At 43.1% G+C, this 143,550-nt stretch overlaps 8 protein-coding genes and 1 long non-coding RNA gene across 17 annotated transcripts in view; all 9 read left to right on the top strand.

Annotated features, from left to right (window-relative positions):
- Positions 1-19,128: 19,128 nt before the first annotated feature.
- On the top strand, positions 19,129-23,424 carry LOC124009174 (zinc finger protein 544-like). 2 transcript variants are annotated; one of them, XM_046320731.1, is made up of 4 exons: positions 19,150-19,593; positions 19,688-19,806; positions 20,918-21,032; positions 21,251-23,424. In XM_046320731.1, the coding sequence occupies exons 1-4, from the start codon at positions 19,380-19,382 to the stop codon at positions 22,372-22,374; spliced, it is 1,572 nt and encodes a 523-aa protein (XP_046176687.1). In that variant the 5' UTR covers positions 19,150-19,379; the 3' UTR covers positions 22,375-23,424. The 2 variants fall into 2 exon arrangements, with proteins under 2 accessions (XP_046176688.1, XP_046176687.1); XM_046320732.1 differs by lacking the exon at positions 19,688-19,806 and having other exon boundaries at positions 19,129-19,277.
- Positions 23,425-44,184: 20,760 nt separating this feature from the next.
- LOC124009181 (zinc finger protein 333-like) lies at positions 44,185-62,801 on the top strand. Of its 2 annotated transcripts, XM_046320743.1 has the most exons (4): positions 44,185-44,539; positions 60,642-60,742; positions 60,884-60,998; positions 61,205-62,801. In XM_046320743.1, the coding sequence occupies exons 1-4, from the start codon at positions 44,335-44,337 to the stop codon at positions 62,305-62,307; spliced, it is 1,524 nt and encodes a 507-aa protein (XP_046176699.1). In that variant the 5' UTR covers positions 44,185-44,334; the 3' UTR covers positions 62,308-62,801. The 2 variants fall into 2 exon arrangements, with proteins under 2 accessions (XP_046176699.1, XP_046176700.1); XM_046320744.1 differs by lacking the exons at positions 60,642-60,742; positions 60,884-60,998.
- A 3,978-nt stretch (positions 62,802-66,779) lies between these two features.
- Positions 66,780-69,958, top strand: LOC124009176 (zinc finger protein 263-like). Of its 2 annotated transcripts, none has more exons than XM_046320736.1 (4): positions 66,780-67,321; positions 67,421-67,542; positions 67,702-67,816; positions 68,034-69,958. In XM_046320736.1, exons 1-4 carry the CDS (start codon positions 67,108-67,110, stop codon positions 69,143-69,145), a joined length of 1,563 nt encoding a protein of 520 aa, XP_046176692.1. In that variant the 5' UTR covers positions 66,780-67,107; the 3' UTR covers positions 69,146-69,958. The 2 variants fall into 2 exon arrangements, with proteins under 2 accessions (XP_046176692.1, XP_046176693.1); XM_046320737.1 differs by having other exon boundaries at positions 66,780-67,334.
- Positions 69,959-75,662: 5,704 nt separating this feature from the next.
- Positions 75,663-82,257, top strand: LOC124009177 (zinc finger protein 263-like). Its single transcript, XM_046320738.1, has 4 exons — positions 75,663-76,243; positions 79,189-79,310; positions 79,467-79,581; positions 79,798-82,257. Exons 1-4 carry the CDS (start codon positions 76,039-76,041, stop codon positions 80,898-80,900), a joined length of 1,545 nt encoding a protein of 514 aa, XP_046176694.1. The 5' UTR covers positions 75,663-76,038; the 3' UTR covers positions 80,901-82,257.
- A 5,855-nt stretch (positions 82,258-88,112) lies between these two features.
- Positions 88,113-93,629, top strand: LOC124009178 (zinc finger protein 768-like). Of its 3 annotated transcripts, XM_046320740.1 has the most exons (5): positions 88,113-88,228; positions 88,525-88,770; positions 88,888-88,988; positions 90,433-90,547; positions 90,765-93,629. In XM_046320740.1, the coding sequence occupies exons 2-5, from the start codon at positions 88,557-88,559 to the stop codon at positions 91,865-91,867; spliced, it is 1,533 nt and encodes a 510-aa protein (XP_046176696.1). In that variant the 5' UTR covers positions 88,113-88,228; positions 88,525-88,556; the 3' UTR covers positions 91,868-93,629. The 3 variants fall into 3 exon arrangements, with proteins under 3 accessions (XP_046176696.1, XP_046176695.1, XP_046176697.1); XM_046320739.1 differs by lacking the exon at positions 88,113-88,228 and having other exon boundaries at positions 88,243-88,770; XM_046320741.1 differs by lacking the exon at positions 88,113-88,228 and having other exon boundaries at positions 88,243-88,770; positions 88,888-89,090.
- A 365-nt stretch (positions 93,630-93,994) lies between these two features.
- LOC124009172 (zinc finger protein 263-like) lies at positions 93,995-99,712 on the top strand. Of its 3 annotated transcripts, XM_046320730.1 has the most exons (7): positions 93,995-94,355; positions 94,455-94,576; positions 94,732-94,846; positions 95,470-97,645; positions 97,741-97,862; positions 98,022-98,136; positions 98,351-99,712. In XM_046320730.1, exons 4-7 carry the CDS (start codon positions 97,441-97,443, stop codon positions 99,484-99,486), a joined length of 1,578 nt encoding a protein of 525 aa, XP_046176686.1. In that variant the 5' UTR covers positions 93,995-94,355; positions 94,455-94,576; positions 94,732-94,846; positions 95,470-97,440; the 3' UTR covers positions 99,487-99,712. The 3 variants fall into 3 exon arrangements, with proteins under 3 accessions (XP_046176686.1, XP_046176684.1, XP_046176685.1); XM_046320728.1 differs by lacking the exons at positions 94,455-94,576; positions 94,732-94,846; positions 95,470-97,645; XM_046320729.1 differs by lacking the exons at positions 95,470-97,645; positions 97,741-97,862; positions 98,022-98,136.
- Positions 99,713-103,652: 3,940 nt separating this feature from the next.
- LOC124009182 lies at positions 103,653-105,271 on the top strand. The gene is made up of 3 exons (XR_006834234.1): positions 103,653-103,867; positions 104,290-104,370; positions 104,647-105,271. It is a non-coding gene; the product is annotated as an uncharacterized LOC124009182 (long non-coding RNA).
- A 238-nt stretch (positions 105,272-105,509) lies between these two features.
- On the top strand, positions 105,510-118,451 carry LOC124009171 (zinc finger protein 263-like). Its single transcript, XM_046320727.1, has 4 exons — positions 105,510-105,922; positions 116,493-116,614; positions 116,757-116,871; positions 117,088-118,451. Exons 1-4 carry the CDS (start codon positions 105,712-105,714, stop codon positions 118,227-118,229), a joined length of 1,590 nt encoding a protein of 529 aa, XP_046176683.1. The 5' UTR covers positions 105,510-105,711; the 3' UTR covers positions 118,230-118,451.
- Positions 118,452-142,767: 24,316 nt separating this feature from the next.
- Positions 142,768-143,550, top strand: part of LOC124009170 (zinc finger protein 544-like) — a 3,146-nt gene continuing 2,363 nt past the window's right edge. The window contains exons 1-2 of one of the 2 annotated variants that reach the window (XM_046320726.1): positions 142,768-143,193; positions 143,289-143,410. In XM_046320726.1, the coding sequence (XP_046176682.1) occupies positions 142,989-143,193; positions 143,289-143,410 (327 nt within the window). In that variant the 5' untranslated portion in view covers positions 142,768-142,988. Of the gene's footprint in view, positions 143,215-143,288; positions 143,411-143,550 lie in introns of both variants that reach the window. The other variant, XM_046320725.1, reaches the window with a different exon arrangement.

Below are 143,550 nucleotides of genomic sequence, written 5' to 3'. Positions count from 1 at the left end.
TATATAGGACTGGAGACTCCTTAGCACTGCCCATGAATCAGAGCAATTAACTACTCTTTCTGGCTTAACTTCCTCCACCCACTGCAAGGCTAACAGTATGGCCATCATCTACACCATATAGACAGCCAGATGATCTGTAATATGTTTCCTGACTCTCACACCACGTTTCTGTACTACAAATGCTGACCCAGTACGTCCTGTCCTCGGATCTTTTGAACCATCTGTGTATATGGCCACACAATTCTGATACAGTATCCAGACATCTCTTAAACAAATCAGATGGATCAACACCATCCCTATCTTTCCCTAGTCTCTCCAATACGTCCAGATCTACTACTGGAGGTGGGAGTAGCCATGGTGGATTCACAGGGATAGCTACCATTGGACTAAACAATCATATACCGTCATTTCCGGTCACAACTTGCAGACTTGTTTACGTGTTGCTGTGCTTTTTGTTGCCAACCTTACTTTGCTACCTGACAACTTTACGGTTTTTACTTTTTAATTACTGTTTATATTTGTAGTTTTTCCCTCACTCAAAAGAAATGTAATTCAACTTTTTCACTCCGGATGCTTTATCTGGACATGGTTCATCAGGACTTCCAACAGCCGAAGCTAAGATTAACATGATGCCTTCTAATTGCAGTCGCTGTACTCATAATATACAGGAGAGCGATCGCCTTGTGGCGAGGATAGCTGTGCTGCAAGCCCAGCTTCAGACGCAAGGGTTAGGCAAGGGTAATTTCAGTGTAGGAAAGGATGAAACAGCATCTGTGCCACCAGTAAGTACAGATAGTAACGTTAGTATAAATCCCCTCGCACGGTCCCCGCAGCCGAACAACTTTCTCATGGCTTCTGGAGGGAAATGCTGTAGGAATGCTCAACCAGTGTTGCTCATTCAGCTGACTGAAACTTTAAACCGGTTTTCCCCATTAAGCAGCGAGTCGGAGTCTGAGGCTGAGCCGTCTCTGGTCTCTACTCCTCCCGTTACGGGGTCTAAGACTCCGAAGCTTCCCACCGTTAGCTCTGACAAATTGAAAACCCTAGTCATTGGCGACTCCATTACCCGCAGTATTAGACTTAAAACGAATCATCCAGCGATCATACACTGTTTACCAGGGGGCAGGGCTACCGACGTTAAGGCTAATCTGAAGATGGTGCTGGCTAAAGCTAAAACTGGCGAGTGTAGAGAGTATAGAGATATTGTTATCCACTTCAGCACCAACGATGTTAGGATGAAACAGAGGTCAGAGGTCACCAAGCTTCAGTGTGTAAATCAGCTAGAAAGATGTTGTTGCCCCCCTCCCAGTTAGGGGGAGTGATGAGCTGTACAGCAGAGTCTCACAACTCAATCGCTGGTTGAAAACTGTTTTCTGCCCCTCCCAAAAGATAGAATTTGTAGATAATTGCCCCTCTTTCTGGGACTCACCCACAAACAGGACCAAGCCTGGTCTGCTGAGGAGTGACGGACCCCATCCTAGGTGGAGGGGTGCTCTCATCTTATCTACCAACATAGACAGGGCTCTAACTCCTCTAGCTCCACAATGAAATAGGGTGCAGGCCAGGCAGCAGGCTGTTAGCCAGCCTGCCATCTTAGTGAAGTCTGCCACTAGCACAGTCAGTGTAGTTAGCTCAGCTATCCCCATTGAGACCGTGTCTGTGCCTCGACCTAGGTTGGGCAAAACTAAACATGGCGTTGTTCGCCTTAGCAATCTCACTAGGATAAAGACATCCTCCATTCCTGCCATTATTGAAAGAGATTGTGATACCTCACATCTCAAAATAGGGCTACTTAATGTTAGATCCCTCACTTCAAAGGCAGTTATAGTCAATGAACTAATCACTGATCATAATCTTGATGTGATTGGCCTGACCGAAACATGGCTTAAGCCTGATGAATTTACTGTGTTAAATGAGGCCTCACCTCCTGGTTACACTAGTGACCATATCCCCCGTGCATCCCGCCAACAAGGAGGTGTTGCTAACATTTACGATAGCAAATGTCAATTTACAAAAAACAAAAGACGTTTTTGTCTTTTGAACTTCTAGTCATGAAATCTATGCAGCCTACTCAATCACTTTTTATAGCTACTGTTGACAGGCCTCCTGGGCCATATACAGCATTCCTCACTAAGTTCCCTGAATTCCATTCGGACCTTGTAGTCATAGCAGATAATATTCTAATTTTTGGTGATTTTAATATTCACATGGAAAAGTCCACAGACCCACTCCAAAAGGCTTTTTCGGAGCCATCATCGACTCAGTGGGTTTTGTCCAACATGTCTCTGGACCTACTCACGGTCACAGTCATACTCTGGACCTAGTTTTGTCCCATGGAATAAATGTTGTGGATCTTAATGTTATTCTTCATAATCCTGGACTATCAGACCACCATTTTATTATGTTTGCAAACGCAACAAATAATCTGCTCAGAATCCAACCAAGGAGCATCAGAAGTCATGCTATAAATTCTCAGACAACCCAAAGATTCCTTGATGCCCTTCCAGATTCCCTCTGCCTACCCAAGGATGTCAGAGGCAAAAATCAGTTAACCACCTAACTGGGGGACTCAATTTAACCTTGTGCAATACCCTAGATGCAGTTGCACCCCTAAAAACTAAAAACATTTGTCAAAAGAAACTAGCTCCCTGGTATACAGAAAATACCCGAGCTCTGAAGCAAGCTTCCAGAAAATTGGAACGGAAATGGCGCCACACTAAACTGGAATTCTTCAGACTAGCTTGGAAAGACAGTACCGTGCAATATCCTATTTTTCCAACTTAATTGAGGAAAATTAATTTTGATACTGTTGCAGAGCTAACTAAAAAGCAATATTCCCCAAGAGAGGATGGCTTTGAGGAAAAGATCATGATCATTAGAAAGCAAATTACGGACTCTCTTTAAATTTGCGTATTCCTCCAAAGCTCTGTCATGAGTCTGCACAACTCTGCCAGGACCTAGGATCAAGAGAAACATTCAATAGTTTTATTACTATATCTCTTGACACAATGATGAAAATAATCATGGCCCATTAACCTTCAAGCTGCATACCGGACCCTATTCCAACTAAACTATTGAAAGAGTTGCTTCCTGTACTTGGCCCTCCTACAGTGGGGCAAAAAAGTGTTTAGTCATCCACCAATTGTGCAAGTTCTCCCACTTAAAAAGATGAGAGCGGCTTGTAATTTTCATCATAGGTACACTTCAACTATGACAGACAAAATTAGGAAAATATATTTTTTAAATCACATTGTAGGATTTTAAATGAATTTATTTGCAAATTATGGTGGAAAATAAGTATTTGGTCACCTACAAACAAGCAAGATTTCTGGCTGTCACAGACCTTTAAGAGGCTCCTCTGTCCTCCACTCGTTACCTGTATTAATGGCTCCTGTTTGAACTTGTTATCAGTATAAAAGACACCTGTCCACAACCTCAAACACTCCAAACTCCACTATGGCCAAGACCAAAGAGCTGTCAAGGGACACCAGAAACAAAATTGTAGACCTGCACCAGGCTGGGAAGACTGAATCTGCAATAGGTAAGCAGCTTGGTTTGAAGAAATCAACTGTGGGAGCAATTATTAGGAAATGGAAGACATAAAAGACCACTGATAATCTCCCTCGATCTGGGGCTCCACGCAAGATCTCACCCCGTGGGGTCAAAATGATCCACACGGGGGGACTTAGTGAATGACCCGCAGAGAGCTGGGACCAAAGTAACAAAGCCTACCATCAGTAACACACTACGCCGCCAGGTACTCAAATCCTGCAGTGCCAGATGTGTCCCCCTGCTTAAGCCAGTACATGTCCAGGCCCATCTGAAGGTTGCTAGAGAGCATTTTGATGATCCAGAAGAAGATTGGGAGAATGTCATATGGTCAGATGAAACCAAAATATAACTTTTTGGTAAAAACTCAACTCGTCGTGTTTGCTGAGTTGCATCCAAAAAAAGACTTGTGAAAACATTTGACCTCTGTCATTGCCAACAAAGGGTATATAACAAAGTATTGAGATAAACCTTTTATTGACCAAATACTTATTTTCCACCATAAAAACTATCGGCCTATATCGAATCTTCCATTCCTCTCAAAACTTTTAGAAAAAGCTGTTGCGCAGCAACTCACTGGCTTCCTGAAGACAAACAATGTATACGAAATGCTTCAGTCTGGTTTTAGACCCTATCATAGCACTGAGACTGCACTTGTGAAGGTGGTAAATTACCTTTTAATGGTGTCAGACCAAGGCTCTGCATCTGTCCTCGTGCTCCTAGACCTTAGTGCTGCTTTTGATACCATCAATCACCACATTCTTTTGGAGAGATTGGAAACCCAAATTGGTCTACACGGACAAGTTCTGGCCTGTTTTAGATCTTATCTATCGGAAAGATATCAGTTTGTCTCTGTGAATGGTTTGTCCTCTGACAAATCAACTGTAAATGTTGGTGTTCCTCAAGGTTCTGTTTTAGGACCACTATTGTTTTCACTATATATTTTACCTCTTGGGGATGTCATTCGAAAACATAATGTTAACTTTCACTGCTATGCGGATGACACACAGCTGTACATTTCAATGAAACATGGTGAAGCCCCAAAATTGCCCTCGCTAGAAGCCTGTGTTTCAGACATGAGGAAGTGAATTGCTGCAAACGTTCTACTTTTAAACTCGGACAGAACATAGATGCTAGTTCTAGGTCCAAAGAAACAAAGATATCTTCTGTTGAATCTGACAATTAGTCTTGATGGTTGTACAGTCGTCTCAAATAAAACTGTGAAGGACCTCGGCGTTACTCTGGACCCTGATCTCTCTTTTGACGAACATATCAAGACTGTTTCAAGGACAGCTTTTTTCCATCTACGTAACATTGCAAAAATCAGAAAATTTCCATCCAAAAATGATGCAGAAAAATTGTTTTGTTACTTCAAAGCATTACATGGGCTTGCTCCTACCTATCTTTCTGATTTGGTCCTGCCGTACATACCTACACATACGCTACGGTCACAAGAAGCAGGCCTCCTAATTGTCCCTAGAATTTCTAAACAAACAGCTGGAGGCAGGGCTTTCTCCTATAGAGCTCAATTTTTAAGGAATGGTCTGCCTACCCATATGAGAGACACAGACTCGGTCTCAACCTTTAAGTCTTTACTGAAGACTCATCTCTTCAGTGGGTCATATGATTGAGTGTAGTCTGGCCCAGGAGTGTGAAGGTGAACGGAAAGGCTCGGGAGCAACAAGCCGCCCTTGCTGTCTCTGCCTGGCCGGTTCCCCTCTAACCTGCCTCTCTGCCTCTAACCCTATTACAGAGGCTGAGTCACTGGCTTACTGGTGCTCTTCCATGCCGTCCCTGGGAGGGGTGCGTCACTTGAGTGGGATCACTGACGTGATCTTCCTGTCTGGGTTGGCGCCCCCCCCCCCGGGATGTGCCGTGTGGAGATCTTTGTGTGCTATACTCAGCCTTGTCTCAGGATGGTAAGTTGGTGGTTTAAGATATCACTCTAGTGGTGTGGGGGCTGTGCTTTGGCAAAGTGGGTGGGGTTATATCCTGCCTGTTTGGCACTGTCCGGGGGTATCATCGGATGGGGCCACAGTGTCTCCTGACGCCTCCTGTCTCAGCCTCCGGTATTTATGCTGCAGTGGTTTATGTGTAAGGGGGCTAGGGTCAGTCTGTTATATCTGGAGTACTTCTTCTGTCTTATCTAGTGTCCTGTGTGAATTTAAGTATGCTCTCTCTATTTCTCTCTTTCTCTCCTCCTTTCTCATTCTCGGAGGACCTGAGCCCTAGGACCATGCCTCACCGTGCTGCTGCTCCGGGTTCAACTGTTCTGCCTGTGGCTATGGAACCCTGACCTTTTCACTGGACGTGCTATCTGTTCAAGACATTCTGTTTTCAACTCTCTAGAGACAGCAGGAGCGGTAGAGATACTCTTAATAATCTGCTATGAAAAGCCAACTGACATTTACTCCTGAGGTGCTGACTTGTTGCACCCTCGACAACTACCGTGATTATTATTATTTGACTATGCTGGTCATTTTTGAACATTTGAACATCTTGGCCATGTTCTGTTATAATCTCCACCCGGCACAGCCAGAAGAGGACTGGCCACCCCTCATATATAAATACATTTGATTTGATATACTGTACTCTGTACCAACTTCTGCCTACAATTGTATTACTAAAGGAGCATTTTAATACTTTAACAAAGAGTATGTGTGACGTGCAGCGTGGTACGTGTTCATGTTTATTCATTGAACTGAACACTAAATACAAAAATAACAAGATAATAAATTAAACCAAAACAGTCCCGTAAGGTGCAAACACTGATACGGAAAACAACTACCCACAAGACACAGGTGAGAAAAGGCTACCTAAGTATGGTTCTCAATCAGAGACAACAATCGACAGCTGTCCCTGATTGAGAACCACACCCGGCCAAAACAAAGAAATACAAACACATAGAAAAATAACATAGAATGCCCACCCAAATCATACCCTGACCAACCCAAAAATAGAGACATAAAAAGCTCAGTGTGTGTTTCCATTACTAATATATGTTTGATACTGATCATCTGTTGAAGAAATTGACCAACACTTTGGCGAGCTTGCCAGGAGCGAGTGACCACTTCGCTGGACTGACCATTGATCCACGTGCAAACGCTACAAAATTATAAGGTAAGCAGATGCCTGTTATAGCTAAAGTTTGTAATTTACTCTAGCACATGGTGGTTAATGAGTCATTCTGGCAAGTAAGTGGCGCCTCGCTGTTAAATTTATAAGAACCTACATTTCTTTGTAATAGTGGAATAATAGACAGTGTGAAATTATTGTTACACAACCCGTGGGAGGAAGCACAGACCACCTAGGTGGAAATAGGATATAAATTCTTGGGTTAAATGTTTATGATTATGAGACTTGGTGATAGGGCACAAATTCTAAGTATGAAATGCCGATTGTTGATAGAATTGAGAGTGAAATATATTTTCTGTATGATATGACTGTATGGTGGGACACTAAATCAGGAGTTAGTTATAAACAATATAATACCCATGTATTTGACTTAACTGAGTAGACATTCAAATCAGATGCTCAAAGAGGGCATAAACCCTTAAGCATACATCATTGCTCTATTAGGAAATACACCTGCCTGTGTGTTACTGACCCACGCTATTTTTATTTAAAAATAAATAGTTTTGAAATAATAGTTTCTCCCTTGGAAGGAGACGATTATCACAGAGATACCAGGATTGTTGTGGTTGTTACACCAAAGTTTGTACCAGTTATAAATCATCTTGAACCCTTTACAATTTCATGGTTGCTCCATAGAGGACGTTTATTTTACACCATCCATACATTACATGGTATTCAGTTATCATTTACTTATCACCCTGCTTTAAATAAACTTATGCAAGTTAAGGGATAGACTATGCAAGTATAGGGTTATTTTGCATTAATGTATCTGTATTCAAATTACATGTAGAGCTTAATAACATTATTATTATTTTTTAAACATTTTGGGGATATGGCAGACGGGAGCTCGGAGTTGCCTGGGGGACCAGTCGCTATGAAATCCGCCACCGCTCTACAGTTTTTAGAAGGAAAATACCCCACTATGGGAAAGACTTAACCTGGGTTTTCAAGAAATTCCATGATTGGACCAAAGAAGCCTCTGAATATAGATGGCCTACAGATCGGTCATTTAATAAAACCAAGTATCAACATGTGCAGAATATCGTGAAGAGAAGACAGGAAAATAAGACCAAGGGGTAAAAATAAAATCCACCCTGTTTTCTGTGACTGCTGTAGCCATGTTGAAAACTGAAAGTAACCTATTCTGGACTCAGCAGAAGGCTACCTGCTTAAAGAAACAGGTAACACATATCAAAGACCCTGCCTCCGTCAAGACAGAGAAGTTTCCTCTAGAATGCAGCGCCCCACCATATGCTCCACACCCACCCCCTCCCCACTGTGGAGATACATTTGAAGGAATCTATCCATTACTCCCGAACGAACTACTGGATCCAGGTGTTTGTTCTCCAGGGTCTGAAAGAGACAATGTCCCGAGCCAAGGAGGGGAGTCGGAAGTTACCAGGAAGGTTGTCTTCAGGAGAGACTTTTCTTCTGAGTACGAAGACGCAGGGACCTGTTTCCATGTCAGACCAAGGCGATGACTCTTCTCCACCACCAGGTAGAATGTATCAAGAACTTGATGCCAAGATACAATCAACACCTCTCTACCCTGGAGTTACTGTGGCAAAGGCCCTCATGGCAACTCAAGAAAAGGTGCACAGAGAAATGGATAACGCTGTTGAGGTTATCAGATGAGGTCATAATGATAAAGAGCAAAGTCTAAGTGGTAATCACACAGTAAAGGAAGAGAAGATAAGACGAGAGAGAGCGGAAAGTGAAGCAAGAGCGAGAAGTGAACAATACATAAGGCAGTGGGAAGAAAAGAAGAGAGAGGACAGAGAACGTGAACAATTGAAAGAACACGAAAGTGGAGCTGAAGATGAAGAAGATGTAACTCTCGCGAGACCTAAGGACTCCCGAGCGCGTGCCAGCGGGAAACAGAACATAAAACAACAACTTGATCAATCGAGGGAGACATTGAGGCGCCTATTAACCATGTTTGAAGATGAGGTGACAACATTACAGGGTCGATTTAAAAACGAACAGCCCCGAACACCAGAGAGACTGGAGATGAAACGGACTGAATGGATGAAGACGCAGCCAGGTGAAGATTACCGTCCCATGGGAACGTATCCCCTGGTCATAAAGACCTCTGGTACAGGACAATTGTGCATGTTTACAAACCATGGAGTTTTGGGGACTTGGACACAGCAGCGAAACAATTGCCCTGCATCACTGCAGAGCCTGGAAAAAGATGAAGACTGAAGAAAAAGTAAGGAAGATTGGACTTGACACACAGCTTAATTTGGCAGTACCTGGTCCTTGAAGTGTAACAGAATAGACAGGCTTTCTGCCCTAACTCCACCCCTCGTTGCTTGCAATCTATGAACATTAACTAGAACGCCTCCTCTCAAATTGTCCCTTACCTCCTGAATGCTAATACTCACAGGTACTCCTGTTATCACCCCTTTAATCCACTGCTTCCCTGCTTGATCATTCCATCTGCACGACACCACCTAACAGGCTGACCACACCGCTAGCGTCGCCTGCGCTTCAAAATAAATGTTGAAATATATGTTATTCAATTATTGCACCCACACTTCTCGCACGCGCCAACGAGCATCTGCGTTGCCAAGGGCTAAAATAGAAATCAGTTATATTTCTAACGCAGATCGCGCTACAAGTCCTGCCTCTCCCCTCTCCACATTGGTTTATAGAAGCAGGTACCCACGTGCCATCTCCTCATTGGTTATACCCACGTGGGTGACTGAAAGATGATCGTGGTCAGTGGCGGTAATGCACCTAATTTATGAAAGTTGCCAAACGCAATATAAAGTCAAGAGAAGAAAAAGCCTGAAAGGAAGAGAGAGGACTAGGAACGATTCGGTTGACCGTTTTATGTGTGGATTAATTGGCGGAGTAGAGGACCTTGTACATTTCAGGTAAAATAACAACTTAATGTTTATATCCCAGGACAAATTAGCTAGCAACAACAAGCTAGCTAAATAGGACAAATTAGCTAGCAAGTGCAAGGTAACTAGCTAAAGTGCCATAAATGTTTAATGCTTTTCGACCTGTCCCCAAATGAATATAATTGGTTCAGAGTTTGTTTTGATATTTTAATCTGCGTGTTGTGATCGCGTTTGGTGTGGGGGGACAAAATAAATTAATGCACGATGGCGCACGTGGGCAGCCAGTTTGGGTTTCGTGTTCACTTCCCTATTTGCTTTTTAAATATTTTATTTATTTACAACAAATCAATACAGGAAGTACATGTGGGAACACAAGTATATACAAATTATATACAAAAGACAATTGGGCTAGGGGGTACAATATCACATTACACAAGGACCTTAAGGTACAAACCTACACATTATTCTAACAGCTTTTTTATTAGTAGAGTATTTAAATGTCTTAAAATACAGTTCAATTTCTTTTTGTATGGTAAGAAAATTTGTTTTTTTGTTTATAAATGTACATTTGTGAATATGAAATTAAATTAATTACATAAAAATGTTTCAGCTTACTTCTATCGTAGGTAAGGAATCCAAGCAGTACATCTCTCCACAATAGTGTAAGATCTTCATAAATGTGTTAAATGATAAATCTACTAATGTCTTGCCACAGTTTTATTACATGAATACAATGCCAAAAAAGATGCAACACTGTTTCTGGGTGGTCATTACAAAAGGAGCAATTTGAGTTGACGTTTGCCTTAAACTTCTTCATATAGTGGTTGGCAGGTTAATATTCATGAATAATTTAAAAGGAAATTTCCTTAATTTTGTTAACAAGTAGGTATGTGTGTGGCAACATCCAAACTTTTTTCCAACAGATATTATCAATAAATCCATTCCAATAAGGCATGACATAAGGTATAGATAGATACAACATCCTGCTGAAACAAGGTTCGTATCGCTCTGTTGAATGGACCAAACGAGAAACAATTTTTTCCTACTGATGAGTGAACAGGTTCAACGGAAGGGAGGCACTGAGGGTCAGGTCTTGACACGTTCCTGAACACTAGAGCAACACCTGAGGGAATGGCATCTAAAACAATTGCAAAATCTTTAGGTGTTACAGGGACCTTGTAAAGTGATAAGAATTCCTTATAACTGAGTAAAAGACCCTCTGCATTTACCAGTTGGCTCACCAATAGGATATGATTTCAGAACCAATATTCTAAAAACAAAGAAGTATTTTTATACAATATATCCCAATTATTCCATATATAATATCTGTGTGGAGAGAAATTATGCTTATAAATTAAGGACCATGACAAGAAAACCTGCTGAAGAAAAGCAGAAAGTTTCACTTGAACTTTGTCAATATTATAATTGCAAACCAACATGAAGTTAAGGCCACCAAAAGTAGAGAAGACATGATGAGGAATAAAATTCCACATAGAAGTGGCTCTTCTTAGGAATTGTTTAATCCAATTGATCTTAAAAGGTATTATTTAAGGTAGTAAAGTCCAGAAAATTCAGCCCACCATTCTCATAAGTGTTCATTAGAACAGTTTTCCTAATGTAATAGGTACGGTTTCTCCACAGAAAGTTGAAAAGCATCTGGTCTATCTCCTTGCTTATTTTACTGTCAAGATATAAAGATAGAGCGCCATATGTTAGTCTAGAAATACCTTCAGCCTTAGTTATTAGGACTCTTCCTTTTAAAGATAAGTCCCTCTGTAGCCATTGCTTTAGCTTCGTCTGGGGTTTTTTAATAAGAGGGTTAAAATTGAGTAAGCCTCTAGACTTCTGATCCTTTGTAATGGTTATGCCTAAATATGTAAGTTCTTTTTTTACTGGAATACCATAATATGAAGGTATCACACAAGTTTTGACAGCCATGAGTTCACATGTATTAATGTTAAGATATAGACCACACGCTTTGGAAAAGGTTTGTATTACATTGATCGATATGGGAATTTGGTTAGCATCTTTCAGATAAAGTGTAGTATCGTCAGCCAGCTGGCTTATAATAATTTCTTTACCAGCTATGGAAATACCTTGTACAGGACTATTATTTAAAGAATTTAAAATAAGTTGGGTTATTAATAAAAACATGTACGGAGAGATAGGACAACCTTGCATAATTCCTCTTTTTAACTCAAATCTAGGTGAGGTGCCATATTTCAATTTGATAGAGATGTTACCATTTGTATAGAGAGTCTTAATAGCCTTACAGAAAAAATCTCCAAAGTCAAGTCTCTCAAGTGAGTGGAAGAGGAACTGATGCTCTACTGTATCAAATGCTTTATAAAAATCTAAAAATAATATTAAGCTATCCTCGGTTATTAGGTCTGAGAAGTCAAGCATGTCTGATACTAGTCTGATATTGTTAGAAATATGTCTGTTCCTCATGAAGCCAGACTGTGTTTCATCAATGATTGCATCCAGGACTTCTTTAATTATTTTTGCAAGTAGTAAGGCTAATATCTTCTAGCCATTATTAAGAAGACAAATTGGACGCCAGTTATCGATGAGCAGCACTTCTTTTTTAAGCTTAGGTATCAGTGTAATTAACACCTGACTCATTGTAGAAGGGAGAACATTGTTTTTAATACTCTCTGTTCTTTATATGTTTGATAGACTATAATCTCTTCAACTTTGATGGGTTCATCACACTGTTTAGATTTTATATCACTGATAGAGTGAACATTATTCAGTGAGTCAAAAAACATGTGGATTCCTGACAGTACGTACAGCTATACAATTATCTGTAAAAATTGCTACAGTATTTCACAATTAATTTTGGTAATCTGTAATTACACCATCAATGTTTAACTTATGCATAGTGTTATTTTTAAGAGTGAAATTTCTCAAGTCTAAATAAATAGGATGATTTCTGTTCTCCCTCCTCAATCCATTTTTCCCCAGATCTAATAAAGGCTCCTTCTGCTTTTAATCTATATATATTATCCAGTTTATTTTGTAATTCAATTAGTTCCATCTTCTCCTCCCCGAAAGGCCGGCTGGGGACCTCTGAGAAAGGGAAGTTATCTTAATGATCACCTTTTCCTCCTCAGCTCTTCTGGTCTTAGCAAGATTACTACCATATTTTCTAAGGTATTTGGACACCTCAAATTTAAAGAGCTCCCAGTTCTTGCAGTAAGAATTTTCTTCACAAGCCCTTTCCCAAAGGTATGAAAAGCAGATCTTTAACCTCAAACTTAACTATATCATTATTTAATAATGAGCTATTTAGCTTCCAGTAGGATGTTCTACCACGGTTAGTATCAGGGGTAAATATTTTGATATCAATGTAAATGGCCTTATGGTCTGTGAGGGGAGTAGTACAAATATTTGTAGTAACACACTCACTATCAATACATTTGGATATATTTGCCAAGAATCTATTCTAGATTGTCTGAAACCTCTCTCTCCATATATCAGTAAGATCAAACGTTTTCATAAAAAGTATTCAAATCAAATGTATTTATATAGCCCTTCGTACATCAGCTGATATCTCAAAGTGCTGTACCCCAAACAGCAAGCAATGCAGGTGTAGAAGCACGGTGGCTAGGAAAAATTCCCTAGAAAGGCCAAAACCTAGGAAGAAACCTAGAGAGGAACCAGGCTATGTGGGGTGGCCAGTCCTCTTCTGGCTGTGCCGGGTGGAGATTATAACAGAACATGGCCAAGATGTTCAAATGTTCATAAATGACCAGCATGGTCCAATAATAATAATAAGGCAGAACAGTTGAAACTGGAGCAGTAGCACGGCCAGGTGGACTGGGGACAGCAAGGAGTCATCATGTCAGGTAGTGCTGAGGCATTGTCCTAGGGCTCAGGTCCCCCAAGAGAGAGAAAGAAAGAGAGAAAGAGAGAATTAGAGAGAGCACACTTAAATTCACACAGGACACCGAATAGGACAGGAGAAGTACTCCAGATATAACAAACTGACCCTAGCCCCCCGACACAAACTACTGCAGCATAAATACTGGAGGCTGAGACAGGAGGGGTCAGGAGATACTGTGGCCCCATCCGAGGACACCCCCGGACAGGGCAAAACAGGAAGGATATAACCCCACCCACTTTGCCAAAGAACAGCCCCCACACCACTAGAGGGATATCTTCAACCACCAACTTACCGTATTAAACCCACATTCTGATTGGTTGGCCTACCTGGGGGCCATCTGTCAGTTTAATTATCTATAGTAATGTTAAAGTCCCCCCCTTTCAAGAATAACAAAATCGGAAATTTAGATAACCAATGAAGTATGTTTCTCTATAGATTCAAGCAACTCATCATTCTCATGTTTGGTGTTGTGCCCGTAGAAGTTTACAGTAATGAGCGTAATGTCATTGTAACTGATCACAAGACAAATAAAGTGACCAAAGGGGTCACATTCCAAGTGTAGAATATTACCACCTGTAAGGGATTTCTTCCATTGACGGAGAGGCGGACCAAAGCGCAGCGTGGTTATTTTGACTCATGTTTTAATAAATCACTTCACATGAACAAACTAACAAAAACAAGAATCGTGCAAACCCAAAACAGCCCAATCTGGTGCAAAACACAGAGACAGGAACAATCACCCACAAACACACAGTGAAACCCAGGCTACCTAAGTATGATTCTCAATCAGAGACAACTAATGACACCTGCCTCTGATTGAGAACCATACTAGGCCGAAACATAGAAATACCCCAAAACATAGAAAAACAAACATAGACTGCCCACCCAACTCACGGCCTGACCATACTAAATAATGACAAAACAAAGGAAATAAAGGTCAGAACATTGACACCACCAAAGGTATTTTTCATTGTAGTGACACCAGCGGCGTGTTCAGATACATGGGAAAGCCAAATATCGTTGCCCCACTGTGACCTCCAGAAGTTGGCATCAGCCTAAAATGAGTGAGACTCTTGAAAAAAGCAAAAATCTGTTTGAAATTGTTTAGCAAATAAAAATAAGGCCTTGCGCTTCACATTGTTTCGTAACCTTCCTTATTTGCTTCACATTGTTTCGTAACCTTCCTTATTTGCTTCACTCCGAGAGCTTTCTCCCTCTGTGTCATGTCCTTACTGAACACCAACAAACTCACATCTCTTAACACTTTAGCATTGACAACTTCCCAATCAAATCTTTTATCACAGCCGTCAACCTTATCGGACTCATCGCCCCTACTCCCCCTTCCTCCCTAAATGTCTTAATCACTTTATGCTCCTCCTCACCTCCATGCTCCCCTCGCACCTTATCTTGCCCTTCCTCATCATATTCTACCTCTGAACTGCCGCTAGCGTTAGAAATGATGTTGCTCTCCTCAAACTTCCTTTTCTGCCTCTCTACCTCCAAAGACCTCTCGATCCCCTACAAACCCCAACTCCCTTTCTCTCCCGCTTTATTTCTGAAGGCACACCCATTTCCTGAAGAATTGTATTATGGGCCCCAGAGTACAGAAATGGCGTCCTCTGCATGTATACTTCATATTTTGGCGAATTTAGTATGACATCCGGGAACTTTTGGCATACTAACTATTTCATACTATGACAAATAAGCATACTACAGTATATACTCAATTCACGTTACAAATAGTGTGGTTAGTATAGGTATTCAAACACAGCTTTGCTATACAGTCGTGGCCAAAAGTTTTGAGAATGACACAAATATTAATTTTCACGAAATTTGCTGCTTCAGTGTCTAGATATTTTTGTCAGATGTTACTATGGAATACTGAAGTATAATTACACGCATTTCATAAGTGCCAAAGGCTTTTATTGACAATTACATGAAGTTGATGCAAAGAGTCAATATTTGTAGTGTTAACCCTTCTTTTTCAAGACCTCTGCAATCCGCCCTGGCATGCTGTCAATGAACTTCTGGGCCACATCCTGACTGATGGCAGCCCATTCTTGCATAATCAATGCTTGGAGTTTGTCAGAATTTGTGGGGTTTTGTTTGTCCACCCGCCTCTTGAGGATTGACCACAAGTTCTCAATGGGATTAAGGTCTGGGGAGTTTCCTGGGCATGGACCCAAAATATTGATGTTTTGTTCCCCGAGCCACTTAGTTATCACTTCTGCCTTATGGCAAGGTGCTCCATCATGCTGGAAAAGGCATTGTTCGTCACCAAACTGTTACTGGATGGTGGGGAGAAGTTGCTCTCAGAGAATGTGTTGGTACCATTCTTTATCCATGGCTGTGTTCTTAGGCAAAATTGTGAGTGAGCCCACTCCCTTGGCTGAGAGGCAACCCCACACATGAATGGTCTCAGGATGCTTTACTGTCGGCATGTGCGTCCCAACCTTCGCTCTCTCTCCCCCGCTACTCTCTCCTCTTCCATCCTATCATCTCTTCCCTCTGCTCAAACCTTCTCCAACCTTTCTCCTGACTCTGCCTCCTCAACCCTCCTCTCCTCCCTCTCTGCATCCTTTGACTCTCTATGTCCCCTATCCTCCAGGCCGGCTCGGTCCTCCCCTCCCGCTCCGTGGCTCGATGACTCATTGCGAGCTCACAGAACAGGGCTCCGGGCAGCCGAGCGGAGATGGAGGAAAACTCGCCTCCCTGCGGACCTGGCATCCTTTCACTCCCTCCTCTCTACATTTTCCTCCTCTGTCTCTGCTGCTAAAGCCACTTTCTACCACTCTAAATTCCAAGCATCTGCCTCTAACCCTAGGAAGCTCTTTGCCACCTTCTCCTCCCTCCTGAATCCTCCTCCCCCTCCTCCCTCTCTGCAGATGACTTCGTCAACCATTTTGAAAAGAAGGTCGACGACATCCGATCCTCGTTTGCTAAGTCAAACGACACCGCTGGTTCTGCTCACACTGCCCTACCCTGTGCTCTGACCTCTTTCTCCCTCTCTCTCCAGATGAAATCTCGCGTCTTGTGACGGCCGGCCGCCCAACAACCTGCCCGCTTGACCCTATCCCCTTCTCTCTTCTCCAGACCATTTCCGGAGACCTTCTCCCTTACCTCACCTCGCTCATCAACTCATCCCTGACCGCTGGCTACGTCCCTTCCGTCTTCAAGAGAGCGAGAGTTGCACCCCTTCTGAAAAAACCTACACTCGATCCCTCCGATGTCAACAATTACAGACCAGTATCCCTTCTTTATTTTCTCTCCAAAACTCTTGAACGTGCCGTCCTTGGCCAGCTCTCCCGCTATCTCTCTCTGAATGACCTTCTTGATCCAAATCAGTCAGGTTTCAAGACTAGTCATTCAACTGAGACTGCTCTCCTCTGTATCATGGAGCGCTCCGCACTGCTAAAGCTAACTCTCTCTCCTCTGCTCTCATCCTTCTAGATCTATCGGCTGCCTTCGATACTGTGAACCATCAGATCCTCCTCTCCACCCTCTCCGAGTTGGGCATCTCCGGCGCGGCCCACGCTTGGATTGCGTCCTACCTGACAGGTCGCTCCTACCAGGTGGCGTGGTGAGAATCTGTCTCCTCACCACGCGCTCTCACCACTGGTGTCCCCCAGGGCTCTGTTCTAGGCCCTCTCCTATTCTCGCTATACACCAAGTCACTTGGCTCTGTCATAACCTCACATGGTCTCTCCTATCATTGCTATGCAGACGACACACAATTAATCTTCTCCTTTCCCCCTTCTGATGACCAGGTGGCGAATCGCATCTCTGCATGTCTGGCAGACATATCAGTGTGGATGACGGATCACCACCTCAAGCTGAACCTCGGCAAGACGGAGCTGCTCTTCCTCCCGGGGAAGGACTGCCCGTTCCATGATCTCGCCATCACGGTTGACAACTCCATTGTGTCCTCCTCCCAGAGCGCTAAGAACCTTGGCGTGATCCTGGACAACACCCTGTCGTTCTCAACCAACATCAAGGCGGTGGCCCGTTCCTGTAGGTTCATGCTCTACAACATCAGCAGAGTACGATCCTGCCTCACACAGGAAGCGGCGCAGGTCCTAATCCAGGCACTTGTCATCTCCCGTCTGGATTACTGCAACTCGCTGTTGGCTGGGCTCCCTGCCTGTGCCATTAAACCCCTTCAACTCATCCAGAACGCCGCAGCCCGTCTGGTGTTCAACCTTCCCAAGTTCTCTCACGTCACCCCGCTCCTCCGTTCTCTCCACTGGCTTCCAGTTGAAGCTCGCATCCGCTACAAGACCATGGTGCTTGCCTACGGAGCTGTGAGGGGAACGGCACCTCAGTACCTCCAGGCTCTGATCAGGCCCTACACCCAAACAAGGGCACTGCGTTCATCCACCTCTGGCCTGCTCGCCTCCCTACCACTGAGGAAGTACAGCTCCCGCTCAGCCCAGTCAAAACTGTTCGCTGCTCTGGCCCCCCAATGGTGGAACAAACTCCCTCACGACGCCAGGACAGCGGAGTCAATCACCACCTTCCGGAGACACCTGAAACCCCACCTCTTTAAGGAATACCTAGGATAGGATAAGTAATCCCTCTCACCCCCCCACCCTTTAAGATTTAGATGCACTATTGTAAAGTGACTGTTCCACTGGATGTCATAAGGTGAATGCACCAATTTGTAAGTCGCTCTGGATAAGAGCGTCTGCTAAATGACTTAAATGTAAATGTAAATGGACAAGCTTTTTTCCGGATGCCCCAAACAATTCGGAAAGGGGATTCATAAGAGAAAATGACTTTACCCCAGTCCCCAGCAGTCCAATCCCTGTACCTTTTGCAGAATATCAGTCTGTCCCTGATGTTTTTCCTGAAGAGAAGTGGCTTCTTTGCTGCCCTTCTTGACACCAGGCCATCCTCCAAAAGTCTTCGCCTCATTGTGCATGCAGATGCACTCACACCTGCCTGCTGCCATTCCTGAGCAAGCTCTGTATTGGTGGTGCCCCGATTCTGCAGCTGAATCAACTTTAGAAGACGGTCCTGGCTCTTGCTTGACTTTCTTGGGCACCCTGAAGCCTTCTTCACAACAATTGAACCACTCTCCTTGAAGTTCTTGATGATCCGATAAATGGTTGATTTTGCTGCAATCTTACTGGCAGCAATATCCTTGCCCGTGAAGCCCTTTTTGTGGAAAGCAATGATGACGGCACGTGTTTCCTTGCAGGTAACCATGATTGACAGAGGAAGAACAATGATTCCAAGCACCACCCTCCTTTCGAAGCTTCCAGTCTGTTATTCAAACTCAATCAGCATGACAGAGTGATCTCCAGTCTTGTCCTCATCAACACTCACTGACATGATGTGAGAATGTCAGTGAGAATCACTGACATGATGTCAGCTGGTCCTTTTGTGGCAGGGCTGAAATGCAGTGGAAATGTTGTTTTGGGATTCAGTTCATTTGCATGGCGAAGAGGGACTTTGCAATTAATTGCATTTCATCTGATCACTCTTCATAACATTCTGGAGTATATGCTAATTGCCATCATACAAACTGAGGCAGCAGACTGTGAAAATTAATATTTGTGTCATTCTCAAAACTTTTGTCCACGACTGTAGTATTTCCCACCTCAGCCTCGTTTTCGTTTCAAAATGGCGCCTGTGCGACTAAAGCTTTAAAAAAAAAGAAATTGCCTTGCCAGCGCTGAACTCTACCAATTTTGAAGGGTTGTTGCAGTCTCATATTTACGGTAATGCATGTTCACGTCACGAGTTGAACGGAAGTGTGATTACGCACGCATCTCTTACTTGAAACATTGTTGGCCTTAATCGATCTTTTACATATGCCAAATTGGACCACTATCAACATTTGCCATAGTGTAAGATTTTTTATTAATTGATTATTTATTGCATATGGGCTAGCTACAAAATTGTAACATATTTACTTAACAGAGAATACTGGGCTGGCTAGCTGCTACAAGATGGCTAGCTGCAATTTTCAGGCACAGTTGGTATCCGTTATGGAGGTATTAGCTAAAGCAGCTGTAGCAGAAATAAACAAACGTGTAGATGATAGCTGTGCTGTTATACGTTTGGAAATGACCCAAAGCCAGCGAGATATTGATGTACTGAAAAGGAAGTGGCAAATGATGGAGAGCGAGTTGAAGAAGACGCGAGGACGAGTCAGAAGAAAAGGTATATAGATGTTATTCATGGTCATTTGATTGCATCATGGAGCAACTGAAGAAAAGCACGAGTGAATATTTGACTGCATACAATTGTTTTCCAGTTTTTTATCCCATGGCATCAGAGAGATCTTCATATCCAGTCAAGATTGTTTTGAACAAGCAGAGTAGCTCACAGTGGAGAGACGAAGAGCTGGCTGTTGAAGAAGACTCTCAGCCACAGGTGTGATACAACACCTTTACAATTACAGAAATCCAAGGGCCTCGTAACTGTTGCATTTATTCACACTACCTGCGTGTGCCATTACTGACAAGACTGCGCATATACAAACATATATACATTTATGAACTTGGCGCGCGCATATTTCCAGGTATACACCAGACCCGTCGTTAAACAGTGAGTGCGTGATTGAGCATTATAAACTGGGAGGTTTGAGCCCTGAATGCTGATTGTTTGAAAGCCGTGGTATATTTAATAGGCCCAATTAAATGAGAGATGACATGGTCATTTGTTTTAGGATACTTAATGAATATGAACCCATCATGGGCAGAAAAGGTGAGGGATTTATTCTTGTAAGGTTATTAAAATATCTATTATGTTACAAATTAAATATTGTCCACTGGAGAAATGTTGAATTACAGTTTTTCAGACCGTACAGAAGTAGCCTACAATCGTTTGTTCTATTGTTAAACTGCTCTGGATCAGATGGCATGGAGCAAAATACTTGAAATAGCTTATCTAATTACTACTGTGAAGTGGGCCAATTAAATGAGACAAGGAGAATGGAATCTAATTTGTTGTAGGCCTGTAGGCTACCTGATGAGTATGAAACCATCACAGAAGAGGTGATTAATTTAATCTGCAGTGATCATTGAAATTAAATACATAATAGCCTAGGCAATTGCCTATTTCTAATTATTTAAAAATACAAAGATAAACTAAATTGATGTTCTCTTCTAACTAACGGCAAACAATTGTATCTTGTTATTAACCTGTTATTTGTTATGAAAAAACATGGCCATCTTAACCCCCATTTGCAAGAAATACTAGGCTACTTGCGTGCTTGCAATGCAATGCTTCAACCACATAGAAACTGCATCTAAATTTTGCAGGAAGGTGAGCACATTCTCTGGCCAAGTTAAGTATTTATAAATGGCCACGCATGTTTTGGGGTATATTTTGTACGTACGCATGGTTTCAAATGATGCCCCTGACCTCTAGGATCAATTCTGCTATTGGAATATCAGGATAATTATTGCTTTTGTGTGATTCATGAGTATGAAAAGTGTTCGAAATGGTGTGTCCAGAGTAATAACCTCAGTCCCTGTTACAGCCTACAGATGTGGAGCAGAGAGTGGAGACTGAACCCATACTGATCAAAGATGAGGAGACAGCAGAGTACGTGTGGAAGGCTAACGCGCAGGAAGAGCTCAGGATCACTGGAGAGGGTGGGTGTGACCATAAGGGGTACTGCTCTGTCTGTCTATGGAAGACTGTGTTGATGTGGTGGTATGCACGTTCCAAATTGCTACATTGGTGTTGGGTGTTTTATGTTCTGGTATACGTAGAGCACGGACACACAGTCAGTTCTAAAGCAGTCATGTTTTGCAACAGTTAAGGGTCTGTTGTAAATGTTTATTTTTTATCTTTATCCCTAAATCTTTAGAGTCTGGTTCCAAGCCTGGGAAACCACCATCCTTTGAGCAACGGCACTGTGATGAGGACTTCATCACACAACCCAGCATGGCTCCTGAAGACTCAGTGGAACATTACCCCAATTCTGATCGTCCAGAGGAACCAGGCACACCCCGGCTCGCTTCTACAGAGGTATTCCGCACAGAACAGCACCGGCCAGCCAAGGACGAGGACTCACTAGAGCTTGTGATGGTGAAGAATGAGAAAGAGGAGGAGCTGGATCAGACCACGGGCCTGGCAGGACCTGACCAGTTTGTCATGGATGAGACTGATGGGCAGCTGTGGACCTCTGTGGATCCAGGTGGAGACACTGACCCTGTCTGCCACCCAGATTTCTCCTTTCATTCCACAGAAGAGTACTCTCAGAATATCTCAATTTACCCATCTCATAGTGGGCTGCCATCTGCTCCTACTATGACAGATGACGTAGGGCCATCGCTTCACTCTTCTATAGGAAAACCACATGCTAACATGTTCAGTGCAGCAGCACACAGGAAAAGACATGTCAGGACATTGGCTGATGAGACTAGACAACAGATGCCAGAGGGACAGAGCAGTGAAAGGCTGAACTCAAGTAATGAAGGAAATAGTTTAGCTCTACAGCCAAGGCAGCATCAGTACAGGGCTTCAGAAGCAACAGTGAGATTGAGTGAGTGCATGACAGGGTCAAACATGGCCACCACCTCCACCTTCTCTGGATACAGTCTGAGTCACAGTAGTTTTAACATGGTGAAGAGAATGAGGAGTCAGTGGAGGTCGGGCGGCACCACCGAGAGGCGTTTCAGCTGCACCTTCTGTGGGAAGAGCTTCCAGCGTTTCTGCCAGCTCAAAGTACACCTCCGGAGTCACACCGGAGAGAAACCGTATACCTGCGAACAGTGTGGCAGGAGTTTTACCCAGCAGTGCAACCTGATCAGACATGCTGTAGTCCACAGTGGGGAGAAGCCCTTCGAGTGCAAACAGTGTGGGAAATGCTTCACCCAGCGCTCTAGCATGAAGTCACATCAGAAAACTCACATAGGAGAGAGTCCAGTGTCTCAATACGTGGTACCCGCATACCCTGGGGATCCACACACAAGTTTAAAGCGCAACTGAAGGCAATAAACATCTTCTGATATAAAAAGGCTATGTATCACTGATGAGTCAGAAACATTTATTCTATTGTCAAATTGTAAATAGGATAATTGTGTTCATAAATTCAGTCTCATCCAAAACTGAGTTTTGTAAGTAGGTTCGACAGAACTTACTTTTGGGTTGGGTTTTGATTTTACCAATGCTCACTTGCCCACTAACACCGGATACACAGCTGTGGTGATTGCGCTCTATCCAATCCACCGTAGAACACACAGCTTTTCAGACACACCTGCCCATCTCACTTTGTTTAACTTGAGTAATACAGCACCAAACATCTTAACTATAAGTACAATTACTCAACTAAAACCTTGTCAAAAACGTCCAAGTTAACTCAAGAAGTCTATCTTAGATTCATAATGCTTGCATCGTTCCTATGGGGTTTCATGGGGGACAAACATTATTAACTGCCACATCGAACCTCACCCCCAAGTCTGAAATCTGTTTTTTCATAAAAGAGCAACAGAGAAATGTGGAATTAGTGCGCTCAGTCGCTCTTTAATGTTGTCTCAAACCAGATGAAACAAATAGATAATAATTGCATATTTTTCCTGTAACACTTTCTATGTACAAATGTGTTACAGAAGGTAATTTGAGACATTTTGACAAGCTTTTCCTCCAAATTGATTTGTAAAATGGTTTTCATGTTTGACTGTTGACGGCTCTTCACTTTAATTTCAACAACCTATTTTCAACTGGTAATGTGTGTTTGTACCACAAAATCATAAAAACCATGCTATATTCAATAACATATATTTAATGAAAGAGTCAATTTGCCAAAATAAAAAGTTTTAGCTTCATTGTCCGAATAAATAGTAGGGGAGTGTTTATGTATGTGCCTTAAAACCCCTAAGTAAAGAACCTCAATGTAAATCAGCTATAATGCATCAATAGTTACTTGAAATATATCATGAAATTAAGTTCACATGAAACTAGTTTATGGTCTTTGTTTGCCAGCTGTGTTTCAAACAAGTTATATACTTTTTTCTATCCTTTAATAAATACCATACCACATTTTCAGAATGGTTTCATTAGGTTGTGTCGATGAGAATGGAGATGACAATATCAAAGCTGCACACACGTACAGTTTTATCAATTGTGGCCACCTCCCTGTTTTCCATTTTGTCCCGCGGAGTCATCACAAACTGAAGAGGAAGTGGCCCATTAAGAATATGGAACCTTCCCTTCAAGACGCCGATCACCCACTTTATAACAAAATGCACATTCATATTTTCATAATATTATTTTGGTTCATGAAATATGTCATAGCCTTTCAACATAGTTTTGTCTTTCGGAACCACGACATCCAACGCTCCGTCCTTGTTCATCCTATAACATCCTGACTCTTCTCCACTCTGCTGTTCTCGGGTGCGTTCACCAGGATGCAAAGTTTTAAAACATTTGTACCTTTGGAACCAACCTGGTCTAAGAGCATTTCATATTATTCTGCAGGTAAATCTGAGACACTCCATTTGGTATGATATGTTACATTTTGTATGGTTTGTATTCATTTGTGGATGTCCATCACCCATTTCATATGATATGTTTCGAATTACAATTCAAATAATATCTTACAAATTTTCAAAATGTACAATATGTTATGAATTTCCAAAACAAATGATATGTTACGAATTCTAGCTAGGTGGCTAACGTTAGCTAGCTGGCCAACATTAGCTGGGCTAGGGGTTAGGGTTAAGTTAAAGGGTTAGGGGAAGGGTTAACTAACATGCTAAAAAGTAGTAAGTAGTTAAAACGTTGCTAAAATGCTAAACTTGTCCTTGATAAGATTCAAACTCGCCACCTTTAACGTTATGCATCCACCCCGACAAACCACCCTACTTTCATTTTTGCCCTAAGTAACCATCTGTCTTGTGTAATCAAATGTAACATATCATATCATACTAATTTGAGAGTCCGAGAGGTATATTTACTATGTTATGTCTAGTCTATGAGACCAGGCTGTTGGAACAGCCTGCTGGAGGATCTGACGGCCTCAGAGACAGTAGACATTTTTAAGAGAGAGCTCAAGACATACCTTTCTATCTGTGCTTTTATTTAGGGTAATTTTATTGTGCTATTTTATCTACCTGATATAATTTTATTTGCTTTATTCCATTTTATTTATCTTATTTTCCTTCCAACAGTCTCTGGTTTCAGTGATGTTTTATTACTCCTGTTATCTGTTTAATTTTAACATTTCCATTTGTCTAGATCATCTATTTTATCTTTGTAATTTTTATTTATTATTTTACTTTTTGTTTTAAGAACTTTGAAATGCATTCACTTGTAGAAATGTGCTCTATAAATAAAGTTTTAGTTAACATAGAATTACGCTGTACCGTAGAACAAACATGTCTTTCTAACATGGAAATAAGGAATCCTTGGAGTCCTTCCTCTTCCTAAAACACCAAGTACTTTAGAGGAAATAGGAAACCGTTTCAGAAAAGTGCAAGGGTGTCAATACATTTGTCTGGCACTGTATGTTCAGGATATCAGGATGGTCGGACTTGGCTAGTTTGTTGCAACATCAGGCAGACTCTAATCGTCACTTGTGGCAAGAAGGTTTGCTGTGTCTGTCAGCGTAGTGTCCAGAGCATGGAGGCGCTACTAGGAGACAGGCCAGTACATCAGGAGACGTGGAAGAGGCCGTAGGAGGGCAACAACCCAGCAGCAGGACCGCTACCTCCGCCTTTGTGCTAGGAGGAGCACTGCCAGAGCCCTGCAAAATGACCTCCAGCAGGCCACAAATGTGCATGTGTCTGCTCAAACGTGCATGTGCATGTGTCTGCTCAGAAACAGACTCCATGAGGGCCCGACGTCCACAGGTGGGGGTTGTGCTTACAGCCCAACACCGTGCAGGACGTTTGGCATTTGCCAGAGAACACCAAGATTGGCAAATTCGCCACTGGCGCCCTGTTCTCTTCACAAATGAAAGCAGGGTCACACTGAGCACATGTGACAAGAGTCTGGAGACGCCGTGGAGAACGTTCTGCTGCCTGCAACATCCTCCAGCATGACCGGTTTGGCGGTGGGTCAGTCATGGTGTGGGGTGGCATTTCTTTGGGGGGGCCGCACAGCCCTCCATGTGCTCGCCAGAGGTAGCCTGACTGCCATTACGTACCGAGATGAGATCCTCAGACCCCTTGTGAGACCATATGCTGGTGCGGTTGGCCCTGGGTTCCTCCTAATGCAAGACAATGCTAGACCTCATGTGGCTGGAGTGTGTCAGCAGTTCCTGCAAGAGGAGGGCATTGATGCTATGGACTGGCCCGCCCGTTCCCCAGACCTGAATCCAATTGAGCACATCATGTCTCGCTCCATCCACCAATGCCACAGACTGGCCAGGAGTTGGCAGATGCTTTAGTCCAGGTCTGGGAGTAGATCCCTCAGGAGACCATCACCCACCTCATCAGGAGCATGCCCAGGTGTTGTGTGGAGGTCATACAGGTACGTGGAGGCCACACACACTACTGAGCCTAATTTTTACTTGTTTTAAGGACATTACATCAAAGTTGGATCAGCCTGTAGTGTGGTTTTCCACTTTTTATTTTTTACATTTTACCTTTATTTAACCAGGCAAGTCAGTTAAGAACACATTCTTATTTTCAATGACAGCCTGGGAACAGTGGGTTAACTGCCTGTTCAGGGGCAGAATGACAGATTTGTACCTTGTCAGCTCGGGGGTTTGAACTCGCAACCTTCCGGTTACTAGTCCAACGCTCTAACCACTAGGCTACGCTGTGACTCCAAATCCAGACCTCCATGGGTTGATAAATTTGATTTCCATTTTTGTGTGATTTTGTTGTCAGCACATTCAACCATGTAATGAAAAAAGTATTTAATAAGAATATTTCATTCATTCAGATCTAGGATGTGTTATTTTAGTGTTCCCTTTATTTTTTTGAGCAGTGTATATTTAAACAAGGTAAATGATGACATATTGACTTTATTTTATCAAAGATCAAGAGTTGCTGTTTTGAATGACGGATATGAATTACAATTATGTAATCCTTATGTATCCAAATGATAAAATCATTTTTCTCAACATCCTGTCATTTTTCAGTTCTTGAGTCAGTGATGCTTTTTCAGATCAAATTGCTTAGAAGAAAAAGGCTGTCTTGTGATACCATGGTCAGCATAATGTTTATAACACATTTCTAATGTACACTATTTAGCCAAAAACCTGGTTACCTCTGCCAGTGTAGCGGACATAAGCTGAAGAATGGTTGCTCATGGTCACGTGAGGGTGAAGCCCCACCTGCATCTTCAAAATCAATGTCTGCCCTCGGCCCAAGAGGGAGTTGGTTTGGTTTAATGGTAAAAAGTTGGTTACTCCTGCAGTAGACTCAGGGTTTGTATCCACTCTGTCACACCAGGAAGTTGAATTTCCAGCAAGGCAATAACCCCAAGCACACATCAAAATCACAATTTGCAATTGCTGGTCAAAAGTAATGCACTCTTTGGGCTCCCGAGTGGCGGTCAAAGGTACTGCATCTCAGTGCTCGAGGCGTCACTACAGATACCCTGATTTTAACGGAGCTCCCGAGTGGCGGTCAAAGGTACTGCATCTCAGTGCTCGAGGTGTCACTACAGATACCCTGATTTTAACGGAGCGCCCGAGTGGCGGTCAAAGGTACTGCATCTCAGTGCTCGAGGGGTCACTACAGATACCCTGATTTTAATGGGGCTCCCGAGTGGCGCAGCAGTCTAAGGTACTGCATCTCAGTGCTGGAGGCGTCACTACAGATACCCTGATTTTAACGGGGCTCCCGAGTGGCGCAGCGGTCTAAGGTTCTGCATCTCAGTGCTGGAGGCGTCACTACAGATACCCTGATTTTAACGGGGCTCCCGAGTGGCGCAGCGGTCTAAAGTACTGCATCTCAGTGCTGGAGGCGTCACTACAGATACCCTGATTTTAACGGGGCTCCCGAGTGGCGCAGCGGTCTAAGGTACTGCATCTCAGTGCTGGAGGCGTCACTACAGACACCCGGGTTCTATTCCAGGATGTATCACAACCGGCCGTGATTGGGAGTCCCATAGGATGATGCACAATTGGCCCACCGTCGTCCGGGGTTGGCCGGTGTAGGCTGTCATTGTAAATAAGTATTTGTTCTTAACTGACTTGCCTAGTTAAAAAAAGGTTCAATTAAAAAAATATAAATAAATAAGGAATAGGATGCCATCTGGAACGCACACCTAGCCTGACATTTTTATTGAGAAATGTGATTAAAATTCAACCACTAAACACACGCAGGCTGTCAGAAAGAAATGTACTATTGCCATAGTCAAAGCAGGGGAAAATTATACATAGCTGCAGAACGGATGTGTGGAATATCACTGGGTGTGGAATAGATGAAAAGTGTTAATTCAAACAGAGAGGAATGTACACTGAACAAAAATATAAACACAACATGTAAAGTGTTGGTCCCATGTTTCATGAGCTGAAATAAAATATCCTAAAAATGTTCCCTAAACACAAAAAGTTTATTTCTCTCAAATTTTGAGCACAAATTTGTTTACATCCCTGTTAGTGACAATTTCTCCTTTGTCAAGATAATCCATCCACCTAACAGGTGTGGCATATCAAGAAGATGATTAAACAGCATGATCATTACACAGGTGCATCTTGTGCAGTTTTGTCACACAACACAATGCCACAGATGTCTCAAATTTGGAGGGAGCGTGCAATTGGCATGCTGACTGCAGGAATGTCCACCAGAGCTGTTGCCAGATAATATAATGTACATTTCTCTACCATAAACCGCCTTCAACGTTGTTTTAGAGAATTTGTCAGTACGTCCAACTGGCGTCACAATCACAGACCACATGTAAGGCGTGTGGCCAAGCGGTTTGCTAATGTCAACGTTGTGAACAGAGTGCCCCATGGTGGCGGTGGGTTTATGTTATGGGCAGGCATAAGCTACGGACAACGAACACAATTGCATTTTATTGATGTCAATTTGACTGGACAGAGATCCTGTGACGAGATCCGAGGCCCATTTTCGTGCCATCAACTCATGTTTCAGCATGATAATGCAAGGTCACATGTCGCAAGGACCTGCTGCAGTGTGCAAACCTGGTCAAGAACTACAGGAAACAAATGATCATTGTAATTCCAAACAAAGGTTTCTGTACCAAATGTTAAGTTCTGCTTTTCTGATGTATTAAATACTTATGTCATGCAATAAAATGCTAATTAATTACTTAAAAATCATACCATGTGATTTTCTGGATTTTTGTTTTAGATTCCGTCTCTCACAGTTGAAGTGTAACTATGATACAAATTACAGACCTCTACATGCTTTGTAAGTAAGGAAACATGCTAAATCGGCAGTGTATCAAATACTTGTTCTCCCCACTGTACATATATACTGAGTCTACACACACCCACTCACAAATAAGCTGCTGCTTCTCTGTTTATCTTATATTCTGATGCCTAGTCACCTTACCCCTATACATATCTACCTCCATCACTCCAGTATCCCTGCACATTGTAAATATGGTATTGGAACTGACCCTGTATATAGTATGCTTACTTACTTATTGTGTTTTTTTTCTTCTTCTAGTGTTACACTGTTATTGACTATTGCATTGTTGGGTTTTGAGTTTGTAAGAAAGGCATTTCACTGTACTTGTGCATGTGACATTAAAATTTGAAACTTGATCTGCACACAATTCCTGGAAGCTGAAAATGTCCTAGTTCTTCCATGGCCTGCATACTCACCAGACATGTCACTCATTGAGCAAGTTTGGGGTGCTCTGGATCGATGTGTACGACAGCTTGTTCCAGTTCCCAGCAATATCCAGCAGCTTTGAATAGCCATTGAAGAGGAGTGAAACATTCCACAGGCCACAAAAGCCTGATCAATTCAATGTGAAGGAGATCTGTCCCGCTACATAAGGCAAATGATGGTCACATCAGACACTGACAGTTTTTTCATCCACGCCCCAACCTTTTTTTTTAAGGCATCTGTGACCAACAGATTCATATCTGTATTCCCAGTCATGTGAAATCCATAGATTAGGGTTGGGTTGTACCGTGTCGGAGATCTTTGTGGGCTATACTCGGCCTTGTCTCAGGATGGTAAGTTGGTGGTTGAAGATTTCCCTCTAGTGGTGTGGGGGCTGTGCTTTGGCAAAGTGGGTGGGGTTATATCCTTCCTGTTTGGCCCTGTCCGGGGGTGTCCTCGGATGGGGCCACAGTGTCTCCTGACCCCTCCTGTCTCAGCCTCCAGTATTTATGCTGCAGTAGTTTATGTGTCGGGGGGGCTAGGGTCAGTTTGTTTATCTGGAGTACTTCTCCTGTCCTATTCGGTGTCCTGTGTAAATCTAAGTGTGCGTTCTCTAATTCTCTCCTTCTCTCTTTCTTTCTCTCTCTCGGAGGACCTGAGCCCTAGAACCATGCCCCAGGACTACCTGACATGATGACTCCTTGCTGTCCCCAGTCCACCTGGCCATGCTGCTGCTCCAGTTTCAACTGGCCTGGGCCCTAGGACCATGTCCCAGGACTACCTGACATGAGGACTCCTTGCTGTCCCCAGTCCACCTGGCCATGCTCCTGCTCCAGTTTCAACTGTTCTGCCTTACTATTATTCAACCATGCTGGTCATTTATGAACATTTGAACATCTTGGCCACGTTCTGTTATAATCTCCACCTGGCACAGCCAGAAGAGGACTGGCCACCCCACATATGCTCTCTCTAATTCTCTCTTTCTTTCTCTCTCTCGGAGGACCTGAGCCCTAGGACCGTGCCCCAGGACTACCTGACATGATGGCTCCTTGCTGTCCCCAGTCCATCTGACTGTGCTGCTGCTCCAGTTTCAACTGTTCTGCCTTATTATTATTTGACCATGCTGGTCATTTATGAACATTTGAACATCTTGGTCATGTTCTGTTATAATCTCTACCCGGCACAGCCAGAAGAGGACTGGCCACCCCACATAGCCCGGTTCCTCTCTAGGTTTCTTCCTAGGTTTTGGCCTTTCTAGGGAGTTTTTCCTAGCCACCGTGCTTTTACACCTGCATTGTTTGCTGTTTGGGGTTTTAGGCTGGGTTTCTGTACAGCACTTTGAGATATCAGCTGATGTACGAAGGGCTATATAAATAAATTTGATTTGATTTGATTTGATTAGGGCGTAATGAATTTATTTCAATTGACTGATTTCCTTATATGAACTGTAACTCAGTAAAGTCTTTAAAATTATTGCATGTTGTGTTTATATATTTGTTTATGTTGGTTTATATATTTTTTCATATTTCTGCATAATAATAACAAAGCCTTTTCTTTCTCATTTTAATTTGTTAGTATAGAGTATACTGTAGGCCTATCCTTCTCGTTCAGTCAATCAACCATTCACTGCTCCACCAGGTGTGTGGGAAACTTTGATCTTGTCCCTCCCTCCACTGATAAATAAGGACTGATGCTGAGAGTGGTGGTGGGGGTTCCCATGATGTATTGAGCATTTGGTTAAGAAAAAGTGAAGAAAAAGAGCAGAGAGTATTGATTGATTTTATTTTAGGTAAAACACATTGTACAGTAGAAATAACATAATTTAAGAACAAAAAAATCCAGACGTGTCACGTCCTGACCAAGAGAGACCTAATTTTCTATGGTGGAGTACATCAGGGCGTGACTGGGGGGTTAGTCTAGTTTATTATTTCTATGTGGGGTTCTAGTTTTGTTTTCTATGTTGGTGATTTTGTATGATTCCCAATTAGAGGCAGCTGGTAATCGTTGTCTCTAATTGGGGATCATATTTAGGTAGCTTTTTTCCACCTGTGTTTTGTGGGATATTGTTTATGTGTAGTTGCATGTTAGCACTCCATTGTTGTCACGTTTTGTTTATTCTTTATTGTTTTGTTGTGTGGTTCACTTACTTTAAATAAAAAAAGATGTTGAACCCAGATCACGCTGCACGTTGGTCTGAGTATGCTTCCAACGATCGTGACAAGAAGATGACACGTGAAAGTGTAAAAACACTTATTTCCGGTTAATGATATACTACTTTTCATTGAGCTATAAAGCATTTAGTGCTGCATCAGTGCAGCTTGTTATTATAGGTACAGTGTCAGTGATAATATTAGCATGTACAGTTGAAGTCAGAAGTTTACATACACTTATGTTGGAGTCATTAAAACCTGTTTTTCAACCACTCCACAAATGATACTTTTGGCAAGTCGGTTAGGACATCTACTTTGTGCATGATATACAAGTAATTTTTCTAACAAGTGTTTACAGACAGATTATTTCACTTATATTTGTATTTATATTTTCACTTATAATTCACTATATCACAATTCTAGTGGGTCAGAAGTTTACATACACTAAGTTGACTGTGCCTTTAAACAACTTGGAAAAGTCCAGAAAATTATGTCATGGCTTTAGAAGCTTCTGATAGGCTAATTGACATCATTTGAGTCAATTGGAGGTGTACCTGTGGATGTATTTCAAGGCCTACCTTCACACTCAGTGCCTCTTTGCTTGACATCATGGGAAAATCAAAATAAATCTGCCAAGACCTCAGAAAATAAATTGTAGACCTCCACAAGTCTAATTCATCCTTGGGAGCAATTTCCATACGCCTGAATGTACCATCTGTACAAACAATAGTATGCAAGTATAAACACCAATGGACCACGCAGCTGTCATACCGCTCAGGATGGAGACGCGTTCTGTCTCCTAGAATTGAACGTACTTTGGTGCGAAAAGTACAAATCAATCCCAGAACAACAGCAAAGGACCTTTTTATTAATTTATTTTACCTTTATTTAACCAGGAAGGGCTCATTGAGATTAAAAAACCTATATTGGCGCCCTGGCCAAGATAGGCACGCACCAAATCATTACAAAAAAAATTACAGACATACAACATGAAAAACTACAAGTAATCTAGTAAAAACCATTGAATTCACAAGAGTCTAAAACAGCAAATTAAAAACATTGACAGGTCAGGGAATCAGCCTCAAAATCCTTCATCGGTGATTTAAAAACACCAATCGGGACAAGTTCTTCCAGCTTAAAAGTATTTTGTAAGGTGTTCCAAGACGATGGCGCAGAGTACATAAAAGCCCTTTGACCAAATTCAGTTTAGAACAGTTAGCAGGATAAAGTCCAGCGAACGAAGAGAGTACTCACCACATTTCTGAACAATAAAAATGCACAAGTAAAAATGTAGTAAACCCAAAATGGCTTTGTAAATAAAAGTATACCAGTGACTGAGCCTACGAGTGACTAGAGTGCAGTGGTACGTAAGGGTTTTGCAGTTTAAAATAAATCTCAAAGTGCCATGGTAAAGAGTGTCAATTGATCTCAAACACTGAGCGGAGGCATTCATATATAAAATATCCCCATAGTCTAGTAAAGGCATAAATGTAGCTGATTACTAGCCTCCTTCTGGCTTCAAAAGAATAACAGGCCTTATTCCTAAAATAAAATCCCAATTTCAGCATCAATGTTTTTGTAAGTTGTTGAATATGCAATTCAAAAGAGAGGCCGTCATCAATTAAAATTCCAAGATATTTATATGAAGTTACAACCTCAATCTCCTTGCCCTGACAGGTAGTAATAGGTGAACGGTTCAGAGGTCTATTTCTTGCATTAGAAAACACCATTAGTTTAGTTTTCTCAGTATTGAGGATAAGCTTCAATTGACACAAGGTATGTTGAACAGTATAAAAAGCAGTTTGCATGTTCTGGAAAGCTTTTGTAAGAGACGAGGCACAACAGTAAATAACAGTATCATCAGCATAAAAATGAAGTTGTGCATTTCGGACATTTTTGTCTAAATCATTTATATAAATAGTGAATAAGAGAGGACCAAGTACAGATCCTTGGGGCACACCATTCAAGACAGACAATTTAACAGACATAAGCCCATCAAATTGAGTGCACTGAGTTCTATCAGACAGATAGTTAGCAAACCATGCAACTGCATACTCCGAAAGACCTACACTCGACAATCTCTGCCTTAGTATAGCATGATCAACTGTATCAAAAGCCTTAGAGAGATCTATCAAAAGCCTTAGAGATATCAATAAAATGTGAGACACAGTGCTGTTTTTTGTCAATGGCTTCAGTGATATCATTTAAAACCTTCATGGCTGCTGTAATTGTGCTATGCTTCTTCCTGAAGCCCGATTGGTACATTGATAAAATAGAGTTAGTAAATAAAAACTCTTTTAGCTGTTCACTTACAAGGGTTTCAAGTATTTTCACCAGGGGTGACAGCTTTGAAATTGGCCTATAATTATTTAAAAGAGTTGGATCTCCCCCTTTTAAAAGTGGTAGGACAAATGCTGATTTCCAGATCTTTGGAATTTCATTACATTCCAGGGTTAGATTGAACAGAGATGTAAGTGGTCCAGATATGAAATGAGCTGCCAGATTTAAAAAGCAGGGATCCAAAAGATCAGGACCTGCAGGCTTTCTCTGATCTAAGGAGTCCAGGGCTTTATGTACCACCTGCACTGAGAATGGCAAAAAGCTCAAAGTTTGACCAGCTCTCACTGGTTCATCCACACAGGGTTGTACAGAGACACTGAATCAAACAGCCTACCAGATGATACAAAGTGCTCATTGAAACAATTCAGCATTTCAGTTTTGTCATATATAGCAATAGAGTCCTTCAAAACACATGACGGTAATTCATTAACATTACTGTTACCAGACATATACTTATTGACCTTGGCAAGATGCTGGAGGAAACAGGTATACAAATATCTATGTCCACAGTAAAACGAGTCCTATATCAACATAAGTTGAAAGGCCACTCAGCAAGGAAGAAGCCACTGCTCCAAAACCGCCATAAAAAAAAGCCAGACTACGGTGTGCAACTGCACATGGGGACAGCGATCGTACTTTTTGGAGAAATGTCCTCTGTTCTGATGAAACAAAAATAGTACTGTTTGGCCATAATGACCATCGTTGTGTTCTTGGGGGGAGCGGGAGAAGAGGAGGATGTCATCAATGAAGATGAACTAGTTCAACATGTCATGGAGAACATAATTGACCAGAGTCTGGAACACAGCAGGGGCGTTGGTAAGGCCAAATTGCATTACCAAATACTCGTAGTGGCTGCTGGCCATGTGGAAAGCGGTTTTCCACTCACCCCCCCCCCCCCCCGTGTCTGCACCAGGTGGTGGGCGTTCCATAGATCCAGCTTGGAAACCATGGTGGCCCCCTGGAGTGGCTCGAAGGCCGAGGAGTGGTACCCGAGTGGTAGCGGGTAGCGGTTATTCACCATTATGTCATTGAGTCCCCAGTAGTTGATGCACGGGCTCAGGGTCTTGTCCACAAAGGAGAACCCTGCGCCAGCAAGAGAGGAAGAAGGACGGATAAATCCTCCAGCTAGGGAGTCCCCAATGTAGGTCTCCATAGCCTTGGTCTCCGGTACCAACAGCGAGTACAGTCGTCCCTGGAGCGGAGTGGTGCTAGGTAGAAGGTCAATCCCGCAGTCATATGGTTGGTGTAGCAGAAGCGAAGTGGCCCGGGCCTTGTTGAACAACCCCCGAAGGTCCTGGTACTCAGCGGGAATGGCGGAGAGGTCCGGGGCAACTTCTGAGCCACCAGGAAGACGTTACATAGTCTCGGGAAATGGTGACTCGGCCGTCTTCGGCGACTCTTGGGGAACCTCGGGTAGCCTCGGCTTCTCTCGGCAACGGGGCCATTGAGGACTTCCGGGATGCCTCGAAGGTGAGGTGGAATCCTTGGACGGGTGAGCAAATTCGAATCTCCTCTCCCTCTGTCGTTCCCGTAGTCGCCCAACGATCCTGATGGTCAAGGTGATGAGGGAATCGAAATATATCTGTAATTCTTTGGCTGCAAGCTCGTCCTTGAACTCCTCCGAGACTCCGTGTAGGAACATGTCGAAAAGCACTTCCTGGTTCCTGGCACTCTCAGCTGCCAACGTGCGGAAATCCTACCAAAGCTGGAGTAGCTTCTGGGTAGCCTCTCTTCCGGAGAATGGGGCATCAAACACCTTCTTTACTTCTCCCATGAACTCCTCCATACTGACGCATATGGACAGCTGTTGCTCCCATACAGTTGTAGCACAGGCGAGCGCCCTCCCGGACATCAGCGTGATTAGGTACGCTATCTTAGAGCGGTTCGAGGGAAAGGAGGAGTGCTGAAGCTCAAAGATGAAGGCACACTGAGCTAGAAACCCCCGACAGGCTCTCCATTGAAGCGTTCCCGGGGGAGGTAAGAGGGGCTCCCGGGAAGGCAGAGTGAACAATGAAGCTGCGCTGCTAACTGCTGAGTTACTGAGGGGCTGTGCGGTTACCGTCATGGTAGGCTGCCTCCCAACCAACCCACAGAGTTTCCCCAGCAAGATTTCCAACGCCTGGGCATGGCGTTCGGCCAAGATGTGGACTCCCTCCATAAGGCCACGAAGCAAATCCTTGTGCCTACCAATGGTGGCTCCTTGGGAGGAGATGGCTTTGCGCAGCTCGTCCGAGTCTGCTGGGTCAGTCATGGTCAGTTCGTACTATCACATTTCAGGTAAGACCCAGATGCAGACAACGTCGAAGTAACAACAGTTAATCGAACAGGTGCTGGCAAAAGACAGGTCAAGTACAGGCAGAGGTCAGTAATCCAGATAGGTGGGGCAAAGGTACAGGACGGCAGGGTCAGGGTCAGGGCAGGCAAATTGGTCAACACCGGGGAAACTACGAAACAGGAACAATCAAGAGACAGAAGCAGAGGGGAAAACGCTGGTAGGCTTGACGAAACAAAATGAACTGGCAACAGACAAACAGAGACAACGGGTATAAATATACAGGGGATAATGGGGAAGATGGGCGACACCTGGAGGGGAATGGAGGTGAAAAGAGAGGTGAAACAGATCAGGGTGTGACAGTTAGGGTCCAGATAAAGCTGTCCCAACAGCAGAGCTTTCTTTTCAGCACCATGGAGTGAATCATTACCACTGCTACACCTGGCTATCAGCGGAACATTATCTGGCAGCCAAACAGTTAATTCAGCCTCATTTACTGCATTTAAAAAAAACATAGCTGATATGGCAGACTTCCTTAAATAAATGTGGTTTCTACTGACAATTGAGATGTACAAACTATGGCATAACGGGAGGACAAGCAGATAAGAGGCCATCTGTCATTTTGATTATGACATAAATGAGCGAGCTAAGATGGACATAGTCTATATAAATATTTGTTCAACACTTTAAAAATGTACAGCAACAGAATTCAGAACATGGGCCGTTCTTACAGTATTCTCCCTGTACACTAAGTCAGAACCATAGAATAAATTAAGGGGGCATATAAGCAGACAATAAAAGCTCTTACAATAGTCAATGAATGCTATAGGCTACATGTGCACCACCAAGTCAGAACAGTAAGTTATGAGGAGGAAAGAGACCAAATTATTAGGGTGAGGCACATGGGCTACTAACAGCTTACTACAAACATACACTTAGTATTACTTTCTTAGCTACAGTATACATATCTCCATGGCACATTACATAAATAATGGAGCAGCAAACAATACATTTTTGGACTCACTTGAACAGGAAGGTGGCACGGCGATCCTTCTTGTGGGCAAATTTTGTCATCAAACTTTGTCATCAAAGTCTGGCATTCTTTGGATTTATGGTGCTTTCAAGACAACTGGGAACTCTGAAAAAAACAAGGTTGAACCATGACATCAGTGGTCTTAAGGTCGGAACTCTAGAAAGAGGCCCGTGCTCCCGACTTGGAATTCCGAGTTGGATGACCGTTCAAAACGTATTTTCCCAGTCGGAGCTCATTTTTCAGAGTTCCCAGTTGTCTTGAACTCACTGAAGTCTGAGATTTCCCAGTTCCAAGGTTCCAGTTGTTTTGAACGCGGCAGACGTCATGCTGGTTTGACAGCATGGCCAATATATTTAACCTTTTTTGGCCCATGGTGTTGAATGTTTATCCTTTTAAGCTCTGAAAAGAGACCCATAAAGTCAGACTTGGGTCACACATCCACTCCACTGAATAGCAGGCTATTGATTGCTTTGCAACGCTTGCAGTTAGCCACTGATTCCTTCCAAACCACTCATTGTTCAATTTGCAATTTCCAACTTGTTGTGTAATGTCCAATGGCCGATGAGCACCGATACGTTTTATCTATAACTATGTCTTTATATGAGAAGGATTGAGAAGGATTTGCCTGTAAATTGTTGACATGATTCATGATGATGACTGCTTGTCTAGCTTGCTAGCTAAGATTGTGAAAGTATGATGTTGACAGGATCAGTCCAATCAAAGCTACGGTAGATATAACATGATTTGACGTCATTTTATCTGTGGCCAATGACCTTGAATTTATGAGCTCTCCCTGTATATTTTGAGGTGACGTAGTGTCCCCATGAGTGACAGAACACTGAGCCAATCACGGCGCAACCAGAGAACATTACCAACCTATACATTACATTACAAACCAATCTGGCCCTCAAACCATCACGGTCACCTAATAATCCCCAGTTTACAATTGGCTCATTCATCCCCCTCCTCTCCCCTGTAACTATTCCCCAGGTCGTTGCTGCAAACGTGTTCTCAGTCAACTTACCTGGTAAAATAACGGATAAATAAAAATAAATAATACACTCCGTATTTTCCGCTGGCTGCCCTACCACCACAGAAAGCACTGAGCAAGGCTGAAACACCTGCATTTTGGACCTGCCTTACTCAAGAAAGCAAAAAAGAGACCATGTTTGTATGCGGCTTTATTAACAAAATTTTTGGGGGGTGAGATTGTTTTCATACTGGTATGTGACATGTATTAATGCCAAAATAACATGCAAAACAGGCAATACACCGGTGGGGCTCAAAACCTGTGGGGCTCTGCCCCACCTGCCCTGAATGACGGGTTGCCACTATACAGTATATATTGTAGGTCTATGGAGCAGACAGCTACACTGTAAAAATATAAAGTCTCAAAACACCATGATTGTGTAATGAAACCATGAAAATTAGTGCACCTAAGCTGAGATCTGGTGTTTGGAGGGTGTTTGAATGTAAACCCAATATAAATATTTTAATGCACAGAATGTGTTTTAAAATAGAAATTAAGAACTGTGAAACACCCAATGTGGTTCTTCAACCTTAATATTGGTGCTTTTAAGAGAGTGTTGTGAAAACAATTGGAGGGATTCAGTGCATGTAAAGGGCAGCATAAAAAAGAAGGTGTTTCTCATACAGTCAATGGTTTAGAATTTAAAATGGTTAACGTCCCAATATTCATTGATATAAGGGCCTATGGAGAAGTTTTTTTTGTGGAACTCCACCTTAATTTTTTCAATGCTTTATTTAGATGGACTAGAAATAGGAGGGGCAGTAAGATGGTACATTTCTCTGGAATTTTACCCACTCAACCACACTGTAAGAAATGATTCTCAGGTGATTTTTATTTTTTATCTTCAAACAACCAACATATACTTCATAAAAATGTATGCAAGTCAAACAGAGCTAGTGTTCTAGTGATAACACACCCGGCTTAGACACCGGGGTTAAATTCCCTGGCCCAAGCCTTCAGTCTGTTTCTCCCACCTATAGTCCTTTCAGAAAGTATTCATACCCCTTGACTTTTTCCACATTTTATTGTGTTACAGACAGAATTGAAATCGTTAAATCAATTAAATTGAGAGCTTTTGTCACTGGCAAACACACATTACCTCATATTGTCAAAAGAAAATACAAAAATAAAAACCTGAATGAATTAAAAGTGAAAAGCTGAAATAAGTATTCAACCCTTTTGTTCTGGAAAGCCTAAATAAGTTTAGGAGTAAAGATTAGCTTAATAAGTCACATAATAGAGCCCCGCAGTGGAGGTTTCATATTATCCATAAAACCTAGTGGTCAAACAGGGAAATGGTTCCAATCATTGTTCCACCATTCATTTTTCCCATAGTTGATTTTAGAAACACTTAAAATAAAGGCTGTGTTTCGTGTAGGCTTACTCTGACGTGGCGTTATGATAACCAAATCTCACTCTGACAAGATGACTTATCGGCCCTCAACCAATCATGCTATTTTGTTTGTTTTTTCGTGTTGTTCGTAACTTGTTTTGTACATAATGTTGCTGCTACTGTCTCCTATGACCGAAAGATCTTCTAAACAACAGAACTGGGATTGCTCACCTCGAAATGGACAAAGAAGTTTTTCAATGAGTCAGACGCGGGGGATATACTGTTGACACCTGACCAGGCCCCGATCTCCGTGATTCGCTGGAGAAGGAAACAGAGATTAATGAAGCAAAAGATCAGGGTTCCTTGTGAGGACCAGGCGACGAGTAGCTAATCTGCCCTTGACCCCATTCTGCTAGCTAACGTTCAATCGCTAGAAAATAAATGGGACGAACTGAAAGCACGAATATTGTCATGTTTTGTCATTAATTATCATGTCTCGTCCCTGTGCTTCCCCTTCTATTCGTTTCCCTCTGCTGGTCTTATTAGGTTCTTTCCCTCTTTCTATCCCTCTCTCTCCCCCTCCCTCTCTCACTCTCTCGCTCTCTCTTCTCTCTATCGTTCCGTTCCTGCTCCCAGCTGTTCCTATTCCCCTAATCAATCATTTAGTCTTCCCACACCTGTTCCCGATCCTTTTCCCTGATTAGAGTCCCTATTTCTCTCCTTGTTTTCCGTTCCTGCCCCGTCGGATCCTCATCTATATTTCACCGTGCTGTGTCTATGTTTTGCCCTGTCGTGTCGTGTTTCCCTCAGATGCTGCGTGGTGAGCAGGTGTCTGAGTCTGCTAGGTTCAAGTGCCTTCCCGAGGCAACCTGCAGTTCTCGATCAAGTCTCCAGTCTGTTCTTGTCTTTACGAGTAGTATTATGCTTTTTGTTTTGTAAAGTTTCTTACTGGATTAAAAACTCTGTTTTCGCCAAGTCGCTTTTGGGTCCTCATTCACCTGCATAACAAATATCCTATCAACGTAACATTAAAAACTGCTTCACCGAGTCGTGGATGAACGACGACATTAAGAACATAGAGCTGGCGGGTTATACACTCTATCGGCAAGACAGAACAGCACCCTCTGGTAAGACACGGAGTGGGGGCCTATGCATTTAGGTAAACAACAGCTGGTGCACAAAATTGTTGCTTGCCTGAGGTTGAGTACCTTATGTTAATGATAAGCTGTAGACCACACTATTTACCCAGAAAATTATCTGTATTTTTCGTAGCTGTCTACACCACAGAGCGATGTTGGAACTAAAACCGCAGTAAATGAGCTATATACTGCTATAAGCAAACAGGAAAACACTCATCCAGAGGCGACGTTCCTAGTGGCCGGGGACTTTAATGCAGGGAAACTTAAATCAGTTTTACCGAATTTCTATCAACACGTCCAAAGTGCAACCAGAGAAAAAACATTCTTGACCACCTCTACTCCATACAAAGCTCTCCCTCGCCCTCCATTTGGCAAATCTGACCATAACTCTATCCTCCTGATTCCTGCTTACAAGCAAAAATTAAAGCAGGAAGCACCAGTGACTCAATCTAGAAAAAAGTGGTCAGATGAAGCAGATGCTAAATTACAGGACTGTTTTGCTAGCACAGACTGGAATATGTTCCGGGATTCTTCCGATGGCGTTGAGGAGTACACCACATCAGTCACGGGCTTTATCAATAAGTGCATCGAGGATGTCATCCCCACAGTGACTGTACGTACATACCCCAACCAGAGGGTGGAAAAACTGATGGAGAAGCTGTCTTCATTAAAGTGTAGGGATTCTATTGGAGGATATAGGTAGCACACATAAGGACATTTTTCTCTGTTGAGATAATTTCCTTATTCATTTCTAGCCAGATGTCAAATGTTCCTGTTTTGACTAATTTAATAGTGAGTTATGTATGTTCTATATCAAATTAGCATACCCCCTGAGTCTCTTTCCTGTTTCACACCTGGTAGTTTGGTGCATGTGACTACCAGCTCTCTGTAACCTAGAGGGAAACGAGTGGGTCTGTCTCCTCTATGCCATGTTTCTTGTAGGATGACAATGTATGTATTTCCAATTCATTTGATGAAGTCTGGGGTCCTGCTCTTTGGGCCAAAGGCAGATGACCTCAGTCCTTGTATATTCCAGGATGAGATAGTAAAATCTTTGTGTTCCATAGTGTCTAGTGTTGTTTTAGTGTGTTAAGGCTCAACCATTACAGTAGGTGTGAGCAGAGAATGTTGAGCATCTGATACATACCTCTTAGATCACAGGAGGGAGCATTGGTAACCGATGTGAAATGGCTAGCTAGTTAGCGGGGTGCGCGCTAATAGCGTTTCAATCGGTGACGTCACTTGCTCTGAGACCTTGAAGTAGCTGCTCCCCTTGCTATGCAAGGGCTGTTGCTTTTGTGTGCGAACGGTAACAATGCTTCGTGGGTGTCAGTTGTTGATGTGTGCAGAGGGTCCATGGTTCGAGGCGAGGAGAGGGACGGAAGCTATACTGTTACACCTTGTCACCTAGACAATCTGGACCCTTTCTTTCTAAAATGATCTGCCGAAATTGTTGCCACCCCTGTTACTAGCCTATTCAACCTCTCTTTCGTGTTGTCTGAGATTCCCAAAGATTGGCAAGCAGCTGCGGTTATCCCCCTCTTCAAAGGGGGGGACACTCTTGACCCAAACTGCTACAGACCTATATCTATCCTACCCTGCCTTTCTAAGGTCTTTCGAAAGCCAAGTCAACAAACAGATTACCAACCATTTTGAATCTCACCATACCTTCTCTGCTATGCAATCTGGTTTCAGAGCTGGTCATGGGTGCACCTCAGCCACGCTCAAGGTCCTAAACGATATCTTAACCGCCATCGATAAGAAACATTACTGTGCAGCCGTATTCATTGATCTGGCCAAGGCTTTTGACTCAATTACCACATCCTCATCAGCAGACTCGACAGCCTTGGTTTCTCAAATGATTGCCTCGCCTGGTTCACCAACGACTTCTCTGATAGAGTTCAGTGTGTCAAATCGGAGGGTCTGCTGTCCAGACCTCTGGCAGTCTCTATGGGGGTGCCACAGGGTTCAATTCTTGGACTGACCAATCCTCGACTTTGGCGATGTCATTTACAAAATAGCCTCCAATACCCTACTCAACAAATTGGATGCAGTCTATCACAGTGCAATCCATTTTGTCACCAAAGCCCCATATACTACACACCATTGCGACCTGTACCCTCTCGTGGCTGGCCCTCGCTTCATACTCGTCGCCAAACCCACTGGCTCCATGTCATCTACAAGAGGTTAGGTAGGTAAAGTCCCCCCTTATCTCAGCTCGCTGGTCACCATTGCATCACCCACCTGTAGCACACGCTCCAGCAGGTATATCTCTCTGGTCACCCCCAAAACCAATTTTTTCTTTGGCCGCCTCTCCTTCCAGTTCTCTGCTGCCAATGACTGGAACGAACTACAAAAATCTCTGAAACTGGAAACACTTATCTCCCTCACTAGCTTTAAGCACCAACTGTCAGAGCAGCTCACAGATTACTGCACCTGTACATAACCCACCTATAATTTAGCCCAAACAACTACCTCTTTCCCTACTGTATTTATTTTATTTATTTTGCTCCTTTACACCCCATTATTTTTATTTCTACTTTGCACATTCTTCCACTGCAAATCTACCATTCCAGTGTTTTACTTGCTATATTGTATTTACTTTGCCACCATGGCCTTTTTTTGTTGCCTTTACCTCCCTTATCTCACCTCATTTGCTCACATCGTATATAGACTTGTTTCTACTGTATTATTTAATCATCAATCAAATTTATTTATATAGCCCTTCGTACATCAGCTGATATCTCAAAGTGCTGTACAGAAACCCAGCCTAAAACCCCAAACAGCAAACAATGCAGGTGTAAAAGCACGGTGGCTAGGAAAAACTCCCTAGAAAGGCCAAAACCTAGGAAGAAACCTAGAGAGGAACCGGGCTATGTGGGGTGGCCAGTCCTCTTCTGGCTGTGCCGGGTAGAGATTATAACAGAACATGACCAAGATGTTCAAATGTTCATAAATGACCAGCATGGTCAAATAATAATAAGGCAGAACAGTTGAAACTGGAGCAGCAGCACAGTCAGATGGACTGGGGACAGCAAGGAGCCATCATGTCATGACTGTATGTTTGTTTTACTCCATTTACTCTGTGTCGTTGTATGTGTCGAACTGCTTTGCTTTATCTTGGCCAGGTCGCAATTGTAAATGAGAACTTGTTCTCAACTTGCCGACCTGGTTAAATAAAGGTGAAAAAAATAATAATAATTGGCAACAAAGAAAAGCTATTGCTCCTCTGTGGCTAAATCATGGTGTAGTAGGCTATTCTGAATTATTTCATTTAGTTCTGAACAGACAGTAGTTATTCTATAACTTTGGCAAATTATTTTAAATTTAAGTTCAATGAACTTCGATCGCTTTTATTCGAATTTATACAACGGACAATTATTTTTCGTGCCACGAGAGGTACCGGATCTGGCCAAATAGGTTCTGGAACGAAACAGTCCAAAACATAGAGGTGCTGGACCCGGTTCAAATTAAGCACTGAATAGTATTTTATGCATTAATAACTATGTTTGTCACTGCATTGCACTGCACTCTCCCCTACATGTAGCCATATCTATTAACTTAAAAACAGATTACGTTTTTACGATCCGAATTTTTTCGAATTCGTATTTTTTGTAACTAGATATGTTTACCTTACTTGCAGTCTGGTATATACCTTGGTATTTACTGGTCAGTGCTAATGCCACCAATTTTCTAGGGCTGTTGTAGTCTTATATTTACGGTAATAAATACCTACGTCACGAATTGAACGGAAGGGCGATTGCTCACACGTTACCCACTCACTACATTGTTGCCATTTATCAACATCTTCGGATTGTTTTTTGCACATTATCTTAGACATTTTATATTATCTACTTCACATAGAGAATACACATCTGTAATTTGGGCAGGACAAGATGGCGAGCTGCAATTTTCAGGCGCAGTTGGTATCCATTATGGAGGTATTGGCTAAAGCAGCAGTAGCAGAAATAAACAGACGCGTAGATGATAGCTGTGCTGTTATACGTTTGGAAATGACCCAAAGCCAGCGAGATATTGATGTATTGAAAAGGAAGTGGCAAATGATGGAGAGCGAGCTGGAGAAGACGCGCAGACGAAAAGGTAGTTGTGTTATTATTCATGGTAAATTAATGTTGGAGAGTGGAGATCCCGACGTTGAATTTAATTGGATTCAACGTCGGGCATAAATGAGTGTTTGGATCAGGGAAGTTTCCTCTCACGATCTATAATGTTACCTTACAAGCTATAATTTTGAATAAAGTTATATTTGAACTTAATTTACCGGTTGCCCGTGCAGTTAGTCTATTTGCAGGTAGGAATGTGAGAAATATATCCACAGGAAAATATCATTAAATTAACATTTCATAGTGCTGGTTGTGTGTTCAGATTTATATCACCTGAAGTATGAGCTTAACGCCTCGATCACACTGATGAGCTTAACGCCTCGATCACACTGACAGGGGATGGCGTTTTGGTCCACCAGAAGTACATTCATTTCCAATAGAATGCTACGTTTTCCTTGCAGTATTGCATTGCATTGTGTTCTATGTGGCGCATACCGTGGATTTATCAAAAGTATACACCAAATTGTATGCGTAGAAGACTTGACATAAATGGTAGCATAAAGTGAATGTTGAACTTTTGTTGCACACATCCAGATGATGATGCGTACCCTTTTGCGCAATACTCTGTAGGTGTGATCAAGGTGTAATGGATGCTGAAATCCCTGAGAGGTTTCCTTCCTCTCATCAGCAACTGAGTTAGAAAGGACACCTACATCTTTGTAGTGACTGGGTGTATTGATACACCATCAAACGTGTAATTTAATAACTTCACCATGCTCAAATGGATATTCAATGTCAATTTTTTACCCATCTACCAATAGGTGCCATTCTTTGCTAGGCATTGGAAAACCTCCCTGTTTTTTGTGGTTCAATCTGTGTTTGAAATTTACTGCTCGACTGAGGGACCTTATAGATATTTGTATGTGTGGGGCACAGAGATCATGTAGTCATTCAAAAAAATAATGTTAAACACTATTATTGCACACAGAATGAGTCCATGTAACTTATTATGTGACTTGTTAAGCAAATGTCTACTCCTGACCTTATTTAGGCATGCCATAACACAGGTGTTGAATACTTATTGACTCAAGACAATTTTGTTAACATTTTGAAAAACATAATTCCACTTTGACATTATAGGGTGTTGTGTGTGTGCCAGTGACACAAATCTAGGCTACAGGATAGATGATAGACAGAGATGTAGCAGCAGCGTATGTGAAGCAGTAGCAGCATGGCAATTCAACTATAACAGAATGACACTTTGACTCATTTTACTATTTTACTTTGAAATGTATGCCAAACAAAAACCATTCGTTTCAAAGTTTAACAAACCATACAACTCTATGCACAAGGACTACTTTTAACAATTTCCACTGAAACATTTACAAAAACTAATTTAGTAGAAGAACTGATGCAATCTTGGTAATGGAATTACTGTAAAATCTCCCACATGTTTTTATGCGAACACATTTTCCCAAAACTCATTTTAATACCGTATCTGTTCTGAATTAAGATCAAAGGTGTCTGCAAAAGAATGGGGTGTCAGCTATGACATGTCACCTTGCGTTAGAAAAAAAACTATGATAACAGAATTACATCAAGGCTCCCTGATCTGTACCACACACAAATGCATCATTATGGATATGAATGTCATTCTCCTCGTGTTTCACAAGTTTGGACATCACAAAAAAGTAGTGTGCAGTGCAGTGCAGTGCAGTGCAGTGCAGTGCTGTAGAGTGCAGTGCTGTAGAGTGCAGTGCTATAGAGTGCAGTGCTATAGAGTGCAGTGCTGTAGAGTGCAGTGCAGTAGAGTGCAGTGCAGTAGAGTGCAGTGCAGTAGAGTGCAGTGCAGTAGAGTGCAGTGCAGTAGAGTGCAGTGCAGTAGAGTGCAGTGCAGTAGAGTGCAGTGCAGTAGAGTGCAGTGCAGTGCAGTGCAGTAACTACTTTTCCGGTGTCAGTTGGTTCTCAGTGGGTGAGGATGCTTGTTAAAGTAAATGGAAAGAGTGGGCTCATGGGTAGGTGTCAGTAAGAGCTAGGAGAGGTGACATTAACTGGAGCGTGAGAAAGTCAGAGAGAGAGATGGGTTGTCCAGACTCATACACTCTTGTTTTGACCAACAGACAACAGAAAGACAAAGAAAACAGTTATGAGCTGAAAGTAACAGTATGCCAGTGGAAGGGAGGACAGTAGCAGGTGACACAACTGGTTTGTGACTATTATGATTTCTCATTTTAGCCAATTCAGTTGCAGTTATACAGTTATTGCTGTATTTTTGGGGGGTGGGGGAATTAAGAGTATTAATCACTTAATTATTCTAAAACAAAATTGATATCAGTAAAATGTCAGGTCTACCATTACTTGTTACGTCTGTGAACGTTCATTATTCTCCCTCGTGAGGGAGAGAGATATTAGAACATGTCTTGAAGATGTATGGTTTCTTGGAAACGGAATTACAAATCACAAGGCAATATCTCTTAACTTACAGAAGGTAAACTATTTCTCAAACTAATTCTGTGTTGATATTGGTTGGCAGGGGTCTTTACATCAACATTGTGTTTTGATGTATTTCTAATACCTTATAAGACTTTCTGGTAGTTGTTTTCTAAGATGCCATTTTTTTTTTGTTATCCAGAAATCAAAGCCTTTACCTATGCCTAATTTTTAAGATGGAAAATGGTTGAAAATTGATATTTGCCTTCATTTCACAAAATATAGGCTAGTAGCTTTCATCTGACACCCAATTCGATATGCTCCTATGAACTTTACGTGTGTGTGTGTGTGCTAGAGGTCGACTGATTATGATTTTTCAACGCCGATACTGATTATTGGAGGACAAAAAAAGCCGATACCAATTAATCGGCCGATTTATTTAAAAAAAATTTTTTTTAAATGTATTTATGTATATATATACAGTGGGGCAAACATGTATTTAGTCAGCCACCAATTGTGTAAGTTCTCCCATTTAAAAAGATGAGGCCTGTCATTTTCATTATAGGTACACTTCAACTATGACAGACAAAATGAGAAAAAAAATCCAGAAAATCACATTGTAGGATTTTTTATGAATTTATTTGCAAATTATGATGGAAAATTATTATTTGGTCAATAACAAAAGTTTATCTCAATACTTTGTTATATACCCTTTGTTGGCAATGACGGAGGTCAAATGTTTTCTATAAGTCTTCACAAGGTTTTCACACACTGTTGCTGGTATATTGGCCCATTCCTCCATGCAGATTCCTCTAGAGCAGTGATGTTTTGGGGCTGTTGCTGGGCAACACGGACTTTCAACTCCCTCCAAAGATTTTCTATGGGGTTGAGATCTGGAGACTGGCTAGGCCACTCCAGGACCTTGAAATGCTTCTTACGAAGCCACTCCTTCGTTGCCCGGGCGGTGTGTTTGGGATCATTGTCATGCTGAAAGACCCAGCCACGTTTCATCTTCAATGCCCTTGCTGATGGAAGCAGACTTTTCAGAGCCCAGCACAAATCCAGGGGATTATTCTGCCCTGAAGATTGATTTATGTCCTAATAACTAACCCAGGTAATGTCCTTTTTTTCTTTCCTTTTATCTAGGACATATTAAAGTGTTTGTTTGTTTTACTGTCTGTTACCTCCTTAACCAGCTCAACTCACAGGTCAAGCTTTTGAGGTGCCCTTCGCTGTCGAATAGGATATCTCCGCTCCTCCTGGGCTTCCTGTCGTAGGTCAGGCTCTGTCTCTCCCGTACCTCCACAGTCAGGAGAATAGTCCTGGGGGTCGTTATTGTTCTTGTTCTCTCGGCATGTCTCTGCTGGTGCGTTGGACCGTAGCAGATGATCCACATGAACGTTGACCTGGCGATTACCAATTTGGACTTGGTAAGTCAAAGGTCCTCTGCGTTGCAAGATCACACCTGAGTTCCACAGGCGCTTGGGGTGTCTGAAATGATGTACCATCACTCTCTCTTCCTCTTTGAATTCTCTGACAGTCTTTGAGTGTCTGTCATGAGCTTTCTTCTGCTGTAGCTGGTGCTTTGCCACAGTGCTTGACAAGTCTGGTTTCAACAATGTCAGGCGGGTACGTGGTTGGCGTTTCAGAAACAGTTCAGCTGGTGTACATTCCGTTACTGTGTGTGGGGTGTTACGGTAAGTAAACAGGAACCGGGGAAGCCTTTGGTGGGTGGGAACAGACTGAACCTCTAGTCTAGTCCAGGCCTTCTTAAAGGTTTGCATGGCTCTCTCTGCTGCTCCATTTGATTGCGGATGGTAAGGTGGTGACAGGATGTGCATTACTCCGTTGTTCTTGAGAAACATTTCAAAATCGTTTGACGTGAGCGGAGGGCCATTGTCCGATACGAGCTCCTTGACTAGTCCAAAGGATGCAAACAGGTGTCTGAGAAGATTGATGGTCTTCTCAGCTGTGGGCAGTTGAGTAGGGAACACTTCCATCCACTTGGAATGGACATCGATGACAACAAGGAAATGTTGCTTGTCAATTTCGGCGTAATCCACATGGATGCATTCCCAAGGTGAGCAGCCCAGGACCATGGATGAAGAGGTGTAGCGGCCCAGGACCATGGATGAAGAGGTGCAGCGGCCCAGGACCATGGATGAAGAGGTGCAGCGGCCCAGGACCATGGATGAAGAGGTGCAGCGGCCCAGGACCATGGATGAAGAGGTGCAGCGGCCCAGGACCATGGATGAAGAGGTGCAGCGGCCCAGGACCATGGATGAAGAGGTGCAGCGGCCCAGGACCATGGATGAAGAGGTGCAGCGGCCCAGGACCATGGATGAAGAGGTGCAGCGGCCCAGGACCATGGATGAAGAGGTGCAGCGGCCCAGGACCATGGATGAAGAGGTGCAGCGGCCCAGGACCATGGATGAAGAGGTGCAGCGGCCCAGGACCATGGATGAAGAGGTGCAGCGGCCCAGGACCATGGATGAAGAGGTGCAGCGGCCCAGGACCATGGATGAAGAGGTGCAGCGGCCCAGGACCATGGATGAAGAGGTGCAGCGGCCCAGGACCATGGATGAAGAGGTGCAGCGGCCCAGGACCATGGATGAAGAGGTGCAGCGGCCCAGGACCATGGATGAAGAGGTGCAGCGGCCCAGGACCATGGATGAAGAGGTGCAGCGGCCCAGGACCATGGATGAAGAGGTGCAGCGGCCCAGGACCATGGATGAAGAGGTGCAGCGGCCCAGGACCATGGATGAAGAGGTGCAGCGGCCCAGGACCATGGATGAAGAGGTGCAGCGGCCCAGGACCATGGATGAAGAGGTGCAGCGGCCCAGGACCATGGATGAAGAGGTGCAGCGGCCCAGGACCATGGATGAAGAGGTGCAGCGGCCCAGGACCATGGATGAAGAGGTGCAGCGGCCCAGGACCATGGATGAAGAGGTGCAGCGGCCCAGGACCATGGATGAAGAGGTGCAGCGGCCCAGGACCATGGATGAAGAGGTGCAGCGGCCCAGGACCATGGATGAAGAGGTGCAGCGGCCCAGGACCATGGATGAAGAGGTGCAGCGGCCCAGGACCATGGATGAAGAGGTGCAGCGGCCCAGGACCATGGATGAAGAGGTGCAGCGGCCCAGGACCATGGATGAAGAGGTGCAGCGGCCCAGGACCATGGATGAAGAGGTGCAGCGGCCCAGGACCATGGATGAAGAGGTGCAGCGGCCCAGGACCATGGATGAAGAGGTGCAGCGGCCCAGGACCATGGATGAAGAGGTGCAGCGGCCCAGGACCATGGATGAAGAGGTGCAGCGCCCAGGACCATGGATGAAGAGGTGCAGCGGCCCAGGACCATGGATGAAGAGGTGCAGCGGCCCAGGACCATGGATGAAGAGGTGCAGCGGCCCAGGACCATGGATGAAGAGGTGCAGCGGCCCAGGACCATGGATGAAGAGGTGCAGCGGCCCAGGACCATGGATGAAGAGGTGCAGCGGCCCAGGACCATGGATGAAGAGGTGCAGCGGCCCAGGACCATGGATGAAGAGGTGCAGCGGCCCAGGACCATGGATGAAGAGGTGCAGCGGCCCAGGACCATGGATGAAGAGGTGCAGCGGCCCAGGACCATGGATGAAGAGGTGCAGCGGCCCAGGACCATGGATGAAGAGGTGCAGCGGCCCAGGACCATGGATGAAGAGGTGCAGCGGCCCAGGACCATGGATGAAGAGGTGCAGCGGCCCAGGACCATGGATGAAGAGGTGCAGCGGCCCAGGACCATGGATGAAGAGGTGCAGCGGCCCAGGACCATGGATGAAGAGGTGCAGCGGCCCAGGACCATGGATGAAGAGGTGCAGCGGCCCAGGACCATGGATGAAGAGGTGCAGCGGCCCAGGACCATGGATGAAGAGGTGCAGCGGCCCAGGACCATGGATGAAGAGGTGCAGCGGCCCAGGACCATGGATGATAAGAGGTGCAGCGGCCCAGGACCATGGATGAAGAGGTGCAGCGGCCCAGGACCATGGATGAAGAGGTGCAGCGGCCCAGGACCATGGATGAAGAGGTGCAGCGGCCCAGGACCATGGATGAAGAGGTGCAGCGGCCCAGGACCATGGATGAAGAGGTGCAGCGGCCCAGGACCATGGATGAAGAGGTGCAGCGGCCCAGGACCATGGATGAAGAGGTGCAGCGGCCCAGGACCATGGATGAAGAGGTGCAGCGGCCCAGGACCATGGATGAAGAGGTGCAGCGGCCCAGGACCATGGATGAAGAGGTGCAGCGGCCCAGGACCATGGATGAAGAGGTGCAGCGGCCCAGGACCATGGATGAAGAGGTGCAGCGGCCCAGGACCATGGATGAAGAGGTGCAGCGGCCCAGGACCATGGATGAAGAGGTGCAGCGGCCCAGGACCATGGATGAAGAGGTGCAGCGGCCCAGGACCATGGATGAAGAGGTGCAGCGGCCCAGGACCATGGATGAAGAGGTGCAGCGGCCCAGGACCATGGATGAAGAGGTGCAGCGGCCCAGGACCATGGATGAAGAGGTGCAGCGGCCCAGGACCATGGATGAAGAGGTGCAGCGGCCCAGGACCATGGATGAAGAGGTGCAGCGGCCCAGGACCATGGATGAAGAGGTGCAGCGGCCCAGGACCATGGATGAAGAGGTGCAGCGGCCCAGGACCATGGATGAAGAGGTGCAGCGGCCCAGGACCATGGATGAAGAGGTGCAGCGGCCCAGGACCATGGATGAAGAGGTGCAGCGGCCCAGGACCATGGATGAAGAGGTGCGGCAGCAGGCTTGTTGCGAACAGCTTCACAAGGTGAGCAGTGGCCTACATGCTGTTGAATGTCCTGATCCAGTCCAGGCCACCACAGATAACTGCGAGTGAGTGCTTTCATTCGAGTGATCCCTGGATGTCCCTCATGCAGGTCAGATAGCAGTCTCCTCTGGAATTTGTGAGGTACCACCACCCTTGATCCCCACAGAACACACCCTTGATCAGTGGACAACTGGTCTTTCTTGTCGATGAATGGACGAAGGTTATCGTCATTTACGAAGGTTGGCCAACCGCCTAATGTTAAGTCCAAGACTTTGGAAAGCACTGAGTCTTTCCTTGTTTCCTCTGCTATGTCAGAAGCAGATATGGGCAGTTCATCAATGAGAGAGCTCTGGAATACTGCTTTATCATCTTCACTGTCGGAGTCACTATTGCACGGTAGTCTCGATAGTGCATCGGCATTTGCGTGATCACTGGATTGTCTGTACTCAATCTCGTAGTCGTAGGCTAACAATATCAGAGCCCAACGTTTCATTCGAAGTGCAGGAAGGGTTGGTATAGCTGATTTTGGTCCAAGGATGGCCAACAGAGGCTTGTGATCTGTCAGCAGTTGGAACTTCCTTACGTAGAGGTATTTGTGAAACTTCTTCACTCCGAATATTATGCTCAGGGCTTCCTTCTCAATTTGAGCATAATTTTTCTCACTTGGTGACAGAGTCCGTGATGCAAATGCAATAGGGTGTTCTTCACCTGACGGTAGAACATGTGAGATGACGGCTCCTACTCCGTATGGAGATGCATCACACGCGAGTCACAACTTCATCTCTGTGTTGTAGTGGGCAAGCCACTTGCTCTTTAGCAGACGCTGTTTGCAAGTCTTGAATGCTTCTTCGCATTGTGGGGACCAATTCCACTTTGTATCGGCCTGCAGCAGTTGGTGAAGCGGATGCAACAATGTGGACAAGTTTGCCACAAACTTTCCGTAATAGTTCAGGAGCCCCAAAAATGACCTCAGCTCTGAGATATTTGTGGGTGCTGGTGCGTTTACGATTGCTTCCACCTTGCTGTTGGTTGGGTACAGGCCTTGAGCATCAATCTTGTATCCGAGATACTCCACTGAGTCCTGGAGGAACTCACATTTGCTGCGTTTCATTCTCACTCCATATTTCTCCAGTCTTGACATCACTTTGTCCAGCACTACAAGGTGCTCTCCAATGGTTGGTGCTGACACGAGGATGTTGTCCATGAAGTACACAACATGGTCTATACCGTCCAAGATCTGATCCATTGTGTGTTGGAATATCGCTGGAGCTGTCGAGATTCCATAGGCCAAGCGATTGAATCTGAATAGCCCCTTGTGTGTCTTGATGGTCAGATACTGTTCTGACTCCGGATCCAGCTTCAGTTGCTGATAAGCGAATGCCAGGTCCAGCTTACTGAAAACCTTCCCTCCAGCTAGAGTGGCAAACAGATTTTCAGCGTTTGGTAGTGGATATTCCTCTGGTAGTATGCAGCGATTTACTGTGACCTTGTAGTCACCGCACATTCTGACGCTCTTGTCTTCCTTTGGAACTACAACAATCGGAGCGGCCCAGTTGCTCCTCGCTACTTTCGTGATTATGTTGTTCTTCTGTAGGCGGTCCAGTTCCTTCTCCACTGCTTCCTTAAGAGCATAGGAAACCGGACGTGGTTTGTGAAAAAGAGGCTTGGTTCCTTCTTGCACTCTGACTTTTGCTGTGAAGTCGTGTATTTCACCGTAGCCATCTTTGAAAAGTTCTTTGTGCGTCTCCAGCAAGTTAGTGAGTGTAGCCTCACTGGTTTGTCATTCACTCACTGGTTTGTCATTTCTCAGACTGAAGATTTCTCCCCAGTTTAACTTGATGTGGCCAGTTTCTGCCTAGCAAGGCTGATTTTTTTTCTCCTTTAACAATGACAAGCGGTAGCGTCCACTCCTTCCCCTCATACCGGACTGGTACCTGGATCTGCCCTAACACAGGAATATTGTCACCAGTGTATGAAGAAAGGCGGATGGACGCGGGCTGAAGAGGACACTTTCAGTTTTTCTTTGTAGAGTCTCTCTGGAACCAGAGATACAGACGCTCCGGTGTCCAGCTGCATTTTTCTGGTTTTCCAGCTAACTCCATGTTGAGATAGATTCCATCTTTTAGTTGTTGAGCCGTGTACACTGTGAACAGTTCCACTACTGTTTCAGTTGTATCTTCCTCTTCTTGTGCTGCGTCTGACACTTTGTGCGCTCTTGCCGTGCGTTTTGAGGCCTTACACACTCTCTGTAAATGTCCAACCTTTCCACAATTGTGGCACTTTTCATTTTGGAATCGACATTCACTGTGCTGATGATTATCTCCCCCACATCTGTAGCAACTTGGCTTAGACCTTTGAGATGTGGGCTGCCTTGTTCTTGTGTAACCTTGAGGACGGGACTGAAAAAAGTGTGACATGTGAGCTTTTTTCACTTATTCCTTGTATTCCTTAGATAAATTATTTTCATCTAATTCTTCACTTCAGAAGTTTCTGCAATTACTTCATTCACTGCACTCATTTGTAATAATGTACACACCGTGTTACGTTCCTTCTTCCTTTTTTTTCTTGACAAAATTTCTCCACTGAGATCGCCTAATTGCAATGGGTTCAATTGCAGTTTTTTTTATTTAACCACCAGAGGGCAGTGTCGCTTTTCTGGACTCCACTAGTCTTGCTACTTGGCAGCTCCTGAATACTGTAATAGCAGTGCTAGCAGTGCTTAGCCTTCTCTACTGGTGAAAGAAAATAAAAATAACTGACGAATTACATAATTATTTTGAGTTTCATTACTCACGCAACATTCTTCCCTTCAAGCAATGTCCGTTTATGTAGTTTAATCACCTCATCGCCACTGTAATATTTGTGTTGTGGAGAAATGACCAGGCAGGAGACGGGAGTACAGTTTTCATTTAGTCAAAACCCCTCGTGCTCTACAGTTCCCGGCACCCCGTGCGCATGTGCATTTCGTATTAGGTGTAGTAACGGAACACTGCCGCAATGCATTACTGCTTAGTAACAGCACAGTAACTAATATAAACAGATGTAGATCCCAGCTACTACAATCCTAGTGAGATATCGGGTATCAAAACGCCGAGGCGCTTTAAGCCTGCACGAAACACAGACCTTATTTGAAGTAGATCAAGACATTCTCTATGGAAGACATGAACGGTAAAATAACGAAGGAACCCCTTTCAAGTTCAGCTGCAAGTTATTACAGGAATTATAACGTGTCGACTATTTCTCTCTAAACTATATACCTTTGACTATTACGAGCCTGCTGCTGCCTACCAACCCTCGGACTGCTCTATCAAATATCAAATCATAGACTGTACTATAATAAACAGACAAATGCGAGCCTTAGGTCAAATCCGGAAACTATCATCTCGAAAACAAAACGTTTATTCCGTTCCGTATTTTATCTAACGGGTGGCATCCATAAGTATAAATATTCCTGTTACATTGCACAATCTTCAATGTTATGCCATAATTACGTAAAATTCTGGCAAATTAGTTTGTAAAGAGCCAGGCAGCCCAAACTGTTGCAAATACCCTGACTCTGCGTGCAATGAACGCAAGAGGTGACACAATTTTACCTGGTTAATATTGCCTGATAACCTGGATTTCTTTTAGCTAAATATGCAGGTTTAAAAATCTATACTTGTGTATTGATTTTAAGAAAGGCATTGATGTTTATGGTTAAGTACACATTGGAGCAACGACAGTCGTTGATTGATTGTTTTTTATAAGATAAGTTTAATGCTTGCTAGCAACTTACCTTGGCTTACTGCATTCGCGTAACAGGCAGGCTCCTCGTGGAGTGCAATGTAATCAGGTGGTTAGAGCGTTGGACTAGTTAACTGTAAGGTTGCAAGATTGAATCCCCCGAGCTGACAGGGTAAAAATCTGTCGTTCTGCCTCCTAGACCGTCATTGAAAATAAGAAGGTGTTCTTAACTGACTTGCCTAGTTAAATAAAATTGGCAAAATCGGCGCCCAAAAATACCGATTTCCGATTGTTATGAAAATTGAAATCGTCCCTAATTCATCGGCCATTCCGATTAATCGGTCGACCTCAAGTGTGTGCGTGCATGCATTCGCGCGCATAGAGTCAATGCAAGATGGTTAGTTAAAGATTCAATGCAGGTAGTTTGGGTAGCCATTTTATTAGCTATTTAGCAGCCTTGTTTTGCAGTCTTATTGGTTCGTGGGAGAAGCTGTTCAGGGTCCTGTTGGTTCCAGACTTGGTGAACTGGTACCGTTTGCCTTGCGGTCTATGGCTATGGTGACTGGATTCTTCCTCTGACACCGCCTGGTATAAAGGTCCTGGATGGCAGGGAGCTCGACCCCAGTACTCACCACCCTCAATAGCGGCTTGTGGTCGGGCCCCTTGCAGTTGCCATACCAAGCAGTGATGGAGCCAGTCATGATGCTCTCAATGGTGCAGCTGTAGAATCTTTTGAGGATCTGAGGGCCCATCCTTCCTAAGGGGAAGAAGGCGCTGTCATGTCCTCTTCACAACTGTGTGTGTGTGTGTGTGTGTGTGTGTGTGTGTGTGTGTGTGTGTGTGTGTGTGTGTGTGTGTGTGTGTGTGTGTGTGTGTGTGTGTGTGTGTGTGTGTGTGTGTGTGTGTGTGTGTGTGGATCTAGTTAATTCCTAGTTGATGTGAACACTGAGGAACTTGAAGCGCTCACTCCTTCGTTTCTTGTAGTCAACAATAATTGCTGACGTTAAAGGAGAGGTTTCTGTCTTTGCACCACACTACCAGGTCTCGTCGTCGGTGATCAGTCCTACCACCGTTGTTTTCAGCAAATTGATGGTGTTGGAGTCGTGCACCGCCACGCAATGGTGAGTGAACAGGGAGTACAGGAGGGGAGCCATGACCAGCCTTTTAAACCATTTATTTGCTATAGATGTGAATGCTTCGAAGCGATAGTAATTTAGGCAGGTTACCTTGGCGTTCTTGGGAACGGGGACAGTGGTGGTCTGATTGAAACAGGTTGTTATTACAGACCGGCTGGTCAGCGCATGGTCTGAGTACTCGTCCTGCTATTCCATCTGGCCCCAGCCATGCGAATGTTAATCTGTTTTAAAGGTCTTACTCACATTGGCTACAGAGAGCAAGATCACTACTGTGATCCGGAACACCTGGTGCTCTCATGCATGGTTCAGTGTCAAGCAACACTGGGATTCGATCTTAGTCCTCTATGGAAGCTTTGCCTGTTTGATGGCTCGTCGGAGTTTATAGCAGGATTTCTTAAAAGCGTCTGGATTAGTGTCCCGTTCCTTGAAAGCGGCAGCTGTAGGCTTTAGCTCAGTGCGGATGTAATCCATGGCTTCTGGTTATGGTATGTATGTACAGTCACTGTGGGGACCACATCGTTGATGCACTTATTAATGAAGCCGATGATTCTTCAGCGTTACCAGATGAATCCCGGAACATTTCCCAATCTGTGCAGTCCTGTAGTTTAGCATCCGCTTCATCTGACCACTTCCGTATTGAGCTTGTCACTGGTACTTTCTGTTTTATTTTTTTGTAAGCAGGAAGATGGTTATTGTCTGATTTGCAAGAGGGAGGGCGATGGAGGGCCTTGTATGCATTTCTGTGTGTGGTGTAAAGGTGATCTCGAGTTCTGTCGCCTCTAGTTGTACAGATGATGACATACTGGTAAAAATGTGTTAAAACGGATTTCGGTTTCCCTGCATTAAAATCAGCGGCCACAAGACACGCCGCCTCTGAATGTGCATTTTCTTGTTTGCTTATGGCCATATACAGCTTGTTGCGTGTGGTCTTAGTGCCAGCATCTGTTTGGTGTTAAATGGCTACGAGAAATATAGTACATATTATGGTCTGCAGCTTATCAGGAGGTATTCTAAGTCATGCGAGCAACAACTCAATACTTCCTTAACATTAAAGGTCACTCACCAGCTGTTGTTAACAAAGAGACACCCACCTCCTCCCTTCGCCTTACCTGAATCTGCCATCTGGGCTTGATGATGCATGGAAAAACCAGCGAGATGTAAATTCGCCAAAAAAAGAAACGTCCCCTTTTCAGACCCTGTCTTTCAAAGATAATTTGTAAAAATCCAAATAACTTCACAGATCTTCATTGTAAATGGTTTAAACACTGTTTCCCATGCTTGTTCAATGAACCATAAATAATTAATGAACATGCACCTGTGGAATGGTCATTAAGACACTAACAGCTTACAGATGGTAGGCAATTAAGGTCACAGTTATGAAAACTTAGGACAGTAAAAGAGGCCTTTCTACTGACTCTGAAAAACACCAAAAGAAAGATGCCCAGGGTCCCTGCTAATCTGCGCGAACATGCCGAAGGCATGTTGCAAGGAGGCATGAGGACTGCAGATGTGGCCAGGGCAATGCATTGCAACCTCTGTACTGTGCGCCTAAGACGGCGCTTCAGGGAGACAAGACGGACAGCTGATTATCCTCGCAGTGGCAGACCATGTGTAACAACACCTGCATAGGATCGGTACATCCGAACCTCACACCTGCGGGACAGGTACAGGATGGCAACAACAACTGCCCGAGTTACACCAGGAACGCACAATCCCTCCACCAGTGCTCAGACTGTCCGCAATAGGCTGAGAGAGGCTGTACTGAGGGCTTGTAGGCCCGTTGTGTGATGTCACCAGACATCACAGACAACAGCGTCGCCTATGGGTACAAACCCACCGTCCCTGGACCAGACAGGACTGGCAAAAAAAGCTTTCACTGACAAGTTGCGGTTTTGTCTCACCGGGGGTGATGGTCGGATTTGCGTTTATGGTCGAAGGAATGAGCGTTTCACCGAGGCCTGTACTCGGGAGCGGGATCGATTGGGAGGTGGAGGGTCCGTCATGGTCTGGGGCGGTGTGTCACAGCATCATCGGACTGAGCTTGTTGTCATTGCAGGCAATCTCAATGCTGTGCGTTACAGGGAAGACATCCTCCTCCCTCATGTGGTACCCTTCCTGCAGGCTCATCCTGACATGACCCTCCAGCATGACAATGCCACGAGCCATACTGCTCGTTCTGTGCGTGATTTCCTGCAAGACAGGAATGTCGGTGTTCTGCCATGGCCAGTGAGGAGCCCGGATCTCAATCCCATTGAGCACGTCTGGGACCTGTTGGATCGGAGTGTGAGGGCTAGGGCCATTACCCCCAGAAATGTCCGGGAACTTGCAGGTGTCTTGGTGGAAGAGTGGGGAAACAACTCACAGCAAGAACTGGCAAATCTGGTGCAGTCTTTGAGGAGATGCACTGCAGTACTGGTGTCTGTATCTGGTGTGGACAACAGCTGCATTGACTGTCTCAGTTGTTGAATCTTGTTATGTTCATACAAATATTACACATGTTAAGTTTGCTGAAAATAAACGCAATTTTTCAGGTCCTGTTGATTGGATTTGAAAAGTGTAATTATACTTTCCTGTGGGTTATATTGTCTCACATTCCTATACTATAAATACAACAGTACGTGGACACCCCTTCAAATTAGTGTATTCGGCAATTTCAACCACACCTGTTGCTGACAGGTGTATAAAATCGAGCACATAGCCATGCAATTGCCATAGACAAACATTGGCAAGTAGAATGGCCTTAATGAACTGCTTGGTGACTTTCAACGTGGCACCCTCATAGGATGCCGCCTTTCCAACAAGTCAATTCGTCAAATTTCTGCCTTGCTATAGCTGTGCCGGTCAACTGTAAGTGCTGTTATTGTGAATTGGAAACGTCTAGGAGCAACAACGCCAAGCGGTAGACCACACAAGCTCACAGATCGGGAGTGCTGAAGCGAGCATCGCGTAAAAATAGTCTGTCCTCAGTTGCAACACTCACGACCGAGTTCGAAACTGCCTCTGGAAGCAACGTGAGCACAATAACTGTTTGTCGGGAGCTTCATGAAATTAGTTTCCATGGACGAGCAGACACACACAATCCTAAGATTACCATGCGCAATGCCAAGCGTCGGCTGGAGTGGCATGAAGCTCGCCACCGTTGGACTCTGGAGCAATGGAAACATGTTCTCTGGAGTGATAAATCACGCTTCACCATCTAGCAGTTCGATGGATGCCAGGAGAACGCTACCTGCCCAAATGCATAGTGCCAACTGTGAAGTTTGGTGAAGGAGGAATGGTCTGGGGCTGTTTTTCATGGTTCAGCTAGGCCCCTGAGTTCCAGTGAAGGGAAATATTAACGCTACAGCATACAATGACATTCTAGATGATTCTGTGTTTCCAACAGTTTGGGGAAGGACCTTTCCTGTTTCAGAATGACAATGCATCCGTGCTCAAAGGGAGGTCCATACAGAAATGGTATGAGATCGGTGTGGAATATCTTGTCTTGCCTGCACAGTGCCCTTGACCTCAACCCCATCGAACATCTTTGGGATGAATTAGAATGCTGTCTGCGAGCTAGGCCTTATTTCCCAACATCAGTGTCCAAATATCACAAATATTCTTGTGGCTGAATGGAAGCAAGTCCTTTCAGTAATGTTCCAACATCTGGTTGGAACATTGCTAAAAGCCTTCCCAGAAGAGTGGAGGCTGTTGTAGCAGCCAAGGGGGACCAATTCCATATTAATACCCATGATTTTGTAATGAGTTGTTCGACGAGCAGGTGTCCACATACTTTTGGTCATGTAATGTACCTGCAAAAGGAACAAATACACCGACAACCAGTAAAGTAAGTTAAACTATTGTTTTATTTGACATTCTGGCTTGTAGACGTCGTGAGAGAACTTTCCTCCTCTATTTCTATGACATTTCTATGAAATTCAACATCTGGTATCCAGGCTAGTAAATTGATTGGATATGGGAAACCCAAATGTGTGAATAGCTCTAATATTTGACTGAATACAATTATTTTCTCGCTTTTTACTCTATGGCATCAGAGAGATCTTCATATCCAGTCAAAATTGTTTTGAAAAAGCAGAGGAGTAGCTCACAGTGCAGAGACGAAGAGCTGGCTGTTGAAGAGGACTCTCAACCCCAGGTGTGATACATCACCTTTAACAACTAAGATAAATTCTGATATTGGCTTATCAGGAGATTTTATCGCTTTTGTGTGATTCATGAGTATGAGAAGGGTTAGATATGCTGTGTGTCCAGAGTATTAACCTCAGTCCCCTGTTAGTCTACCGATGTGGAGCAGGGAGTGAAGACTGAACTCATACTGATCAAAGATGAGGAGACAGCAGAGGACGTGTGGAAGACTGACCCTCAGGAAGAGCTCAGGATCACTGGAGAGGGTGGGTGTGACCATAAGGGGTACTGCTCTGTCTGTCTATGGAAGACTGTGTGGGTGTGGTGGTATACAAGTTCCAAATTGCTACATTGTTGTTTTATGTTCTGGCATATGTAGCGCACGTACACACAATCAGCTCTAAAGCAGTCATGTTTCGCTCTTAAGGGTCTTTTTGTAATGTTTATTTTATGTTTATCCCCATATCTTTAGAATCTGGTTCCAAGCCTGGGAAACCACCATCCTTTGAGCAACGGCACTGTGATGAGGACTTCATCACACAACCCAATATATCTCCCAGAGACTCAGTGGAACATTACCCCAATTCTGATCGTCCAGAGGAACCAGGAACACCCCAGCTCGCATCTACAGAGGTGTTCAGCACAGAGCAGCACCGGCTGGACGAGGACTCACTAGACCTAGTGATGGTGAAAGAGGAGGAGCTGGATCAGACCACGGGCCTGGCAGGACCTGACCAGTTTGTCATGGATGAGACTGATGGGCAGCTGTGGACCTCTGTGGATCCAGGCAGAGACACTGACCCTGTCTGCCACCCAGATTTCTCCTTTCATTCCACAGAAGAGTACTCTCAGAATATCTCAATTTACCCATCTCATAGTGGGCTGCCATCTGTTCCTACTATGACAGATGAAGTGGGGCCATCGCTTCACTCTTCTATATGGAAACCACATGCTAACATGTTCAGTGCAGCAAAACACATGACAAGACATGTCAGGACATTGGCTGATGAGACTAGACAACAGATGCCAGAGGGACAGAGCAGCGAGACGCTGAACTCAAATAATGATGGAAATAGTTTAGCTCTACAGCCAAGGAAGCATCAGTACAGGGCTTCAGAAGCAACAGTGAGATTGAGTGAGTGCATGACAGGGTCAAACATGGCCACCACCTCCACCTTCTCTGGATACAGCCTGAGTCACAGTAGTTTTAACATGGTGAAGAGAATGAGGACTCAGTGGAGGTCGGGCGGCACCACTGAGAGGCGTTTCAGCTGCACCTTCTGTGGGAAGAGTTTCCAGCGTCTCTGCCAGCTCAAAGTACACCTCCGGAGTCACACCGGAGAGAAACCGTACACCTGCGAACAGTGTGGCAGGAGTTTTACCAAGCAGTGCAACTTGATCAGACATGCTGTGGTCCACAGTGGGGAGAAGCCCTTCGAGTGCACACAGTGTGGGAAATGCTTCACCCAGCGTTCCAATATGACATCACATCAGAGAACTCACATAGGAGAGAGTGCAGTGTCTCCATACGTAGCACCTGCATACTCTGGGGATCCACACACAAGTTTAATGTAGTCTCAGAACAGATGGAACATAATTGCGTTATGCTTCAGAAACGCTTTCTATGTTAATTTTGGTTTAGAAGGTATTTTGAGAAATGTTGACAACCTTTTCCTCCTCATTGATTTGTGAAATGGTTTTCATGTTTCACTGTTCACGGATCCTCACTTTTTTAAATAACCTTTTTATTTACATCTACTAACATTTGATATTTCTACCACAAAATCATAAAACCATATTATATTCAAGCAAATGTATTTAATGAAAGAGTCAATCTGTGCTTTTAGATGAATAATATGTAGGAGCCATTTAGTCTGTATTGTCTAGGTAGTGTCTGACTATCTGGGATGTCATGTCTTGCCACAAGGGACAGTCTCATATCAGGTCAGGTTAATAACTAAATTCAACTTGATTTTCAGTTAAGGGTTGGAAATGACTCTGCTGCCCCAAAGTGTTAAGTTACTGTATGTCTTTTCAAAACGAGGCAATAAAATATCTGTTTGTGTTAATAGGCTATACATGTTTATACAACTTTATATTTTACATCTGGAAACTACACTTACTGTTTACATTGTCTAAACTGACACCACTGGGACTGTATGAAACTGGTCATCTGAATCAAGGTTCATTAGATGCTGTAGATGGCTAAATAGAGAAGAGAAAAATGTATATGATTAGTAGTTTAAAAGATTTACCTCTTCATTGATTTGCCTATCAACAGGGGCGGAGATAATGGAGTGAGCAGGAAGTCAACAATTTTAGTGATTTCGTACTTCATCGCTTGTGTTTACCTCTGTAGAGTCAAGGTAGGAACAGTCTTACATCTCCTTACTCTTTCTTATTTATTGTTCTTACATCAGTCATCCCGAAACTCGAAAGGTGCAACAGTGACCATGTGTTAAGGGTGGAATGGTAGGGGTCAGGGGTATGGAGAGGTGGGGTCAGGCTCAAAGGCTTCATGTTCTACGACAGGCCTGCAGGCACAACGATGTGCAATTCAATTGACTTCCACTGTAGTGAGATGGCTGCAAGAGGCAGGGAGAAGAGGGCCTCAGAACAGCCAGAGCTGTGGTTTGGGGTATCGGGTGTCCATCAGCATACTCATACACATTTTGATACATATTGTGTAAACAAATAATGTGTACACACATTGTTACATGAATAATTTATTAACTGCACTGTCATTTGTGTCCTGTCTCCAGAGTTGGTGGTGTGTGGAGATTCCAAGGGAATCGTGGTTCAAGCAGCCACCAAACATCAACTCCTGGAGCAGCAAGAAACCTGTAAGAGCTCTCCCTTTTCCTCTGATGAAACTGATGTCTTTTTTCGATGATGAATATTATTTTGGATGGATTTTTCCCTAGGCACAGGATCAGTGTACTGTGACTCGCCAACAGCAACGATGGTGATCTCCAAGTACCATGACAGAACTGTCAAAATGTGGGACAGAAACACCAAGAAACAGGTGGATGTTATTCTAACTCGTAAATGTTCACGCACTCAAATAATTTCTCAAAGAATGGATGAATAGTCACAGCAATATACTGTTTATGTTTGTATGCTGACACTATCTGCATCTCTGTACAGGCAGTGGTGGAAAAAGTACTCTATTGTCATACTTGAGTAAAAGTAAAGATACCTTTAATATAAAATGACTAGTCACGCAGTGAAATACGACTTGAGAAGTCTAAAAGTATTTGGTTTTAAATATACTTAAGTATCAAAAGTAAATGGAATTGCTCAAATGTACTTAAGGATCAAAAGTATAAACCATTTCAAATGTCTTATATTAAACAAGCCAGGTGGCAACATTCTATTTGATTTATTTATTGGCGGATAGCCAGGAGAACACTCCAAAAGTCAGACATAATTTACAAACAAAGCATTTGTTTTTAGTGAGTCCGACAGATCAGAGGCAGTAGGGATGACCAGGGATGATCGCTTGATAAGTTGTGAAATGGACCATTTTCCTGTCAAAATGTAACGAGTACTTTTGGGTGTCTGGGAAAATGTATTGAGTAAAAAGTACATTATTTTCTATAGGAATGTAGTGAAGTAATAGTTGGCAAAAAATATAAATAGTAAAGTACAGATACCCCAAAAACCTTAAGTAGTACTTTAAAGTATTTGTACATAAGTACTTTGTGTGTGTGTGCTTACACTATTTCTCTGCTACTGTATGGGTGGGTTGGTTTGTGTGTGAGGGTCCTGTTCTGGTCTTGGAGGTGAACCCACACTGCTCCGTTGAACTGGTGTGTGGCGATGCACTGGGCCAGCTCTACTTCCTCTCCTAGAGAGAATAACCACCCAGTGTACACACAGTCATTGTATACACACACTGCTGTTTACACGCACTGCTCCGTACACACACATAGCCCTAATTAACTTACTCTCTCACAGATATATCAGTACTGCTGTACTGTTATGCATATTCTCTCATGCAGCTCAATCAACACCACCTGTTATCTTCTACACATGATCTAATATGCATACTCTTTATCTAATACCTCTACTTACACTACCGTTCAAAAGTTTGGGGTCACTTAGAAATGTTCTTGCCTAGAAGGCCAGCATCCCGGAGTCGCCTCTTCACTGTTGACGTTGAGACTGGTGTTTTGCTGGTACTATTTAATGAAGCTGCCAGTTGAGGACTTGTGAGGCATCTGTTTCTCAAACTAGACACTCTAATGTGCTTGTCCTCTTGCTCAGTTGTGCACCGGGGCCTCCCACTCATCTTTCTATTCTGGTTAGGGCCAGTTTGCGCTGTTCTGTGAAGATAGTAGTACACAGCGTTGTACGAGATCTTCTAATTCTTGGCAAGTAATCACATGGAATAGCCTTCATTTCTCAGAAAAAGAATAGACTGATGAGTTTTAGAAAAAAGTTATTTGTTTCTGGACGTTTTGAGCCTGTAATCGAACCCACAAATGCTAATGCTCCAGATACTCAACTGGTCTAAAGAAGACTGTTTTTATTGCTTCTTTAATTAGCACAACAGTTTTCAGCTGTGCTAACATAATTGCTAAAGGGTTTTCTAAGAATCAGTTAGCCTTTTAAAGCTGCCACCCCCGTGCTTCACGGTTGGGATGGTGTTCTTCGGCTTGCAAGCTTCCCCCTTTTCCCGCCAAAGATAACGATGGTCATTATGGCCAAACAGTTACATTTTTGTTTCATCAGACCAGAGGACATTTCTCCAAAAAGTACAATCTTTGTACCCATGTTCTGTTGTAAACCGTAGTCTGGATTTTTTTATGGCGGCTTCTTCCTTGCTGAGCAGCCTTTCAGGTTATGTCGATATAGGACTTGTAGATACTTTTGTACCTGTTTCCTACAGCATCTTCACAAGGTCCTTTGCGGTTGTTCTGGGATTGATTTGCACTTTTCTCACCAAAGTACGTTCATCTCTAGGAGACAGAACGCGTCTCCTTCCTGAGCGGTATGATGGCTGCCTGGTCCCATGGTGTTTATACTTGCGTACTATTTTTTGTACAGATGAACGTGGTACCTTCAGGCGTTTGGAAATTGCTCCCAAGGATGAACCCGACTTGTGGAGGTTTACATTTTTTTCTGAGGTCTTGGCTGATTTCTTTTGATTTTCCCATGGTGTCAAGCAAAGAGGTGCTGAGTTTGAAGGTAGGCCTTGACTCAAATTATATCAATTAACCTATCAGAAGCTTAGAAAGCCATGACTTCATTTTCTGGAATTTTCCAAGCTGTTTAAAGGCATAGTCAACTTAGTGTATGTAAACTTCTGTTCCACTGGAATTGTGAAACAATTGTTTGCGTCATGCACTAAGTAGATGTCCTAACCGCCTTGCCAAAACTATAGTTTGTTAACAAGAAATTTGTGGAGTGGTTGAAAAATGAGTTTTAATGACTCCAACCTAAGTGTATGTAAACTTCCGACTTCAACTGTATGTACATGCCTTTAAAAACCTAAGAGAAGGACCTCAATGTAAATCAGCTATAATGCATGTAGTATGCAATGGTTACTTGAAATATATAAATGAAGTTTAATATTAAGTTCACGTTAAACTTGTTTTTTTCCTTTGTTCCCCAGCTGTGTCAAACATGTTATTTCTCTTTTCTCTCCTTCAATAAATACCATACCACATTTTCAGAGTGGTTTCATTAGGTTGTGTGGATGAGAATGGAGATGACCATATTTGATCAGATATAAATAATGAATTTGTATGAATGGTTGAAAAGTGTTTTTGTATTTTACCACAATGCGTTGTGCATTATAAATGCAAATAGCCTTGGCTGCATTTATAATAATGTCTGCCACTGCATTCTCCCCAACATGTAGCCATATGTATTTAACTAAAAAAATAAGTTTTACTATCTGAATTATTTGTCGTATTTTTTAGTAAATAGATATGGCTGCTCTACGTGCAGACACCTAGCCCAAAAAGCTGCATGATGGCGGTACTTTTCCCTTTACGTCGTTTGTAACATGACACACGACATAAAATAAATAATACCGCCATCCTGTGGCCGGTTGGGCCTGAATACACCCTGATACTTTGCCAGTGTCAAACTATACCACATTTGAAGGGCTGTTGCAGTCTCATATTTACGGTAATACCTTATGAGTTGAACGGAAGTGCGATTACATACGAATATCCCACTTCCAACATTGCTGCTGTTTGTCAACAACATTGTTTGCGCGACTCGTTCTCTTCTTACACATACCAAATTGGGCCATTTGCCATAGTGTTGGAACTATAAATAAACGGATTGTTTCTTACACATTGGCTAGTTAGAGAATTGTATTCTATTTACTTAATCACAGAGAATCCTGGGTTGGACAAGATGGCCAGCTGCAATTTTCAGGCACAGTTGGTATCCATTCTTGAGGTATTGGCTAAAGCAGCTGTAGCAGAAATAAGCAATCGTGTAGATGATAGCTGTGCTGTTATACGTTTGGAAATGACCCAAAGCCAGCGTGATATTGATGTACTGAAAAAGAAGTGTCAAATGATGGAGAGCGAGCTGAAGAAGACACGAGGACGAGTCAGGAGAAAAGGTAGTACTTCACGGTAATTTGATTGCATCTTGAACAAATTAATAAAAACACAAATGTGTGAATAATCCTAATAATTGACTGAATACAATTATTTTCCAGGTTTTTACCCCATGTTATCAGAGAGATCTTCATATCCAGTTAAGATTGTTTTGAACAAGCAGAGGAGTAACTCACAGTGGGGAGAAGACAATATGGCAGTTGAAGAGGACTCTCATCTCCATGTGTGATACATCACCTTTTAGAGTTATAGAGATCTGACCTTTTGGATCAATTCTGTTATTGGAATATCAGGAGAATTTACCGCTTTCGTGTGATTCATGAGTATGAAAAGGGTTAGATATGCTGTGTGTCCAGAGTAATAACCTCAGTCCCTGTTACAGCCTACAGATGTGGAGCAGAGAGTGGAGACTGAACCCATACTGATCAAAGATGAGGAGACAGCAGAGGACGTGTGGAAGACTGACCCTCAGGAAGAGCTCAGGATCACTGGAGAGGGTGGGTGTGACCATAAGGGGTACTGCTCTGTCTGTCTATGGAAGAATGTGTGAGGGTGGTCGTATGCACGTTCCAAATTGCTACATTGCTGTCGGGTGTTTTACGTTCTGGCATATGGCGTGCATGTATGCACACAGTCCGTTCAAAAGCAGTCGTATTTTGCAATTGTTAAGGGTCTTTTATAATGTTTAATTTATGTTGATCCCCAAATCTGTAGAGCCTGGTTCCAAGCCTGGGAAATCACCATCCTTTGAGCAACGGCACTGTGATGAGGACTTCATCACACAACCCAATATATCTCCCAGAGACTCCGTGGAACATTACCCCAATTCTGATCGTCCAGAGGAACCAGGAACACCCCGGCTCTCATCTACAAAGGTGTTCAGCACAGAGCAGCACCGGCCAGACGAGGACTCACTAAACCTAGTGATGGTGAAGGATGAGAAAGAGGAGGAGCTGAATCAGACCACAACCCTGGCAGGACCTGACCAGTTTGTCATGGATGACAATGATGGGCAGCTGTGGACCTCTGTGGGTCCAGGCAGAAACACTGACCCTGATGGCCACCCAGATTTCTCCTTTCATTCCACAGAAGAGTACTCTCAGAATATCTCAATTTTCCCATCTCATAGTGGGCTGCCATCCATTCCTACGATGACCAATGAAGTGGGGCCACCGCTTCACTCTTCTATATGGAAACCACATGCTAATATGTTCAGTGCAGGAAAACACATTAAAAGACATATCAGGACATCGGCTGATGAGAATAGACAACAGATGCCAGAGGGACAGAGCAGCGAGACGCTGAACTCAAATAATGTAGGTAATAGTTTAGCTCTACAGTCAAGGCAGCATCAATACAGGGCTTCAGAAGCAACAGTGAGATTGAGTGAGTGCATGACAGGGTCAAACATGGCCACCACCTCCACCTTCTCAGAATACAGCCTGAGTCGCAGTAGTTTTAACATGGTGAAGAGAATGAGGACTCAGTGGAGATCTGGCGGCACCACCGAGAGGCGTTTCAGCTGCACCTTCTGTGGGAAGAGCTTCCAGCGTCTCTGCCAGCTCAAAGTACACCTCCGAAGTCACACCGGAGAGAAACCGTACACCTGCGATCAGTGTGGCAGGAGTTTTACCCAACAGTGCAACCTGATCAGACATGCTATGGTCCACAGCGGGGAGAAGCCCTACGAGTGCACACAGTGTGGGAAGTGCTTCACCCGACGCTCCAAAATGACATCACATCAGAGAACTCACATAGGAGAGAGTCCAGTGTCTCAATACGTGATACCTGCATACCCTGGGGATCCACACACAAGTTTAATGTAGTCTCAGAACAAATAGGAACATAATTTCAGTTTTTCTGTAACTCTTTCTACATGGAAATGTGGTGCAGAAGGTATTTTGACAAGCTTTTCCTCCAAATTGATTTGTGCTTTTCTTGTTTGATTGTTGAAGGCTTGATTTTTAGAATGAATCCGTCTTTTAGATCAATAATACTAATACATGAGGCCTATATGTAGAGCTTTTCAATGACCCAAAATTGCTTTACAATTGTTGAAAAAAATGATCACAAGACTGCACCAGACTAACAGCAGGAGAAGCAAAGAGAATGGGGAGGGGCTTAAAGTAAGGACAAGAGTGTGTGTAGGTGCTTTTTTTTAAATTAGATTTTCTCAACTCCTGCGTCTTTTCATCCTAGTCCTCTCTCGCCTCCTTTGGAAAAAAGGTAAAAATAATGGAGGAGAGGGGGTGAGGAGAGCGATGTGGACGAAAATGTGCTTTTATGGAATGAGATGGGCCTTATCCATCAGGCAAAGGACGTTTACCGGGGTGGATCCCAAAATAAATGTGTAAATCGATGAAAAAAATGTAAATTAGTTTTGCAATACATTTTATACATAAAAGGTTAAGTAGCATATTGTTTTTAAATGTGTGCATGCTTTTCTCCGACGACAATTCAACAGCTGATTCAAAGGGTGTGTGGAAGAAATGTTAAAACTCTTCTGTGCTTGGATACAGTTGTGCTTCCTCGTCAAAAGGGGGGCTATCAAGAAGGGGGAGACGTCTTAGTTTGCCTAATAACGAATAGAGTACCACAGTATGAGTCATGATACCCATAAAACCTAGCGGTCAAACTAACATGGTTTCTATTGTTATTCCACCATAAATGGTTCCCATTTGGGGATTTTAGAAACCCTGATATGACATTTTGATAACCATGTAAATATCTCAATTAAGTATTTACCCCCCCCCCAAAAAAAATTTTTTAATGCTAATTAGCTGCTAATGTGGCTATCATAAGAACTACAAATGCCATGATGATCTAGACGAGACTGTCGAGGCAAAGGTAAGAATCTCTGGATTAACTATCTCTTAGCTAAATGTAGTAATGAATAAACTCGCAACATGTTTTTCAATTGACAGTTCTGTGAACTGTCTTGTGCAAGTTGTAAATTGACACAATACCTGTTAGCAAAGGCGTCAGTTAGAGATGACATGCAGGAGCTTGCAGGGATTTGTAGTTTTGCATAATGCCTACGTTGACGCTAATAAGCATTTTCGAATCTGAGTAAATAGAGTCGAATATATTGATTAAAGTTACCTTGTCCGAGAGATCTACATGGTTATCAAAACGTTAAGATAATCCATCCACCTGTTAGGGTTAGGTAGCATATCAAGAAGCTGATTAAACAGCATGATCATTACAGAGGTGCACTTTGTGCTGGGGACAAAAAAAGGCCACTCTGAAATATGCAGTTTTGTCATACAACACAATGCCACAAATTTTGAGGGAGCGTGCAATTGGCATGCTGACTGCAGAAATGTCTACCAGAGCTGTTTCCAGATAATTTAATATGAATTTGTCTACCATAAGCAGCCTCCAAAGTCTCAATACATGGTACCCGCATACCCTGGGGATCCACACACAAGTTTAATGTCGTCTCAGACCAGAAGGAACAAAGTTAATAATTTGATAATTTTTTGGGTAACATTTTCTATGGGAAAAGTTGGTACATAAGGTATTTTGAGACATTTTGACTAGATTTTCCTCCGAATTCATTGTGAAATGTTTTTCATGTTTGACTGTTAAGGGCTCCTCATTTTTTATTTATTTCAATAACCTATTTAAAATAAAAAAAACATTTCTCATTTACAATGTGACTCCAAAATGACACAATACATTATTTACTATGAATTTATATTGGGCACAACATAATCTGAAACACAACCAAAACAAACTGCAAATGCATCCAACAAGTTTGTAGAGTCACAAGCTTGATTTAGTCATTGCGTGCTAGGAATATGGGACCAAATACTAAACATTTGACTAAATGTAATACACTACAGTTGAAGTCAGAAGTTTACATACACCTTAGCCAAATACATTTAAACTCAGTTTTTCACAATTCCTGACATTTAATCCTAGTAAAAATTCCCTGTCTTAGGTCAGTTAGGATCACCACTTTATTTTAAGAATGTGAAATGTCAGAATAATAGTAGAGAAAATGATTTATTTCAGCTTTTATTTCTTTCATCACATTCCTAGTGGGTCAGAAGTTCACATACACTCAATTAGTATTTGGTAGCCTTGCCTTTAAACTGTTTAACTTGGGTCAAACATTTCAGGTAATCTTCCACAATAAGTTGGGTGAATTTTGGCCCATTCCTCCTGACAGAGCTGGTGTAACTGAGCCAGGTTTGTAGGCCTCCTTGCTCGCACACACTTTTTCAGTTCTGCCCACACATTTTCTATAGGATTGAGGTCAGGGCTTTGTGATGGCCAATCCAATACCTTGACTTTGTTGTCCTTAAGCCATTTTGCCACAACTTTGGAAGTATGATTGGTGTCATTGTCCATCCGGAAGACCAATTTGAGAACCAGCTTTAACTTCCTGACTGATGTCTTGAGATGTTGCTTCAATATATCCAGATAATTTCCCTCATGAAGCCATCTATTTTGTGAGGTGCACCAGTCCCTCCTGCAGCAAAGCACCCCAACAACATGATGCTGCACCCCCGTGCTTCAAAGTTGGGATGGTGTCTTTGGCTTGCAAGCCTCCCCCTTTTTCCTCCAAACATAATGGTCATTATGGCCAAACAGTTCTATTTTTGTTTCATCAGACCAGAGGACATTTCTCCAAAGCCTTTCAGGTTATGTCGATATAGGACTTGTTTTACTGTGGATATAGTAAATTATGACAAGCATACCCATAACATGATGCAGCCACCACCATGCTTGAAAATATGAAGAGTGGTACTCAGTGATGTGTTGTTGGATTTGCCCCAAACGCTTTGTATTCAGGACATAAAGTTAATTTATTTGCCACATTTTTTTGCAGTTTTACTATAGTGCCTTATTGCAAACAGGATGTGTGTTTTGGGATATTTTTATTCTGTACAAGCATCCTTCATTTCCAGCAGCAGCATACCACCCTGCATCAGACACTAGATGCTGCTGGAAGTGGTGTTGGAGGGCCAGTAGGAGGCACCCTTTCCTCTGGTCTGAAAAAAATATCCCAATGGATCAGGGCAGTGATTGGGGACATTGCCCTGTGTAGGGTGCCATCTTTCGGATGGGATGTTAAATGGGTGTCCTGACTCTGTGGTCACTAAAGAGCCCATGGCACTTATCGTAAGAATAGGATTGTTAACCCCGGTGTCCAGGCTAAAATCCCAATCTTGCCCTCATACGGTCACCTAATCAAACCGAGCTTACAATTTGACTCCTTCATCCGATCCCCTGTAACTATTCCCCAGGTTGAATGCTGTAAATGACAATGGGTTCTCAGTCCACCAAAAGAAGACCACCAAATACTCTTGAAATCTCCATCCCTAACTACAACATTTTCAGACAAGATAGAAAAGGCCAAAGGGGGTGGTGTTGCAATCTACTGCAGAGAGGCCTTTCTAATAGACCTGGCCTGGGTATCCTGGAAGGATATTGACCTCATCCTGTCAGTAGAAGATGCCTGTTTTTTTTTAAATGCCTTCCTCACCATCTTAAATAAGCACGCCCCATTCAAGACATTTAGAACCAGAAACAGATATAGCCATTGGTTCTCTCCAGACCTGACTGCCCTTAACCAACACAAAAACATCCTATGGCGTTCTGCATTAGCATTGAACAGCCCCCGTGATATGCAACTTTTCAGGGAAGTTAGAAATCAATATACACAGGCAGTTAGAAAAGCCATGGCTAGCTTTTTCAAGCCAAAATTTGCTTCCTGCAACACAAACTCAAAACTAAATGCATGCTCTTCAACCGATCGCTACCTGCCCGCCCGTCCAGCATCACTACTCTGGACAGTTCTGTCATTAAACTCTCCTTCCAGACTCACATCAAACATCTCCAATCCAAAGTTAAATCTAGAATTGGCTTCCTATTTCGCAACAAAGCATCCTTCACACATGCTGCCAAACATACCCTTGTAAAACTGACCATCCTACCGATCCTCGACTTCGGCAATGTCATTTACAAAATACCCTCCAATACCCTACTCAATAAATTGGATGCAGTCTATCACAGTTCCTCCGTTTTGTCACCAAAGCCCCATATACTACCCACCACTGCGACCTGTATGCTCTCGTTGGCTGGCCCTCGGTTCATACTCCTCGCCAAACCCACTGGCTCCATGTCATCTACAAGACCCTGCTAGGTAAAGTCCCCCTTTATCTCAGCTCGCTGGTCACCATAGCAGCACCCACCTGTAGCATGCGTTCCCGCAGGTACTGTATATCTCCCTGGTCACCCCCAAAACCAATTCTTCCTTTGGCCGCCCCTCCTTCCAGTTTTCTGCTGCCAATGACTGGAACGAACTACAAAAATCTCTGAAACTGGAAACACTTATCTCCCTCACTAGCTTTAAGCACCAACTGTCAGAGCAGCTCACAGATTACTGCACCTGTACATAGCCCACCTATAATTTAGCCCAAACAACTACCTCTTCCCCTACTGTATTTATTTTGCTCTTTTGCACCCCATTATTTATTTTTCTACTTTGCACATTCTTCCACTGCAAGTCTACCACTCCAGTGTTTTACTTGCTGTATTGTATTTACATCGCCACCATGGCCTTTTTTGCCTTTACCTCCCAAATCTCACCTCATTTGCTCACATTGTATGTAGACTTATTTTTCTACTGTATTATTGACTGTATGTTTGTTTTACACCATGTGTAACTGTGTTGTTGTTGTATGTGTCAAACTGCTTTGCTTTATCTTTGCCAGGTCGCAATTGTAAATGAGAACTTGTTCTCAACTTGCCTACCTGGTTAAGTAAAGGTGAAATAAAAAAATAGAAGTCAACTTACCTAGTAAAATAAAGGTTAAATAGAAAATGTACTCTGTCATTTAGGTTAGTATTGTGGAGTAACTACAATCAGTGGGGTAAAGTACTTATGCAAAAATACTTTAGAGTCCCACTTAAGTTGTTTTTTGGGGAATCATTACTATTTATATTTTTGACAACTTTTTACTTTTACTTCACTACATTCCTCAAGAAAATAATGTACTTTTTACTACATACATTTTCTCTGACACCCGAAAGTACTTGTTACATTTTGAATGCTTAGCAGGACAGGAAAATGGTCCAATTCACACACTTATCAAGAGATCATCCCTGGTTATCCCTATACTTTTTTGCCCCACTGTAACTGTTTTTAAGTCACCATTGGCCTCATGGTGAAATCCCTGTGCTGTTTCCTTCCTCTTGCAACTGAGTTAGGAAGGCCACCTGTGTCTTTGAAGTGACTGGGTGTATTGATACACCATCCAAAGTGTAAGTATTAACTTCACCATGCTCAAAGGGATATTCAATGTTTTTATTGATTTATTTCACCTTTATTTAACCAGGTAGGCTAGTTGAGAACAAGTTCTCATTTACAACTGCGACCTGGCCAGGATAAAGCAAAGCAGTTAGATGCATACAACAACACAGACTTACACATGGAATAAACAAACATAGTCAATAATACAATAGAAAAAGTATATATACAGTGTTAGCAGATGAGGGAGGTAAGACAATAAATAGGCCATAGTGGCAAAACAATTACAAAACAATTAAACACTGGAGTGATATATGTGCAGAAGATGAATATGCAAGTAGAGATACTGGGGTGCAAAGGAGCAAAATAAATAACAGTATGGGGATGAGGTAGTTGGATGGGCTATGTACAGGTGCAGTCTGCTTTTAGAATGATTTTATTTTACCCATCTACCAATAGGGGCCTTTCTTTGTGAGGCATTGGAAAACTTCCCTGGTCTTGTGATTGAATTTGTGTTTCAAAGTCACTGCTCGACTGAGGCACCTTACAGATAATTGTAAGTGTGGGGTACAGAGATGAGGTAGTCATTAAAAAATCATGTTAAAACACTATTATTGCACACAGAGTGAGTCCATGCAACTTATGTGACTCAAGCAAATGTTTACTTCTGAACTTATTTAGGCTTGCCATAAGAGAATTCAGCTTTTCATTTTGAATTAATTAGTAAAAATGTCTAAAAACATCATTCGACTTTGACAATATGGGCTATTGTGTGTATGCCAGTGATACAAAATCGATTTTAAATGCAGGCTGTCACATAGCATCATGTGGAAAATGTCAAGGGCTGTGAATACTTTCTGAAGGCCTATTATGCATTAATAACCAAGTGTGCCACCTGCATTTTTTTTGTCTTCTAGATATGGCTACCTTTCACTGTATATGCAAATTAGAATATACCCTGTTATTTGCTGGCCAGTGCTAATTCATAACATTTTTGAAAGGCTGTTGCACTCTGATATTTACGGTAATAAATAAACTGGGAGGGCCTTCAAGACTTCACAGCAGAAACACTACAAGGACTATTGTCGCTAGGAAATGTCCCGCCATAACAGGAGTCATTCGAGCCTGTGTAGGGACCTGATAAGAACTTTTTTTTCTTCTTTAAAAAAAAAACAGAAAAGCAGGTTGATGTTTTTTAAATTCATATTTTACTTTACATATTTCAATTTTGGGGATCTTTATTATTCACCCGCACAGTAGGTGGCGGAATGCACATCACATTGTTGCGAACGCCATTATACCACAGAAGAAGAAGAACAATTGCGCGTATCTCCCGCTTCACTACATTGTTGTCATTTATCAACATATACGGCTTGTTTTTTGCACGTTATCTTGGAAATTGAATAGTATTTACTTCACACAAGAAATACGCATCTGTAATTTGGGCAGGACAAGATGGCGAGCTGCAATTTTCAGGCGCAGTTGGTATCGGTTATGGAGGTATTAGCTAAAGCAGCAGTAGCAGAAATAAACAAACGTGTAGATGATAGCTGTGCTGTTATACGTTTGGAAATGACCCAAAGCCAGCGAGATATTGATGTACTGAAAAGGAAGTGGCAAATTATGGAGAGCGAGCTGGAGAAGACGCGCAGACGAAAAGGTACTGTTAGTTGATGTGTTACTTTTTATTGTAAATGTATAGCCTGGAACGTCTGAATTATACTCGATTCAGCGTCCGGCATAAATGAGCGTTTGGATCAGGAAAGTTGACTCACGATCTCTACCAATCAGAATGTAAAAATAGTTTAATTTACTTTACCGGTTGGGCCGTTGGCATGTAGGAGTATGTGTGAGCCACAGGAAAGTATAATAAAAGCAACTTTTCAAAGTGCTTGTAGTTTATTCATATTTCTATCACCTGAAGCATGCACACAATTTGAAAATACATGCACACCACCATGCATACTAGCTCCGTAATGGTTTTGTGCATGCTTCCGGTTATAGAAATCTGAATGCACTATTTATTTAATTAGGCAAGTCAGTTAATACTAAGAACAAATTCTTATTTTACAATGATGACCAAACCATCCCCTAAACCAGGATGATGCTGTGCCAATTGTGCTTTGCCCTATGTGACTCCCGATCACAACCATTTGTGATACAGCCCGGGATTGAACCAGGGTCTGTAGTGATGCTGCGCCACTCGAGAGCACTTTGAAAGGTTGATTTAATTATACTTTCCTGTGGATATTGTCTGACAATGAAATTGTATCTGTCACATGCGCCGAATACAAGAGGTGTAACGTAAACTCTTACATCGCCTTGGTCCGTAAAATTGCCCTTACTTTAGCGCCCCAAAAACGTAATACTTCCAGATCAACTGTAATGTCAATACCATTGTAAAGCACAATTTCTCCCCTTTCCAACAGAATCAATTACATGACCTAAACACTGCCCATTTCTGCATAATTCAAGCAGGCAATGAGCCCCGTCGGGTCTTTTTAAAAACGGCGGTCTTTTTAAAAACGGCGGATGGGGAAGCGAAACTAATGCGTGGTAGTGAGAAGGCGAGATGTTGTGTGGGAAAATAGCTTTTTTTTCACTTGATCTGTCAAACTTATCGCCTCTAAAATGTAAATAAAACACTATAAAGAGTTTTTATATAACGTGTCATTACATACCTATTTGAAGGTTTGTGTCAAATTTGAATCGGGTTTTTAGGGTGGTGCTAAAGTGATCTTAGACATGAACAATTGTACACCTCCACAAGTCTGGTTCATCCATGGGAGCAATTTCCAAACGCCTGAAGGTACCACGTTCATCTGTACAAACAATAGTATGCAAGTATAAACACCATGGGACCATGCAGTCGTCATACTTCTCAGGAAAGAGACTCATTGTGTCTCCTTGAGATGAACGTACTTTGGTGCGAAAAGTGCAATTCAATCCCAGAACAACAGCAAAGGACCTTGTGAAGATGCTGGAGGAAAAGGGTAGAAAAGTATCTATATCCACAGTGAAAACTAGTCCTATATCGACATAACCTGAAAGGCCGCTCAGCATGGAGAAGCCACTGCTCCATAACCGCCAATAAAAAAAAGCCAGACTATGGATTTGCAACCGCACATGGGGACAAAGTTCGTACTTTCTGGAGAAATGTCCTCTGGTCTGATGAAACAAAAATAGAACTGTTTGTCCATAATGACCATCGTTGTGTTTGGAGGGAAAAGGGGGAGGCTTGTGCGGGTGCTTTGCTGCAGGAGGGACTGGTGCACTTCACAAAATAGATGGCATCAATGAGGATGGAAAATTATGTGGATTTATTGAAGTAACATCTCAAGACATCAGTCAGGAAGTTAAAGCTTGGTCGCAAATGGGTCTTCCAAATGGACAATGACCCCAAGCATACTTCCAAAGTTGTGGCAAAATGGCTTAAGGACAACAAAGTCAAGGTATTGGAGTGGCCATCACAAATACCTGATCTCAATCCCATAGAAAATGTGTGGGTAGAACTGAAAAGGCGCGTGCGAGCAAGGAGGCCGACAAACCTGACTCAGTTACACCAGCTCTGTCAAGAGGAATAGGCCATAATTCACCCATCTTATTGTGGAAGGCTACCCGAAACATTTGACCCATGTTAAACAATTTAAAGGCAATGCTACCAAATACTAATTAAGTGTATGTTAACTTCTGACCCACTGACAATGTGATGAAATAAAAGCTGAAATTAATCATTCTCTCTACTATTATTCTGACATTTCACATTCTTAAAATAAAGTGGTGATCCTAACTGACCTAAGACAGGGACTTAATATGTGCCATTTAGCAGACGCTTTTATCCAAAGCAACTTACAGTCGTGTGCATACATTCTACGTATGGGTGGTCCCGGGAATCGAACCCACTACCCTGGCGTTACAAGCGCCATGCTCTACCAACTGAGATACAGAAGGACCATACGACTTTTTACTAGGATTAAATGTCAGGAATTGTGAAAAACTGAGTTTACATGTATTTGGCTAAGGTGTATGTAAACTTCTGACTTCAACTGTATGTACGTGCAGGTAGGGGGAAAAGTGACTTGGCAATCAGGATAAATAATACAGAGTAGTAGCGGCGTATGTGAAGTGTGTGTTTTGTGAGCTTATGTAGTGTGTGTTGGAGTGTGAGTGTGGATAGAGCTGGTGCAAGAGAGTCTACTTGCACTGACTCTCTTGCACCAGCTCTATCCACACTCACACTCCAACACACACACACTACATATGTGGAAGCCATTTGATGAACTATTCAGCAGTCTTATGGCTTGGTGGGTAGAAGCTGTTCAGGAGTCTTTTGTTCCCAGACTTGGCACTCCGGTACCGCTTGCTGTACCGCTTTTCCTACCAGCACAAGGATCAACGACAATTTTAAATATGATTTTATTCAACATTCTGGCTTGTGAGGTCGTGAGAGAACTTTCCTGATCCTGACGCTCATTTATGCCCGATATAGAATTCAAGGAAATTTTACGTCGCATCTCCAGACTAGTAAATTGATAGTACATGCAAAAACCCAAATGTGTGAATAGCCTAATATTTAATATTTGACTGAAAACAATTATTTTCCAGGTTTTTACCCCGTGGCTTCAGAGAGATCTTCATATCCAGTCAAGATTGTTTTGAAAAAACAGAGGAGTAACTCACAGTGCAGAGACGAAGAGCTGGCTGTTGAAGAGGACTCTCAACCCCAGGTATGATACAACACCTTTAACAATTACAGAGACCTGACATCTTGATCAATTCTGATATTGGATTATCAGGAGATTTTTGCGCTTTTGTGTGATTCATGAGTATGAAAAGCATTAGACATGGTGTTTCCAGAGTAATAACCTCAGTCCCTGTTACAGCCTACAAATGTGGAGCAGAGAGTGGAGACTGAACCCATACTGATCAAAGATGAGGAGACAGTAGAGGATGTGTGGAAGACTGACCCTCAGGAAGAGCTCAGGATCACTGGAGAGGGTGGGTGTGACCATAAGGGGTACTGCTCTGTCTGTCTATGGAATACTGTGGGTGTGGTGGTGTGCACATTTACAAATTGCTACATTGGTGTTGGGTGCTTCATGTTCTGGCATATGGAGTGCACATATGCACACAGTCAGTTCTAAAGCAGTCATGTTTTGCAACTGTTAAGGGCCTTTTGTAATGTTTATTTTATGTTGATCCCCAAATCTTTAGAGTCTGGTTCCAAGCCTGGGAAATCACCATCCTTTGAGCAACGGCACTGTGATGAGGACTTCATCACGCAACCCAATATATCTCCCAGAGACTCAGTGGAACATTACCCCAATTCTGATCGTCCAGAGAAACCAGGCACAACCCAGCTCGCATCTACAGAGGTGTTCAGTACAGAGCAGCACCGGCCAGACAAGGACTCACTAGACCTAGTGATGGTGAAAGAGGAGGAGCTGGATCAGACCACGGGCCTGGCAGGACCTGACCAGTTTGTCATGGATGAGACTGATGGGCAGCTGTGGACCTCTGTGGATCCAGGCAGAGACACTGACCCTGATGGTCACCCAGATTTCTCCTTTCATTCCACAGAAGAGTACTCTCAGAATATCTCAATGGTCCCATCTCATAGTGGGCTGCCATCTGTTCCTACTATGACAGATGATGTAGGGCCATCGCTTCACTCTTCTATATGGAAACCACATGCTAACATGTTCAGTGCAGCAGCACACATGAAAAGACATGTCAGGACATTGGCTGATGAGACTAGACAACAGATGCCAGAGGGACAGAGCAGTGAGATGCTGAACTCAAGTAATGAAGGAAATAGTTTAGCTCTACAGCCAAGACTGCATCAATACAGGGCTTCAGAAGCAACAGTGAGATTGAGTGAGTGCATGACAGGGTCAAACATGGCCACCACCTCCACCTTCTCTGGATACAGTCTGAGTCACAGTAGTTTTAACATGGTGAAGAGAATGAGGAGTCAGTGGAGATCTGGCGGCACCACCGAGAGGCGTTTCAGCTGCACCTTCTGTGGTAAGAGCTTCCAGCGTCTCTGCCAGCTCAAAGAACACCTCCGAAGTCACACCGGAGAGAAACCGTACACCTGTGAACAGTGTGGCAGGAGTTTTACCAAGCAGTGCAACCTGATCAGACATGCTATGGTCCACAGTGGGGAGAAACCGTATGAGTGCACACAGTGTGGGAAATGCTTCACCCGGCGCTCCAAAATGACGTCACATCAGAGAACTCACATAGCAGAGAATGCAGTGTCTCAATACGTGATACCTGCATACCCTGGGGATCCACACACAAGTTTAATGTAGTCTCAGAACAGATGGAACAAATAGAAACTTAATTGCATTGTTTTTCGCTAACACTTTCTTTGTGAAATTGTGGTACAGAAGCTATTTTGAAACGTTTTGACAAGTTTTTCCTACAAATTGATATGTGAATATGTTTGACTGATGGCTCATCACTTTCATTATAACAACTTATTTACAACTGGTAACAATGTGTGTTTGTACCACAAAATCATAAAAACAACGTTATATAATAAATAATCATATTGATTTCATGAGTCAATCTGCACTTTTAGATGAATGATAATACATGGGACAATTATATAGCGCTTCTCAATGACCCAAAGTCGATTTAGAATTGTAGAAACTTTTTAAAAACTGACCACTACAAGACAACACCAGCAGGGAGAAACTTTTAAAAATTTAAAAGAAGGGGGAGGGCCTTAAAGTAGGGAAAATAGTGTGATGTGTCCTCAGTCCTCATCTCTTTTTGAAAAAGGTCCAAGGTAATGGAGGAGTAGCGACGAGGAGAGTGATGGACATAAATGTGCTTGTATTTAATGAGACAGTCCTTGTCCACTTGAGCATCATCAGGGAAGGACGGTTACAGGGATGGATCCCAAAATAAATGAGTAAAGTGATAATTTGTTTAAGTTAGTTGTGCAAGACATTTTATAGATTAAAGCATAAATAGCATATCATTTTTAAAGGTGAACTGCGCTCACTGATTGCGCTTGTGATACTTCCGGTGCTCATTAAGAAATACAGCAGCCATTCCTGAAGGCCAAAATAGTTGTCTTTGTGGTTTAATGTGGATGTTTCTTTGCCCTTTCAATCACAACAAACAAACGGGGACAAGGCTGAGTAACAGTGAGTTAAGCTAGCTTTGATACAATTGAATGCATTCAACTGCAATGTGTATTTTTAGGGGTAATCAGAGAGGAGCGGGGGGCTGCCTTAATCTACATCCACGTCATCGGCACCTGTGGAACAGTCTTGCTCAGGGATAGGATGACAGATTTTTAACATGTCAGCCCAAGGATTCGGTCCAGCAACCTTTTGGTGACTGGCCAAACGCTCCTACCCACCAGGCTACCTGCCTGACTTAGAAGTTTTGAAGTTAACTTCTCTTGATCTCAAGATGATCTGCTAATTCAGTTCTATGTGTAGACAAAAGCCTTTGTTGATCTTGTGTTTAGCCAGCCTGACAGCAGCTAGCTAGCTAGCACAGTTTCGAGAGGCTAGCTGGGTGATATTTCTCTGTCAAATCAGTTACAGTGCATTCAGAAAGTATTCATATCCATTGACTTATTCCACACTTTGTGTTACAGCCTGAATTCAAAATGTATTATTTAAAAAAATTACACACTACCCCATAATGATAGTGATAACATATTTTTTTGCAAATGCATTGAAAGTTAAATACAGTATTCACATCCCTGAGTCAATACATGTTAGAATCACCTTTGGCAGCGATTATAGCTGTGAGTCTTTCTGGGTAAGTCTTTAAGAGCTTTGCACCTAGATTGTACAATATTTGCAAGTTGGTTGTTGAGCATTGCTAGACAGCAATTTTCAAGTCTTGCCATAGATTTTCAAGCAGATTGTAACCACCCATTAACATTTTAATGTTGTCTTGTAAGCAACTCCAGTGTATATTTGGCGTTGTGTTTTAGGTTATTGTTATTATATCCAGAACATAAAGTTTATTTCTTTGCCACATTTTTTTGCAGTTTTACTTTAGCTCCTTATTGCAAACAGGATGTATGATTTGGATTTTTAAAATTCTGTACAGGCTTCCTTCTTTTAGCTCTGTCATTTAGGTTAGTATTGTGGAGTAATTACAATGTTAAGCTGTCCTCCATTTGATCCTATCAGTCATTCAACTCTAACTGTTTTAAAGTCATCATTGGCCTTGCCATGAAATCCCTGAGCAGTTTTCTTCCTCTCTGGCAACTGAGTTAGGAAGTCTGGCTACTGAGGACGCCTTTATCTTTGTAGTGACTGGGTGTATTGATACACCATCCCAAAGTGTAATTAATGCTCAAAGGGATATTCAATGTCTGCTTTTTTTATCCATCTAAACTCAGCAAAAAAAGAAACGTCCCTTTTTCAGGACCCTGTCTTTCAAAGATAATTTGTCAAAAATCCAAATAACTTCACAGATCTTCATTGTAAAGGGTTTAAACACTGTTTCCCATGCTTGTTCAATGGACCATAAACGATTAATGAACATGCACCTGTGGAACAGTCATTAAGACACTAACAGCTTACAGACGGTAGGCAATTAAAGTAACAGTTATGAACACTTAGGACACTAAAGAGGCCTTTCTACTGCCTCTGAAAAACACCAAAAGAAAGATGCCCAGGGTCCCTGCTCATCTGCGTGAATATGCCTTAGGCATGCTGCAAGGAGACATGAGGACTACAGATTTGGCCAGGGCAATAAATTGCAATGGCTGTACTGTGAGACGCCTGAGACAGCGCTACAGGGAGATAGGACGGACAGTTGATCTTCCTCGCAGTGGCAGACCACGTGTGGCAACACCTACACAGGATTGGTACATCCGAACAGCACACCTGCGGGACAGGTACAGGATGGCAACAACATCTGCCCGAGTTACACCAGGAACACACAATCTCTCCATCAGTGCTCAGACTTTCCGCAATAGGCTGAGAGAGGTTGGACTGAGGACTTGTAGGCCTGTTGTAAGGCTGGTCCTCACCAGACATCACTGTGGCACAAACCCACCGTCCCTGGACCAGACAGGACTGGCAAAAAGTGCTCTTCACTGACGAGTCACGGTTTTGTCTCACCAGTGGTGATGGTCAGATTTGCATTTATGGTTGAAGGAATGAGCGTTACACCGAGGCCTGTACTCTGGAGCGGGATCGATTTTGAGGTGGAGGGTCCGTCATGGTTTGGGGCGGTGTGTCACAGCATCATCGGACTGAGCTTGTTGTCATTGCAGGCAATCTCAACGCTGTGCGTTACAGGGAAGACATCCTGCTCCCTCATGTGGTACCCTTCCTGCAGGCTCATCCTGACATGACCCTCCAGCATGACAATGCCACCAACCATACTGCTCGTTCTGTGTGTGATTTCCTGCAAGACAGGAATGTCAGTATTCTGTCAGTATTCTGCCATGGCCACACCAGATACTGACTGTTACTTTTGATTTTGACCCCTCCCCCCTTTGTTCAGGGACACATTATTCAATTTCTGTTTGTCACATGTCTGTGGAACTTGTTCAGTTTATGTCTCAGTTGTTGAATCTTATGTCCATACAAATATTTACCCATGTTAAGTTCGCTGAAAATAAAAGCAGTTGACAGTGAGAGGATTTTTCTTTTTTTGCGGAGTTTACTAATAGTTTCCTTTCTTTGAGGCATTAGAAAACCTCCCTGGTCTTTGGTTGAATCGGTTTGAAATGCAATGCGCGACTGAGGGACCTTACACTTATCTGTATGTGTGGGGTATAGAGATGAGGTAGTCATTCAAAAATCATGTTACACTTATTGCACACCGAATGAGTCCATGCAACCTATGTGATTTGTTAGGCACATTTTTACTCCTGAATTTATTTATGCTTGCCATAACATAAGGGTTGAATACTTATTGACTGAAGACATTTCAGATTTTCATTTGTAAAATGTCTAAAAACATAATTCCACTTTGACATTATGGGATATTGTGTGTAGGCCAGTCACACAATATCTATTTAATCCATTTTAAATTCAGGGAAAATGTGGGGGGAAAGTCAAGGGGTGGGAATTCTTTCTGCAGGCACTGTATGCCAAGATAGCAAGGAGTACCAGTGTCTGGAATGTGTAATGAGAAACTAGTTCTACACCTTGCTACACTGACTTGCCTCCTTAAATAAAATGAAAAAGTAGCTTGCTACTTGAAGTTTTATCATGTCATGTATCGGTTAGTAGCCTACAGAGTAATATGAGAAGAGTGCAATTGATGAACTTATGTAGATATCTGAAACAAAGTGTTTTGATAACTTGCAAGTGTAACAGTTCCATGTAGAATAAACCATCATTCACATAATACTGTAGAAGCAGTGAGTGTTCTTCGAATATAACAATGTTCAAATATTACACTGGTCTTTCATATTCTATTGTCATTCACAGCTGTTAAAAATACAGTATCAGCATTTTTTCTGGTGTAACAAAATTTTCTCATTTACACTTTGTAGAACATTTGGCACTAGAATTTATGTTTTTAACTCATCATGCCACATAAGCCGTTTATAACCAGAGAAGTTGGTTCTAGAATCTATCCTCTTTAAATGTGTTCATGCTTTTCTCCTCCGACAATACAACTGCTGATTCAAAGGGGGTGTGGCAGATATCAAAACTCTTGAGAAGGGCCCAATTGCGGCCTGAAATTTGTGGCATTCCTGCATCTGCAGGAATCTTTCTTTATACTGCAAGTTAGCTAGCACACTGTGTCCCAGCTAACTAGCAAGTTAGCTTGCACATGGTGCCCCCTCATCCGCCCACCTGCTGTGCTAGCGATAGGCGGGGGAGACACCAGTAGACAGTGTTCTTCGTCGGCGCCTCTCAGGCACAGTTTTCTCCGGCACGCGGGGGCAAGACACTGTTTAAGCTAACTGGCAGGCTAGCACATGGTGTCACTAACAAGCTAACTAGCACATAGTGTCGCCCCATCCTTACGCCTACTGGGCTAGCGGGAAGCGAGGTTAACCGGTAGACGGTGTCCTTCGACCCTTCCTGTCAGGCACTGTTTTCCCTCAGTTCTGTTAATGACGGTGAGAGCCGGTAGGGGCGAAACAACTCAGATAATACTTTTATTTCTCTTTTGACCCGCATTCAAATGTGTCACAAGGGGTAAGCTATGCTGAAAAGGTGAGACTTTAGGAGGGACTGAAAGATGTTGATGTACACATGCGCCGAATACAACAGGTTGACCTCACAGTAAAATTGCTTATTTACAAGCCCTGAGCAGCTAACCGATCACTGCAGCTGTACATAGTCCATCTGTAAATAGCCCACCCAATCTATCTACCTCATCCCCATACTGTTTTTATTTTATTAACTTTTCTGCTCTTTTGCACACCAGTATCTCTACTTGCACATCATCATCTGCTCATTTATCAATCCAGTGTTATTCTGCTAAATTGAAACTATTCGCTCCTATGGCCTATTTATTGCCTACCTCCTCGTGCCTTTTGCACACACTGTATATAGACTTTCTTTTTTCTACTGTGTCATTGATTTGTTTATTGTGTTATTGGCTTGTTTATTTTTTCTCCATGTGTAACTCTGTGTTGTTGTCTGTGTCACACTGCTTTGCTTTATCTTGGCCAGGTCGCAGTTGCAAATGAGAACTTGTTCTCAACTAGCCTACCTAAATAAAATAAAAATAAATAAAACACTAAAATAACAATAACGAGGCTATACACAGGGTGTGTGGCGTAAAGGTGGTCTAGAGTTTTTTTTTCCCTCTGGTTGCACATGTGACATGCTGGTAGAAATGAGGTAAAACTGATTTATGTTTGCATGCAATGATTGCACATGGCCAATAGAACGGATGGTAGTGGAGGTTTACTCACTCGCCTACGAGTTCTCAGAAGGCAGCCTGACCTCCTTTTTCTCCGTCTTCACTCAAATGAAAGGGATTTGGGCTTTTTCTTCGAGAAAGCAGTATATACTTCACATCGGACTCATTAAAGAAACATTCTTTGTCCAGTTCAAGGTGTTCTGATGTCCAGAATCTCTTTTTGGGCATAAGAGACGGTAGCAGCAACATTATGTACAAAACAGATTTAAAAAACAAGTTACAAAACGCAAAATAAATAACAAAACAGCACAGTTGGTTAGGAGCCCGTAAAACGGCAGCCATCCCCTCCGGCTCCGCCATTCTTGGTGGGAGAGAGTTCTAGAGCCTTGGTGCAAACCTGGAGAAGGCCCTGTCGCCGAAGATCTGGAGCTTGGGCTTAGGAACGGCAAGGAGGCCTGCTGTAGTGAAATGGAGTAGGCGTGTGGGTTGGTAGGGGAGAAGAAGGTTGTAGAGGTAAGGTGTTGAAGGGCTTTGTAGGTCAGAAGTAGGATCTTGTAGTTAACAAGTTGGGAGAAAGGGAGCCAGTGGCGTTCATGGAGGACAGGGGTGATGTGCTGCAAGGACTTAGTGTGGGTGAAGAGTCGGGCTGCAGTGTTCGGAACCATTTACAGCTTATAAAGGGAGCTTGCATTAATGCCAGAGAGTAGTAAAGTTGCAGTACTCCAGACGAGAGGTGATGAATGCGTAGATGAGGGTTTCAAAGGCAGGAAGGGAGGACCTGACTTTGGCAATATTGTGGAAGAAGGTGGAAGAATGAGGATTTGACAGTGTCGGATGTGGTGGTCGAAGGAATGTCACTTTTAATTTGAGGGTATTTTCATACATATCTGTTTTACCGTTTAGAAATTAATGCACTTTATGTATCTAGTCCCCCCATTTAAAAGTGTCATAAGTACTTATGGTGTGTTAATACATTATTTACCATAGATTTCTATTGGGTGCAACATAATCTCAAACACAACCAAAAAAACTGCAAATGCATCCAAGTTTGTAGTGTCACAAGCTTGGTGGCGGTGGGATTCTGGTATGTGCGGGTATAAGCTACGGATAATGAACACAGTTGCATTTTATCAATGGCAATTTTAATGAACAGAAATACCATGATGAGATCCTGAAGCCCATTGTTGTGCCATTCATCCGTCGCCATCCCCTCATGTTTCAGCACGGCCCCATGTTGGGACGGCCCCATGTTGCAAAGATCTGTACACAATTCCTGGAATCTAAAAATGTCCCAGTTCTTCCATGGCTTGCATACTCACCAGACATGTCATCCATTGAGCATGTTTGGGATGCTCTGTATCCACGTGTCGGAGAGCGTGTTCCACACTGGTTTTCTGATCCACGCCCCTACCTTTTTCTAACCAACAGATGCATATCTGTATTCCCAGTCATGTAAAATACATAGATTAGGGCCTAATTGATTTATTTCAATTGATTGATTTGTGATTTCCTTATATGAACTGTACCTCAGTAAAATATTTGAAATTTTGTGTGTTGCATTTATATTTTGTTCAGTGTGTTTTACTTTACCTTTTACTTTACCACATTTTCACAATAGTTTTATAAGGTTGTGTTGATGACAATATTTGATCATATATAAATATGTTGTGAAAGAGTAATTGGATGGAAACACCGTGCTGCATTTGTGGTTGGAACCACGTGCTCGAGTTTCAGGAGTGCCCTGTTAGGGTGAAGGAGGTTGAAGTAGCAGTTCCACAGTTTTCACCCCACACAGTTGGAGGCGGGATGCACTTCTAACGTATGTTTGCGGAAGAACAAGAAGCAGACCAAGAAATTCAATTGCGCACGCATTTCCCATATTGTTGCCAGTTAACAACATCTACGGATTGTTAATCGCACATTAGCTTGGAAATTGTTCACCCGCACAATAGGTGGCGAAATGCACATCAAGTTATTGCGAACGATATTATACCATAGAAGAAGAAGAAGGATTGCACGTATCTTCCGCTTCACTACATTGTTGTCATTTATGGACATATACGGATTGTTTATTGCACATAATCTTGGATATTGAATACTATTTACTTCACACAGGGAATACGCATCTGTAATTTGGATTGGACAAGATGGCAAGCTGCAATTTCCAGGCACAGTTGGTATCCATTCTGGAGGTATTGGCTAAAGCAGCTGTAGCAGAAATAAACAATCGTGTAGATGATAGCTGTGCTGTTATACGCATGGAAATTGTCCAAAGCCAGCGAGATATTGATGTACTGAAAAGGAAGTGTCAAATGATGGAGAGCGAGCTGAAGAAGACACGAGGACGAGTAAGGAGAAAAGGTAGTTGATTTATTCGTTATTCGTGGTAAATTGATTGTATATGCAAAAAACAAATGTGTGAATAGCCCTAATATTTGACTGAATAATTTTTTGATTTTTTTTATCCCATGGCATCAGAGAGATCTTCATATCCAGTCAATATCGTTTTGAATAAGCAGAGGAGTAACTCACAGTGGAGAGACGGAGAGAAGGCTGTTGAAGAGGACTCTCAACCCCAGGTGTAGCCCTTGATCATGACTCGCAATTCCATTACACATAAGAGTCATTGGATGAAGGTGTCTTCTGTACAGGGGAGCCTACATTACTATGCATCGCTTGAGGTACGGTTTTGGAAGCATAAGGAACTTAACTTTCATATAAGCGATAAATAATTTTTAAAACACCAAAAGGTTAAATTGATACACACCTTTTTATAGGTTTAGGGTTAGTGCTCCCATAAGGCCATATCCCCATGTTACAGTACGTGTTTACGGAAGACAGAGCTATTTAGCTAAGGTTACCAAGGCTGCTTCGAACACCTAGTGTATAATGGAAGAAGGCCGCCAGAAACGTGTTGTCACTGAAAAATATTGTCGGATACAACTGTGATAAAACCCGTTAAAACAGTGTACAGTAAGTGTATATTTTGCATTTATGGAATTATTTTGTTGTGACATCAAAGTAAAGGGCGTTATGTTTCTAGAACCGTATCGCAATTGAGAATCGATTTACGTTTAGTTTGGAGTATTTGGCTGTTTTGGCAGCCAGAGTCCGTCTACCTCTGAAAATAACATAAGATCCTTGGAACTTAAGGAGTGTAATACATGACCATTTACAGAGACCTGATCTCTTGGATCAATTCTGTTATCGGAATATCGGGAGAATTTACCGTTTTTGTGTGATTGAGTATGAAATACATTAGCTATGTGTTCATATACAAAGCCCTGGATAAACTCTCTCTGTAGCCTGCTCTCCCTCACCACTAGAAGCTTTCCATCTAAAAGGACCCACGAGCACCAATATGTGAAGTTCATAGAAGCAGGTAAAATTAAAGCTAAGATTCTATGTATATTTTTTTTTATAACTAAGGCATGTACAGTGGGGCAAAAAAGTATTTAGTCAGCCACCAATTGTGCAAGTTCTCCCACTTGAGAGACGCCTGTAATTTTTTATCATAGGTACACTTCAACTATGACAGACAAAATGAGAAGAAAAAAAATCCAGAAAATCACATTGTAGGATTTTTTATGCATTTATTTGCAAATTATGGTGGAAAATAAGTAGCAACCACGATCTACTAGGTGGTTGCTACTTAAAGTCCCCAGGGCCCTTACTGTGTTAGGCAAGACTGCTTCTCCTATTGTGCACGAGAGGCATGGAATGTTCTGGAAAGTATGCTTCAACTGGATGTAGTAGTCTAGTGGCCCTCGATGACTTTAAAACTCTGGTACAAAACTCTGTTCAGGAGGAGTGTAAATGTTTCGTGTAGGCTGGATTGTATTGCTGTGCTGATTTGATTGTATTGTATGTTTTAAGTGTTGTAATGTATTGATTGTTGCTGCCTTCTGGCCAGGTCTCCCTTGCAAAAGAGACTGTCTCAATGGGCTTTTCCTGGTTGAATAAAGATAATATAAATAAATATATGGCGTGTGTCCAGAGTAATAACCTCAGTCCCTGTTACAGCCTACAGATGTGGAGCAGAGAGTGGAGACTGAACTCATACTGATCAAAGATGAGGAACAAGCAGAGGATGTGTGGAAGACTGACCCTCAGGAAGAGCTCAGGATCACTGGAGAGGGTGGGTGTGACCATAAGGGGTACGGCTCAGTCTGTCTATGGAAGACTGTGAGGGTGTGGTGGTATGCACGTTGCAAATTGCTACATTGGTGTTAAGTGTTTTGTGTTCTGGCATATGGAGGGAATGTACGCACGCAGTCAGTTCTAAAGCAGTTGCATTTTGCAACTGTTAAGGGTATTTTATCATGTTTAATTTCTGTTCTTCCTCAAATCATTAGAGTCTGGTTCCAAGCCTGGGAAACCACCATCCTTTGAGCAACGGCACTGTGATGAGGACTTCATCACACAACCAAATACATCTCACGAAGACTCAGTGGAACATTACCCCAATTCTGATCGTCCAGAGGAACCAGGAACACCCCGGCTCGCATCTACAGAGGTGTTCAGCACAGAGCAGCACCGGCCGGACGAGGACTCACTAGACCTAGTGATGGTGAAAGAGGAGGAGCTGGATCAGACCATGACCCTGGCAGGACCTGACCAGTTTGTCGTGGATGAGACTGATGGGCAGCTGATGACCTCTGTGGGTCCAGGCAGAGACACTGACCCTGATGGCCACCCAGATTTCTCCTTTCATTCCACAGAAGAGTATTCTCAGAATATCTCAATGGTCCCATCTCATAGTGGGCTGCCATCTGTTCCTACTATGACAGATGAAGTGGGGCCATCGCTTCACTCTTCTATATGGAAACCACATGCTAACATGTTCAGTGCAGCAAAACACATGAAAATACATGTCAGGACATTGGCTGATGAGACTAGACAACAGATGCCAGAGGGACAGAGCAGTAAAAGGCTGAACTCCAATAATGAAGGAAATAGTTTAGCTCTACAGCCAAGACTGCATCAATACAGGGCTTCAGAAGCAACAGTGAGATTGAGTGAGTGCATGACAGGGTCAAACATGGCCACCACGTCCACCTTCTCTGGATACAGCCTGAGTCACAGTAGTTTTAACATGGTGAAGAGAATGAGGACTCAGTGGAGGTCGGGCGGCACCACCGAGAGGCGTTTCAGCTGCACCTTCTGTGGTAAGAGCTTCCCGCGTTTCTGGCAGCTAAAAGAACACCTCCGAAGTCACACTGGAGAGAAACCGTACACCTGCGAACAGTGTGGCAGGAGTTTTACCAAGCAGTGCAACTTGATCAGACATGCTGTGGTCCACAGCGGAGAGAAGCCCTACAAGTGCACACAGTGTGGGAAATGCTTCACTCAGCGCTCCAATATGACGTCACATCAAAGAACTCACATAGGAGAGAGTCCAGTGTCTCAATACGTGGCACCCGCATACCCTGGGGATCCACAAACAAGTTTAATGTAGTCTCAGAACAGATGGAACAAATAGGAACATAATTGCATTATGCTTCAGAAAACACTTTCAATGTGAAAATGTAGATCAATCAACACTTCTCGCTATCTTCTACACTATCTGATGTGCTTTGTTTTTGTATCTAATACCTCTACCGATACACTCCCCTATGTATTTATTTGGACAGTGAAGCTAAAACCTTTTATTTGGCTCTATACTCCAGGATTTTGGATTTGAGATCAAATGTTTTATATGAGCTGACAGTACAGAATGTCACCTTTTATTTTGAGGATATTTTCTGACATATTTTACTGTTTAGAAATGAAAGCACTGTATGTATGTACTCTCCCCCCATTTGAAGGAGGCATAAGTATTTTGACAAATTCACGTATGATGCATTACATATTCTCAAAAGTTTGATATTTGGTCCCATATTCTTAGCACACAATGACTACATCAATCTTGTGACTACAAACTTGTTGGATTCATTTGCAGTTTGTTTTGGATTATGTTGCGCCCTGTATAAATGAATGGTAAATAATTTATTGTGTCATTTTGGAGTCACTTTTATTGTAAATAAGAATAGAATATGTTTCTGAACCCTTTTACATTAATGTGAATGCTACCATGATTAAGGATAATCATGAATGAATCCTAGCAAATGATGAGTGAGAAAGTTAGAGGCATGAATATCATACCACACAAATAGACGCTTACCTCCCATATTATTGGTAATGGTGAGAGGTTAGCATGTTTTGGGGGCATGATCTATGTGCATCTGTAACTTTCTCACTCATTATCTACGATTCATTTAGGATTATTCATAATCATGGTAGCATCCCCATTCTTAATTTCTTATTTACAATAAAAGTGACTCTGACGCAATACATTATTTACCATTCATTTCTACATTTACATTTAAGTCATTTAGCAGACGCTCTTATCCAGAGCCACTACATCAACCGAAGCAGTCAAAACAAACTGCAAATGAAACCAACAACTTTGTATAGTCACAAGTTTGATGTAGTCATTGTGTGGTAGGAATGTGTGACCAAATACTTAACTTTTGACTAAATTAAATAAATTAAGTGAATTTGTCCAAAATACTTATGACACCTTCGAATGGGGTTGGCAAGCAGTCTCGAGGTTAGAGCATTGGGCCAATAACCCAAAGGTTGCTGGTTCAAATAAGGGAGCAGACAAGGAAATCTTTCACCCTTGTGCCTTTGAGCAAGGCACTTAATCCAAATTGCCCCAGGGGCACTAGACAATGGAGAGCCTGCCTGTGACTCCACTCCCTGCGGGTGTCTCGGGAGTTGGGATATGCAAGAAATACATTTTCATTACACACTTGTGTGACAAATATAATCACCCCCAAAATTATTATTCTAAATGTGGTGGTTAGATATATGACGTGCATAAACAGATATGCATTAAATATCCTCAAATAAAAGGTGACATTCCGTACTGTCCCCTGATATAAAACATTTTATCTCAAATCCAAAATACTGGAGTATAGAGCCAAATTAAAAGTTATAGCTTCATTGTCCAAAAGAATACATAGGGGAGTATATGCATGTGCCTTTAAAACCCTAAGAGAATAACCTCCTAATGTAACTCTGCTATAATGCATGTATAATGCGATAGTTACTTGAAATATACAGTATCATTGAAGGAAATGTACATGAAACTAGTTTAATATCTTTGTTCCCCAGCTGAGTTTCTAACAAGTTGCATACCTTTTTCAAACCTTTAATAAATACCATACCACATTTTCAGAATAGTTTCATTAGGTTGTGTCGATGTCAATATTTGATCATATATAAACCATGAGTTTTAATGAATGGTAGAAAGTGTTTTGGTATTTTACGTTTTACCAAAGTGCGTCATTCATTATGCATTAATAACCATGCATGTGGGTCACTGCACAATGCACTCTCCCCTACATGTAGCCATAACAATTGACTAAAACTGAAGACGTTTTTAATTTATTAGATATGGCAACCCTACATGCAGACCTGAATAAACCCTGGTGCAGTATTTGTCTTGCCTGTGCTAATTCTTACAGTTTGAAGGTTTGTTGCAGTCTCATATTTACGGTAATAAATACTTACGTCACGAGTTGAACGGAGGTCCGATTGCAATTGCGCACGCATCTCCACTTCAGACATTAGACATTGTTGCTATTTATCAACATCTACGGTTTGTTTATTGCACATTAGCTTGGACATTGTAGACCATTTACCTTACACAGAGAATACAAATCTGTAATTTGGGCTGGACAAGATGGCTAGCAGCAATTTTCAGGCGCAGTTATTATCCATTATGGAGGTATTAGCTAAAGCAGCTGTAGCAGAAATAAACCAACGTGTAGATGATAGCTGTGCAGTTATACGTTTGGAAATGACCCAAAGCCAGCGAGATATTGATGTACTGAAAAGGAAGTGTCAAATGATGGAGAGCGAGCTGAAGAAGACACATGGACGAGTCAGGAGAAAAGGTAGTTGATGTGTTATTCATAGTCATTTGAATACATTGCATATTTAAAACCGAATTGTGTGAAATGTAGCTCGAATATTTGAATACAATTATTTTCCAGGTTTTTACCCGATGGCATCAGAGAGATCTTCATATCCAGTCAAGATTGTTTTGAACAAGCAGAGAAGTAGCTCACAGCGGAGAGACCGAGAGAGTGCTGTTGAAGGGGACTCTCAACCGCAGGTGTGATCCATCACCTTTTACAATTACAGAGTACTGACCTATTGATTCATTTCTGTTATTGTAACGTCAGAAGAATGTACTTTTGTGTGATTTATGAGTATGAAAAGGGTTAGATATGGTGTGTCTCCAGATTAATAACCTCAGTCCCCTGTTAGTCTACCGATGTGGAGCAGGGAGTGAAGACTGAACTCATACTGATCAAAGATGAGGAGACAGCAGAGGACGTGTGGAAGACTGACCCTCAGGAAGAGATCAGGATCACTGGAGAGGGTGGGTGTGACCATAAGGGGCACTGCTCTGTCTGTCTATGGACGACTGTGTGGGTGTGGTGGTATGCACGTTCCAAATGGCTACATTGATGTTCTGTGTTTTATGTTAGCATATAAGGTGCCAACGTACAGACATAGTCAGTCCTAAAGCAGACATGGTATGCAACTGTTAAAGGAATACTTCAGAATTTTGCCTTTTCCTTACTTCCCCAGAGTCAGATGAATTCGTGGGTACCATTTTTTTTGTCTCTATCCAGTATGAATGAAGGTAAAGTAGATTTGCGAGCCAATGCTAACTAGCATTAGCGCAATGACTGGAAGTCCCTGGGTATCTTCTAGTATACTACAGTAGTAGATAATCATAGACTTTGTAAGTCGCTCTGGATAAGAGCGTCTGCTAAATGACTTAAATGTAAATGTAAATGACTTCCAGTCATTCATTGCGCTAACGCTAGTTAACATTGTCTCGCAAACTACCTCTAACTTCCTTCATACTGGACACAGATATATAAAAAATTGTATCCACAAGTTCATCTGACTGGGGAAGTAGATAAAGGGCCTCATTGACAAAATCATAAAGTGTCTTTTGTAATGTTCATTTTATTTTTATCCTAAAATCTTTAGAGTCTGGTTCCAAGCCTGGGAAACCACCATCCTTTGAGCAACAGCTCTGTGATGAGGACTTAATCACACAACCCAACATATCTTCCGAAAACTCAGTGGAACATTACCCCAATTCTGATCGTCCAGAGGAACCAGGAACACTCCGGCTCGCATCTACAGAGGTGTTCAGTACAGAGCAGCACCGGCCAGCCAAGAGCAAGGACTCACTAGACCTAGTGATGGTGAAGGATGAGAAAGAGGAGGAGCTGGATCAGACCACAGTCCCGGCAGGACCTGACCAATTTGTAATGGATGACACTGATGGGCATCTATGGACGTCTGTTGATCCAGGCAGAGATACTGACCCTGATGTCCACCCAGATTTCTCCTTTCATTCCACAGAAGAGTACTCTCAGAATATCTCAATTTTCCCATCTCATGATATCGGGCCATCACTTCACTATTCTATTGTGAAACCACATGCTAACATGTTCAGTGCAGCAGCACACATGAAAAGACATGTCAGAACATCGGCTGATGAGACTAGACAACAGATGTCAGAGGGACAGAGCAGTGAGATGCTGAACTCAAGTAATGAAGGAAATAGTTTAGCTCTACAGCCAAGGCAACATCAATACAGGGCTTCAGAAGCAACAGTGAGATTGAGTGAGTGCACGACAGGGTCAAACATGGCCACCACCTCCACCTTCTCAGGATACAGCCTGAGTCGCAGTAGTTTTAACATGGTGAAGAGAATGAGGACTCAGTGGAGTTCTGGCAGCACCACCGAGAGGCGTTTCAGCTGCACCTTCTGTGGGAAGCGCTTCCAACGTTTCTGGCAGCTCAAAGAACACCTCCGAAGTCACACCGGAGAGAAACCGTACACCTGTGAACAGTGTGGCAAGAGTTTCACCAAGCAGTGCAACCTGATCAGACATGCTCTGGTCCACAGTGGGGAGAAACCGTATGAGTGCACACAGTGTGGGAAATGCTTCACCCAGCGCTCCAAAATGACATCACATCAGAGAACTCACATAGGAGAGAGTGCAGTGTCTCAATATGTGGCACCCGCATACCCTGGGGATCCACGCAGAAGTTTAATGTAGTCTCAGAACAGATGGATCAAATAGGAACATAATTGCATTTTCTATGGGAAAATATAGGAAAGAAGATATTTTGGGACATTTTGACAAGATTTTTGTCCTAATTGATTTGTGAAATGGTTTTTCTATTTGACTGTTAATGGATCATCACTTTTATTTTATTAACCTGTTTATTTACACCTGGTAACATTGTGTATTGCTACCACAAAATCGTAAAAAACATGTTATATTCAATAACATTTATTTAATTAAAGAGTCCATCTGCGGTTTTAAAAAAAAGTGATATACCTTTTCTAACCTTTAATAAATACCATACCACATTTTCAGAATGATTTCATAAGGTTGTGTCGATGAGAGTGTAGATGACAACATTAATGACAATATTTGATCATTCATGAGTTTTTATGAATGGTTGAAGAACGGGTTTTTGTATTTTACGTTTTACCACAGTGAGGAATGCATTATGTATTGATAGCCTTTTTATGCATTAATAACCATGTGAGCCACTGCATTGCACTCTCTCCTACATGTAGCCATACCTATTGGCAACAAAACCACGGCGTTTTACAATCTGAATTCTTTATTCAGAAAGTTAAACGTGTTCTTTTTTTGTCAATAGAGATAGCTACCCAACACGGTATCTGCAGACTATAATCGACCCTTGTATTTGTCTTGCCAGTGCTAATTCTAACAATTTGAAGGGCTGTTGCAGTCGCATATTTACGGTAATAAATACTTACGTCAAGAGTTTAACGGAAGTGCTATTGAAATTGCGCACTCATCTCACACTTCACTACATTGTTATTTAGCAAGATCTACGGATTGTTTATTGCACATTAGCTATTTACTTCACACAGAGAATACACATCTGTAATTTGGGCTGGACAAGATGGCCAGCTGCAATTTTCAGGCTCAGTTTGTATCCATTATGGAGGTATTGGCTAAAGCAGCTGTAACAGAAATAAACAAACGTGTAGATGATAGCTGTGCTGTTATACGTTTGGAAATTACCCAAAGCCAGCGAGATATTGATGTACTGAAAAGGAAGTGTCACATGATGGAGAGCGAGCTGAAGAAAACGCGCAGACGAAAGGGTAGTTGTGTTATTATTCGTGGTAAATTGATTGAATATGCAAAACCCAAATGTGTGAATAGCCATAATATTTGACTGAATATAATGATTTTCCAGGTTTTTACCCCATGGCATCAGAGAGATCTCCATATCCAGTCAAGATTGTTTCGAACAAGCAGAATAGTAGCTCACAGTGGAGAGACTGCGATATGTCTGTTGAAGGGGACTCTCAACCCCAGGTGTGATACATCACCTTTTACAATTACAGAGACCTGACCTCTTGGATCAATTCTGATATTGGATTATCAAGAGAATTTACTGCTTTTGTGTGATTCATGAGTATGAAAAGGGTTAGATATGCTGTGTGTCCAGAGTAATAACCTCAGTCCCTGTTACAGCCTACAGATGTGGAGCAGAGAGTGGAGACTGAACCCATACTGATCAAAGATGAGGAGACAGCAGAGGACGTGTGGAAGACTGACCCTCAGGAAGAGCTCAGGATCACTGGAGAGGGTGGGTGTGACCATAAGGGGTACTGCTCTGTCTGTCTATGGAATACTGTGGGTGTGGTGGTGTGCACTTTTACAAATTGCTACATTGGTATTGGGTGTTTTATGTTCTGGCATATTTAGCGCACGGACACACAGTCAGTTCTAAAGCAGTCATGTTTTGCAACTGTTAAGGGTCTTTTGTAATGTTTATTTTATATTGATCCCCAAATCTTTAGAGTCTGGTTCCAAGCCTGGGAAACCACCATCCTTTGAGCAACAGCTCTGTGATGAGGACTTCATCACACAACCCAATATATCTCCCAGAGACTCAGTGGAACATTACCCCAATTCTGATCATCCAGAGGAACCAGGCACACCCTGGCTATCATCTACAGAGGTGTTCAACACAGAGCAGGACCGGCCAGACGAGGACTCACTAGACCTAGTGATGGTGAAGGATGAGAAAGAGGAGGAGTTAGATCCGACCACGGCCCTGGCAGGACCTGACCAGTTTGTTATGGATGAGACGGATGGGCAGCTGTGGACCTCTGTGGGTCCAGGCAGAGACACTGACCCTGATGGCCACCCAGATTTCTCCTTTCATTCCACAGAAGAGTACTCTCAGAATATCTCAATTTTCCCATCTCATAGTGGGCTGCCATCTGTTCCTACTATGACAGATGAAGTGGGGCCATCGCTTCACTCTTCTATATGGAAACCACATGCTAACATGTTCAGTGCAGCAGCACACATGAAAAGACATATCAGGACAATGGCTGATGAGACTAGACAACAGATGCCAGAGGGACAGAGCAGTGAGATGCTGAACTCAAGTAATGAAGGAAATAGTTTAGCTCTACAGCCAAGACTGCATCAATACAGGGCTTCAGAAGCAACAGTGAGATTGAGTGAGTGCATGACAGGGTCAAACATGGCCACCACCTCCACCTTCTCTGGATACAGCCTGAGTCACAGTAGTTTTAACATGGTGAAGAGAATGAGGACTCAGTGGAGATCAGGTGGAAACACAGAGAGGCGTTTCAGCTGCACCTTCTGTGGGAAGAGCTTCCAGCGTCTCTGCCAGCTCAAAGTACACCTCCGGAGTCACACCGGAGAGAAACCGTACACCTGTGAACAGTGTGGCAGGAGTTTTACTAAGCAGTGCAACCTGATCAGACATGCTCTGGTCCACACCGGGGAGAAACCGTATGAGTGCACACAGTGTGGGAAATGCTTCACCCAGCGCTCCAAAATGAAGTCACATCAAAGAACTCACGTAGGGGAGGGTCCAGTCTCTCAATACGTGGTACCCGCATTCCCTGGGGATCCACACACAAGTTTATTGTTGTCTCAGAACAGATGGAATAAATAGTTCATAATTGCATAGTTTTTCTGTAACAATTACGTAAACTACACACTGTGTACTAATCGTATTACATAGTATTTAGAACGTACTGTTTTGTTAATTGAATGCCGCAAGCAAGAAATACTAGGCTCCTCCTACTGAGAAGGCCTCATCTGATGTGTTATTTTGGTACAGCGTGTCTCATCAGTTCTACCTTTTTCTCTCCTTTAATAAATACCATACCACATTTTCAGACGGGTTTCTTTAGCTTGTGTTCATGAGAATGGAAATGACAATATTTGATCATATATAAAGCACTAGTTTTTATGAATGGCTGAAGTGTTTCTGTATTTTACGTTTCACCACAGTGTCGTGCATTATGCATCTATAGCCTTTTATAATTGATAACCATGTGAGCCATTGCCATGGGGTAAATTCTGGAGAACTTATTCAGATATTAAAGCGTCTTATTTTTAGTCAATAGAGATGGCTACCCTACACTGTAAATTCAGACTAGAATATAGTCTGGTACAGTATTTGCCTTTCCAGTGCTAGTTCTAAGAATTTTCAACGTCTGTTGTAGTCTCAAATTTATGGTAATAAATAGTTGCATCGTGAGTTGAACGGAAGTGTGATTGCAATTGCTCATGCATCTCCCACTTCACTACATTGTTGTCATTTAGCCACTTCTACGAACTGTTTATTGCTCATTAGCTTGGAAATTGTAGACTTTTTACTTCAAATAAAGAATCAAAATATATTTTAGGCTGGACAATATGGTGGGCTGCAATTTTCAGCTGCAGTTATTATCCATTATGGAGGTATTGGCTAAAGCAGCAGTAGCATAAATAAACTAACGTGTAGATGATAGCTGTGCTGTTATACGTTTGGAAATGACCCAAAGCCAGCGAGATATTGATGTATTGAAAAGGAAGTGTCAAATGATGGAGAGCGAGCTGAAAACACGCAGATGAAAAGGTAGTTGTGTTATTATTCATTATAATATTGATTGCATGTGCAAAACAAGAATGTGTGAATAGCCCTAATATTTCATTGAATACAGTTATTTTCCAGGGTTTTACCACGTGGCATCAAAGAGATCTTCATATCCAGTCGAGATTGTTTTGAACAAGCAAAGGAGTACATCACAGATATGTAGAGACAGTGTAGAGACAGCGAGATGTCTGTTGAAGAGGTCTCTCAACGCAATGTGTGGTACATCACCATTTACCATTTTTTTCACCTTTATTTAACCAGGTAGACTAGTTGAGAACAAGTTCTCATTTACAACTGCGACCTGGCCAGGATAAAGCAAAGCAGTTCGACACATACAACAACACAGAGTTGCACATGGAATAAACAAACATACTGTCAATAATGCAGTAGAAAAAGTCTATACAGTGTTAGCAGATGAGGTAGGATGAGGGAGGTAAAGCAATAAATAGGCCATGGTGGCAAAAGTAATTACAATATAGCATTTAAACACTGGAATGGTAAATGTGCAGAAGATGAATGTGCAAGTAGAGATACTGGGGTGCAAAGCAAAATATATAACAGTTTGGGGATGAGGTAGTTGGGCTATGTACAGTTGCAGTGATCTGTGAGCTGCTCTGACAGCTGGTGCTTGAAGGTAGTGAGGGAGATATGAGTCTCCAGCTTCAGTGATTTTTGCAGTTGTTCCAGTCATTGGCAGCAGAGAACGTGAAGGAAAGGCGGCCAAAGGAAGAATTGCCTTTGGGGGTGACCAGTGAGATATACCTGCTGGAGCGTGTGCTATGAGTGCTGCTACCAGTGAGCTGAGATAAGGCGGGGCTTTACCAAGCAGAGACTTGTAGATGTATGAAGCAAGGGCCAGCGAACGAGAGCGTACAGGTCACAGTGGTGGGTAATATATGGGGCTTTTATGGGGCTTTGGTGACAAAAAGGATGGCACTGTGATAGACTGCATCCAATTTGTTGAGTAGACTGTTGGAGGCTATTTTGTAAATGAAATCGCCGAAGTCGAGAATCGGTAGGATGGTCAGTTGAGAAGTCACTACAGAGTTGTTAATTATAACAATTGAAATGCTAATCCTTTACGCATGAACGCTCACTCATTCGGGAACAATTGCAATCAATATATATTTACGCCCAGTGTCTCGTCTTGATCGCTGTTGAAAAGTTTGTTTCTTTTGTAGAATTGTCCGTTTCTCTCTCTCTGTTGTGGTTATAATGGATCGTTCAGAGTGGCATTCATTCATGTTCGTAATAGAATGGATGTTTCGGCGGTTGTCCTTCGCGTTCAATGATATCAAATTCCTAGCTGCAGACTAGTAATTAATATCAAAGACTTGTTCGATCGTCTAAGAGTTTAACCACCTGGTATGGTTAAAAGATTCAGCAATGGTCTACAACCTTTGTACTCCCGTGATGGAGAGAAACATGGTCTGGTGATAATTTCTCAAAGTAGGGTTTTATTCGGAATTGCAGAAAAGGGCTGTCCCAGCATGCCTGACCCTAACTGGGCTCAGGGGCGTTCCTCTGATTAAATTAAACTCAAAAGGGAATTGGAGTTTCCTTCATTAAACAGTCCAAAATCACATCACACAATTTTACAAACAGTATCATTTTCACTCATTCATCTTATACAACAATTAGATGTAAATCTCATATCTGAGGCTATTATAGAAACAGCGTTATGGCAATGTGGCCACACTGTCTCCCATGAGCTTCCCCAAAATGTAACAAACGGACTAGTTCATAGCTGGATTCTTCACCGAACTTTTATACCTTGTCCGGGACATGAAATTTGTTCAGACCTCAAGTTCTGTGAGGTGGAAGAAATTCCTTTGTTCTCTATGAAAATTCACTCAGTCTCTTATACTGTGTGGCCATGAGGCAGGGTCTTCTCAGGAATTTACGACCTCTATCTGACCACAACAGCCTAGTTGAAGAAGGCAGGGAGAGGGGGATGGGCTTGCTGTACCCAAAGAGGGCAACGTCATGACACCACAATAAGTTGGGTGAATTTTGGCTTCCTCCTGACAGAGCTGGTGTAACTGAGCTAGGTTTGTAAGCCTCCTTGCTCGCACACACTTTTTCAGTTCTGCCCACAAATGTTCTATGGGATTGAGGTCAGGGCTTTGTGATGGTCACTCCAGTATCTTGACTTTGCTGTCCTTAAGCCATTTTGCCACAACTTTGGAAGTATGCTTGGGGTCATTGTCCATTTGGAAGACCCATTTGCAACCAAGCTTTAACTTCCTGACAGATGTCTTGAGATGTTGCTTCAATATATATTTCCTACCTCATGATGCCATCTATTTTGTGAAGTGCACCAGTCACTCTTTCAGCAAAGCACCCCCACAACATGATGCTGCCACCCCCTTGCTTCACAGTTGGGGTGGTGTTCTTCGGCTTGCAAGCCTCCCCCTTTTTCCTCCAAACATAACAATGGTCATTATGGCCAAACTGTTCTATTTTTGTTTCATCAGACCAGAGGACATTTCTCCAGAAAGTACAATCTGTGCTTTTAGATGAATAATATGTAGGGGTAATTTAGTCTGTATTGTCTAGGTAGTGTCTGACTATCTGGAATGTCACGTCTTGCCACAAGGGACAGTCTCATATCAGGTCAGGTTAATTAATAACTCAATTCAACTTGATTTTCGAGTTAGATTTTGAAGTTATTCTGCTGCCTTAAAATGTTAAGTATGTCTTCTCAAAACTAGACAACATTTTTTTTGTTTCAGTGTAATAGGCTATACATGTTCATACAAATTTAGATTTTAAATCTGGAAACGACACACTTATTTAAGCTGACACCACTGGTACTGTCACGTTTGTTGTAAGAATCATCGGACCAAGGTGCAGCGTGATATGGTTTCCACATATTTATCTAGTGAAACGCACAAAACAATAAAGAATGAACGAAGTCAATGAAGTGCTAACAGGCAACTAAACATAAACAAGATCCCACAAACACAGGTGGGAAAAATAACGACTTAAATATGATCCCCAATTAGAGACAAAGATTACCAGGTGCCTCTAATTGGGAATCATACAAAACACCAACATAGAAAATGAAACTAGAACACAACATAGACATAGAAATACTAGATCACCCCCTATTCACGCCCTGACCTACTATACCATAGAGAAACAATGGCTTTCTATGGTCAGGGCATGACAGGTACTGTATAAAACTGGTAATCTAAATCAAAGGTCATTAGATGCTGTATATTGCTAAATAGATGAGAGAAATTGATTGGTAGTTTGAAGGATTTACTGTTTCATTGATTTGCCAGAGGCAGAGATAATGGGGAAGAGAGAAAGAGAAAGAGAGAAACTCAGGAAGTCAACAGGGGAAGTTTAGTGGTTTCTTACGTCAATGCTTGCTGTTGCTTGGTTGTGCCGGTGCAGAGTGAAGGTAAGGAATAGTTTAACTCTTTTTCTTACTCTTTCTCATTCTTGTTTATACCTCAAACTCACTCTGAAATTTGAGAGGAGTAACAGTAACGGTGTGCTAGGGGTGGATTGGTAGAGGTCAGGGGTTTTTGGGGACGTGGTGGGGTCAGGCTCAGAAGGTTCATGATCTACGACAGGCCTGCAGTCAGAACGACGTACAGTTCAATTGACGTCCGCTTTCATGAGAAGGCAAAAATAGCCACGAGATGCAGGGAGGAGAGGTGCTCTTATCAGTCACAGATAACAGCCAGAGCCATGGTTTGGGGTGTCAGGGTGACCATCAGCATAATCATACACATTTTGATACATATTGTGAAGCATCTGTAAACAAATTCTTATATGAATAATTTATTAACTGTACTGTAATTTGTGTCCTGTCTCCAGAGTTGGTTGTGTGTGGAGATTCCAAGGGAATCGTGGTTCAAGCAGCCACCAAACATCAACTCTTGGAGCAGCAAGAAACCTGTAAGAGCTCTCCCTTTTCCTCTGATGAAACTGAAGATTGATTTTCCCTAGGCACACAGCGACAGGATCAGTGTACTGTGACTCAACAACAGCACGATGATCTCAGCATCCCATGACAAAACTGTGGGACAGAAACACCAAGAAACAGTTTCATGTCATTTTAACTCTTCAGTTTCCACACACTCAAATGAGTTCATCAAGAATGGATGAAAAATCAGACCAATGCACTTTTTGTTTATATATGCTTACACTCCCTCTCTCTCTAACTCTGTACAGGTGTGTGTGTGGGTCCTGTTATGGTCTTGGAGTTGAACCCACACTGCTCCAGTGAACTGGTGTGTGGCGATGCACTGGGCCAGCTCTACTTCCTCTCCTGGAGAGAATAACCACCCTGTGTACACACACAGTCCATTGTATACACACACTGCTCCATATACATCTAATCATAATTAACTAACTCTAACACGGATATGTCAGTACTACTGTAATCGAATGCATATTCTCTCAGGCAGCTCCATCAATGTTATCTTCTACACACTATCTAATATGCATACTCTTTATATCTAATACCTCTACTTATATATGTACGTGCCTTAAAAACACGTACAAGTGAAGAACCTCAATGTAAATCAGCTATAATGCATATTATTTTAAGTTTACATTAAACTAGATTATTGTCCTTGATCCCCAGCTGTGTCAAACAAGATATATCCCTTTAATAAATAATATACCACATTTTCAGAATGGTTTCATTAGGTTGTGTGGATGACAACAGAGATGGCAATATTTTAAATGTTTAACAATTTCCTGACACCTGTGTTCAATTCTTTATAAATGCATTATTAGACTCATAAGGAACCATAACTTTGAATAATGGTTGAATAAACTGTTTTTTATTTTATCACAGTGTGTTGTGCATTATACATTTAAATAGTGCATTATAAATGCATATAACCTTTTATGCAGTTCTAACCATGTGAGCCACTGGACTTTAACGTATCATTTTTTTTGTCGATAGATATGGCTGTCCTATACACTTTGGTATTTCACTTGCCAGTGCTAAACTCTGCCCATTTTGAAGGGCTTTTGCGGTCTCATATTTACGGTAATAAATACTTACGTCACAAGTTGAACGGAAGTGCGATTGCGCACGTATCTCCTTTTGAACATTGTTGGAATTGATCAACATCTATTGCTTCAATCGATCTCTTAACAAATGCCAAATTGGGCAAATAACATTTACCATAGTGTGATAAATTGATATTAACGGATTGTTTATTGCACATTGGCTCGAGATTTGTAGACTATTTACTTTATCACAGAGAATACTGGCTGAACAAGATGGCCAGCTGCAATTTTCAGGCGCAGTTGGTCTCCTTAATGGAGGTTTTAGCTAAAGCAGCTGTAGCAGAAATAAACCAACGTGTAGATGATAGCTGTGCTGTTATACGTTTGGAAATGACCCAAAGCCAGCGAGATATTGATTTACTGAAAAGGAAGTGTCAAGTGATGGAGAGCGAGCTGAAGAAAACACAACGAGTCAGGAGAAAAGGTAGTTGATGACGTCTTATTCATGGTAATTTGATTGCTAGCACATTCAATAGACCAGGGATGGGCAACTAGCGGGGTCTCAATTTACTGTTGAAGAGTTAGAATAGTAGAATACACAAGGTGAAATTGAGTTGTGCATCAGCAGTTATCTTATGTCAGTCTAACCCTTAGAAAAGAAGATTGCAGGTTTGAAACTGCAGTAAAAGTGCAGTAACTGCTGTCAACTGTCAATTTACTGTTGAAGAGTTAGAATAGTAGAATACACAAGGTGAAATTGAGTTGTGCATCAGCAGTTATCTTATGTCAGTCTAACCCTTAGAAAAGAAGATTGCAGTTTTGAAACTGCAGTAAAAGTGCAGTAACTGCTGTCATCTGTGGTATTTTGTGTGCAGTAATTGCAGAATAACTGCAGTTGAACTGCAAAATTACTGCAGTAAAAAAAAGTGCTATTTTGTTCACAGCATTTGCAGCATACTGCAGTTATACCGCATTCTAACTACAGTTATACTGCACTCTGACTGCAATCTTTTTCCATAAGAGCCTGTATAAACTTGTAGTAATCATGGTTGAATTGCCGATGGAATCTGCATTGATTTTGTTTGTCACTCTCGCTCATATATCATATTAAAAACGCCAAACATTTCTCTCCACCCTATGGCAAAAAAAATGCATTTTTTTAAATTTATTTAACCTTTATTTAACCAGGTAGGCTATTTACAAATGCGACCTGGCCAAGATAAAGCAAAGCAGTGCGACACAAACAACAACACAGAGTTAAACATGGAATAAACAAACATGCAGTCAATAATACAATAGAAAAATATATATATACAGTGTGTGCAAATGAGGTAGGATAAGGCAAGAAATAGGCCACGGTGGCAAAAATAATTACAATATAGCAATTAAACACCGGCGTGATAGATGTGCAGAAGATGAGTGTGCAAGTAGAGATACTGGGGGTGCAAAGGAGCAAAATAAATAACAGTTTGGGGATGAGGTAGTTGGATGGGCTATTTACAGATGGGCTATGTGCATGTGCAGTGATCTTTGAGCTGCTCTGACAGCTGGTGCTTAAAGTTATTGAGGGAGATATGAGTTTCCAGCTTCAGTGATTTTTGCAGTTCGTTCCAGTCATTGGCAGCAGAGAACTGAAAGGAAAGGCGGCTAAAGTAGGAATTGGCTTTGGGGGTGACCAGTGAAATATACCTGCTGGAGCGCATGCTACAAGTGGGTGCTGCTATGGTGACCAGTGAGCTGAGATAAGGTGGGGCTTTACCTAGCAAAGACTTATAGATGACCTGGAGCCAGTGGGTTTGGTGACGAGTATGAAGCGAGGGCCAGCCAACGAGAGCGTACAGGTCGCAGTAATGGGTAGTATATGGGCTTTGGTGACAAAACGATGCCACTGTGATAGACTGCATCCAATTTGCTGAGTAGAGTGTTGGAGGCTATTTTGTAAATGACATCGCCGAAGTCGAGGATAGGTAGGATGGTCAGTTTTACAAGGGTATGTTTGGCAGCATGAGTGAAGGATGCTTTGTTGCGAAATAGGAAGCAAATTCCAAATTTTATTTTGGATTGGAGATACTTAATGTGAGTCTGGAAGGAGAGTTTACAGTCTAACCAGCCACCTAGGTATTTGTAGTTGTCCACATATTCAGTCAGAACTGTCCGTCAGAACCGTCCAGAGCAGTGATACTGGACGGGCGGGCAGGTTTAGGCAGCGATCGGTTGAAGAGCATGGAGGCCACGGGAGGAGAGTTGTGTGGCATTGAAGCTCGTCTGGAGGTTAGTTAACACAGTGTCCAAAGAAGGGCCAGAGGTATACAGAATGGTGTCATCTGCGTAGAGGTGGATCAGGGAATCACCAGTAGCAAGAGTGACATCGTTGATTTGTACAGAGAAGAGACTTGGCCTGAGAATTGAACCCTGTGGCACTCCCATAGAGACTGCCAGAGGTCCGGACAACAGGCCCTCCGATTTGACACATTGAACTCTGTCTGAGAAGTAGTTGGTGAACTAGGCGAGGCAGTCATTTGAGAAACCAAGGCTGCTGAGTCTGCCGATAAGAATGTGGTGATTGACAGAGTCGAAAGCCTTGGCCAGGTTGATGAATACAGCTGCACAGTACTGTCTCTTATCGATGGCGGTTATGATGTAGTTTAGGACCTTGTGTGGCTGAGGTGCACCCATGACCAGCTCGGAAACCAGATTGCATAGCGGAGAAGTTACGGTGGGATTCGAAATGGTCGGTGATCTGTTTGTTAAATTTGGCTTTCGAAGACCTTAGAAAGGCATGGTAGGATAGATATAGGTCTGTAGCAGTTTGGTTCTAGAGTGTCACCCCCTTTGATGAGGGGGATGACCGCGGCAACTTTTCAATCTTTGGGGATCTCAGACAATACGAAAGAGAGGTTGAACAGGCTAGTAATAGGGGTTGCAGCAATGTCGGCAGATACTTTAAGAAAGAGAGGGTCCAGATTGTCTAGCCCGGCTGATTTGTAGGGGTCCAGATTTTGCAGCTCTCTCAGAACATCAGCTATCTGGATTTGGGTGAAGGAGAAATGGGGAGGCTTGGGCTGTTGACTGTAGCCGGGTGGAAAGCATGGCCAGCAGTAGAAAAATGCTTATTGAAATTCTCAATTATCGTGGATTTATCGGTGGTGACAGTGTTTCCTAGCCTCAGTGCAGTGGGCAGCTGGGAGGAGGTGCTCTTATTCTCAATGGACTTTACAGTGTCCCAGAACTTTTTGGAGTTTGTGCTACAGGATGCAAATTTCTGTTTGAAAAAGCTAGCCTTTGCTTTCCTAACTGCGTGTGTATATTGGTTCCTAACTTTCCTGAAAAGTTGCATATCACGGGGGCTATTCGATGCTAATGTAGTACGCCACAGGATGTTTTTGTGCTGGTCAAGGGCAGTCAGGTCTGGAGTGAACCAAGGGCTATATCTGTTCCTGGTTCTAAATTTTTTGAAAGTGGCATGCTTATTTAAGATGGTGAGGAAACCACTTTCAAAGAATAACCAGGCATCCTCTACTGACGGAATGAGGTAGAGGATGCTAACTGCATGTGTGGATGTGGATACGCAGACCCACCAGCCACTGCAGCACCTCATTATGAGTTCAGAGTTTTTGTATCCCCCACCACATCAAAGTTGCCCATCCCTGCAATAGATGGAAATGTTAAATATTGTGGTCTATTCACAAAGCTGGCTGCCACCTGAGGTGCATTTATGTAGCGAGATACCTGCCAAAAGGTTGAACGTATGTATCATTAAGATCATAATAAAATCAATATGAAAATTGTTAGTATCGTAAGAAGATTCATGCCTGAAACATAATGCATAGCACTAACATTTTAGGCTTGAACAAATGTTGTGATGCAAAAATACTAGCAAAATGCATAGCACTCAGAATTAAAAGGATTTGACCAGGTATTGTTCATCCTGATCAGACAGGTTTTTTACATGGACGATACATTGGAGATAATATACGACAACTACTAGAAATAATAGAACATCATGAAACATCTAAGAAGCCAGGAATGGTATTTATACCGGATTTTGAAAAGGCATTTGATAAAGTAAGACAGGATTTTATTTATAAATGCCTGAATTTTTTAAATTTCGGTAATTCTCTTATACACTGCTCAAAAAAAATAAAGGGAACACTAAAATAACACATCCTAGATCTGAATGAATGAAATATTCTTATTAAATCAATGGAAATCAAATTTATCAACCCATGGAGGTCTGGACTCAAAATTAAAGTGGAAAACCAGACTACAGGCTGATCCACCTTTCATGCAATGTTCTTAAAATAAGTCAAAATGAGGCTCCGTAGTGTGTGTGGCCTCCACGTGCCTGTATGACCTCCCTACAACGCCTGGGCATGCTCCTGATGAGTTGGCGGATGGTCTCCTGAGGGATCTCCTCCCAGACCTGGACTAAAGCATCCGCCAACTCCTGGACAGCCTGTGGTGCAACGTGGCGTTGGTGGATGGAGTGAGACATGATGTCCCAGATGTGCTCAATTGGATTCAGGTCTGGGGAACGGGCGGGGAAGTCCATAGCATCAATGCCTTCCTCTTGCAGGAACTGCTGACACACTCCAGCCACATGAGGTCTAGGATTGTCTTGCATTAGGAGGAACCCAGGGCCAACCGCACCAGCATATGGTCTCACAATGGGTCTGAGGATCTCATCTCGGTACCTAATGGCAGTCAGGCTACCTCTGGCGAGCACATGGAGGGCTGTGCGGCCCCCCAAAGAAATGCCACCCCACACCATGACTGACCCACCGCCAAACCAGTCATGCTGGAGGATGTTGCAGGCAGCAGAACGTTCTCCACGGCGTCTCCAGACTCTGTCACGTCTGTCACATGTGCTCAGTGTGAACCTGCTTTCATCTGTGAAGAGCACAGGGCGCCAGTGGCTAATTTGCCAATCTTGGTGTTCACTGGCAAATGCAAACGTCCTGCACAGTGTTGGGCTGTAAGCACAACCCCCACCTCTGGACGTTGGGCCCTCCTCGTGGAGTCTGTTTCTGACCGTTTGAGCAGACACATGCACATTTGTGGCCTGCTGGAGGTCATTTTTCAGGGCTCTTGCAGTGCTCCTCCTTGCACAAATGTGGAGGTAGCAGTACTGCTGCTGGGTTGTTGCCCTCCTACGGCCTCCTCCACGTCTCCGGATGTACTGGCCTGTCTCCTGGTAGCGCCTCCATGCTCTGGACACTACGCTGACAGACACCGCAAACCTTCTTGCCACAGCTCGCATTGATGTGCCATCCTGCATGAGCTGCACTACCTGAGCCACTTGTGTGGGTTGTAGACTCCGTCTCATGCTACCACTACAGTGAAAGCACCACCTGCATTCAAAAGTGACCAAAACATCAGCCAGGAAGCATAGGAACTGAGAAGTGGTCTGTGGTCACCACCTGCAGAACCACTCCTTTATTGGGGGTGTCTTGCTAATTGCCTATTTCCACCTGTTGTCTATTCCATTTGCACAACAGCATATGAAATGTATTGTCAATCAGTGTTGCTTCCTAAGTGGACAGTTTGATTTCACAGAAGTGTGATTGACTTTGATTTACATCGTGTTGTTTAAGTGTTCCCTTTATTTTTTTGAGCAGTGTAAATAAAATGGGTAAAAAGAATGTATAGCAACCCCAGGTGTAAAATAGTAAATAACGGCTCCTGCTCAGAGAGTTTTGAATTGTCAAGAGGAGTTAAACAAGGGTGTTCACTGTCACCATATCTATTCTTATTGCCATCAAAATGCTAGCTATTAAAATCAGATCTAAAAACAATATTAGAGGATTAGAAATCCAAGGCTTAAAAACAAAGGTGTCCATGTATGCCGATGACTCAAGTCTTATGTCAAGTCCGCAAGCTAGATCCCTGCAATGTCTCATTAAAATCTAGATAACTTTTCTGTACTCTCTGGACTAAAATCTATTGGACCCTTAAAAAATACAACTTTTACATTACCCTGCAGCTTACCTATAAAATGGGCTGATGGTGAAGTAGACATACTCGGGTATTCATATCACAAAATATATAAATAAGCTCTCCACAATGAATTTCAATAGAAAACTTGTAAAAATAGACAAGATCCTGCAACCATGGAGAGGTAAATAATTGTCTATATATGGAAAAATTGGCCTGATTAAGTCCTTAATCATATCTCAGTTTACTCACTTACTTTTGGCGCTGCCTTGTCCTGATGATTTGTTTTTCAAATCATATGAGCAAAAAAACATTTGCTTTATCTGGGACGCTAAACCAGACAAAATAAAACAAGCCTATCTATATAATGAATATGAATTGGGTGGGTTGAGATGATTAAATATAAAAGCACTAAACCTCCCTCTAAAAGCTTCACTCATTCAAAAGTTTTATTTGAACCCTAAATGGTTCTCAAGTAGATTAATAAGAAAAGCTCATCCATTGTTTAAAAATGGCCTTTTTGCCTTTGTGCAGATTGCCATGTCTCATTTTCGATTAATTGAAAATTATACTTTTTTCAAAGTATCTGTCTTTTTCAAACAAGCATTGCATAGCTGGCTAAAATTTCAATTTCATCCCCCTGAAAAGATAGAACAAATATTACAACAAATATTATGGCTGAATTAAATGTGCTGGTTGATAAAATACCTGTATTTATGGGAAAGATGTTTGAAAGGGGTATTTTGTTCTTAAATGATATTGTAAATTGTAATGGTAGAGTTATGTCCTTCATGGAGTTATCAGAATTGTACGGGAAGGTCTGCTCAATCCAAGAGTACAACCAATTGATTACAGCATTGCCCCAAAAATGGAGGAGGCGGGTGGCAGCGGGAGGAAGTAGGGAACTGGTCTGTTTGCCCAATATAAAGGATCAAAACTGGCGGAGGAATAAAAATAGCATAAATAGGAAAGTATACCAGTTTCATTTGAGGACCAGGATGTTGACAACTGTGCCATACAGATTGCAAAATAGTTGGGAAGAGATTTTTGATGTACTGATTCCATGGTACAGGGTGTATGAGTTGATATATAAAACAACGCAAGATTCAAAACTTTGTGCTTTTCAGCTAAAATTATTACATATAATTCTTGCCAACAACAAAATGTTGAATATTTGGGTCATAAAATCATCAAAGCTCTGCAGATTTTGTTGTGAGGACACAGAATCAATAGACCATTTCTTTTGGTATTGCCCTCAGGTAGCTTGTTTCTGGTCTCAGGTTCAGGAATGGCTGAAAATAACTAGCATTGATCTACAATTGACCCTAGAAATAGTACTGTTAGGCGATCTGGAGAGACCGGGTCAGTCAATTAATAATATATTAATAATCTTCGTAAAAGTATTTATCTTCAACACGCAATCTGTAGATTCTATTCGATTAGATAGATTGAAATTGTACGTTAAACATCATAGCAGAGTTGAAAGATATGTGATGCGTAGAAACACTAAGTGGGTGGCCAGCAGAGATAGATGGGATGGGCTGAGGGTTGGGATGGGATGGGCTGAGGGAAGCTGAGGGTGACCAGCAGAGATAGATGGGATGGGCTGAGGGTTGGGATGGGATGGGCTGAGGGAAGCTGAGGGTGACCAGCAGAGATAGATGGGATGGGCTGAGGGAAGCTGAGGGTGACCAGCAGAGATAGATGGGATGGGCTGAGGGTTGGGATGGGATGGGCTGAGGGAAGCTGAGGGTGACCAGCAGAGATAGATGGGATGGGCTGAGGGAAGCTGAGGGTGACCAGCAGAGATAGATGGGATGGGCTGAGGGTTGGGATGGGATGGGCTGAGGGAAGCTGAGGGTGACCAGCAGAGATAGATGGGATGGGCTGAGGGAAGCTGAGGGTGACCAGCAGAGATAGATGGGATGGGCTGAGGGTTGGGATGGGATGGGCTGAGGGAAGCTGAGGGTGACCAGCAGAGATAGATGGGATGGGCTGAGGGAAGCTGAGGGTGACCAGCAGAGATAGATGGGATGGGCTGAGGGTTGGGATGGGATGGGCTGAGGGAAGCTGAGGGTGACCAGCAGAGATAGATGGGATGGGCTGAGGGAAGCTGATTGTTGGTAGAGAGAGTATAATGGTCAAAAGATAAAGGGGGAAAAAAGTCCAAATAAAACATAATGAAAGTACATTTGAATGACACTAAGTGGCAGTGTTTTTACAACTAATGCCGGGTTTGCCTGAGGCTGATGCCTTGTAGGTGTTTGTACACATGCATATACACACACTCTCATTCAAATAAACACATACAAGAACACACACATACAGGTAATAGTGCCAGACATGCACACAAACATATACATTTGGCATTGATGTTATGATTTCATTTGTCCTTGATGTCCTTTGTTTTAAATGTATTATTTTGTTTTATTATTATTGTTGTTTGCTGTTCTCTTCTGTTTTTTCCTTTTTTCTCTTTAGTTCATTATCTTGGTTGTTGGTGCATTGGGGGGTTCTTGGGGGTGTGGAATGAAATTCATTTTTCATTTTTTCTTCCGGGGGGGCTGTGGGAGGGGTCTTGAATGGTTGAGGGACAGCTATTGGGGAACTGTGGGGGGGGGGGATCTTGGAGGGTTCGGGTTTCACAAGATTGTGATCACGAAAAAGGAAACTATGACATATATTTTATATCACTATCATGCACACGCACCCTCACACATAAGGATGGCTCTGTTACGGAAAGATACATGTTTGATAGTGTCTTGATGCTGTATTGTTTGTCCTTCATGTTTTAATACTTTAATGTTACCCCTTCCTTGTGTTTTTTGTAATAAATAAAAATAAAATCTTGTGTTGCAATTCTGATGTACAATAATACCTTTCAGCGTTTTGGCAGTTTCATCTCACCAACAAATAAACATACAAACGGCTTGTGAGGAGTGCTTCGTGAACAAGCACAACACAGTATTGTTTTTAAACCCAGTTAAAAGTCTCCATTCTCTTTTAATCCTCAGTTGAGTTTACTTCACATTTAGGTAGCTAATTTAATGGATTTGTTTGCCAGCGCAAGTTTAGATAGCACTAGCTGTATTATGACGTTTCAGTTCGCTAGGTGTATACAGTGGGGCAAAAAAGTATTTAGTCAGCCACCAATTGTGCAAGTTTTCCCACTTAAAAAGATGAGAGAGATGCCATTAATACAGGTAATAGATTTTCATCATAGGTACACTTCAACTATGACAGACAAAATGAGAAAAAAATCCAGAAAATCACATTGTAGGATTTTTAATGAATTTATTTGCAAATTATGGTGGAAAATAAGTATTTGGTCACCTACAAACAAGCAAGATTTCTGGCTCTCACAGACCTGTAACTTCTTCTTTAAGAGGCTGCTTTGTCCTCCACTCGTTACCTGTATTAATGGCATCTGTTTGAACTTGTTATCAGTATAAAATACACCTGTCCTCAACCTCAAACAGTCACACTCCAAACTCCACTATGGCCAAGACCAAAGAGCTGTCAAAGGACACCAGAAAAAAAATTGTAGACCTGCACCAGGCTGGGAAGACTGAATCTGCAATAGGTAAGCACACTGATAATCTCCCTCGATCTGGGGATCTCACCCCGTGGGGTCAAAATGATCACAAGAACGGTGAGCAAAAATCCCAGAACCACACGGGGGGACCTAGTGAATGACCTGCAGAGAGCTGGGACCAAAGTAACAAAGCCTACCATCAGTAACACACTACGCCGCCAGGGACTCAAATCCTGCAGTGCCAGACGTGTCCCCCTGCTTAAGCCAGTACATGTCCAGGCCCGTCTGAAAATCTTTGGAGGGAGTTGAAAGTCTGTGTTGCCCAGCAACAGCCCCAAACATCACTGCTCTAGAGGAGATCTGCATGGAGGAATGGGTCAAAATACCAGCAACAGTGTGTGAAAATCTTGTGAAGACTTACAGAAAACATTTGACCTCTGTCATTGCCAACAAATGGTATATAACAAAGTATTGAGATAAACTTTTGTTATTTACCAAATACTTATTTTCCACCATAATTTGCAAATGCATTCATTAAAAATCCTACAATGTGATATTCTGGATATCACTGGATTTCTAATTTTGTCTGTCATAGTTGAAGTGTACCTATGATGAAAATTACAGGCCTCTCTCATCTTTTTAAGTGGGAGAACTTGTACAATTGGTGGCTGACTAAATACATTTTTGCCCCACTGTATCTACAGCATGGGTATACCTCTGGCTGACGTTGACATCTCCATGCATGCACCCTATCAAAATATGACTAATTCAATATTGCACCATCCCATTCTCTGGGTTCTGTCTGCAATCATAACATTTTGTATCTACCAGGAATAATGAATCATAACCAGTTGTATATACCAGGAATAATGAATCATAACCAGTTGTATATACCAGGAATAATGAATCATAACCATTAGTTGTGAGGCCGTTGGTAAAATTGAATAAAGGCAGACTCAGGCGCAGGACACAGTTCTGAGTAATAATCCACGATTTACTCAATAAATGGTAAGATTCCAACAAGGAACATATACAATAAACTAAAGCACAAACAACGAGAACCCACATGACAAACAATAACGCAACAAAACAGAGAAGGAAATCAGAGGGTTAAATAATGAACATAATTAATGGAATGGAAACCAGGTGTGTAAATAATCAAGACAAAACGAAAATGAAACATGGATCGGTGGTGTCTAGCAAGGTGAGGATGTGTTGTAGCTGAGGCGGTGTGTGAAAACAATCGGGTGCAACTTTGCTAAACTGCGCAGAGTAAGTGTATCTTTCGTAGTTGAAAGATTCTTTCTCGCTTATAAAAGTTATGTTCTGAAGGTTTCCAAAACCGTATGGCAAGTGAGGCATATTTGCGTAGACAGTGTGTTAGGATTAAACAGCGCATCGGAATTGTAGTTCATATGGAGCCAGCTGTGGTTCGGCCCATCAGCTGAGAACCCAAAAGGGGGACTGGCTGTAAACTGGCTATGCCCCCTTGGTTCTTGAGAGCTATTTGATTGCACCATGGAACAACTGGGGACAAAAATGTGTGATTATCCCTGATATTTCATTGAAAACAATTATTTTCCAGGTTTTTACCCCATGGCATCAGAGAGATCTTCATATCCAGTCAAGATTGTTTTGAACAGGCAGAGGAGTAGCTCACAGTGCAGAGATGAAGAGCTGGCTGTTGAAGAAGACTCTCAACCCCAGGTGTGATACATCACATTTGACATCTATGATCAATTCTGATATTGGATTATCAAGAGATTTTATTGCTTTCGTGTGATTGATGAGTATGAAAAGGGTTAGATATGCTGTGTGTCCAGAGTAATAACCTCAGTCCCTGTTACAGCCTACAGATGTGGAGCAGAGAGTGGAGACTGAACCCATACTGATCAAAGATGAGGAGACAGCAGAGGACGTGTGGAAGACTGACCCTCAGGAAGAGCTCAGGATCACTGGAGAGGGTGGGTGTGACCATAAGGGGTACTGCTCTGTCTGTCTATGGAAGACTGTGTGGGTGTGGTGGTATGCACGTTCCAAATCGCTGCATTGGGGTTGGGTGTTTTGTGTTCTGGCATATGTAGCGCATGGACACACAGTCAGTTCAAAAGCAGTCATGTTTTGCAACTGTTATGGGTCTTTGGTAATGTTTCATTTATGTTGATCCCCCAAATCATTAGAGTCTGGTTCCAAGCCTGGGAAACCACCATCCTTTGAGCAACGGCACTGTGATGAGGACTTCATAACACAACCCAATATATCTCCCAGAGACTCCGTGGAACATTACCCCAATTCTGATCGTCCAGAGGAACCAGGAACACCCCGGCTCGCATTTACAGAGGTGTTCAGTACAGAGCAGCACCGGCCAGACGAGGACGACAACTCATTAGACCTAGTGATGGTGAAGGATGAGAAAGAGGAGGAGTTAGATCAGACCACGGTCCTGACAGGATCTGACCAGTTTGTAATGGATGAGTCTGCTGGGCAGCTGTGGACCTCTGTGGATCCAGGCAGAGACACTGACCCTGATGGCCACCCAGATTTCTCCTTTCATTCCACAGAAGAGTACTCTCAGAATATCTCAATGGTCCCATCTCATAGTGGGCTGCCATCTGTTCCTACTATGACAGATGATGTAGGGCCATCGCTTCACACTTCTATATGGAAACCACATGCTAACATGTTCGGTGCAGCAAAACACATGACAAGACATGTCAGGACATTGGCTGATGAGACTAGACAACAGATGCCAGAGGGACAGAGCAGTGAGATGCTGAACTCAAATAATGAAGGAAATAGTTTAGCTCTACAGCCAAGGCAGCATCAATACAGGGCTTCAGAAGCAACAGTGAGATTGAGTGAGTGCATGACAGGGTCAAACATGGCCACCACCTCCACCTTCTCTGGATACAGCCTGAGTCACAGTAGTTTTAACATGGTGAAGAGAATGAGGACTCAGTGGAGATCAGGCGGCACCACCGAGAGGCGTTTCAGCTGCACCTTCTGTGGTAAGAGCTTCCAGCGTTTCAGCGAGCTCAAAGTACACCTCCGGAGTCACACCGGAGAGAAACCATATACCTGTGAACAGTGTGGCAGGAGTTTTACCCAGCAGTGCAACTTGATCAGACATGCTCTGGTCCACACCGGGGAGAAGCCCTACAAGTGCACACAGTGTGGGAAATGCTTCACTCAGCGCTCCAAAATGAAGTCACATCAAAGAACTCACATAGGGGAGGGTCCAGTCTCTCAATACGCGGCACCCACATACCCTGCGGATCCACAAACAAGTTTAATGTTGTCTCAGAACAGATGGAACAAATAGTTCATAATCATATCATTTTTCTTTAACACTTTCTATGTGAAAATGTGGTACAGAAAGTATTTTGAGACATGTTGATAGGCTTTTTCTTCCAATTGATTTGTGAAATGATTTTCATGTTTGACTCTTGTCTCCTCCTCGTTTTCATTTTAAGAACTTATTTACAACTGGTAACAATGTGTATTTCTACGACAAAATCATAAAACCATATTATATTCAATCAAACTGATTTAATGAACGAGTCAATCTGCGCTTTTAGATCAATAATACAGTGCCTTTGGAAAGTATTCAGACCCCTTGACCTTTTCCACATTTTGTTAGGTTACAGCCTTTTTCTCAAATTGATAAAATTTTTAAAAAATCTCAGCAATCTACACAAAATACCCCATAATGACAAAGTGAAAACAGATTTTTAGATTTTGCGAAGTAAAATAAAAACTAAAAACAGATACCGTATTTTTATAAGTATTCAGACCTTTTTCTATGTTACTCGAAATTGAGCTCAAGTACATCTTGTTTCCATTGACTATCCTTGAGATGTTTCTACCACTTCATTGGATTTCACCTGTGGTAATTCAATTGATTGGACATGGTTTGGAAAGGCACACACCTGTCTATATGTCCACAGTGGACAGTGCATGCCAGTGCAATAACCAAGCCACAAGGTTGAAGGAATTGTCCGTAGAGCTCCGAGACAGGATTGTGTCGAGGCATTGATCTGGGGAAGGGTACCAAAACATTTCTAAAGCATTGAAGGTCCCCAAGAATAATAATATAATAATAACACACTGGCCTCCATCATTCTTAAATGGAAGACGTTTGGAACCTCCAAGACTCTTCTTAGAGCTTGCCGCCCGGCCAAAGGGAGGTGACCAAGAACCCGATAGTCACTCAGAGTTCTAGAGTTCCTCTGTGGAGATGGGAGAACCTTCCAGAAGGACAACCATCTCTTCAGCACTCCACCAATCAGGCCTTTATGGTAGAGTGGCCAGACGGAAGCCACTCCTCAGTTAAACCCCTTTCTCTGGAGAGACCTGAAAATAGCTGTGATGCAACACTCCCCATCCAACCTGACCGAGCTTGAATGGATCTGCAGAGAAGAATGGGAGAAACCCCCCAAATACAGTTGTGCCAAGCTTGTAGCGGCATACCCAAGACGACTCGAGGCTGTAATCACTGCCAAAGGTGCTTCAACAAAGTACTGAGTAAAGGATCTGAGACCTTATGTAAATGTCATATTTCAGTTTTTTATATTTTATAAATTAGCTACAATTTCTAAAAACTGTTTTTGCTTTGTCATTTTGGGGTATTGTGTGTAGATTGATGAGGGGAAAAAACGATTTAATACATTTTAGAATAAGGCTGTAACGTAACAAAATGTGGAAAAAGTCAAGTGGTCTGAATACTTTCCAAAGGCACTCTATATAGGAGCCATTTAGTATGTGTTGTCTAGTTAGTATTTGACTATCTGGGATGTCACTTCTTGCCACAAGGGACAGTCATATCAGGTCAAGTTAATTTACTAAATTAATTAGGATTTTCTGAGTTATATTTTGAAGTTACTATGCTGCCTTAAAATGCCTTATGTAGTCTCAAAACTAGGCAATAAAATATTTATTTCAGTCAAATAGGCTATACATGTTCATACAACTTTACATTTTACATCTGGAAACTACACTTTTACTGTGAACATTGTCTAAACTGACACCACTGATCATCATAATCGAGGCTCATTACATATTGTAGATGGCTAAATAGATTAGAGAAATAGATTGATATGATTGGTAGTTTGTATGATTTACTGGTTCATTGATTTGTCAATCAGCAGAGGCGGAGATAATTAGGGAGATATATAGAAAGAGAACGCAAGAGGGAAAGAGAGAGTAGGAAGCCAACAGGGGAAGTTTAGGTGTTTCTTGCATTATCACTTGCTGCTGCTTGGTTGTGCTGGTGCAGAGTGAAGGTAGGAACAGTCTTAACTCTCTTTCTTATTCTTTGATTTTACCTCAGTCACCCCGGAACTCGTGAGGAGTAACAATGACAGTGTGTTAGGGGTGGGATGGTCGGGGTCAGGGGTATAAAGCGGTGGGGTCAGGCTTAGAGGCTTCATGTTCTACAACAGGCCTGTAGTCAAAATAACGTAAAATTCAATTGACTTCCGCTGTAGTGAGAGGGCCAAAATGTCAGCGGGAGGAGAGGGCCTCTATCAGTCACAGAGAACAGCCAGAGCTGTGGTTAGGGGTGTCGGGGTGTCCATCAGCATACTCATACACATTTTGATACATATTGTGAATGGTGTTTTATAGTTACGAGGTGACATCTCGCTCCTTGCATACCTTCAAAAATGATTCGGCAATCATCATTTTTTCAAAAGTGTTTTGACCATAATATTAAACAATAAATGACGTTTGACTAAATAAAAATCCACCGCTGTCGAACCGTTTAAAATGTCTTTAAAAATGTCTCCTATGTTTCCATTACACGTCACAATCCTTGCGACATTGCTTTTGTCGCATAAACCTGGGTCAATGGAATCCTGCCTATTGTATACACACACAGACACACATGCAATCATAATTCACTTACTCTCACAAAGATACAGGCAACAGCCAAAGTAATGGAAACACTTGAGTAAATGAGGGACACAAAAGTATATTGAAAACAGGTGCTTCCACACAGGTGTGGTTCCTGTGTTAATTAAGCAATAAACAGCCCATCATGCTTAGGGTTATGTATAAAAATGCTGAACAGGACATTGTTTTGGCTACCATGGCTATGCCCCATAGGATGACAATGACCTCATCCATAGGGCACAAATGGTCACGGAATGTTTGATGAGCATGAAAACGATGTAAACCATATGCCATGGCCGTCTCAGTCACCAGATCTCAACCCAATTATGGGAGATTCTGGAGCCGGGCCTGAGGCAGCCTTTTCCACCACTATCAATAAAAACAACAAATGATGGAATTTCTCATGGAGGAATAGTGTTACATCCCTCCAATAGAGTTCAAGACTGCAGAATCTATGCCAAAGTGCATTGAAGCTGTTCTAGCTCGTAGTGGCTCAACACCCTATTACAACACTTTATGTTGGTTCTTCCTTTATTTGGGCAGTTACCTGTATATCAGTACTACTGTACTGTTATGCATATTCTCTTTTGCAGCTCAATCAACACTACTTGCTCTCTTCTTCTACACACTATCTAATATGCAATACTCTTTATATCTAATACCTTCACTTATATATGTACATGCCTTTAAAAACCAAAGAGAAGGACCTCAATGTAAATCAGCAATAATTAATGTATTATGCAATAGTTACTTGAAATATATAATGAAATTCAGTTTATTTGAAGGTTCTATGAAACTAGTTTTGTTTCCCAACTGTGTGTCAAATAAGTTATATCCCCTTTCAATCCTTTAATAAATACCATACCACAGATTCAGAATGGTTTCATTAGGCTGTGGAGATGACGCCTATGTTCAATAGTTCATGAAGGCATCATTAGACTCAAGGAACCATTACTTTTTTTAAATGGTTGAAGTGTTTTTGTATTTTACCACAGTGTGTTGTGCATTATCAATGCATATTGATAACCATATGAGCCACTGCATTACATTCTCCCCTGCATGTAGCCATATATATTTACTAAAAACAGACTGTCCAAAGTCTTTTTAAGGTCTTCTCTTTTTAGTCAATAGATATAGCTGGGTTCTTACTAGAGGGAGTACAGCTACAACCGGAAGTGACTTTTTCCTAGCATGTTAGGAGAACTTACACAGCAGGTTAGGATAATTAACGTGGCAGGTTAGGACACTTAGTTTAAGGTTAGGAAAAGGGTTAGGGTTAGCTAAAATACCTGCTACGAAAAGTAACTTCCTGTCGGTCGTACATCTAGTCACAACCGTTTGTAAGATGACAAAACGACATAAAAGGAATCATACTGCCATCTTGTGGCCGATTGGCCTAGAAAACACCCTGGTATTTACCTCACCAGTTAAACAGAAGTGTAATTACGAGGACGAGTGGGGTCAGACAAGATTGGGATCTCCCAATGCAGAAAAGTGGGGAGGCTGTTGCAGTGAGAGATCTGGAGAAGGCAGAAATGTTAGCTCAGGCATTTATGAAGGTACACAGCTCAAGTAATCTGACAGAATAGGGGCAGCGGAGAACATCCTGGGGTCCTGGAACAGAGAGAAGTGGTGGAGGATGCATTGAATGCTCCTTTTACCTTGGCTGAGATTAAGAGAGTTAAAGCTAAAGCTGGGGTAAGATCTCATGGGAAGAATGAGATGTTTTACATCATGATGGCTCATCTCAATGACACTGCAATGGGGAAAGTATTGGGCTTTTACAATGAGGAAACTGCCTGACAGTTCGAAGCAGGCTTTAGTAGTGCCGACAAACCAGGGAAGAAAGACCCTACTAGTCCAAACTATAGGCCGATAGCATTGGCATTTCATACATGTAAACTTATGGAAAGGATATATAATGGCGCCGGAGGGGAAGGCTGCCGTTTTACGGGCTCCTAACCAACTGTGATATTTTGTTTGTTTTATTGCGTGTTTTGTAACTTATTTTAAAACTTTTTTCGTACATAATGTTGCCGCTACCGTCTCCTATGACCGAAAAGAGCTTCTGGACATCAGAACAGCAATTACTCACCTCAAACTGGACAAATACTTTTTTCAACAACTTCCGGGTTGTAGCGAGTGGTCGCATCGGCACTTCGCTCCCGCAGGTAGTATAACTTTTTCATTACATTTCATTATATTTCATTATATTTCATTATAGCACAACGGTTTGATTTGTCTAATCTTAGCAATTGCTTCTCAGCTAGCTACATAGCCGTCTTTGTATCAAAGATAATTGCGTAATTATCGTATTTCGCCGCCCTAACGTAGTCTTCACTAGCCAGCTAGCTAACGTCCACTGATTAGCTGCACTGGAGAAACTATTACACTCAACTGAATGACTTGATTAGTGTAGTGTTAGCTAGCTACATAGCTGTCTTTGCTGTCTTCGTATCTTCGTATCCAAGATAATTGTGTAGTTTAGGTTTAGAGTGTGTAGTCTTAGAGTGATTATCTTAATTTACCGAGGTTAGCTAGCCAGCTATTTGTCGTCCTTAACGTAGGAGACTCTGCTAGCTAGCCAACAGCTAGCCAACAGCTACGTCTACCGAATAGACTCACAACTCACAACCCGGTCGCATTCACAGGTAGTATCACATTTTCATTTAATTTCATTACAGTACAACGGTTTGATTTGTTTGATCGTAGCTAGCTACATAGCTAGCTACATAGCCGTCTTTGTATCAAAGATAATTGTGTAGTCTAGAGCGATTTTCTAGGTTAGCTAGCCAGCTATTGTCGTTCTTTTAACGCAACGTAACGTAAACAACACTACTAGCTAGCCAGCTAGCCCCCGAATAGCAGCACTGCAGAAACTATTACACTCAACGGAACGACTTGATTAGTGTAGTGTCAACAACGCACCCACTGCCAGCTAGCCTACTTCAGCAGTACTGTATCATTTTAATCATTTTAGTCAATAAGATTCTTGCTACGTAAGCTTAACTTTCTGAACTTTCGAGACATGTAGTCCACTTGTCATTCCAATCTCCTTTGCATTAGCATAGCCTCTTCTGTAGCCTGTCAACTATGTGTCTGTCTATCCCTGTTCTCTCCTCTCTGCACAGACCATACAAACGCTCCACACCGCGTGGCCGCGGCCACCCTAATCTGGTGGTCCCAGCGCGCACGACCCACGTGGAGTTCCAGGTCTCCGGTAGCCTCTGGAACTGCCGATCTGCGGTCAACAAGGCAGAGTTCATCTCAGCCTATGCCTCCCTCCAGTCCCTCGACTTCTTGGCACTGACGGAAACATGGATCACCACAGACAAGACTGCTACTCCTACTGCTCTCTCTTCGTCCGCCCACGTGTTCTCGCACACCTCGAGAGCTTCTGGTCAGCGGGGTGGTGGCACCGGGATCCTCATCTCTCCCAAGTGGTCATTCTCTCTTTCTCCCCTTACCCATCTGTCTATCGCCTCCTTTGAATTCCATGCTGTCACAGTTACCAGCCCTTTCAAGCTTAACATCCTTATCATTTATCGCCCTCCAGGTTCCTCGGAGAGTTCATCAATGAGCTTGATGCCTTGATAAGCTCCTTTCCTGAGGACGGCTCACCTCTCACAGTTCTGGGCGACTTTAACCTCCCCACGTCTACCTTTGACTCATTCCTCTCTGCCTCCTTCTTTCCACTCCTCTCCTCTTTTGACCTCACCCTCTCACCTTCCCCCTACTCACAAGGCAGGCAATACGCTCGACCTCATCTTTACTAGATGCTGTTCTTCCACTAACCTCATTGCAACTCCTCCAAGTCTCCGAACACTACCTTGTATCCTTTTCCCTCTCGCTCTCATCCAACACCTCCCACACTGCCCCTACTCGGATGGTATCGCGCCGTCCCAACCTTCGCTCTCTCTCCCCCGCTACTCTCTCCTCTTCCATCCTATCATCTCTTCCCTCTGCTCAAACCTTCTCCAACCCATCTCCTGATTCTGCCTCCTCAACCCTCCTCTCCTCCCTCTCTGCATCCTTTGACTCTCTATGTCCCCTATCCTCCAGGCCGGCTCGGTCCTCCCCTCCCGCTCCGTGGCTCGATGACTCATTGCGAGCTCACAGAACAGGGCTCCGGGCAGCCGAGCGGAAATGGAGGAAAACTCGCCTCCCTGCGGACCTGGCATCCTTTCACTCCCTCCTCTCTACATTTTCCTCCTCTGTCTCTGCCGCTAAAGCCACTTTCTACCACGCTAAATTCCAAGCATCTGCCTCTAACCCTAGGAAGCTCTTTGCCACCTTCTCCTCCCCCCTGAATCCTCCTCCCCCTCCCCCCTCCTCCCTCTCTGCAGATGACTTCGTCAACCATTTTGAAAAGAAGGTCGACGACATCCGATCCTCGTTTGCTAAGTCAAACGACACCGCTGGTTCTGCTCACACTGCCCTACCCTGTGCTCTGATCTCTTTCTCCCCTCTCTCTCCAGATGAAATCTCGCGTCTTGTGACGGCCGGCCGCCCAACAACCTGCCCGCTTGACCCTATCCCCTCCTCTCTTCTCCAGACCATTTCCGGAGACCTTCTCCCTTACCTCACCTCGCTCATCAACTCATCCCTGACCGCTGGCTACGTCCCTTCCGTCTTCAAGAGAGCGAGAGTTGCACCCCTTCTGAAAAAACCTACACTCGATCCCTCCGATGTCAACAATTACAGACCAGTATCCCTTCTTTCTTTTCTCTCCAAAACTCTTGAACGTGCCGTCCTTGGCCAGCTCTCCCGCTATCTCTCTCTGAATGACCTTCTTGATCCAAATCAGTCAGGTTTCAAGACTAGTCATTCAACTGAGACTGCTCTCCTCTGTATCACGGAGGCGCTCCGCACTGCTAAAGCTAACTCTCTCTCCTCTGCTCTCATCCTTCTAGATCTATCGGCTGCCTTCGATACTGTGAACCATCAGATCCTCCTCTCCACCCTCTCTGAGTTGGGCATCTCCGGCGCGGCCCACGCTTGGATTGCATCCTACCTGACAGGTCGCTCCTACCAGGTGGCGTGGCGAGAATCTGTCTCCTCACCACGCGCTCTCACCACTGGTGTCCCCCAGGGCTCTGTTCTAGGCCCTCTCCTATTCTCCCTATACACCAAGTCACTTGGCTCTGTCATAACCTCACATGGTCTCTCCTATCATTGCTATGCAGACGACACACAATTAATCTTCTCCTTTCCCCCTTCTGATGACCAGGTGGCAAATCGCATCTCTGCATGTCTGGCAGACATATCAGTGTGGATGACGGATCACCACCTCAAGCTGAACCTCGGCAAGACGGAGCTGCTCTTCCTCCCGGGGAAGGACTGCCCGTTCCATGATCTCGCCATCACGGTTGACAACTCCATTGTGTCCTCCTCCCAGAGCGCTAAGAACCTTGGCGTGATCCTGGACAACACCCTGTCGTTCTCAACCAACATCAAGGCGGTGGCCCGTTCCTGTAGGTTCATGCTCTACAACATCCACAGAGTACGACCCTGCCTCACACAGGAAGCGGCGCAGGTCCTAATCCAGGCACTTGTCATCTCCCGTCTGGATTACTGCAACTCGCTGTTGGCTGGGCTCCCTGCCTGTGCCATTAACCTGTTAAGACTCTAGGGGCAGTATTTCATTTTTGGATAAAAAGACGTGCCCGTTTTTAGCGCAATATTTTGTCACGAAAAGATGCTCGACTATGCTTGGAATTGATAGTTTTGGAAAGAAGACACTCTGACGTTTCCAGAACTGCAAAGATTTTCACTGTGAGTGCCTTAGAACAAAACCTACAGGCAAAACCAAGATGTTTGAGCGACCAGGAAATCAACAGGATTTCTGATGGCACGTTTTCCATGATCGCCTTATATGGCTGTGAATGCGACAGGAATGAACGGACACTTCCTATCGTTTCCCCAAGGTGTCTGCAGCATTGTGACGTATTTGTAGGCATATCATTGGAAGATTGACCATAAGAGACTACATTTACCAGGGGTCCCGCACGGTGTCTGTGTGGAAATTGGTGCGCAAAAGTCAGGTACCAGTATTTTTCCATCCGAATCTGAGAACAATGCAGGCTTCCAGGAATGGCATTTCAATGAAGAGATATATGACAAAACACCTTGAGGATGGATTCAAACAACGTTTTCCATGTTTCAGTCGATATTATGGAGTTAATTCGGAAAAAAGTTTGACGTGTAGGTGACTGAATTTTCGGTTAGTTTCGGTAGCCAAATGCATAGTAACAAAACGGAACGTTGTGTCCTACACAAGCATCTTTCAGGAAAAACTGGACATCTGCTATGTAACTGAGAGTCTCCTCATTGAAACATCTGAAGTTCTTCAAAGGTAAATTATTTTATTTGATCCCTTTGCTGGTTTTTGTGAATATGTTGCGTGCTAAATGCTAACGCTAAATGCTAAGCTAGCTATCACCACTCTTACACAAACTATTGATTTTCTCTGGTTCTAAAGCATATTTTGAAAATCTGAGACGACAGGATTGTTAAGAAAAGGATAAGCTTGAGGATAGGCATATTTATTTCATTTCATTTGCGATTTTTAGAAATCGCTAATGTTGCGTTATGGTAATGAGCTTGAGGCTATGATTACGCTACCGAATACGGTGTGGGTAGGACTAAGAGGTTAAACCCCTTCAACTCATCCAGAACGCCGCAGCCCGTCTGGTGTTCAACCTTCCCAAGTTCTCTCACGTCACCCCGCTCCTCCGTTCTCTCCACTGGCTTCCAGTTGAAGCTCGCATCCGCTACAAGACCATGGTGCTTGCCTACGGAGCTGTGAGGGGAACGGCACCTCAGTACCTCCAGGCTCTGATCAGGCCCTACACCCAAACAAGGGCACTGCGTTCATCCACCTCTGGCCTGCTCGCCTCCCTACCACTGAGGAAGTACAGCTCCCGCTCAGCCCAGTCAAAACTGTTCGCTGCTCTGGCCCCCCAATGGTGGAACAAACTCCCTCACGACGCCAGGACAGCGGAGTCAATCACCACCTTCCGGAGACACCTGAAACCCCACCTCTTTAAGGAATACCTAGGTTAGGATAAGTAATCCCTCTCACCCCCCCCCTTTAAGATTTAGATGCACTATTGTAAAGTGACTGTTCCACTGGATGTCATAAGGTGAATGCACCAATTTGTAAGTCGCTCTGGATAAGAGCGTCTGCTAAATGACTTAAATGTAATGTAAATGTCTTTAGCGAGACCGATGCGACTTGCTCGCCTGAGGTAGAGTACCTCACGATAAGCTGTAGACCACACTATCTATCAAGAGAGTTCTCATCTATATTATTTGTAGCCGTCTATTTACCACCACAAACCGATGCTGACACTAAGACTGCACTCAACGAGCTGTTTAAGGCCACAGGAAAATGCTCATCCAGAAGCGGCGCTCCTAGTGGCATGCATGCGTCATGACGTTGGCCTGGGGGGGTAGGTTTATGACAGTCATAAATACCTCTTCCCTACTGATGTTACATTTGCAAAAACATTTTGGAATTGTTGTTCAATTTAAATGTTTGAATATGAAATTATTCGTGATGGGATGAAATGTGATTTCAGCTTCTAAAATGTGAGAATTGGGTTTTCATAAGTTAGGGCTGCTCACTCAGTGGCCTGCCTCTGTGAATATTGTCTTGGACTGTCATGTTTTGTCTCCCTTTTCCTTCTGTTCGTTTCCCCTGCTGGTCTTCAGAGTTCCTATTCCCCCCTAATCAATCATTTAGTCTTCCACACCTGTTCCCTATCTTTCCCCTGATTAGAGTCCCTATTTCTTCTTGTTTTCCGTTTCTTCCTATATAAAGTGCTGTGATTAAAGAAGTGCCTTCCCCGAGGCAACCTACAGTTTATGATTTTCGCCGAAGGAGTATTGCATATTTCCTTTACTGGATTAAAGACTCTGTTTTCGCCAAGTCTTTTGGGTCCTCATTCACCTGCATAACACATGGGCTATAAAACTTTTCAAACACGCCCTCTTCTCCCTTCCTATATAAAGTCTTGACGAGAACTTTCTGTTCCGAAGATGTGGGGACGACGGTCCTATGTCAGAATGGTTCAGATAATAATGACAGAACGAAGCCAACATCAGCGTGAGCTTTGGTTGCGAATGGTATGAACATTGAACTCTTATTCACTACAGAAGTGATACCTTCTAGCTGTTGAGTTAGCAACAGCAGATGCAACGAGGTTTATGAAGGAACAGACAGAGTATCCCGTCTATCACCCAACAACGTTACTACAACATATCCAATTGACAACCAGAGACATTCTTCAAAGGACTCGGTTTGGCAACACGGTCTTCCATCTACCACCAACCTACTGAAGCGCAGCTCAGAGTAAATACTTATTGCATTTTCCTTTTCCAAATGGGCGGTAATTTAGAATGCATAAGATACTGTATTTACGATAGCACAGCTTTTTCCCTTTGCTCCTCAGTCTCCCGCTCTTTCACTCAACCCAGCCCCTTTTCCTTTGTGTAACAAGCTGTCATATCTGTTCTGCCCGCTAGGGACGTTTTCCTTTATGACGTAATTTGTAATCAAGTTATTATTAATTGTGTGTATGTAAATTATGTGTGATTGACAATTAATCTTAATGGTTGTACAGTCGTCTCAAATAAAACTCTGAAGGACCTCAGTGTTACTCTGGACCCTGATCTCTCTTTTGAAGAACATATCAAGACCATTTCGAGGACAGCTTTTTTCCCATCTACGTAATATTGCAAAAATCAGAAACTTTCTGTCCAAAAATAATGCAGAAAAATTAATCCATGCTTTTGTCACTTTTAGGTTAGACTACTGCAATGCTCTACTTTCCGGCTACCCGGATAAAGCACTAAATAAACTTCAGTTAGTGCTAAATACGGCTGCTAGAATCCTAACTAGAACCAAAAAATTTGATCATATTACTCCAGTGCTAGCCTCTCTACACTGGCTTCCTGTCAAAGCAAGGGCTGATTTCAAGGTTTTACTGCTAACCTACAAAGCATTACATGGGCTTGCTCCTACCTATCTCTCTGATTTGGTCCTGCCGTACATACCTACACGTACGCTACGGTCACAAGACACAGGCCTCCTAATTGTCCCTAGAATTTCTAAGCAAACAGCTGGAGGCAGGGCTTTCTCCTATAGAGCTCCATTTTTATGGAACGGTCTGCCTACCCATGTCAGAGACGCAAACTCGGTCTCAACCTTTAAGTCTTTACTGAAGACTCATCTCTTCAGTGGGTCATATGATTGAGTGTAGTCTGGCCCAGGAGTGGGAAGGTGAACGGAAAGGCTCTGGAGCAACGAACCGCCCTTGCTGTCTCTGCCTGGCCAGTTCCCCTCTTTCCACTGGGATTCTCTGCCTCTAACCCTATTACAGGGGCTGAGTCACTGGCTTACTGGGGCTCTCTCATGCCGTCCCTGCAGGGGGTGCGTCACCTGAGTGGGTTGATTCACTGTTGTGGCGCCCCCCCCCCCCTTGGGTTGTGCCGTGGCGGAGATCTTTGTGGGCTATACTCAGCCTTGTCTCAGGATGGTTGAAGATATCCCTCTAGTGGTGTGGGGGCTGTGCTTTGGCAAAGTGGGTGGGGTTATATCCTTCCTGTTTGGCCCTGTCCGGGGTGTCCTCGGATGGGGCCACAGTGTCTCCTGACCCCTCCTGTCTCAGCCTCCAGTATTTATGCTGCAGTAGTTTGTGTCGGGGCTAGGGTCAGTTTGTTATATCTGGAGTACTTCTCCTGTCCTATTCGGTGTCCTGTGTGAATCTAAGTGTGTGTTCTCTAATTCTCTCCTTCTTTCTTTCTCTCTCTCGAGGACCTGAGCCCTAGGACCATGCCCCAGGACTACCTGACATGATGACTCCTTGCTGTCCCCAGTCCACCTGGCCATGCTGCTGCTCCAGTTTCAACTGACCTGAGCCCTAGAACCATGCCCCAGGACTACCTGACATGATGACTCCTTGCTGTCCCCAGTCCACCTGGCCATGCTGCTGCTCCAGTTTCAACTGTTCTGCCTTACTATTATTTGACCATGCTGGTCATTTATGAACATTTGAACATCTTGGCCATGTTCTGTTAAAATCTCCACCCGGCACAGCCAGAAGAGGACTGGCCACCCCACATATGCTCTCTCTAATTCTCTCTTTCTTTCTCTCTCTCGGAGGACCTGAGCCCAAGGACCGTGCCCCAGGACGACCTGACATGATGACTCCTTGCTGTCCCCAGTCCACCTGACTGTGCTGCTGCTCCAGTTTCAACTGTTCTGCCTTATTATTATTCGACCATGCTGGTCATTTATGAACATTTGAACATCTTGGCCATGTTCTGTTATAATCTCCACCCGGCACAGCCAGAAGAGGACTGGCCACCCCACATAGCCTGGTTCCTCTCTAGGTTTCTTCCTAGGTTTTGGCTTTTCTAGGGAGTTTTTCCTAGCCACCGTGCTTCTACACCTGCATTGCTTGCTGTTTGGGGTTTTAGGCTGGGTTTCTGTACAGCACTTTGAGATATCAGCTGATGTACGAAGGGCTATATAAATACATTTGATTTGATTTGATTAGTTAGGTATTTAGTAAATAAATCATTAAACCCAATTTTGTATTGCTGATTCAACTTGTTAGCCAGGGTTCTTGCAGATAACCAATAATTTACAACTTTCACATTATGAGACTGAAGTAAGATGACGATTGATATTGACTGCTATTGATGTAAAATATTACTAGGTCTTTAAGAGTTTATTCGGAAGATAACAGCTCTATAAATATTATTTTGTGGTGCCCGACTCTCTAGTTAATTACATTTACATGATTAGCTCAATCAGGTGATATTAATTACGGGTAAATTATTTCATAGAATAGCATGTCTTATCAATTAATCCTGCATAGCCAAAGTCACGACACATGAGAGCACCATCTGTTCCGGACGACTATGTGATCACGCTCTCCATAGCCGATGTGAGCAAGACATTTAGCAGGTCAACATTCACAAAGCCACAGGGCCAGACAGATTACTAGGACGGGTACCCAAGCATGCGCGGACCAACTGGCAAGTGTCTTCACTGATATTTTCAACCTGTCCCTGGCCGAGTCTGTAATACCTACATGTTTCAAGCAGGCCACCATAGTCCCTGTGACCAATGAAGCAAAGGTAACCTGCCTAAGTGATTACCACACCGTAGCACGCATGTCGGTAGCCATGAAGTGCTTTGAAAGGCTGTTCATGACTCACATCAACACCATCATCCTGGATATCCCAGACCCACTCCAATTTGCATGCTGCCCCAATAGATCTACAGACGATGCAATCTCAATCACACTCCACACTGCCCTTTCCCACTTGGACAAAAGGAACACCTATATGAGGATGCTGTTCGTTGACTACTAGCTCACTGTTCCAACACCATAGTGCCCTCAAAGCTCATCACAAAGCTAAGGACTCTAGGACTAAACACCTCCCTCTGCAACTGGATCCTGGACTTTCTTACAGGCCCGCCCCAGGTGGTAAAGGTAGGCAACAACACATCTGCCATGCTGATCCTCAACACTGGGGTCCCTCAAGGGTGTGTGCTTTGTCCCCTCCTGTACTCCCTGTTCACCCACGACGGAGTGGCCAAACACAACTCCAACACCATCATTAAGTTTGTTGACAACACAACAGTGGTAAGCCTGATAACCGACAACGATTAGACAGCCTATAGGGAGGAGGTCAGAGACCTGGCAGTGTGGTGCCAGGACAACAACCTCTCCCTCAATGTGAGCAAGACAAAGGAGCTGATCATGAACTACAGGAAAAGACGGGTCGAACAGGCCCCCATTAACATTGCCGGGGCTGTCGTGGAGCGGGTCGAGAGTTTCAAGTTCCTTGGTGTCCACATCACCAACAAACTATCATGGTCCAAACACACCAAGACAGTCATGAAGAGGGCACGACAACTTCTTTTCCCCATCAGGAGACTGAAAAGATTTGGCATGGGTCTCCAGATCCTCAAAAGGTTCTACAGCTGCACCATAGAGATCATCCTGACCAGTTGCATCGCCGCCTGGTATGGCAACTGCTCGGCATCTGACCATAAGGCTCTACAGAGGGTAGCTATTTTTTATCTACCCTCCCCTATCTACCCCCCCCCCTATGCATCTACGCCCAAGCCTCTCCAGGTTCTCCTTTACCCAAATCCAGATAGCAGATGTTCTGAAAGAGCTGCAAAACCTGGACCCGTACAAATCAGCTGGGCTTGACAATCTGGACCCTCTATTTCTGAAACTATCCGCCGCCATTGTCGCAACCCCTATTACCAGCCTGTTCAACCTCTCTTTCATATCGTCTGAGATCCCCAAGGATTGGAAAGCTGCCGCAGTCATCCCCCTCTTCAAAGGGGGAGACACCCTGGACCCAAACTGTTACAGACCTATATCCATCCTGCCCTGCCTATCTAAGGTCTTCGAAAGCCAAGTCAACAAACAGGTCACTGACCATCTCACTGCATCTCACTGCTCCTGCTGCGGGGCGATTCCCTGATCCACCTCTACGCAGATGACCACATTCTATATACTTCCGGCCCGTCCTTGGACACTGTGCTATCTAACCTCCAAACGAGCTTCAATGCCATACAACACTCCTTCCGTGGCCTCCAACTGCTCTTAAACGCTAGTAAAACCAAATGCATGCTTTTCAACCGTTCGCTGCCTGCACCCGCACGCCTGACCAGCATCACCACCCTGGATGGTTCCGACCTTGAATTTGTGGACATCTATAAGTACCTAGGTGTCTGGCTAGACTGTAAACTCTCCTTCCAGACTCATATCAAACATCACCAATCGAAAATCAAATCAAGAGTCGGCTTTCTATTCCGCAACAAAGCCTCCTTCACTCACGCCGCCAAACTTACCCTAGTAAAACTGACTATCCTACCGATCCTCAACTTCGGCGATGTCATCTACAAAATTGCTTCCAACACTCTACTCAGCAAACTGGATGCAGTTTATCACAGTGCCATCCGTTTTGTCACTAAAGCACCTTATACCACCCACCACTGCGACTTGTATGCTCTAGTCGGCTGGCCCTCGCTACATATTCGTCGCCAGACCCACTGGCTCCAAGTCATCTACAAGTCCATGCTAGGTAAAGCTCCGCCTTATCTCAGTTCACTGGTCACGATGGCAACACCCATCCGTAGCACGCGCTCCAGCAGGTGTATCTCACTGATCATCCCTAAAGCCAACACCTCATTTGGCCGCCTTTCGTTCCAGTTCTCTGCTGCCTGTGACTGGAACGAATTGCAAAAATCGCTGAAGTTGGAGACTTTTATCTCCCTCACCAACTTCAAACATCTGCTATCTGAGCAGCTAACCGATCGCTGCAGCTGTACGTAGTCTATCGGTAAATAGCCCACCCATTTTCCCTACCTCATCCCCATACTGTTTTTATTTATTTACTTTTCTGCTCTTTTGCACACCAATATCTCTACCTGTACATGACCATCTGATCATTTATCCCTCCAGTGTTAATCTGCAAAATTGTAATTATTCGCCTACCTCCTCATGCCTTTTGCACACAATGTATATAGACTCCCCTTTTTTCCTACTGTGTTCTTGACTTGTTAATTGTTTACTCCATGTGTAACTCTGTGTTGTCTGTTCACACTGCTATGCTTTGTCTTGGCCAGGTCGCAGTTGTAAATGAGAACTTGTTCTCAACTAACCTACCTGGTTAAATAAAGGTGAAATAAAAATAAATACAAATAAAAAATCGATTTATTTTTTATCTATGCATAGTCAATTTACCCCTACCTACATGTACAAAATAACTTGACTAACCTTACCCCCACACTTTGGCTAGGTACCGGTACCCCCTGTATATAGCCTCGTTACTGTTATTTTTGTGTTACTTTTTATTTTTATTTTACTATTTTACTTTAGTTTATTTAGTAAATATTGTCTTAACTCTTTCTTTAACTTCATTGTTGGTTAAGGGCTTGTAAGTAAGCATTTCATGGTAAGGTAATACCTGTTGTATTAGGAGCATTTGACAAATACAATTTGATTGATTTGATAACGGAAAGGCTGATGTTCTTCCTGGAGAGCGAAGGCCTAATGTCACCAGATCAAAGTGGGTCCAGGAAAGGAAGGGGAATGATGGATCCTTTACTGTGCCTAGAGTCAGTCATACAGAAGGCACAGGCAAATAATGGAAGTGGTGGGTGTGGTTTTCTTTGATGTAGAGAAGGCCTATGATGTGGAAGGAAGGCTTACTTATCAAACTGGATATCATGGGGGTTGGAGGAAGGGTTTTTAACTGGATAAAGGATTTTCTTTTTGGGCGATCAGTACAAATGAGGGTGAGGATTTCTATGTCTGAAAGTTACGAGGTAGATAATGGTACCACCCCAGGGAACTGTCATTAGTCTTTTGTTCTCCATTATGATTGACGATGTATTCTCCCAAATTTAGACCAGATATTAGGAGATCATTGTTTGCGGATGATGGGGTGCTGGGGAAGAGAGGTTGAAATATTCCCCATACATTTTTATTTTATTTATTTATTTCACCTTTATTTAACCAGGTAGGCTAGTTGAGAAGAAGTTCTCATTTGCAACTGCGACCTGGCCAAGATAAAGCGTAGCAATTCGACACATACAACACAGAGTTACACATGGAATAAACAAAACTTACAGTCAATAATACAGTAGAACAAAAGAAAACAAAAAGTCTATATACAGTGAGTGCAAATGAGGTAAGTTAAGGAAATAAATAGGCCATGGTGGCAAAGTAATTACAATATAGCAATTAAACACTGGAATGGTAGATCGGCAGAGGATGAATGTGCAGGTAGAGATACTGGGGTGCAAAGGAGCAAAATAAATAAATACTAGTATGGGGATGAGGTAGATAGATGGGCTGTTTACAGATGGGCTATGTACAGGTGCAGTGATCTGTAAGCTGCTCTGACAGCTGGTGCTTAAAGCTAGTGAGGGAGATGTGAGTCTCCTGCTTCAGAGATTTTTGCAATTCGTTCCAGTCATGGGCAACAGAGAACTGGAAGGAAATACGACCAAAGGGGGAATTGGCTTTGGGGGTGACCAGTGAGATATACCTGCTGGAGCACGTGCTACGAGTGGGTACTGCTTTGGTGACCAGTGAGTTGAGATAAGGCGAGGCTTTACCTAGCAGAGACTTGTAGATAACCTGTAGCCAGTGGGTTTGGCGCCGAGTATGAAGCGAGGGCCAACCAACCTAGCCTGGTTCCTCTCTAGGTTTCTTCCTAGGTTTTGGCCTTTCTAGGGAGTTTTTCCTAGCCACCGTGCTTTTACACTTGCATTGCTTGCTGTTTGGGGTTTTAGGCTGGGTTTCTGTACAGCACTTTGAGATATCAGCTGAAGGGCTATATAAATACATTTGATTTGATTTTGATTTGATTTCAACCAACCAGAGCGTACAGGTCGCAATGGTGGGTAGTATATGGGGCTTTGGTGACAAAACGGATGGCACTGTGATAGACTGCATCCAGTTTGTTGAGTAGAGTGTTGGAGGCTATTTTATAGATGACATCACCGAAGTCGACCGGTTTTATTGTGTCAAGAACTGCAACGCTGCTGGGTTTTTCACGCTCAACAGTTTCCATTGTGTATCAATAATGGTCCACCACCCAAGGACATCCAGCCAACTTGACACAACTGTGAGAAGCATTGGAGTCAACATGGGCCAGCATCCCTGTGGAACGCTTTCAACACCTTATAGAGTACATGCCCCGACGAATTGAAGCTCTTCTGAGGGCAAAGGGGGGTGTAACTCAATATTAGGAAGGTGTTCCTAATGTTTTGTACACTTGGTGAATTGCACTGTCAAGTTCATCCCTGGACAATGGAACTGTAGCATATGGATTAGAAGCTCAGACATCTTTGAAAAAACTAGATGTAATCCAGGGGTTAATTTCCGGCGCCGACAGAGATGGCCGCCTCGCTTCGCGTTCCTAGGAAACTATGCAGTTTTTTGTTTCTTTACGTGTTATTTCTTACATTAGTACCCCAGGTCATCTTAGGTTTCATTACATACAGTCAAGAAGAACTACTGAATATAAGATCAGCGTCATCTCACCATCAGTACGACCGAGAATATGATTTTCGCGACGGGGATCCTGTGTTCTGCCTTTCAAACAGGACAACGGAATGGATCCCATGTGGTTTTCGTGCACCCCTCCCTAGCATTCTTCTCGCCAATGTCCAGTCTCTTGACAACAAGGTTGATGAAATCCGAGCAAGGGTAGCATTCCAGAGGGACATCAGAGACTGTAACGTTCTTTGCTTCACGGAAACATGGCTCGCTGGAGAGACACTATCGGAGGCGGTGCAGCCAGCGGGTTTCTCCACGCATCGCGCCGACAGAAACAAACATCTTTCTGGTAAGAAGAGGGGCGAGACATGGTGTGATGAAAGAAACATACAGGAACTCAAATCCTTCTGTTCACCTGATTTAGAATTCCTCATAATCAAATGTCGACCACATTATCTACTAAGAGAATTCTCTTCGATTATAATCACAGCCGTATATATCCCCCCCCCCCAAGCAGACACATCGATGGCTCTGAACGAACTTTATTTGACTCTTTGCAAACTGGAATCCATTTATCCGGATGCTGCATTCATTGTAGCTGGGGATTTTAACAAGGCTAATCTGAAAACAAGACTCCCTAAATTTTATCAGCATATCGATTGCGCAACCAGGGGTGGAAAAACCTTGGATCATTGTTACTCTAACTTCCGCGACGCATATAAGGCCCTGCCCCGCCCTCCTTTTGGAAAAGCTGACCAGGACTCCATTTTGTTGATCCCTGCCTACAGACAGAAACTAAAAAAAGAAGCTCCCACGCTGAGGTCTGTCCAACGCTGGTCCGACCAAGCTGACTCCACACTCCAAGACTGCTTCCATCACGTGGACTGAGATATGTTTCGTATTGCGTCAAATAACAACATTGACGAATACGCTGATTTGGTGTGCGAGTTCATTAGAACGTGCGTTGAAGATGTCGTTCCCATAGCAACAATTAAAACATCCCCTAACCAGAAACAGTGGATTGATGGCAGCATTTGCGTGAAACTGAAAGCGCGAACCACTGCTTTTAATCAGGGCAAGGTGACTGGTAACATGACTGAATACAAACAGTGCAGCTATTCCCTCCGCAAGGCTATCAAACAAGCTAAGCGTCAGTACAGAGACAAGGTAGAATCTCAATTCAACGGCTCAGACACAAGAGGCATGTGGCAGGGTCTACAGTCAATCATGGACTACAAGAAGAAAACCAGCCCAGTCACGGACCAGGATGACTTGCTCCCATGCAGACTAAATAACTTTTTTGCCCGCTTTGAGGACAATACAGTGCCACTGACACGGCCTGCAACGAAAACATGCGGACTCTCCTTCACTGCAGCCGAGGTGAGTAGTAAGACATTTAAACGCGTTAACCCTCGCAAGGCTGCAGGCCCAGACGGCATCCCCAGCCGCGCCCTCAGAGCATGCGCAGACCAGCTGGCCGGTGTGTTTACGGACATATTCAATCAATCCCTATACCAGTCTGCTGTTCCCACATGCTTCAAGAGGGCCACCATTGTTCCTGTTCCCAAGAAAGCTATGGTAACTGAGCTAAACGCCTACCGCCCCGTAGCACTCACTTCCGTCATCATGAAGTGCTTTGAGAGACTAGTCAAGGACCATATCACCTCCACCCTACCTGACACCTTAGACCCACTCCAATTTGCTTAGCGCCCAAATAGGTCCACAGACGATGCAATCTAAACCACACTGCACACTGCCCTAACCCATCTGGACAAGAGGAATACCTATGTGAGAATGCTGTTCATCGACTACAGCTCGGCATTCAACACCATAGTGCCCTCCAAGCTCGTCATCAAGCCCTGGGTCTCGACCCCGCCCTGTGCAACTGGGTACTGGACTTCCTGACGGGCCGCCCCCAGGTGGTGAGTGTAGGCAACAACATCTCCACCCCGCTGATCCTCAACACTGGGGCCCCACAAGGGTGCGTTCTGAGCCCTCTCCTGTACTCCCTGTTCACCCACGACTGCGTGGCCACGCACGCCTCCAACTCAATCATCAAGTTTGCGGACGACACAACAGTGGTAGGCTTGATTACCAACAACGACGAGACGGCCTACAGGGAGAAGGTGAGGGCCCTCGGAGTGTGGTGTCAGGAAAATAACCTCACACTCAACGTCAACAAAACTAAGGAGATGATTGTGGACTTCAGGAAACAGCAGAGGGAACACCCCCCTATCCACAACGATGGAACAGTAGTGGAGAGGGTAGCAAGTTTTAAGTTCCTCGGCATACACATCACAGACAAACTGAATTGGTCCACTCACACAGACAGCATCGTGAAGAAGGCGTAGCAGCGCCTCTTCAACCTCAGGAGGCTGAAGAAATTCGGCTTGTCACCAAAAGCACTCACAAACTTCTATAGATGCACAATCGAGAGCATCCTGGCGGGCTGTATCACCGCCTGGTACGGCAACTGCTCCGCCCACAACCGTAAGGCTCTCCAGAGGATAGTGAGGTCTGCACAACGCATCACCGGGGGCAAACTACCTGCCCTTCAGGACACCTACACCACCCGATGTTACAGGAAGGCCATAAAGATCATCAAGGACAACAACCACCCGAGCCAATGCCTGTTCACCCCACTATCATCCAGAAGGCGAGGTCAGTACAGGTGCATCAAAGCTGGGACCGAGAAACTGAAAAACAGCTTCTATCTCAAGGCCATCAGACTGTTAAACAGCCACCACTAACATTGAGTGGCTGCTGCCAACACACTGACACTGACACTGACTCAACTCCAGCCACTTTAATAATGGGAATTGATGCGAAATGATGTAAAATATATCACTAGCCACTTTAAACAATGCTACCTAATATAATGTTACATACCCTACATTATCCATCTCATATGCATACGTATATACTGCACTCTATATCATCTACTGCATCCTTATGTAATACACACTAGCCACTTTAACTATGCCACTTTGTTTACATACTCATCTCATATGTATATACTGTACTCGATACCATCTACTGTATCTTGCCTATGCTGCTCTGTACCATCACTCATTCATATATCTTTATGTACATATTCTTTATCCCCTTACACTGTGTATAAGACAGTAGTTTTGGAATTGTTAGTTAGATTACTTGTTGGTTATTACTGCATTGTCGGAACTAGAAGCACAAGCATTTCGCTACACCCGCATTAACATCTGCTAACCATGTGTATGTGACAAATCAAATTTTATTTGATTTGAGGCTCAAGCTCTAAGAATATATTGTGTAGCAATCAGGACCTCCCCGGTGGCAGCTCTGCAGGTAGAGTGGGGAGACATGCCCTTAAAGTTAAGACAACAACTAGCCTTGACATATTGGGTACATCTACAAGAACTTAGGGTTACACATCCTACAAAAAAGGTGCTCCTAGAGGGCTGGGAGCATGAACAAAATCTGAATACAAGTTTGGGGTGGATTGGTAATGGCATGGCGAGAGAGAGCCCCTCAGTGGTTCTTCCTGCTATCCCTCCCTGGTTGCTCCCTCAGCCAATGATATGCCTAGGGTTGCTTAAGAGGGTAAGAGCTGGTGAGAAAGGAGTAGATCCAGTAAATATTGTAAGTGAACATTTAAGAACACAGGACTATGCTGTCTTGAATATATTCACAGATGGATCTGAGCACCATAAAACAGGGAGGACAGGTGCAGATTTTAGTGTTCCAGAGTTTAAGGTGGCAGTGACAAAAATAGCAACTGATAATTTATCTGTTTACACAATGAAGTTGCTGGCCATACTATTGGCTGCAGAGTGAGTGGAGGAGGTGAGGCGATGTATTGTATGATATTTTTCAGTGCTTGTGTGGTGTAAGACAGATGGGGTAGTTGTGATGTTCCATTGGGAACCAGCTCATGTGGGAGCAGATGCCAAGTGGATGATAGGAACACTGGTTAATAACAAAATGCAAGAGTTGTGGAACAGGGATGGAAAGGGAAGACCTGTATAAGATCCAGGAAAAGGTGGAGGCAGGGAGGTCCTTAGGTCGAGAGAGAAGGGAGTAAAGTGTAATCACAAGGATGAGAATGGGACACACAAGGCTCAACAGTACATTAAAACTGGTAAGAAAACTTCAGACTGGGAAGTGTGATCACTGTCAGCAGGAGATGGATACAGCTTCAATTTCAGTGCCAGCAATATAGGAGGGAAAGGAGACAGTCTTAGGAGATGGATACAGCGCCTAGATTAAAGTTTTTGGTGGTAGTTTGCCAGTAATTGTTGAGTTTTTTCCCAGTAGTTATCAGTTTATCAACCTGCTACGCTACAGGATGGTAGCTCTCCAGGATTGGGTTGCCCTGATTTAGACCCCTGTCTCTAACCATATAAAATCCACAGAAGAAAAAGAAGAAAAAGATGAATGGAGTGAGCTGTGCACCAGACAGAGTTCTGGAGGTAAAGTCTAAGTGAATGAGGGCTAGTTAAGTGAGGTGGGAAGTGTGGTGAATAGCTCGGAACCCGAGCCTGGCATCGATGGAAATAAAAAATAATCTGGTCCAGTAGAAGTAACATTTTTTGAGAATGTGTGGATGCCCTTTGGGTGGATCCATTTGTGGTTTCAGGGTGGATGGGAAAGGAGTTGCAGTTGAATCCGTGAAGGTAACCTGTAGTGGACTTGTGATATTTGTTTGTGTTTCTTCTGAGCAGAGGGAGCTCCGTGTCAAATAACTTGGGTGAAGATATGTTTCTTGAAAGGTGTGATTTCTGGGGTAGCTAGAGTCAGAGTAGTGTATTAGGTGTCATGCGGAGGCAGTGAAGTAAGTAGAGGAGGATGGGTCAAGGGAGAAGGATCCTGAGAGGATCCCTGAGAATAGTAGATCTATGCCAGCCAGTGGTGGAAATGTATTCAATTTTCATACTAGAGTAAATGTAAAGATGCCTTAATAGAAAATGACTCAAGTAAAAGTGAAAGTCATCCAGTAAAATACTACTTGAGTAAAAGTATTTGGTTTTAAATATACTTAAATATCAAAAGTAAATATAATTGCTAAAATATACTTAAGTATCAAAAGTAAAAGTATAAATCATTTCAACTTCCTTATATTAAGCAAACCAGACTGGACCATTTTCGTATGTTTTTTTTTATTGACGGATAGCCAGGGCACGCACCAACACTCACACATAATATACAAACGAAGCATTTGTGTTTAGTGAGTCCTCCAGATCAAAGGCAGTAGTGATGACCAGGGATGTTCTCTTGATAAGTTTGTGAATTGGACCATTTTCCTGTCAAAATATAACAAGTACTTTTGGGTGTCAGGGAAAATGTATGGGAGTAAAAAGTACATTTATTTTCTTTAGGAATGGAAAAGTAAAAGTTGCCAAAAATATGAATAGTAAAGTACAGATACACTAAAAAACTACTTAAGTAGTACTTTAAAGTATTTTTACTTAAGTACTTAACACTACTGATGCCAGCACAGAGCGATAGGGCAACGAGTGATATATCCTTCAGTAAGGTTGGCTTCTTAGCTTTCATAGCAATGGTTATCAACCGCATAAATATAATGTAAATCACAGAAAATAGATGTTGTTGTGGCAGCTGCAGATAAGTATTTAGGTATATGAGATTTGACTTCAGACGATTTACAAGGTGTGTTGAGTGGTGGGGGTGCCCTGTCCTCCCAGGCCGCTGGCATGGTGCACGAGCAGATCGGGTTAAAATAGTGGAATGGGGTAGTGGGTTTTTAGAATTAGTTGGATGGGTGTTTTTTAAAATGTTATATATAATTGTTTTTTTTGTTTTTTCCTTTTCCAATTTTGTATCAGGATGTAAAATATATTTATATTGTAGTCCATTTGGGGGCGGTAATGCAATATATTGGATACGAACCGCGCTTTATCACCGATGATGAAGAAGAAGAAAACGGAAGCGCGATTGCGCACGCATCTCCGATTTGAGACATGGTGGCATTTATCAGCATCGTTTGCCTAAATAGATGTCTTACAAATGTCGAATTGGTCTAATATCAACATTTGCCATAGCGTGAGAACTGGAAATATACTGATTATTTATTGCTCATTGGCTAGCAAAATTGTTTAAACATATTTACTTAGGCACGGCGAATAAATACTGGGCTGGACAGGATGGCCAGCTGCAATTTTCAGGAGCAGTTTGTATCCATTATGGAGGTATTGGCTAAAGCAGCTGTAGCAGAAATAAACAAACGTGTAGATGATAGCTGTGCTGTTATACGTTTGGAAATGACCCAAAGCCAGCGAGATATTGATGTACTGAAAAGGAAGTGTCAAATGATGGAGAGCGAGTTGAAGAAGACGCACAGACGAAAGGGTAGTTGTGTTATTATTCATGGTAAATTGATTGAATATGCAAAATCCAAATGTGTGAATAGCCATAATATTTGACCAAATACAATTATTTTATAGGTTTTTACCCCATGGCATCAGAGAGATCTCCATATCCAGTCAAGATTGTTTTGAACAAGCAGAGTAGTAGCACACAGTGGAGAGACAGCGAGATGTCTGTTGAAGGGGACTCTCAACCCCAGGTGTGATACATCACCTTTTACAATTACAGAGACCTGACATTTTGGATCAATTATGTTATTGGATTATCAGGAGAATTTACTGCTTTTGTGTGATTCATGAGCATGAAAAGAGTTAGGTATGGTGTGTGTCCTGAGTAATA

This window comes from Oncorhynchus gorbuscha, linkage group LG22 (assembly GCF_021184085.1).
Source record: "Oncorhynchus gorbuscha isolate QuinsamMale2020 ecotype Even-year linkage group LG22, OgorEven_v1.0, whole genome shotgun sequence".
NCBI classification, from domain to species: Eukaryota; Metazoa; Chordata; class Actinopteri; order Salmoniformes; family Salmonidae; genus Oncorhynchus; species Oncorhynchus gorbuscha.
This window is presented reverse-complemented; position numbering and strand designations above follow the sequence as displayed.

Coding starts and splice junctions, on each gene's coding strand:
- LOC124009172 (XM_046320728.1), top strand. CDS start 94,142: ATGGCTAGCAGCAATTTTCAGGCGCAGTTATTATCCATTATGGAGGTA. Junction 97,863..98,021: donor AAGGGGACTCTCAACCCCAG/GTGTGATACATC, acceptor TCCCTGTTACAG/CCTACAGATGTGGAGCAGAG. Junction 98,137..98,350: donor GCTCAGGATCACTGGAGAGG/GTGGGTGTGACC, acceptor CCAAATCTTTAG/AGTCTGGTTCCAAGCCTGGG.
- LOC124009181 (XM_046320743.1), top strand. CDS start 44,335: ATGGCGAGCTGCAATTTTCAGGCGCAGTTGGTATCCATTATGGAGGTA. Junction 44,540..60,641: donor GAAGACGCGCAGACGAAAAG/GTAGTTGTGTTA, acceptor CTATGGCATCAG/AGAGATCTTCATATCCAGTC. Junction 60,743..60,883: donor AAGAGGACTCTCAACCCCAG/GTGTGATACATC, acceptor GTCCCCTGTTAG/TCTACCGATGTGGAGCAGGG.
- LOC124009171 (XM_046320727.1), top strand. CDS start 105,712: ATGGCCAGCTGCAATTTTCAGGCGCAGTTGGTCTCCTTAATGGAGGTT. Junction 116,615..116,756: donor AAGAAGACTCTCAACCCCAG/GTGTGATACATC, acceptor TCCCTGTTACAG/CCTACAGATGTGGAGCAGAG. Junction 116,872..117,087: donor GCTCAGGATCACTGGAGAGG/GTGGGTGTGACC, acceptor CCAAATCATTAG/AGTCTGGTTCCAAGCCTGGG.
- LOC124009174 (XM_046320731.1), top strand. CDS start 19,380: ATGGCTAGCTGCAATTTTCAGGCACAGTTGGTATCCGTTATGGAGGTA. Junction 19,594..19,687: donor AGGACGAGTCAGAAGAAAAG/GTATATAGATGT, acceptor ATTGTTTTCCAG/TTTTTTATCCCATGGCATCA. Junction 21,033..21,250: donor GCTCAGGATCACTGGAGAGG/GTGGGTGTGACC, acceptor CTAAATCTTTAG/AGTCTGGTTCCAAGCCTGGG.
- LOC124009178 (XM_046320740.1), top strand. CDS start 88,557: ATGGCAAGCTGCAATTTCCAGGCACAGTTGGTATCCATTCTGGAGGTA. Junction 88,989..90,432: donor AAGAGGACTCTCAACCCCAG/GTGTAGCCCTTG, acceptor TCCCTGTTACAG/CCTACAGATGTGGAGCAGAG. Junction 90,548..90,764: donor GCTCAGGATCACTGGAGAGG/GTGGGTGTGACC, acceptor TCAAATCATTAG/AGTCTGGTTCCAAGCCTGGG.
- LOC124009176 (XM_046320736.1), top strand. CDS start 67,108: ATGGCCAGCTGCAATTTTCAGGCACAGTTGGTATCCATTCTTGAGGTA. Junction 67,322..67,420: donor AGGACGAGTCAGGAGAAAAG/GTAGTACTTCAC, acceptor ATTATTTTCCAG/GTTTTTACCCCATGTTATCA. Junction 67,543..67,701: donor AAGAGGACTCTCATCTCCAT/GTGTGATACATC, acceptor TCCCTGTTACAG/CCTACAGATGTGGAGCAGAG.
- LOC124009177 (XM_046320738.1), top strand. CDS start 76,039: ATGGCGAGCTGCAATTTTCAGGCGCAGTTGGTATCGGTTATGGAGGTA. Junction 79,311..79,466: donor AAGAGGACTCTCAACCCCAG/GTATGATACAAC, acceptor TCCCTGTTACAG/CCTACAAATGTGGAGCAGAG. Junction 79,582..79,797: donor GCTCAGGATCACTGGAGAGG/GTGGGTGTGACC, acceptor CCAAATCTTTAG/AGTCTGGTTCCAAGCCTGGG.